The 144,179-nt window shown below is 42.7% G+C and overlaps 4 protein-coding genes, 1 long non-coding RNA gene and 1 pseudogene across 15 annotated transcripts in view; 2 read left to right on the forward strand and 4 right to left on the reverse strand.

Moving 5' to 3' along the window:
- Positions 1-766: 766 nt before the first annotated feature.
- Positions 767-7,215, reverse strand: LOC140581267 (uncharacterized). Its single transcript, XM_072703425.1, has 2 exons — positions 5,789-7,215; positions 767-4,542 (listed from the first exon to the last, which is right to left on the reverse strand). Exons 1-2 carry the CDS (start codon positions 7,091-7,093, stop codon positions 4,417-4,419), a joined length of 1,431 nt encoding a protein of 476 aa, XP_072559526.1. The 5' UTR covers positions 7,094-7,215; the 3' UTR covers positions 767-4,416.
- Positions 7,216-26,637: 19,422 nt separating this feature from the next.
- LOC140581263 (uncharacterized) lies at positions 26,638-42,491 on the reverse strand (annotated as a pseudogene).
- A 162-nt stretch (positions 42,492-42,653) lies between these two features.
- LOC140581272 (uncharacterized) lies at positions 42,654-50,943 on the forward strand. Of its 3 annotated transcripts, none has more exons than XM_072703435.1 (6): positions 42,654-43,484; positions 47,208-47,336; positions 48,416-48,609; positions 48,738-48,885; positions 50,026-50,230; positions 50,329-50,943. In XM_072703435.1, the coding sequence occupies exons 2-6, from the start codon at positions 47,235-47,237 to the stop codon at positions 50,535-50,537; spliced, it is 858 nt and encodes a 285-aa protein (XP_072559536.1). In that variant the 5' UTR covers positions 42,654-43,484; positions 47,208-47,234; the 3' UTR covers positions 50,538-50,943. The 3 variants fall into 3 exon arrangements, with proteins under 3 accessions (XP_072559536.1, XP_072559535.1, XP_072559537.1); XM_072703434.1 differs by lacking the exon at positions 42,654-43,484 and adding an exon at positions 46,778-47,134; XM_072703436.1 differs by lacking the exons at positions 42,654-43,484; positions 50,329-50,943 and adding exons at positions 46,778-47,134; positions 49,793-49,845 and having other exon boundaries at positions 50,026-50,162.
- LOC140581265 (uncharacterized) lies at positions 50,929-116,274 on the reverse strand. Of its 7 annotated transcripts, none has more exons than XM_072703417.1 (9): positions 116,104-116,274; positions 112,786-114,538; positions 107,186-107,275; positions 95,265-95,360; positions 94,144-95,165; positions 52,858-53,048; positions 52,658-52,751; positions 52,080-52,273; positions 50,929-51,614 (listed from the first exon to the last, which is right to left on the reverse strand). In XM_072703417.1, the coding sequence occupies exon 2, from the start codon at positions 114,270-114,272 to the stop codon at positions 112,848-112,850; it is 1,425 nt and encodes a 474-aa protein (XP_072559518.1). In that variant the 5' UTR covers positions 114,273-114,538; positions 116,104-116,274; the 3' UTR covers positions 50,929-51,614; positions 52,080-52,273; positions 52,658-52,751; positions 52,858-53,048; positions 94,144-95,165; positions 95,265-95,360; positions 107,186-107,275; positions 112,786-112,847. The 7 variants fall into 7 exon arrangements, with proteins under 7 accessions (XP_072559518.1, XP_072559519.1, XP_072559524.1 ...); XM_072703418.1 differs by having other exon boundaries at positions 95,265-95,412; XM_072703420.1 differs by lacking the exons at positions 50,929-51,614; positions 52,080-52,273; positions 52,658-52,751; positions 52,858-53,048 and adding exons at positions 86,249-87,483; positions 88,874-92,240.
- Positions 83,586-86,523, forward strand: LOC140581276 (uncharacterized). Its single transcript, XR_011984329.1, has 2 exons — positions 83,586-83,750; positions 83,791-86,523. It is a non-coding gene; the product is annotated as an uncharacterized lncRNA (long non-coding RNA).
- Positions 116,275-136,282: 20,008 nt separating the features above from the next.
- Positions 136,283-144,179, reverse strand: part of LOC140581262 (uncharacterized) — an 8,447-nt gene continuing 550 nt past the window's right edge. Inside the window, exons 2-7 of one of the 3 annotated variants that reach the window (XM_072703407.1) lie at positions 141,875-141,940; positions 141,609-141,726; positions 141,398-141,534; positions 138,958-139,092; positions 138,598-138,703; positions 136,283-138,311 (exon numbers count right to left, since the gene is read on the reverse strand). In XM_072703407.1, coding sequence (XP_072559508.1) covers positions 136,873-138,311; positions 138,598-138,703; positions 138,958-139,092; positions 141,398-141,534; positions 141,609-141,726; positions 141,875-141,892 — 1,953 coding nt within the window. In that variant the 5' untranslated portion in view covers positions 141,893-141,940 and the 3' untranslated portion in view covers positions 136,283-136,872. Of the gene's footprint in view, positions 138,312-138,597; positions 138,704-138,957; positions 139,093-141,397; positions 141,535-141,608; positions 141,941-144,179 lie in introns of those variants that run through there. The other 2 variants (XM_072703408.1, XM_072703406.1) reach the window with 2 other exon arrangements.

The following is a 144,179-nucleotide window of genomic DNA, read 5'->3' on the forward strand; positions in this document are numbered from 1 at the left end:
GTCTGCTATTCTAACTCAATCAGCATGACAGAGTAAACTTCAGCCTTGTCCTTGTCAACTCACATGGGCAATGACAGTGCGGCCTGGAGGGGGGTGATTGGGAGGAACAGTCTCCTTGATCTGAACCCGAGTGGTGTTCTCTTACTGGACTTGGTTTGGAACTTGCATGGTTTGTCCATAACGAACACCATGTTCGAGCATAAGGGTGTCCATAAGTGGACATGGTACGAAAATGCCTAGGGCTACAGGTCGATGATCGATTTCATAATCGTATCATCTGATCTGCGGCCTTCTGTCTTGGACACTCGGGTGAAGAGAGGGGCAGAGCTGTCAACTGATCACCACCTGGTGGTGAGTTGGCTCAGGTGGCAGGGGAGGAAGCCGGTCAGACCTGGTAGGCCCGGGTGCATAGTGAAGGTCTGCTGGGAACGTCTGGCAGAGGCTCCTGTTCGCCAGAGCTTTAACTCGCACCTCCGGCAGAATTGCAACTGCATACCAGGGGAGGTTGGGGACATTGAGTCTGAATGGACACTGTTCCAGACCTCCATTGTGGAAGCGGCCGTACGGAGCTGTGGCTGCAGGGTGGTCGGTGCCAGTCATGGTGGTAACCCTCGTACCTGATGGTGGACACCAGAGGTGAGGGGGGCTGTCAAGCAGAAGAAGGAGGCTTACCGGGAATAATTAGCCTGGGGGTCTTCGGGGAGCTGACAGGTACCGGCAGGCCAGGCGGTACGCGGCTCAGGCGGTTGTGGAACCAAAAAACCGGGCGTGGGAGGAGTTTGGTGAGGCCATGGAAAGTGACTTTCGGTCGGCCTCAAAAAGGTTCTGGCAAACCATCCGGAATATCAGGAGGGGGAAGCAGCTCCTGGTTCCTAATATTTATAGTGGGGAGGGGGTGCTGATGACCTCACATGGGGACATCACCCGGAGGTGGAAGGAATACATTGAGGACCTCCTCAACCCTTCCTCAGATACATCTGCGCGCACTGCCTTTGAGACATTTGAGGACACAGAGCCCGAGGGTGCTGGGGGGACTTGCCCATCACTGGGACTGAGGTGGCCAGGGTGGTTAAAGATGTACATGGTGGCCGGGCCCCGGGGGGGGATGAGATCCACCCGGAGTACCTAAAGGTTCTGGATGTTGTGGGGCTGTCATGGCTGACACGCCTTCTCAACAGCATGTGCAGATCTGGGGCAGTACCACTGGATTGGCAGACCGGGGTGGTGGTCCCCTTATTTAAGAAAGGGGACCGGAGGGTGTGTTCCAACTATAGGGGGATCACACTTCTCAACCTTCTCAGCCTTCCTGGGAAAGTCTATTCCGGGGTACTGGAGAGGAGGGTGAGATCGATAGTCTAATCTCGGATTCAGGAGGAACAATGCGGTTTTTGTCCTGGCCGTGGAACACTGGACCAGCCTTACACCCTTGTGAGGGTACTGGAGGGGGCCTGGGAGTTTGCCTATCCAGTCTACATGTGTTTTGTGGACTTGGAAAAGGCTTATGACCGGGTTCCCCGAGGTACCCTGTAGGGGGTGCTTCAGGAGTATGGGGTTGGGGTTCCACTATTGTGGGCAATTCGGTCCCTGTATGAATGGAGCAGAAGCTTGGTCCGCATTGCCAGTAATAAGTCGGACGTGTTCTCAGTGCGGGTTGGGATCCACCAGGGCTACCCTTTGTCATGGGTCCTGTTTATAATATTTATGGACAGGATTTCTAGGCGCAGCCAGGGTGTTGAGGGTGTCCAGTTTGGTGGCCTCAGGATTGCTTTTTGCGGACGATGTCGTCCTGTTGGCTTCATCTGCTGGGGACCTCCAGTGTGCTCTGGGGCGGTTTGCAGCTGAGTGCGAAGCGGCGGGGATAAGGATTGGAACCATGGTTCTCAATCGGAGTGGCGTCTGCAGATTTGCAGGTGCTTAACCGGTTCATCGTGGCTAAGAAAGAACTGAGCCAGAAAGCAAAGCTCTCGATATATTGGTCCATCTTCGTCCCTACCCTCACCTATGATCATGAGCTATGGGTAATGACCGAAAGAATGAGATTGCGAATACAGGCGGCCGAAATGAGGATTCTCCACAGGGTATCTGGGCTCTCCCTTAGAGATAAGGTGAGAAGTTTGGATACCCAGGAGAGTCTCAGAGTAGACGTCGAAAGGAGCCAATTGAGGTGGATTGGACATCAGGCACGGATGCCTCCTGGGTGGCTACCCGGAGAGGTTTTCTGTGCATGTCCTACAGGGAGAAGGCCCCGGGGCAGGACACGCTGGAGGGATTATATCTCTCGGTTGGCCTGGGAACGCCTCGGCATCCCCCCACAAAGAGCTGGTAGAGGTAGCTGGGGAGAGGGAGGTCTGGGTATCTCTCCTGAAGCTGCTTCCCCCACGACCCAAACCCCGGACAAGCGGAAGGTAATGGAATGCAACCTATTTTGGTGAAATTGTTTTTAAAAATCATCAAATCAGAGCAATAAATGGCATGGCTTAAATATACTTAAAAATCTAAGGTAATGCCAATTGCTCTACATAAAAAAAAACTGATCCAAACCGACATGTTCCTGACATGTTCGCAAGTTCGTAAGAATGACCCATATATTATTTATTTAATGGTTCAGCTTAAATTTGTCATCTACAGATTATTAATTTACAACAAAAATAATACTTGCAAGCAAATACAAAGTGAACGGTGTTTGATGAAATGATGGCAAAAAGAAATGTGAAGCCATTGCATTTGGCAAATGGCTCTAAAAAGGACTAAACTCTTATAAAACAAAACTTTTCGGGATTCCCAACTTTGATCAGCTGGCAGACTACCCCAACACTTTGGATGTAGCTAATTTCAGGTTTATAATGGAATTATATAGATTTGCCGTGAGATTTCTTGCATGAGCGTGAAGGTCTGAAAGTGAGCGTCACGCCTGATGCATAAATTGGCAACCCCTGATATTTTATTAACCTTTCATAAACAATATAGGAGGAATTTTTGTTCTTGTGCATGCCACCAGTTTTCATGTAGTTCAGGAACCGTTTCCCCCTTCAGATCCACATTGCGTATGAATGTTTCTTGCAGCTCATTTCCGGTGAGTTCCTTAACATTAGAATTCATGGAAAAATTAGGCTCTCCTCATGAGGAGCCCCCCCCCTTACTCCCCACACAAGCTGCCCGCCCCCTCTCCAGCACCATTAACACCTTCTGTTTTGCAAATGAATCACAGTCACCCAGTCAAAGTTATCCCCCAGCCTGAAGTCACTTCTACTGAGGTCTGCACTAAAGTGTTTATCTAGCGGTATCTCATAAATACATGCTTTATATATTGCATATACATACACTACCAGTCAAATTTAGAACACCCAAATTTTTGCATTTTTTAATTGAGAAGTATGCAATTTAATGTCTCATTGCACTCTGAAATGAAAGCATAGTACAAATAAGCAATTGGAGTTAAAAGAGAAATCATGGAATCAATTTATAGACCAAAATGTATTCTAAACTTCTGACTCAAAGTAGCCACCTTTGGCAGATATAACAGCAGAACACACTCGTGGCATTCTTTCTACAATAGAAATCAAATATTCTTCCCTAAACATTAGGCCACCACTGCCCTATGTCATTTGGGTTTATTATTTATAGTCTTACTCTTTCTTGTAATGGGTTGTAGAAAAATAACTAAAAAGAATGCAATTCAAACCCTTTTTTGTAAACTGTAGCCAAGATAGTATACTCAAACACTGTGTAATGAAGAGAAATTGACATACCTTTGTCTTCAATATGACAAGTTTCATAACATTTTAAGACGATTAAAAAAAATCACAATTAAAGCTCATGCGATGAAAATTATTCTTGTTCAGATGCTAACACAAAATTCACACAAAATTTTGTCTGAATAAACTACAATATATAACATATTCTCATGTTGCCTCCTAAAAATATGTTCCCAAATCAATTAATGTGCAGGAATGCTACCAATTCTGTCATTTTCCACCAACACTGACATCTGCACTTGTGGCCCTAGATAAGGAAAGGGCCTCTGTGTATTCTGCTTTGTGTCTTGCATGGAGCCTGAGGTCTGCAGCCAGCCTCTGACTGTAATGTCAGGATTCAGACTTCTTCCTCAGAATTCTCTGATTATTATTTCACGTGCCCGAATCCTCTTCTGTAAAATACACAACTGTGTAATTTTTCAGTAGTTTATAAAACTGCTTTGCAGTCGAAGTCTACCTTCAAAATATACTGTAACTATTAAAACACTGCCTCCGAATCTTTGTCAAACAAATCCTAAACATCAACAGGACTAATGAGGGGGACCCAACATACTGGTATTTCACAAATACAATTCAGAAAAATTCAAGAACCAACTTACTGGACTAACTGTGATAATGAACTGTCAAGTGAGTGCTTCTCAATGTGTCCTAATCGAGATCATCACTGGGAGCACTGGTAGGGCCTCTCTCCTGTGTGAATCCGCTGGTGATTCTTTAGGGTTCCTGACTTACTAAAGCTCTTCCCACACTGAGAGCACTGGTAGGGCCTCTCTCCTGTGTGAATCAGCTGGCAGGGCTAGACATAAGCCGCGGCACCGCGGCCAATGGCCGTCGTGCCTTTCAAAATTGGCCGCACGCCTCCTCAAAATTGAAGTACCTTACGGCCAAGATTGGCCTGCCTTTAATGTTTGTCTGGCCGTATGCCCCCTTTTTACCGAAAGTAACGTTCATTACACAAAAGACTTGCGCACGACACGGTCCACTTTACCTCGTCAACAATCGATGCATCTGTACTGAACCCGAACCCAACCTTCGATACGAGAAACGAGGTCGACCCGCACATCTCGTAATTCCCAACTACTGAATGAACCGCAATGAATTCTGGACTAATACGATCATGTGTTCGTCGCATGATTGGCTGGTACGGTATGTATCGTCCAGCCTACTATGGAGCCACAGCAATGACAATGGTGCATCATCGGGGGTTACGTTTTTGATTGGAAAAGCCATCCGTCGGTTTCCGAATAACAGATAGGTGTCCTCTTCGGTAATCATCGTGTAGTTGTCGTCTGCTGCTTATGCTGTCACCATGCTTCGCAAAGATTGAGAACGTAAAAGAAAGCAAGCTGAACTCGCGGCTACTGCCGCAAAATATTGCAAATTATCTACTTCGTTCAGGTAAGTGTCAGATGGTGTTGTAAAAAAACATTTGCCGAGGCAGAGCAGATTTGACTCAGAGAAGTACCAAGCTCTGCTGGGAGGATATAGGACTGGTAGCGTGCAGTGTGCAAAAAACAAACGTCAAGTCAATTGTCATGTACACTAAAAGAATACGGGTGTTCTGAGCAAACAAATACAAAAATATTGACGGCTCCTTTATTGTTGGATTTTGTTTTTTGAAATAAAGCTATATATATATCTATAAATATATATACCGTATATATTCTGTCTCAAATCGAAGGTCGTATTGCGTAGGTTGTCTAAACTTGGTAATTACAGTAATTGGTAATTAGTGACTCAGTATTGGCCCAATGCCTTTTTGGAAAGTTTCTGCTTTTTTGAAAATAAAAAAATGCATCCTTTATGGAAATAAAATTCCTCCACAAGGCCCGAGGTGTCCTATGAAATTTAAGTAAATGAAAAAAACATTTTTTCAAATTAAAATTTTTAATTTGTCAATGACTTCACAAAAAACAATACCACTGCACACTAGCTAATTTACTCCAGATTTTGGGCTTAATGGCCTTGTGCCCTAGAAAATATGAATAGCCAAGGCCAAAGTGGCTGTGCCCTCCTAAATCCTTATGTCTAGCCCTGAGCTGGTGTTTCTTTAGGTTTCCTAACTCACTAAAGCTCTTCCCACACTGGGAGCACTGGTAGGGCCTCTCTCCTGTGTGAATCTGCTGGTGGACCTTTAGGGTTCCTAATTGACTGAAGCTCTTCCCACACTGGGAGCACTGGTAGGGCCTCTCTCCTGTGTGAATCCGCTGGTGTTTCTTTAGGGTTCCTAACTCACTAAAGCTCTTCCCACACTGGGAGCACTGGTAGGGCCTCTCTCCTGTGTGAATCCGCTGGTGGATCTTTAGGGTTCCTGATTGAATAAAGCTCTTCCCACACTGAGAGCACTGGTAGGCCCTCTCTCCTGTGTGAATCAGCTGGTGTTTCTTTAGGTTTCCTAACTCACTAAAGCTCTTCCCACACTGGGAGCACTGGTAGGGCCTCTCTCCTGTGTGAACCCGCTGGTGATTCTTTAGGTGTCCTAAATGTCTGAAGCTCTTCCCACACTGGGAGCACTGGTAGGGCCTCTCTCCTGTGTGCATCCGCTGGTGATTCTTTAGGGTTCCTAGCTCACTAAAGCTCTTGCCACACTGGGAGCACTGGTAGGGCCCCTCTCCTGTGTGCATCCGCTGGTGATTCTTTAGGGTTCCTATCTCACTAAAGCTCTTCCCACACTGGGAGCACTGGTAGGGCCCCTCTCCCATGTGAATCCGCTGGTGATTCTTTAGGGTTCCTATCTCACTAAAGCTCTTCCCACACTGGGAGCACTGGTAAGGCCTCTCTCCTGTGTGAATCCGCTGGTGGACCTTTAGGGGTCCTAAATGTCTGAAGCTCTTCCCACACTGAGAGCACTGGTAGGGCCTCTCTCCTGTGTGAATCCACTGGTGACTCTCTAGGTATCTTAACTCACTAAATCTCTTCCCACACTGGGAGCACTGGTAGGGCCTCTCTCCTGTGTGAATCCGCTGGTGGATCTTTAGGGTTCCTGACTGAATAAAGCTCTTCCCACACTGGGAGCACTGGTAGGGCCTCTCTCCTGTGTGAATCCGCTGGTGATTCTTTAGGTGTCCTAAATGTCTGAAGCTCTTCCCACACTGGGAGCACTGGTAGGGCCTCTCTCCTGTGTGAATCCGCTGGTGGATCTTTAGGGTTCCTAACTCACTAAAGCTCTTCCCACACTGGGAGCACTGGTAGGGCCTCTCTCCTGTGTGAATCCGCTGGTGGATCTTTAGGTGTCCTAATCGACTGAAGCTCTTCCCACACTCAGAACACAGATGGGACGACTTCTCTGTACGAGTCTGCCTGTGTATTTTACAGTCTCTGTTTATATTAAAAGTCATCTCACCCTGGGAACCCTGTTGTGCTGTCAGTGTGTATGTACTGGCTTCTTCCAGGGTACTGAGTATGTCTGTACTGGGCTGAGTGGCACTGGGGCCAGCAGAAGCTGGTGAATCCTGGGTTGTGTTGATAGATCCGGTCCTCAGCTGTATGAGATACTCGTTGGGGTGAGATATTTTGATATGTCTGTGCAGGTCAATGTCTGCAATGTAGGAGAATGGATCCTGAGAGCAAGCAAAGGTTTGGGAGGATTCATCCACTCTCCTTGCTGAGGGAAGATGGAGACACAGCAGTCAGTACGGAGATGGAACAGGGTTAATAGACAAAAATTATCAGGAAAATAGTGAATAAGGCAAACATATCATCCAAAGAGCCTTCGTTACTCCATACGCAGTTCATGTTCACAGTGTGCTATTCACACTGCAATCTCTGACATGCTTGAACTGAACTACACAGAGCACCAACACTGCTGGTTTGAAATGGCAACTTGAAGTACAAACTATTACCTCCAAATACACCAAAACAACTGCGGTTTTGATGGTATGTGTTAACCCACTAGTGTCTGAGGCCTCTTTTCCACTTTCGGGGTAGTCTGACATGCCTTGACATTTTAAAATATTTCACCTATCTAAAAAACATTTATCCCAAAGTGTTACATGTGCTTTTATTCAGCACAAACTCAGCACCAATAATCTGAGACCACTTAGAATGTTGTTATTCTATTTTTTGTTAAAATCAACTTTAAAACATATGCTTTCCAAAAACCTACTTTCAGACATGCTGAGAAATTGTAAAAAAAAAATCACATTATAGACATTTCTAGCCAAGACTTTTGAGCTCTGAAGCTTAGACACAGGGGTTGGCTACACATAGGTGAAAGAGACATTCTGAAATTTTATGTGGTTTGATTACTAAAGTGTTAGAACTTTAGAGTGACACTCTTTTTCTCAAAGTCAGTAGCCTTCACAATGAATATTGATGAGATAGGTCCTCCTCGCACCTGTAGTAGTTTGCATACTGTCAATAGCCCATCAGTCTGGAATGTCACTGCACCCCACACCCATCACTTTGGAAAGGCAGTTTGAAACGCGAGAAAAGTAGCAACAATAAAATCCCTTTCACAGTTTATTGGTAGATGGAATGAAAAATGAAAAACTGTGACCATATAAATATAGAAAGCGATAAATATGATGCAGTGACTATTATTAACGCTCTGGGGACAAGGGCATCGGCGACCGCATATCTTTCTCATGTATTTCAGTTTATATCTCGCTGAAATCATTATGTAGGATACTACATTATTTGTATTTTTATACATATCCCACGTTTATTTATACCAAAAACCACTTAACATTCTGCTGTTAGCCAATGAAACCTCCCCAATGATTATATATACTGTGGTTTTCCAGCGCTGTTTTTGATTATCAAAAGGTATAGGGTGTTTTATTTGCACACTTTGTGTTTGTTTTATTTGGAGAGTATATTTTACTTTTAGATTTCATACTTTATCTGTGCTGTTGATTAGAAAAGCCCGCAACTGTATAGCTTGTTAATAACCAATTCCGATTTTGTAAACCAACGCGCTACTCCAGTAGTCTTTTTTTCTAGATACTCTGTTACTCTCACTAAAGTAATGAGATTGAGCTCTTTTACACCGACTTCCGTTGTTATAATATTGAAGTAACCGTACTTTTACTCGAGTACAGAATTCGACTACTCTACCCACTTCTGCAAACATACAAGCATGTATTACGTAACTAAATGTCTCCCGGCGGAATGCGCAACTAGCTAGCTACATTAGCAGTCACAGCTACGAACCCATCCCCCACAAACGCCTTACCGTGCCGCAAATGCCTCCTCCTGTCAGTGACTCGAAAGTTGTTTCCCCAAACAGTATTTTCCTGTTCAGTCGTAATTAGACCCACGATTGTAACGTCTGCTGACTGCTGCAGCCTGGCCGAATAATTAGAAGGCTCTGGCTGCACACCTTCACCAGGAGGGTCTCCACTAGAAGGCCGGAAACACGTGATCTTCACAAGCGAGTCCGGACATGACATTATGCAAACTACGCCATGGAGGCAGTACCAGATATCACACGACCTCCACGCACAGCCCGGACTTGTTAGTGCGAGAGTGTTTTTTTATCTTTTCTGTTAAGTAATTTTTTTTTTTTTATAATTTTTTATTTTTAAAATTAAACTCCTTTATTTCGTCTTCAACAAAATACAATATCCGAGCAGGGGGACAGCACAGGTAAGTCAAAACAGGCCAAACGTAAGAGTACAAAGTTTACAGGCACTTTTGGTCTTCACCTTCTATAGCATTAAAAAATAAAACTAAATAATTTTTAAAAGCTACAGTGTTGGGGAAGACCTTCATATAGCTACAGTTATGTTAATAAAATTTTGCAATTAAAATAATATTGTTGAGCAAGAATTCAGTATCCTTCTCTTCAAGGAAAACCGCAAACTTAATGGTGAGATACTCTAAGTGTGGTATTACATTTTGTGAAGATAAACAATTAAACAGAGTAGACCAAAAAGCATTGACCACTGTACAAGAGAAAAATAAATGTTCCTGGGATTCACTCTCATTATCAGAGAAAGAACATAAATCTTCCAAGTCGTCTAAATAGTGGGAGAGTGTTTAGCTTTGTCGAAAGAAAAAAGTGGGTAAAACAAGCAACAATAGTAGCATTCTAGCAGCTGGAGTTTTAGAAAGTTTTGACCGGTGTTTTTTTTCTCTCTCCAAATTTAGCTTTAGATTGATTACTTAAGCTTGGACTGACTGTATCCGCATACTCCCCTGTTCCAGAGTTCGTAGTTTCTAATTAATGCCATACAGATTTTGCTACTGGAAAATTAAAAAAATATTTTAAATATTTATTTAGTTCCGAATCTTTAGTGAACTAGGCAGCTCTGTTACAAATGTTACATGTGCTGTGAATTGAAGTAATTATTACTGTACATGACAATTATTCTTATTAATTGTACTATTTTAGATGCACATATCTATATGGGATGCTAATTCATAGCCGGTTCTGGATGAATGCAACACATGGACTGCCAGAAAGCTCCCTACAGACTAAAACAGAATGATGATCTGGATGACCTCGATCCCTTTCTTTTTGTGTTTCAGTACAAAGAAGATATGGAACACTTTCTTAAAAACTGTGTTGATAATCAGCACCTCCGGGTCAACGCTATGTTTTTATTGCCTTAGAGATGAGCTGCAGTGCCCATCACTAGTGTTTATTTAAAGTAAATTTTTAAGAACTTTGCTTTAATAACCATATCATTGTAATAAAAATAGTTCAAAGTAGACTAAATTTTGTTTGTTGGTTTCCTAAGTTTATTATGTGGTTGCGATAAGCGACAATCACATATTGTTATTCCTTATATTCTTATTTTTTTTATTCCACTCACTTTTTCTAGACGCTCCTCCTACATTTTCTGCGGAAATGCATCTCTAGTTATTTATGCAATTGTGTATATTTTATATTTATATTAGTGCTGTCAAATGATTAAATTTTTTAATCAGATTAATCACAGGGTTCCTGTGGATTAATTTTGATTAATCATGATTAAATATCATTCATTTTTAATCTATATTAATCACATTTAATTTTGCATGAGCAAACAGACTCAAGAAAAAAGGGAATATATATGCACTTAACATGTTTATTGAACATCTTGAACATGAGTCGGATGCATTCCATCTGCCACAGAAGTGCAATACCATGGACCCATATCAAAAAGCAAGATTTTTTGCTTAGCCGGACAACTTGTCGGATTTAAGGTACCTCAGTTTAAATGGTCTTTATCTTCGTTCGCTTACAATTAGCACGAACTACTGTAAATCCGACAAATAATCCAACTAATCATGAAGTCCAATTCTAGCCTGGTTAATTGCCATTGTTAGCAGTATCAGTTGATAACACATTACGTGCGGTGCTTTACATATAAAACTCCGTAGCAACACATCCACAGATAAGTTGGACAGTATAGCGTGTGCGACCGATTTAATGAGCCACAAATGAGAAGTAGTGCTTACACAGTATAAGACTACAACTTTCCCTTCTGTTGGTAAAGGGCGCAGCCATCTTGGATTCTGAACTCGGGATCCTCTGAGCTGCTCCGAGATATTTCTTGGATGTCTGAGAAACGCCAAGAGCAGAGAAACGGGACCGCATGTAGTCACTTCCGGCTTCAAAACTCCGGAATCCGACTCGGAATACAAGTTCCGAGGGGAAATGGAACGCACTAAAACTACCCGAAATGGGTTGACAGAGACATTTCAGTGATTTGAATCATTCTGCGCTGCAGATGGGATAATTGCGTTAAAAATTTTAATCAGATTAATCATGATGATGGATTAATCCGCGTTAACCCGTTAATTTTGACAGCCCTAATTTATATTTTTCAAACATTTTATCAAATTCTATAGGAGCATTTCTTACACAGTAACAGAAAAGTAAGCCTTATGCTTAAGATCAAGCATAGACCATGACAAAAAGGTTTCATGACCAAAAACAGTGGAGACTTTACTGTAGAAGAAACAAGGCACAGGAGTCACAATATTTGATAGCAGCCACCAAATCCTGTGACCCCAAAGCAACAAGGGAAAAATCAGGGACACTGCAGTGAAAAGCACTTCAGGCGACTTGTCATCATTGTACATGATAATATTATAAAGATTTCATGACTGGGTTACACCATCCACCTTCAACAGAGGGGTCACAATATTTGATAGCAGCCACCAAATCCTGTGACCCCAAAGCAACATGGGAAAAATCAGGGACACTGCAGTGAAAAGCACTTCCGCTGCATCACCATAAATAGAAATTGTAATCCTGGAAAGATTTCATAACTGGGGTGTACAGGTCAGCTCTGTCAAAGGGGTGACTAATTAACACCACTTTCATCAGATTTTGTGACCTAGGTGTGGCTACTGAACAAGCAACAATGTACCGTTCATCTTCAGGCAACAATGTGCTGAGTGGGTCTTTAAAAAGACATGTTCATCGACTTCATACGCTTCAGACAGCTGTTGTCTCATTGTATCCAGCATTCTTACATTTGCCGACACTTGAAAATTGGCTTGCCACCTGTCAGTACTGGCATGGTCCAGTTTAATACAGTAAGGAGCATTTTATTCCAGCTCCAGTATGACACGATCCCACATTACTCGAGACAAGTGGCGATGCTATATTTAATCGTGACAGTAAATGTAGTGCACTACAATACAGAATATCACAAAATTGGCTGCATCAGCCGATTGGGTAACAGTTGTGTATCAGAATGTAAGACGGCAGTTAAGTAGCATAAAGTAAGATGATGAAACTGAGAAGCAGAACTATCGTGTTGTTTTTTTCGCAATTATGTCTTTGATATTTCCCTTACAGACATTGTAAAGTGGAGATAACTTAAAATAAAAATAAAAACAAAACGAAATAAAACTAAATAAAATAATATGAAGTAAAATTAAAGCGAATAAACGGGGAAATTAGACACAGCACTGCCGACGTGTTTCGGAGCTCAGAAATAGCCACTCTCGTACCCTCCTACATATTTTGCGAGAACATAAGTTAAATTGCGTTGCGTAAAATGGGGAGAGTGCTCGTGCACGTGGACGGGAACCTCGCGAACATGTACAGCAGTCACAGAATTCGATGGTCACAGAATTTGGTGTAACACCTGTTTTACAATTAGCGCAGAGTTTGTGATAGTAGAAATAAGCGTCTTTAATATCAGACCCGGTGAAAAAATCAAGCGGATTGTTTTTAGTCTTGTATCAGTGCAGCTTTTATGAATAACGTGTAAAACAGACAGAGATTTGCACATTTATGTATAGGCCTACATAGAAATTATATCTCTCCCATAGTAAACAGTCTGATTTTAGATCATCGCTAGTAATGTACAAAGTTTTTCCATTGTCAGATATAAATGTATTTGTAACGTATTGATTTCATCATGTATACACATTTGAATGTTTTGACTTTGACTGCTTATTGTGTTGAGATTTTTGTTGTAATTTCTGGTTATTCATATAGATGCACAAATAAATTCTGAAGGCTGGTTCGTCACTGGAGCTTAATACTTGCAATGTCTGAAGTTGAAGTTTATTGTCATATGTACAAAGTACAGCGTACAGAGTACAATGAAATTCTTACTTGAAAACCCCTCCCTCACAGACAAAACATAAGACATAATACACAGAAGACATAGAAGACAAAGTAGTGCAGCAGCAATAAATAATAAATAGGTAAAGTGTCAGTACATAGTGTGGAGTAAGTTGCTGTTACTGTGTGTTGAATAGCCTGATGGCACTGGGGTAAAAACTGTTCCTGAATCGAGTCGTGCGTGAGTGAATTGTCCTGAGTCTCTTGCCTGATGGCAGGAAAGTAAAAAGTGCCAGTGCAGGGTGGCTGGGGTCTTTCAGGATGCTCTTAGTTTTCCTGAGACAGCGCGTGTTATAAATGTCCGTTATTGCAGGGAGTGGTGTGCCTGTGATCTGCTGAGCTGTTTTCTTTTTTCTTTTTTCAGGGGAGAATGGTCAGATTTATTAAAGCTAACAGGAAGGGCACAAATACAAAAGTAACAGCTTAGTAGACTAATGTTGTGCAGAAAGGAAAAGCTCATTGAACCTTGAAGCGGATGCAGACGAACATGTTTCTGTTTCGTTTCTGTCAGTTAAGAACAAGAAAAAAAACTTCAGTGGGCACATGACCAGCAGAACCAGATGACTGAAGAGTTGAAAAATTTCAGCTTGGCTGACTATCTTGATTCATGTTATGACATGCTGATGATAGGGATAGAATTTGGGCAAACAGCAACGATCATGTATTGGTCCTGCACTGTTTCAGAAGTACTGGTTGGTGGTGCAGTGTGTTCCCTGCACTCATTAGGCTGAGCTGGGCTTCGTTTGAATGCCACAGTGTACCTGAGCATTGCGGCTGGCTGATGCATCCCTTCATGGCTACAGTCTCGGCTTTTTCCCACGGATACCTGCAGCCATGTCGCAAAGCAGGCGTCACCTCAAGGTGCCTCAAGGATCCTGGTTTGATTTGGATGACAGTGACTTCACTTTCCTCCAGTGGCTGACAAAGTGTGCAGATCTCATCCCGAAAGAGCAGACTGGGGGTTATGCTGCTGGGATATGCTGCTTTTATTTGTAAATTTGAAGATAAGAAACAACGCTTTCCTGCGACCCTGATCAAGATAAACGGTTAGAAGATGGATGGATGGATTGTTTTAATTACATTAATTTATTTGTGTCAAGCTGACCTTGAATGTATTGATAGTGTAAATTATGATACTCTCTGAAAAAGGTAGTCCCGAGTTGATAATTTTGTTATTCCTCTGCAATAATAGTAACTATTTGTCAATTCTGTGTGCTATTAAACAGGCAGAATGTCACATAATGTTATACTATTTAACCGCTATAATGATACATTATATGTGAGTCTTTAAAATGAATCTTTTCCCAGAAAGGTTAAGCAGAAGAGCCAGTAGGCAGGACAGTCAAACGTCGCAGAATTCCACGGGGGAGCAGGATGTCCCCCCATGTCCGATACAAAGCAGTGACCTGTAGCTTCTTTTTTTTATTTTTTTTTATATATATATTCCCTCCTCCACCCCCCCTCTGCGGAGGACTACTTTATTTGTATTTGTTAATTTATTTTATTATTTATTTATTTTATATTTTTATTTACTTCCTCAAAAGAAGGAGAGGGAGGGGGGGGAAACAAAGGAGAAGAAGGGGGGAAGAGAGAGACAGGGAGAGAGAGGAGAAAAAAAAAGGGAGAAAAGAAAAAAACAAAACAGATAATCTGCTTCCATGTCTGCTGAAAAGAGAAAGACAACAACCAACATCTGTACTAATCACAACGACCATCAAACGTTAAATGTTGTTGAACAGCACACATAACCAGCATTATAACACATGCCCAGAAACAACAGCCGATCAAGACAGTGTGTGTCTGTGAGCACGTGTCCGTGAGCACCTGTGTGCACACCTGTGTGTGTCAGCGCGCTGGTGTTCCTGAGGTTTCTCCATGTAAATGTCTAGTAGTGTGTGTGGGGAGCCACAGCCCCGCCCACCCAGGACATGAAGCTGACACGGAGGAGACCCGGGCACCAGACATCCAGAGCCCCCTCAGGGCACGGGAAGCCCAGGAGGACCACCGCAGGGACAATTGCAGCCCCCACCCAGAAAAGGGCAGAGGAGCGCTCTGGAAGGGGGCCATCCGGCAGCCACATCGCAGGAGCCCCAGGGGCCCGTGGCGGCAAGCACGCAGGCTCCGTCGGCGGCCGGCCACACCAGGGCAGACCGGACCCCGGGCCCAGAGGTCCAAGGGCCTCCCCACCCCCCAGCCGGGACCCGACAGGCAACCGCCGAGAGTGAGCCAGCACACACCAGAGCATCCAGCCCCGGACATCGAGAACCACCAACGCATCGGCAGCCGGGGGCCTCATCCACCAGCGGGGAGTGTGGCGGGGGGCAATAGAGCCTGAGATGTTATTTCAGGTGGAGTCTAAGACCCAACCTGACACATGCGTATAAACAAACAGGCGTACACAGACACAAGCATACGTTCCCACCCTCATGCACACATAAACAAATATTCACCCATTCACCCAACATGAAGACACACAGAAATGAACGCCGTACACACACTCACACTCCCCATATATACTCTATACTCCGAGATCCAGGCACCACCCCCCCCAGAGGGGCAATCCGCCACCAGACCTCGGAGATGGATCCCTTTTTTCCTCTGGCATGGGGACAAGAAGACCACCCCGGACCCCACAGCAGCCGAGAAGCCCACCAGCCCAGACCCCGACCGGACGGCCAGCTCTTCCCAGCCCCTGGCTCCAGATGGTGAACAGAGAACGGGGGTGTGAAAAGACCCCATGTCCCTCCGCCCGCTCATATGTGGTGTTGGTGTGTGTTGTTCTAAAGCGCTTTAAAACAGGGGAAGGGCAGGGCGCTAACCACCCTCTGCCAATCAGCACTTGGTGTCAGCTCGGCCCCTCCCCAGAACCCTCAGTGTCTATGTGCAACTTAAAATTGAGAAGTAGGCACTGGCACCAGAGGTAAGGCTGAATGAACAGACCGCCCTCTGGATGCCATTCCGTGTGCCCACCCCCAAGGCCCTAAATGTATGTGTCATGAGAGAGTAAGTAATGAGAGTGTCTAAGTTGTGATGTGTGATTGAGACACAGGTGGTCACGGGGGGTCAGAGGAGGAATACCTCCCCTGCATCCCAGCGACGCACCTGCACCTCAGAGCCCTACGTGTGTGTTGGAGTGACGGAGCGGGAGGAGGGAAGCATTTAGGGATGGGGAGGAAAGGATCGGGGGGGGGCAAAGTACCCCCCCTCTGGAGCCAGCTCCCCCACTGACCCCCATAAGCACCCCCCTTCCCCAAAATCCACCCAGGGCAGGAGGGCCGAGGCCCATCCAGTCCAGGGGCCTAGAGCAGCGGCACCACCGGGCACCACAGAGCCCAGGGCAGCCAACCAGACCCCACCACAGAGGGAAAAAACTACACCCACCCCACCATTCAGTCAACTCCCAGACTACATAAGACAATAGACACCCAGGTTGGGTCCATTCTCCTACTCTATTGAATTCCCCCCCACCCCCGCAGAGTGGATACCCCTAAGGCAGGGACCACCTGCGGACAGATGGTAACAACCTCCCCGCCAGCTAAAGAGGCCCCCAGCCCCTCCGACGCGCCGAAGGCCCCAGTGCACGCGCCAGCCCACACCCCGGCGACACACCCACCAGGACCCAAGCCCCCCCAGCCCAGCCGGAACCCCAGCCCGGAGGCAGAGCGCCCCCAGAACCCCAAGCCTGCCCCCGACCCACCCAAGAGCAGCACGGCCGCCAGGCCGGCAACCTACGTCCGCCGGCACAGGCTACCCCAGCAGCGCTGCATGCAGCCACCAGAAAGACGCCACCCAAGAGCCATCAAAGCCCCATCCAGGCCAGGACCGCAGTCCCAGCGCCGAAACCCCCCCCCCCCCCCCCAGGGAACCCCCAGACGCCCCAAGCCCATATGCACCCCCGCACACCAACAACAAAGACCGAAGTGGGACAAACCTGCGACCCCCCACCACCACTAGGTGATGGAGCTGATCAAAGGAGCCCAGAGAGATTGGTCTAATGTGGTGGCAGAAGCTGTATCAAGACTAATATGGTCCAGCAAACTCTCTCTATATTGGTTGATATTAAGGTTATTTTTATTTTTCCAGTTCATGAGGACAGTCCTCTTAGCAATGCATAAAGCGGTGAAAGCCATGTGGGTTGTGTTAATCTCTGTAGTGACATCATCTAGGTCGCTCAACAAGCAGACTGAAGGAGAGGCTGGAATGGTACATTTCAGACACTTTGATAAGTCGTCACAAATCCTGCGCCAGAACATCTGAGCAGGTGGACAGAACTAAAGAGCATGGATGTAATTGTCAGGTGTATCCCCTTGACAGTGTGAGCAGTTGTTAGAAGACGTAAAACCCATCCTGAACATCCGATGCCCTGTATAGTGCACTCTATGCAGGATTTTGTATTGTATTAATTGTAAATGTGGACTTCTAATCAGTTCAAAGGTTTTTAAACATGTCTTAGACCAGAAATTGTGGTCCCAGCTGATTGATAAATCTGCCTCCCATTTTGCAATAGGAAGGGATATTGATTCATCCATTTTCGAAAGTGTCCTGTATATTTTAGACAGTAATTTGGGGGTTTTGAGATTAAGGAATTCTGCCACACTTGGTGGTATTTGTAATTTGATTTGATTAGACTTGAATTTCCTTTTTACTATAGATTTAACCTGTTGATATTCTAAAAATCTATTCTTGTTAATCCCATGTCTTTTAACTAATAAGTCAAAGGGGATAAAGTCTATTTCTTCGAATATATGTTCCAAGTATTTAATACCTTTACAACTCCAATCCGGGAAATTTATCATATTATTGTTTAGTAGTATGTCAGGGTTGTTCCAGATGGGAGTACGTTTGCATGGGATTAATGAAGACTTTTAGAAACTCCCACCATGCTGTCAGAGAAGAGCTGATACTGATGCTTTTGAAGCATTCATGTCGTTTAATGTTTGAGCAAATGAATGGTAGATCCGAAATCTCTATGTTATTGCATCTAGCCAAGGTTCATCTAAGAGGGTATGTTTTAGCCACCCTGAGATGTTTTGAAGCCTGTTGGCTAAGAAGTAGTGGTGAAGGTTAGGCAGATCTATAGTCCTCCTTTGTCCTTGGTCCTTTACAGCGTTTTTAAGCTAATACGCGGTGGTTTATCTTTCCAAAGGAATTTAGAGATGGCGGAGTCCAGAGATCTAAACCAGTCAGGTGATGGTTTACTTGGAATCATTGCAAATAAATAATTAATTCTTGGTAACACCATCATTTTTATTGATGCAACCCTAAGCTGAGCTGTTTTCACCACCCTCTGCAGAGCTTTCTTGTCCTGGGCAGTGCAGCTGAGGATGGACTCCCCAGCGCACCTGTAGAAGCTGGTGAGGACAGAGGTGGAAACCCCAGCCTTCTTTAGGCGTCTGAGGAAGTGAAGTCATTGGTGGGCTTTTTTGGTGACCGCTGCTGTATGTTCTGAGGACTTGAGGTTGGCACTGAGGGTGACCCCAAGGAGCCTGAAGCTGCTGACCCTTTCCACAGCACCTCCTCCGATGTGGATAGGGGGATGAGCTGCATCCTGCCTCCTAAAATCCAAAACCATCTCCTTGGTTTTGCTGACGTTGAGAGAGAGGTTGTTCTCCTGACAGCACTCCTCTCTGTAGGCCGTCTCGTCATCGTTGACTGATCAGGCCCACAACGGTGGTATCATCAGCAAACTTGATTATTGTGTTGGAGCTGTGCCTGGACACACAGTCGTGTGAAAACAGGGAGTACAGCATTGGGCTCAGAACGCTTCCCTGTGGCGTGCCAGTGTTGAGGATCATTGTGGTGGAGGTGTTTTTGCCGATCCTCACATGCTGTGGTCTGTTGGTGAGGATATCCAGAACCCAGTTGCACAGAGTAGCACTGAGTCCCAGCGCCCGGATCAGCTTGGAGGGGATAACTGTGTTGAATGCAGAGCTGAAATCCACAAACAACAGTCTGGCATAGCAGTTCTTGTTGTCCAGGTGAGCCAGGGTGTTGTGGATGGTGTGTGAAATGGCGTCATCAGTGGATCTATTGTGACGATATGCAAATTGAAGGGGGTCCAGACCGGTCGGAATGGAGCTCAATATGTGCCCCATTACCAGCCTTTTAAAGCACTTCATTGTAATGGAGGTTAGTGCAATAGGCTGAAAGTCATTAAGGCAGCTAGTCCGTCAGCGTCTGAATCCCCCTCCACATCTGACGCGCGTCACGTGTGCAGTTAAACTGGGAGTTCACTTTGCTGCTGTACTCCCGTTTCGTGCTCCTGATGGCTTTCCGGAGATCGTATCTGCATTTTTTGTACAGGTCCGCATCTCCGGACTGGAAAGCACGCGTGCGCTCGCGGAGCTTTCGGCGGATGGTAGCGTTAACCCAGGGTTTCTGGTTGGGGAATGACCGTACAGTTTTAGTGGGAATACATTCCTCAACGCAGGTCTTAATGAAATCAGTGACCGCAGTGGTGTACTCGTCCAGGTCAGAGGATGAATCTCTGAACATGTCCCAGTCCACACAGTCAAAGCAGTCCTGAAGTTTCTCCTCTCCCTCCCATGTCCAGCGCTGCACCATGCATGTCATCGGCTCCTCGCGCTTTAGTATCTGCTTGTAAACAGGCAGTAACAGCACCGCGCTGTGATCGGAGGCGCCCAAGCGCGCGAGGCAGAGAGCGATATGCACCCCGATGTTCTGTGTAGCAGTGGTCGAGCGTGTTGTTTCCCCGAGTGGGGCCGGAGACATGTTGGTGATATTTTGGGTACACACTCTTAAAATTCGCCTTGTTAAAGTCCCCAGAGACAATGAACAGTCCGTTTGGCTGTGCATCCTCATGCCTGGTGATCAGCTGGTAGAGTTCACTTAGAGCGCGCTGTGTGTTCCCTGGTTGTGGGATATATACCACCGTCAGAAACACCATGCCGAATTCTCTCGGCAAATAGAACGACCGGCACTTTATCAGCAGGTACTCGAGGTCCGGAGAGCAGTTACGGGAAATAATTACCACGTTCGTGCACCACGAGTTGTTGACAAGAAAGCACACGCCACCCCTTCGTTTCTTCCCCGACATGTCCGATCAGCCCGATGGATTGAGAACCCCTCCGGTTGGACTGCATGGTCTGGAATGCTCTCGGTCAGCCACGTCTCCGTGAAACAGAGGACACAGCAGTTCCTCAGCTCTCTATGGAATAGAAGTCTTCCTCTGAGGTCATCCAATTTGTTGTCCAAGGACTGGACGTTTGCCAGGAAAACGCTTGGCATCGGTGGTCGTAGGCCGCGGCGTTTGTCTGACTTGCGCCCCAGCCCTACGGCCCCGTCTCCGCCCACGCGTCCTCCGGTTGCCTCCAGCTGGGTCGCGTTGACCGATGTGCTCGCGGGTGAGTAGCGAAGTCACCTCAGGGTCTAAAACAGCAATTTTTCCATATTGTTCGCCAATATTTAGGAGTGTTTGTCTATCGTACTGGATTAGACTACTCTCTGGCTGTGAACGAAAAAATTCACCGGATTTTGAAGCTATTGTTTTATTTATTACTTTTAAACAGCTATGCGCAATTAGTTGTAACTGTGCTAACTAGGGATGCTCATTTCGATTAATTTTCCCAACCGACAACCGCCGTTCGTTAACCGAACATTAACCGTTAACTGATTAGATTAGAATATTAAATTCCTCTGGGGTCGGCGGTCCCGCCGGCGGGATCTGACAGAAATTTCGCCAAACCATTTAAATAACTCTGCGAGGTTTTATCATATACACATTTAAAAAACACCCTCAGAAACCTTGGACGGTCTACTTTTCAAATATATATATAGGTAGAAACTAAATATATTTTTATAGCTTCGTGATACGAATAGAAAGAACAAGAGTGACTGACTTAAGCGTCTGTGTCTCGAAGCAGCTCTGATCGCCTTCCCACTTGCAAATTGCGCTATTCGCATGATAACAACATGATAATCCGACAGTTAGTATTGGATAAAGAAATATGTGAATACGCCCATTGTAACCGAAATAAAACAAGAGCACATGTCTGGGTAGTGTTTACACCGATCGGCTACAAGATAGCACACGGATACGTCTCTGCCGCTGAAGCTTTGCGCCAATGTTTCCATTTTCAGCAGCAAAGCTCGTACCTGTGTTCATGGCTCAGTGGGCTAAGCCTGTGTGCCTGTAATCACAGTCGCCGATTCAAACCCAGTGTATTTAGAACGTGAAAAGCGATCTTCAGCTGAGATGCCACAAAACTTCATACTACTACTAATAATTAAAATATATATAAAAACATTTTAAACCGTTTAACTGATAGTAATATTCGGTCAAAATTAATTATTTCGGTTAACGGTTAAACGGTCAAAAGGAGCATCCCTAGTGCTAACTTCTCTTGGTTCTCTGTTCAAAGGATACAAAATATGCAGATGTAACCTTGAGTGCAGACCCCAGGGACATTTCCACTGCCCACTGTGTTACAAAACAATACTGCGAAGGGACAACATGGTCAGTCACCTTTCTTCATGTTCTCAAGTAAAAGAACAACGTGCAGAACAAGAAAAAAGTACCTCAGAAATTTCCTTGACTGAGACACTGCCCCCCCATTTCTGCTGCTCCTGCACACACAGAACCTGGGAGCAGTGTATCCCTTCCCCATCAGAGAATCCTAACAGCAGCACCAAAGAGGCTGCACAGCCTCCTCCACACAAACCACTGAAAGTTCTGTGTCCCCATTGTTCTCTGAGTCCTTCAGAAAAACCTGTCCACGCACATCAGCCGAATCCATGGACACTCAGAAAAATACATTACTCTGGAATCACACCTCTACAGTGTTTGTGTAGATGCTACAAATGGCATATCTGCAGTCCAAAGAGCCAGACATGGTTTTTCAGTGCCTGTTCATCTACAGAAGAAAACATGGGGAAAAGTGCACAGTGTTTTTTGTGAGTTGGAAGAGTGCAGGCACTTTCAACTCTTAGCACAGAGGAGTGGATTGGTTTTTAGTGATTGTGAACATATCCGTTCCTTGGACTATTGCACTGACACTGCTGCTGAAGATCTCCTAAATCCATCTGTTCTTGAGGAAATGGTTAAGTGTAAGCTATTTGGTGAAGACAGGAAGATTTGATGCCTTAAGAGACAAAAAAACAGCACAAGACACTCATGTGCCTTTTTCTGTGAAGGTATTTTATAAAAAATCTTCAAACAGCATTTGTCTATCCATACATGAAACCCAAAGAAAACATTACAGTCGTCTTGGCAGAGTCATGGTGACCTACAATAAAACTCTGAACACGTGGCATTGTCCCTGTGCAAAAAAGAGAATGTCATGCATACACAAAAGCATTGGAAAATAGCATCTGTTTATTACAGTGTAACACATTTTATTTTTGCAGAGATGGAATTTATCGACGGCATCGACGGCAAAAGCCGCCATGCCTTAGAAATTTGCTGTGCTGCCCTGAATATTTACAAGTTCTTGCCGGCAGATACTTGCAGTGCCCTCTTCCTCAGTTGCCTTTGTGCCCTATTGTGTATATTTAGAACATAATAAAGTCAATAAATTTATGAAATCAAGAACAAGTTCTTCCGTCTTTCACTTCTCTGTCGCCATGTCCATGATGTCTGGGTTGATAAGCGCATCCCATAATTTTACGTTAGCCACGCCTCCATGGTTAAATTATTCAGAGCGGCTATTCTAGCCGATGCTTACCTCCCTCCGAAACTAATAGCAACATGTTCATAGAATAGGGAGGGTGAGAAGGTTTAGAAGTTCTTTTGAAAGTGAGGCTGTATTGGGGGTATTTTTGGCACGTGAACAATCATCGATTTACATCAACGAATACATGTAAAAGTTAAAAACCTGAAGAAAGTCTCCTCTTCACATTTGAAGGAAACTTGTTAAGGACCTGCTATAAGGCCACAAAGTTCCAATTAAAATGCCTACGAAAGATCGGGTGAAAAAAAGAAAGCAGGCTGAGATGACGGGCGCTGCTTCTAAGACCCAGAAAATAACCACATTTTTTAGGTAATTTCACTGGTTATGCATGTCTTTCCCAATCATACCGCATCTATTGTTATGGAAATTATCTGTCATTACTTGACGTTGTAAAAATTTATAATAGACTGTAATAATTCATAGAAGATTGAAATAATTGATACCAGATGTGCATTGAATTGAAGTGAAAACGGAGAAGGAGTTAGAGCATAAACTGTACTGTCCTGCAGCTGCTGTCACTGGACAGTTCGTAGTGGCTCGCAGCACTGGGTGAGACAGCGAGTGGCTCGCGTCAGTGTTTGAGTGGCTCGGGACAGTCAGTCTAGTTAGTTTTAAAAAGTTAGTTAGCTTGAATATGGTCACTCATGCATTATTTTGAAGTTCTGTTAGTCATGTTAGTGTTCAATGTCTCAGTAAAAAAAATGTTCATTAAATTAAAGTTTTTATCACTGACAATAGCTGGTTCTGTTTTTTTTCATAAAACATTTCGTCATTAATGAGTAGGTGAATGAAGGCAACAGCATCTTTTTTTCAATAGCTAGTCTAACACTATTTCACAGGGTGCTAATGCATTTATTGCCCTTGAAAATGTCAGAATGCTAAATATTTCATGCGTCCGGCTATATCAGTGCCCTGGCCAGTAATTCTTGATTGCCTTGGTGCCCTCCGAACCTACGGGAAAATGCCTTAGTGCCCTCCTATATTTGAGGGGATAAAAGGCAAACATTGCTGTGCCCCCCGAACAAAGTAATTCTACCCCTGTTTTTGGTATAATACAGGATTTCTGCATGCTGCGAAAGTCAAGCTTTCTACAAAGATTATGGGGAAGGCTTCAGGGGAACTGGAAAAAGGCATGAACTGCAAGGGTTTTACTCTGAAGACAGCATTGCGGGCTACTGTTGCAGTGACTGCTTTTACAGCACTGGTGGCCAGCTTTGAACCTGTTGTATATATTCTTTTGTATATATTTTTGTAAATAGAATTTAGTAATTCTCTTTTTGATCTTGTTTTGTATATATATTTTTAGAATTTAGTAATTGAATACCAAATAAAAACATTAAAATAAATCATGATTTTGTTCAGTCTGGTCAGTCACAAGACAATCATTCTTGGCTAATACAAATTGTCAAACATTGAATCTAGTACCATATAAAATTAGCACATTACATTTATTTACATCCTACAGACATGAAATGATTCTTACATGCAACTAGTATTCTAGACCCCACGGAGGTTACTGTGAATAAATTTCAAAATAACTTTTTGGGGCAGTTTCGCAGACAAGGATTAAGCCTAGTCTTAGACTTGCTTTGCTTTTCAGTGGTAAATCTCCATTGGTACTCAAATTTAGTCCAAGACTTGGGTTAATCCCTTTTGAGGAAACCAGGGGTTTATGTCTACGTTTCATATTATGGTTGCGTTATTCTTTTAAATTTTTATCATTATTAAAAGCACCTTCAAATATAACCAGCCAGTCACAAAATCAGTTCTTTATCCTGTTGTGCTGATGAAACTACTATCGAGCCTACTGGTGGTCACAAGATAACCATAAGTGACCATTCGGCACAGACTAAACAATCCAATACGCTTGGCAATACCGCCTTTAGGAAGTTAACATGCATCTTCTCACATCTAGGTTATTCATTTAAAAAAAGTATAAATGTATCATTACATTTATTAGAATTTTTATGGGTGTCCACGCATTAAGAAAGATGTCGACAGCACTAAATTATCTTACAGCCACGTGTTATTTGTGGTTCCACGCAATAAAGTTTTTTTCTCATGTCACCAGAACGGCTCTATACGTTTATGCTTCCTTTCTACGCAAGTGTAAATGGACGACTCGTCGTCTAAGGTCTGTAGCCTTAAACACGCTCTTTCCGTTACGTCATTTCCTTTCCCTCAGAGGAGATGTACCCACAGAGGTGGTCTGCAGCCAGACCCTTCTCGATCTGGCTGCAGACCTTCACCAGGAGGACCGAAAACACATGGTCTTCACAAACGAGTCTGGACATGACGTTATGCAAACTACGCCATGGAGGCAGTACCAGATATCACATGACCTGCACACACAGCCGGACTTGTCAGTGGGAGAGCGTTTTTTTTTTTTTTTAATCAAACTCCTTTATTTCGTCTTCAACAAAATGCAATATCCGAGAAGGGGGACAGCACAGGTAAAGCAAAACAGGCCAAACATAAGAGTACAAAGTTTACAGGCACTTTTCGTCTTCACCTTTAAAGAATTAAAAAATAAAACGGAATCATTTTTAAAAGCTACAAAGTTGGGGAGGACCTTCATATATCTACATTTATGTAAATAAAATTTAGCAATTAAAGTAATATTGTTGAGCAAGAATTCAGTATCCTTCTCTTCAAGGAATATCCTTCTCTGCTCTGCCCCAATTCTACTCGTCTTCCTGCTCGGCTCACCAGTCACCGCTGTGGGCACCAGGATCAGCATTCAGCAAGGACCTTAAATGGGAGATGAACATCTGTTCTCTCACTAAAAAAGCTCAACAGAGAATGTTGTTCCTGAAGCAGCTGAAGAAGTTCAGTCTGGCAAAGACTATGATAGTGCACTACACTGCCATCATTGAGTCCATCCTCACTACCTCCATCATCGTCTGGTACCCTGCTGCCACTGCTAAGGACAAGAGCAGACTACAGCACATCATTCACTCTGCTGGAAAGACAATCGGCTGCAACCTTCCATCTTTACAGGACCTGTACGAGTCCAGGGGCCTCATGTATAACGACGTGCGTAGAATTCACACTAAAACATGGCGTACAGACAAAACTAGGAATGTGCGTAAGAAAGAAAAAATCCAGATGCATAAAACTTTGCGTAAGCACAAATCTACGCACATTCCCTTTATAAATCCCAATGAGCGTGAAATTTATGTACGTGAACGAGTCCACAGCCACTCCCCGACCCGCCCACAATTATGTATATTTGCATATGTAAATCTGTATAAATACCCGCTTTGTTCTATGCTTTTCTTAAACAACAATGGATAAACCACGTGGGAAAAAAGTATTTCAGCGAGTGCGAAGTGGAGGTCATGTTAACAGAAATCGAGAAAAGAGAAGTGATATTTGGTGGTTTAAGTAGTGGCATCAGCAATAAATGAAAGTTGGCGGAGTCAGTAATAAATGTTGGTTCTGAAATTAAAAAGAAGTGGTCGAACATTGAAATCGACGTGAAAAAATGAGCGGCCGCTCACCGCAAGTCCTTACAGCACAGGCGGAGGTCTAGCACCCTTTGAGCAACTAGTTGCTGCAATGATCGGGGACACCGATGTTCCCGAAGGGGACGCCGATGTCAGCGCGGGTGAGTTTTTCTCGTACCATACTTGTTTGAATTACTTGCATGTTTATGAATAACAAGTTACATTCGTTTATTCTGTTTGTTTATTTTTACAGACAATAGTACAAGAGGTGCCCCCAGTGCCGAGGACGACACAGGCGGTGTTGGTGCTGCTGTGCCGAGCACATCTTTGGGCGCTGGCTGCACACATTCCCGTGCCTCAGAAACCGGGGGGCGACCATCCAGCCGTGTGCTGACTGAAGCTGTGCTGCAGTCACAAAAAGAAATCGTGAATGCTGTAAGATGTTGCCAATGAATTAAAACATCTAAATGATACGTTGTGTGATACTGAAATTTGCCTAAGCTCCTCAGATACCGGCAAGCCACGATTTTGAGCCAGATTATGCAACATGCTACATACGTGTACAATGTGACACACTTTTTGCAGACTGCATGTATAGCAGCACCCCAGCAGTCTTGTCCAGGTAGCGCCAACAGCCTTAAAGCCGCCCTACAGTGCACACCATCACCGCCGAGCCCGAGGATGGGGGGCAGCATTATAACGCCGCTCCTGTTCATTCTGTGAGTTTGCGAGCGGCGTGAGAAGCCACGATAGACTTCAGTGGGTACCCACTGTCCCCTAAGGAGTTGTCAAATGGTTAAATCAAACAAAGCTTACCGTATTGGGCGAAATTATAAAATGGGAAAAATCTTCTTACCGAGCAGCCAGCCATCACGTACCACCCCATTTTCAAGTTTGTTTCCAACACTACTGTTTCTGAAAATGAACGAATCATGTGTTGAGCCAGGCCATCTAGCCACAACATTAATGCAGGGGCGTCAGAAGCATTTTGAATGGGGGGGACACACTGGCATAAGACTGATGTTTTATATTAAATTTGGGGGGATCCAAACAAATAATTATGAAATGTGAGGGGGACACGTCCCCCTTAGATTTAATGGCGGCGACGCCCATGCATTAATGAGACAGATGTTGGAATCGCACATAATTTGTACATTAAGAGTGAAAGTGCTTTCTATTTACATAAGCAAATTTGTTCTCTGAAGGTGCCTTTATAGCAACGATTACATTGGGAAAACCTGACATCGCTGCAGATTGCACTTTAATGTTTGCCTGTTCAACCATAGTGTAAGGAAATTTTATATATCTGGGTGACAAGCGGATTATGCCATCCCATACAGCTGGCATGGCGCGACTCAGTGTTGACTGAGAAATACCCGATCGGTCCGCAAGTTCTCGCTGAAAAGCACCTGTGGCTATAAGAACCCACGAGTGGACAGAACTTGTAAAGGAACAGATATGGCGCAATTCCTCATCGTCTGCCTTTGTAATGCTGGCCCCAGTTCAGCATAGAGCTCCAAAAGGATTGCTCTTGGAGATCTGAATCAACTTAGAAGCCAGTCATCATCATGGGCCAAGAAATCACTATGATCCCTGAATGCGTGCTCTCTTCTAATTCTTGCATAAGCTGCCATGGGAGTTGTAATAGTTCGGTCATTTTTTGTACCGTTTTATTGTTACAAATTGATTAAAATTCAGGTGCCGTACATTTGTAAACAATATATAATTAATGTCGGTGTATTGGATAAAGTCAGCGTCATGATTGTGAGTTTAAAAAGGGAAACCACAGTAGCAATGACTTGCCACTAAGTGCCGTCCGTTTACAAAACCGATCAGAAACATTCATATGCCATGTCTGGAGCTGCCGTGAGAATGTGCGTAGCGGTACGCCAAGTTTTGTTTTTATACATCTCGACGTGAGCATGGAAACGGACGTACGCAACATTTTCGTGCTTACGCACCGTTTATACATGAGGCCCCTGGTCTTTGAAAAGAGCAGAAAGGATTATGGCTGATTCCTCTCACCCTGGTCACAAACTCCTCCGGACTCTCCCCTCTGGCAGAAGTTTGCGGTCCATTGGGACCAAAATATCATGCCATAGGAACAGTTTCTTCCCCACCGCGGCCCGCCTCATCAATAAGGCCAGGAACACTCGCTTAATTACCATTTCCCCACCCTAGCACAAGCATGTACTCTCTTAAATATGTGTATATTTTCACTGCTGTATCATGTTCCACATACACTAACTACACTGCTCAAAAAAATTAAAGGAACACTTTGGAAACACAGATCTCAATGGTAAATGGACTGCATTTATATAGCGCTTTTCTACTCTTACGAGTACTCAAAGTGCTTTACAATTTATGCCTCACATTCACCCATCCATACACACATTCATACACCGGTGGCAGAGGCTGCCATGCAAGGTGCCAACCTGCACACCAGGAGCAATTTGGGGCTCAGTGTCTTGCTCAAGGACACTTTGATGGGGTCAGGAGGAACCAGGGCTCGAACCTGCAACCTTCCAGTTGTGGAGCGATAGCACTACCTCCTGCGCCACCATGGGGAAAAAAGTCATGCTAGATTTCTATACTGATATGGACTGGGTAATGTGTTAGGAACAAAAAAGATGCCACATCGTTTGATGGAAATGAAAATTATCAACCTACAGAGGGCTGAACTCCTCCATGCCCCTGAGACTGTGCGGGAAACACAGCAAAACTTTTGACAATGACACATCAATATGTGCCATCCTGGAGTAGTCGGACTACCTGTGCAACCTTTGTAGGGTCCAGGTATCGCCTGATGCTACCAGTAGTGACACTGACCGTAGCCAAATGCAATACTAGTGAAAAAACAGTCAGAGGAGATTAGGACGGAAAAATGTCAGTGGCCCCCCACCTGTTAAACCATTCCTGTTTTGGGGGTCGTCTCATTATTGCCCCTCTAGTACACCTGATGTTAATTTCATTAACACCAAAGCAGCTGAAACTGGTTAACAACCCCCTCTTCTACTTAACTGACCAGATGAATATCCAAGAAGTTTAGTTTACTTGATGCTATACTCTGATTAATAAGCGTTCCTTTAATTTTTTTTGAGCAGTGTATATTTATATTAGTACCTATGTATATATATTTTAGGGCTGTCAAAATTAACGGGTTAACGCGGATTAATCCATCATCGTGATTAATCTGATTAAAATTTAACTCAATTAACCCATCTGCAGCGCAGAATGACTCAAAATCCCAGAAATGTCTCTGTCAACCCATTTCGGGCAGTTTTGGTGCGTTCTATTTGCCCTGGGAACTCACATTAAGAGTCGGACTCCGAGTTTTGAAGCCAGAAGTGACAACAGGCGTACTCCCATTTCTTGGAGATCCGAGAAATATCTCGGAGCAGCACAGAGGATCCCAAGTTCAGAATCTGAGATGGCTGCGCCTTTTATCAACAGAAGGGGAAGTTGTAAGTTTTATACTGTTTATGCACTACTTCTCATTTGTGGCTCATTAAATCGGTCGCAGACACTATACCGTCCAACTTATCTGTGGACGTGTTGCTATGGAGTTTTATACGTAAAGCACGGCACGTAATGTGTTAACTGATATTGCTAACAATGGCAATTAACCGGGCTAGAATTGGATTTCTTTATTAGTCGGATTATTTGTCGGATTTACAGTAGTTCATGCTAATTGAAAGTGAACGAAGATAAAGACCATTTAAACTGAGGTACCTTAAATCCTACAAGTTGTCCGGCTAAGCAAAAAATCTTGCTTTTTGATATGGGTCCATGGTATTGCACTTCTGTGACAGATGGAATGCATCAGACTCGTGTTCAAGATGTTCAATAAACATGTTAAGTGCATATATATTCCCTTTTTTCTTGAGTCTGTTTGCTCATGCAAAATGAAATGCGATTAATATAGACTAAAAATGAATGATATTTAATCGTGATTAATCGAAATTAATCCACAGCAATCCTGTGATTAATCTGATTAAAAATTTTAATCGTTTGACAGCACTAATATATTTATATATTAACCACCTCATCTCTCGAAGTCTGACACCAACCACCAAAGCAAATTCCTTGTATGTGTGAATGTACTTGGCAAACGATTCTGAAAACCCCAAACTTAATGGTGAGATACTCTAAATGTGGTATTACATATTGTGAAGATAAACAATTAAGCAAAGTATACCAAAAAGTGTTGACCAGTGTACAAGAGAAAAATAAATGTTCCTGGGATTCACTCACATTATCACAGAAAGAACAAATCTTCCAAGTCGTCTAAATAGTGGGAGAGTGTTTAGCTTTGTCGAAAGAAAAAATGGGTAGAACAAGCAACAACGGTACCATTCTAGCAGCTGGAGTTTCAGTAAGTTTCGACTGGTGTTTTTTTCTCTCCAAAATTTAGCTTTAAATTGATTACTTAAGCTTAGACTGACTGTCCGCAAACTCCCCTGTTCCAGAGTGCGTAGTTTCTAATTAATGTCATACAGATTTTGCTATTGAAAAAGAAAAAAATATTTATAAATATTTATTTAGTTCCAAATCTGTTTAGCTTTAGTGAACTAGGCAGCTCTGTTACAAATGTTAGATGTGCTGTGAAATTAAGTAATTATTACTGTACATGACAATTATTCTTATTAATTATGCTACAGTGGTACCTCAGAACTCAAACTTACTCCATTCAGAACTCCGGATCGAATCCTGATCGAATTTTCCCCATAAGAAATAATGGAAGACCAATTAATTGGTTCCCGGCCCCAAAAAAATTACACCTAAATATGTTTTTCTTTTTTTTTTTGTTAGTATTTAAACACAAAATGAACCGGATAAAACAAGAAGAGCATATACTGTACTAAACACATTAAGCACATTTATCAAAACAGTAATTTGTAAAATAAGAAAATAAATGTATCCAAGCAATGTGCAGTTAAAAACAATGGCTACGTTCACACTGCCATGCTGAAGTGACTCAAATTGGATTTTTTGCCTTAATGTGACACAGATCTGATCTTTTCAGGGCTGTGTGGAGACGCAAATCTGATCTTTTCAAATCGGATTTGTGCCACTTTCATATGTGGTACTAAATCTGATGCATATCCAATTCGCGGCCATGCGACCTGAATGTGAACGCTCAGATTGGAATTCATGTGGCTTTTTGCTTATACACATGCGCTAACATCATCAGCCTGCACCATGATTTTTCGTAGTTTGGAGAGCAGGGCTGAGTGAGTCTCTCAAAGTATAAGACAGTAGAGCATCTGCAGAGCACCATAATTACAGGAACTGCATCTCGGAGGATTATCTGTTGACAGATCATTTTCAGTCATTACATATTGTTAGATTTGGCTTACAAACTGTTGGCATGAGATGGAGTGCCATCCTTAGAATGACATTCTAATGCTGTGTTCAAATGGAACTCGTGATTATGACATGGGAAGTCATGTACGTGAGGTCGTGGGCTCTGACTTCCAGAAAAGTTTGCCATCCGAAGTCGTGAATACGATAGAAGGGGGCCGATCATGTGGACTCATCTCATGAACACGGTAAACACACCACCATTTGAATGCACCATAAAACACATGCAAGAACAACAAAAGGAATAACACAGAGGCCAACTGGAACGTGGCCATACTTTGCACATGCATAACAAATTTGAACATTGAACAGCTTGAACTGAAACCTTTTAGAACTGTTGAACTCGAACTCTGACAAATTACCACTGCTGCCCTACTTTTACACTATGGGGTTTATCGTGCTTCTTCATAGACCTGAAGCAAAATGCCCGTACAGCAACCTTTCCTGTTGCCCTGTCCCTGTTTGACACTAAGAATAGCAAACACAGAACAACACAGAATAACACAGTATGTACTTATAACACATATAGAACATATGAAGTAGGTACTCTCCACTAGAATGACTAGGGATGATAATAGATACTTCATTAGGACATATATACCAACACTGTCTGGGAGTAATGTTAATGATAAGCTATAGCTAACGCTATAGTTAAAAGAATACAAAACTCACCTTCGTCTTCGTGGATGTAAGAGGCATACATCTTAAAGCCCTTTTCTAATTTACTTGTAGGTGATTCAGAGGAGGATTTATAAAGACGATGAATGTCGCCGATTGCAATATTTAGCAGGTCCTGTAAACTTCGCGTGTAAAATGATGCCATTTCTTACAGACCGGAAACGAGTGAGCCGCATTTCCACGAAAGCAAAAGCTGATGTGCAAAGAGCCCATTCAGCACCCAGGGAGCAGTGCTTGGGGATGGTACCTTGATGGTCAGGGATTCGAACCAGCAACCTTTCAATTACAAGTGCACTTCCCTAACCATTACGCCACCACTGCCCTGTGTCACCTTGGTTGATTATTTTCAAAAAGTCTTAGTCTTCCTTGTAATGGATTGTAGAAAAGTAACTAAAAAGAATGCAATTGAAACCCTTTTTGTAAACTGTACCCAACATAGTACACTTACACACTGTGTAAAAGAGAAATTGACTTACCTTTGTCTTCAATATGCCAAGTTTCAAAACATTTTAAGACTCAAAAAACTCACCACAATAAAAGCTCATGCGATGAAAATTCTTCTTCAGATGCTTACACAATGTTCAAATAAAACTACAACATATAACACTCATATAGCCTCCTAAAAATTAAATATTTCATATGTTCACAATCAATTAATGTGCAGGAATGCTACCAATTCGGCCATTTTCCACCAACACTGACATCTGCACTTGTGGCCCTAGATAAGGAAAGGGCCTCTGTGTATTCTGCTTTGTGTCTTGCATGGAGCCTGAGGTCTGCAGCCAGCCTCTGACTGTAATGTCAGGATTCAGACTTCTTCCTCAGAATTCTGATTATTATTTCACGTGGCCCGAATCCTCTTCTGTAAAATACACAACTGTGTAATTTTTCAGTAGTTTATAAAACTGCTTTGCAGTCGAAGTCTACCTTCAAAATATACTGTAACTATTAAAACACTGCCTCCGAATCTTTGTCAAACAAATCCTAAACATCAACAGGACTAATGAGGGGGACCCAACATACTGGTATTTCACAAATACAATTCAGAAAAATTCAAGAACCAACTTACTGGACTAACTGTGATAATGAACTGTCAAGTGAGTGCTTCTCAATGTGTCCTAATCGAGATCATCACTGGGAGCACTGGTAGGGCCTCTCCTGTGTGAATCCGCTGGTGACTCTCTAGATGTCCTAATTGACTGAAGCTCTTCCCACACTGGGAGCACTGGTAGGGCCTCTCTCCTGTGTGAATCCACTGGTGTTTCTTTAGGTTTCCTAACTCACTAAAGCTCTTCCCACACTGGGAGCACTGGTAGGGCCTCTCTCCTGTGTGAATCCGCTGGTGGATCTTTAGGTTTCCTGACTGAATAAAGCTCTTCCCACACTGAGAGCACTGGTAGGGCCTCTCTCCTGTGTGAATCAGCTGGTGTTTCTTTAGGTTTCCTAACTCACTAAAGCTCTTCCCGCACTGGGAGCACTGGTAGGGCCTCTCTCCTGTGTGAATCCGCTTGTGCGTCTTTAGGGTTCCTAACTCATTAAAGCTCTTCCCACACTGGGAGCACTGGTAGGGCCTCTTCCCTGTGTGAATCCGCTGGTGTGTCTTTAGGCTTTCTAAACGTTTGAAGCTCTTCCCACACTGAGAGCACTGGTAGGGCCTCTCTCCTGTGTGAATCAGCTGGTGTTTCTTTAGGTTTCCTGACTTACTAAAGCTCTTCCCACACTGGGAGCACTGGTAGGGCCTCTCTCCTGTGTGAATCCGCTGGTGACTCTCTAGGTGTCCTAATTGACTGAAGCTCTTCCCACACTGGGAGCACTGGTAGGGCCTCTCTCCTGTGTGAATCCACTGGTGTTTCTTTAGGTTTCCTAACTCACTAAAGCTCTTCCCACACTGGGAGCACTGGTAGGGCCTCTCTCCTGTGTGAATCCGCTGGTGGATCTTTAGGTTTCCTGACTGAATAAAGCTCTTCCCACACTGGGAGCACTGGTAGGGCCTCTCTCCTGTGTGAATCCGCTTGTGCGTCTTTAGGGTTCCTAACTCATTAAAGCTCTTCCCACACTGGGAGCACTGGTAGGGCCTCTTCCCTGTGTGAATCCGCTGGTGTGTCTTTAGGCTTTCTAAACGTTTGAAGCTCTTTCCACACTGGTAGCACTGGTGGGACGACTTCTCTGTGTGAGGCTGCCTGTGTATTTTACAGTCTCTGTTTATATTGAAAGTCATCTCACCCTGGGAACACTGTTGTGCTGTCAGTGTGTCTGTACTGGCTTCTTCCAGGGTCCTGATTGTGTCTGTACTGGGCTGAGCGGCACAGGGACCAGCAGAAGTTGGTGAATCCTGGGTTGTGTAGATAGATCCAGTCCTCAGCTGTCTGACATACTCCTTGGGGTGAGATATTTTGATATGTCTGTGCAGGTCAATGTCTGCAGTGTAGGAGAATGGATCCTGAGAGCAAGCAAAAGTTTTGGAGGATTCATCCACTCTCCTTGCTGGGGGAAGATGGAGACACGGCAGTCAGTACTGAGATGGAACAGGTTTAAAAGAGAAAGGCAAACATATCTTCCAAAGAGCCTTCATTACTCCATACGCAGTTCATATTCACAGTGTGCTATTCACACTGCAATCTCTGACATGCCTGAACTGAACTGCACAGAGCATCAACACTGCTGGTTTGAAATGGCAACATGAAGTACAAACTATTGCCTCCAAATACACCAAAACAATTGCAGTTTTGATGGTAGTTACAATTGCACATATGCTGGTAGTTAAAATCACCTGGGTTTGGAGGTTTCACACACTCTTTGCTCCTCCCATCAGTGTGTAACGAAAGAGAACCAGTCAGCTCCTCCTCAGTCACATCCTGAACCGCTGCGTCCTTCATCTTCAGCCATAAAAACCAAACAAGGCAGAATAAGCCGTTCACTTCATAATTTTATACAGGCTGTTCTATTTGCTTAAAAGAGAAATAGGAGCAGATTAGGCCTGGACGATATGGCAAAAATTTATATCACGATATATTTCTTAATTTTGGTCGATACGATATAATTCCGATATCGATATGGACAATATTAAAAAGCCTCAGGAAAAAACTGCCGAGGACACGCACAATGGTTGTCTGCAAACTGAATTTGCAAAGTCTATAATACCTCCAGGCTCCTCCTATTAAAATTATATAATTTTTTTTTTAAATAAAAACAGTACAAAAAAAAAAAGGTTCACTTTTTATTTGTATTTAGCCTTTACAAACAAGAAATGTGAAATAAACTATCAAATAAATAAAACTCTCAGACTCAGCTTATTAACAATAATATATTTCCATTTAAACTAGAACAGGCTGATTATTCATATACAGTCGAACCCGGTTATGTCGCCGGCCTAGGGGGTTGCCAAAAAGCGTCGAGATAACCGATGATCGAGATAACCGAAAACCAATATGGCAGCACTATATTAGCATGTGCTTGAAATGTATTTATGTGCGTTAATAACTGAGAATGTACATGCACGGGTTTTTGGCATTGCCGCGATTTGTTTGACGCGATCGGCATGCTATAAATATGTACATACATCGGGGCCGGTTCTAGACATGCATATATGAGGGGGCAGACAGAAATGTGAAGGGGGCACATGGTGGCGACAAAGGCAGGAAAGGGGTGGGGTGGTGCTCTGGATAACTGTTTTTGTCATGTAATTGGATTGCACTTTGTCAGGCCTCTGCCCTAAGACCTGTCCAACTTGGGTGTCCCACCTGAAGGCTAAGCTTCTGCTGGTGTAGCTCTTAGGGTCACTGAGGCACGCAAAGCCCCTGACCACAGTAAGGTGGCAATCCCTCAGGGGGAAAACTGAAAAGTAAAACAAAAAATAAAATAAAATATTCCTCATCAGATTAAAAACAAGACATTTACCTTAATTGGATGGCCTATATCAAACATATTTGAACCCAACAAAACACTTTTCACTATTGCCAATATTACCAAAACTAAAAAGGGTAGGCTAAGTTATGAAAAAGAAAAAATCAATTCACCGAGTCTTGAAATATAAAACTGAAAAATAGGATCGGTCAGGGTTCATTTCACTACATGTTGTACTTGTTATAACTATGTATGTGACGAATAAAGAATCTTGAAATCACAACGAACAAGTCGCTCAATGAGAATGAATGACGTAACCGACTGGCTAAGCTGCTTCTAGCGCCAAGGTGGTTCAAATGGTACGATCCACACTAGGGGTGTCTAAAATCGTTTTACATAAAATTTTCCTACAAGGTGAGGTTCTTTCTTAACATTTTTCTTGTTGTTTTTTTTTTTTTAATACCCCCCCCCCCCCAAACTGCTATTTTTGTCTATTTGGGGGGGTCTTGATCGGGGGGTACTGGGGGGTACAGTACCCCCCGATCAAGACCCCCCCAAATAGACAAAAATAATTCGAACCATGATCTCACTAGTCACTATGATTTTGACGAGAGAGATTGCTGTTTCCTCCAAACCTACCGCAATCACGCAGCTCATTTCGCTTTGCCCTGCCTACTGAGAAACTGGCTCATTTGCATACTAACAGTGATTGGATGTTTAGCTGGGGGGAGGGTGAGTGGGGGATCTGCCGAGTGCTGCATGAGCCCGCGCACATACAGAACGCGGAGGGAAAGAGCGAACAAGAAGTGAAACTTATCATCTCGTTTGTGCCTTTTTCAGTGGATTTTTCAGCTACTGTAGTAAATCTTGTCCATATTCAGTTTGTGGGTAATTATTATTTTCTTCCTCAACTTCTAAAAGTTTGATTTAAGGGGGCAGGACGTTTGCTTAAGGGGGCATTGCCCCAGCGTAGAGCCGGCCCCGACATACATGTTGGCTAACAAAAGGCATACCACCAACTAACAGCAGAGATTTACCAGTATACAATAAAAACCACCGTCGTTTCTTGATACAAACCTTTAATTATATTCTCCAACATTGAAAACACAAAGATCGCTCACAAAATCACAAAAAACCTGCGGGGTGTACTGTAGTTCGTTTTCACAAAAAGCTAACCAGTGTCAAAATTAAATTCATCAGTCATTTCCCTCTGACGCAGCTCTGAAAAGTATCATACACGTGGTTACTATGGTTTCTTTACAAAGTCTAAAATGCTTTGTTGCTTTTGCTTTTAACAGTCTGCATGAAAACAAATGCTTCAATATTATTTATGCTGTCTAAAAAAGTTTTACCTGGATCACGTTTCACAGCTGCGTTGTTCAGCAAATTACCATGCGAATGCGATTTGAATACGCGCTGTTTAGCACTTGTGATACATTTTTAAAAGCCGGTGAATATATATAATATTCAAATGTATATCGAAATATCGGAAATGTGTTTAAAAATCGTATCACCGTTATCGAAAAAAATTATATCGCGATATATATTGATATCGAATTATTGTCCAGCCCTAGAGCAGATAGCAAACTAAAATCATTTTCAAGCCACACAAACTGCACTTTTTTCCTTTTCTGGCATAACCTATATTTGGCTGCTTTTGTGATTAACACACAAAAATTAAACCACCTCTGAATGGACAAGTGACATTTGTGAAGAGACCCACATACACTCCATTTCACCTTTTGGGGGCTCTCGTTCACAGTCCCTTCAACCTCAGATACCAGGAATTCCCCCTCCTCTTTGTTACCCTCTTCGACTCCCTGCTGGGAAGGTTTCTGGTTTGTGTGGCAGCTGGTTTCACTGCAGGAAGGAGTCTGCTGAAACCAAAATGAAATTAAACACTGAGACAGTGCCAGTTAGTCAGTGTGTTGTAATGCACAGCCAGCAACAGCTTGAGTTGACCACAAACAGACCCTCCTTCCCTGGTCTGTGGCATACGATTCTGACCCCACAGCAGGGGTTTCGTTCTGATCGGACCACCAGAATACAGATTGGAAAACTCCTGGATGCTGAAGACACAAATGAAGACTTCAGGCAGACTGCGTCACCGTAGGGTATATCCATAACGCTCCTACTTAGAGTTCTGGTCATCTATAGGCGCTTTCAACATCGCTCGAACTATTTCCGGAACCAGATCCTTTTCCCAGAACCAGTTACCTTTGTCATGTTTACACTGTAAGAACGCAGCACAATTCTAGTTCTTTGGAGGCAGTTCCAGAACTCTTTTCTAGTACCTACTCCTGATTTGCTCAAACACAAACTACTGGGGAGGCACTTAGAGCGATTAACTTGCTGAATGGTCAACCACAAGCACCAGCACAAACTTGGAAGTTACAAATAAGTGCAGAAAATGAGATGCAGCAGAGCAAAAATTGAGCAGACACAATTGGGGTACAAAAATAATTCCATTTATGTATCAAGTAATACATTTTTTGCTTGCATCTCCAAACGTCTGCATCAGAAATTTCTATCACTACCTAATATAGTTTTGTCAAAAAAGGCCGGTAGTGAAACTTGCCATCGCTTACTAGCAAGACAATGTTACATATTTTTTTTTATTCTGCGGAGAATGAAAGCTCGATCTGCTGGCCAGATTTAATAAAAATCATGAACATGCCATGGGTTATATTACCAAAAATATAGATAAAAGGCAGTGTCTTGTTTTGATCACGATTGAGCACCCAATAAACTGACAACTAACTAAAAGGACTCATCCAGCCTCCGTTATTTTGGAATGGCGGTAAAGTTTTGTATGAAGATTATGTGCAACGTTAAACTTACAAACTTTTTGCACCTTCCATGCTTCAGCAAAAAGGTCCTAGTTCCTGATGCGTGTTGTGAAAGCCATACACAAAAACGGCCTGGAGATACAAAAGTTCCTGGCCGAGACAGCCCAGGAACTTATAAACCAAAGGTCCCTGAACTTCAGTGTGAAAGTGCCTTGTGCTTGAACGACACAGACGAATGCCTGATGCTGTGCCTGAAGAAATCACCCGTCACAGTGGGAGCCCTCCAACTGGCTGTTTCACCTCATCTCACCTTGTTGCCCGGGCTCCTCCTCAGAAGGTGAAGAATCCACTTCTCTGAATCGCTGCGTTTGTCAACGCCCGGACTTTCCGCCACCCTCCTGGTTCGGTTTCTTCTCATGAACACTGGGGTGATGGGATTCAACCCTAGAGAAAACACAGTTGCGGACCACTGCACTCTTGGTACTCGTCCAAGTCTAATGCCGGAGCCTGAGGCCTACCCATATCCAACATGGCTTGGTGGTTCGTCTTCATGTTCCTGTAGTGCACCTTCTCGCATCTCTGCAGCCGAACCCATTCAGCCTCTGAGAAATAGGCCCGGATATCTGAGAAATCCTCCTGCATGGGGACAGGGCCTTTCATGAAGCTGCTTCATGCTTTACAGAGCAGGCACACCACCACCAAAAAGCCACTGCACCCACTGGCCATGTCAGATATAACAGGCTGTCCTCAGTTTTAGCTGCCAGTTCTCCCCCAATTGCCTTACCTCATCTGACAAACTCATGCCCAAAGTCCTTTCTATCTTGTGCGGCGACCAAGTCCACGTTCCCACCTGAAATATGTAACAAAATGTCAAATATGCAGAGGGGGGTAGGGGCGCACTACACTTAATCAAGTAACTTGAGGAAAAAATAATCTACTTTCAATGTAATAAGTGAATATTCTGCAGTCTTACTTGAGTATATCTGCAAAATGCAATGCCTACTCTCCTGCATCTCACCTTTTGTCGACTTAAGGCTGTTACCAGTGGTATTCAGCCACCCCATCAGTATCATCCCCCCCCCCCCTCCCCCTAATGTTCCATGCAAACCACACCCAAGATCGATTTCACTGGGTAACAGTATGAGAGCACTAATTCAAACTGCAGCGTGAATGTATTTCGCAGTCCACTTTTTTCCTTGACATAAGGGAAAGCCGGGGTCCCACCAGACAAAGAAGCCTACTCCGGCTAAGAATAACTCAGTTTAACTGACAGCAAATGTAATTGGGCTCAGATAGGGAACACATGTGTAAGGAATCCACTTGCAGAGTCTTGTTTCAGCAAAATGGTGGTTTATTGAACAGTACAATATAATGTAATACAGTGTAGACATACACTGGGTATTGAAAGGCAGCTCAAATACAAATTAAAGGACAGTTCTTGATCCCCCTTTATACCCCAACAAGGTGTAGGTGTTGTGAGTACATTTGCATATAAAGAGCAACCTCCAGCAGTGTGAGGATCCTGAGGCAGGGGCAGGACAGGACGGAGACTTCCCATTAGAGCAAATGGTAGCTCAGCCACTGTAAATGTAATTACTTCCTTATCACCCTAATGGCACCCACTGGAACACCAAATCTCTCCCTGACCTCCCCCACAATCATAAATTGCTAACACTGTCTGTATTCAAATGATCAACCAAGAACATTGGAGGATCTTTACTGCTTTTCCTTACACAGGATTAAACTTGGGTTTAACCTGAGACTTGATACTTGGTAAGGAACGATTTTCTTCACTTACACCAGCTCCAATGATCTTAGTTCGACTCCCAAATTTTACTTATTCAGATGATGCAATACAAAATACAGCTGCCATTGTCAATAAAAACGTGCTAGCGGCACACAAGGTTTTTTTTATTATATATAATAATTTTATTTTTTGCCAAGTATGGTATTTATTTTACATAAAAAAACAGGAAATGCTGTGTGTGTGTGTGTGTGTGTGTGTGTGCGCAAAGCAGCCGGTATTTGTATCTGTATTTGTTGAGGGGGGAAAGTATTTGTATTCGAGTAAAATTCAAAATAGGCGTAAAAATCCAGTTTTTTTGCGTTGCACTTCTAATTTACGTTACAGTGCAAGTATTCTTTAATTATATCCATTATAATAATTATGGATATGCAGTAGACAGAGTAACTTAAACGTACCATATAACTCCTACAAGTGCATACAATTCGACACAACTACACAAGCATTGTTTTAACCTTTTTAACCAAACGTTAACGTTACTCTGTCAACAGCCTATTGTCTAAATTACCGAGCTAACAGAGCTACGTAAAAAGAGCGAACATGAGAGCACCTGACTGCAGACGTCAATAATGCAGCGTAATGGAATAATCTCCCGATCAAACTCCGCTTCCCGAAAGTTATAAACTGCCTCCGGAACCCAGTTAAGGTACAAAAATAGTGATACAGTTAAGTCTTTTTTTCGCTCAGCCGAGCCTTCTCTGTTGCTGTGTGGAGCAGCCTGTGTCAGTCACCTCTTTTACTCCCCCCCCCGACTCCTGAACTCACTCACTCACTCATCCGGGCATGCACTGCGGTCTCAAGAGGAAACGCAGCTTTTTGATATAAAGTTTTTCTTGTTCCCGAATACAAATATTTTTTAAAGTAAAAAACACATTATTTGTGTCTTTCCGAATACCGTATTCGGGTTCGGCTCCACCCCTAATAGCCCAAAGTTAGGAATACTTTATATATATCCCACGTATTTATACAAAGAACCACTTAACATCCTGCTGTTAGCCAATGATTATCTATACTGTGGTTTTCCCGTGCTGTTTTTGATTGTCAAAAAGGTATATGGTCTTTTATTTCCACAGTTTGTGTTTGTTTTATTTGGAGAGCATATTTTAATCTTAGATTTGATTTTTTTATCTGTGCTGTTGATTAGAAAAGTCCGCAACTGTAAAGCTTGTTAATAACCAATTCCGATTTTGTAAACCAACAAGCTACTCCAGTAGTCTTTTTTTCTAGATACTTTTACTCTCATTAAAGTAGTGAGATTGTTGATTACTTTTACGCCGACTTCAGTTTATAAAATAATGAAGTAGCTGTACTTTTACTAGAGTACCGAATTCGACTACTCTACCAACTTCTGCAAACATACAAGCATGTTTTCCGTAACTAAATCATGTCTCCCGGCGGAATGCGAAACTAGCTAGCTACATTAGCAGTCACAGCTACGAACCCATCCCCCACAAACGCCTTACCGTGCCACAAATGCCTGTGTTTCCCCAAACAGTATTTTCCTGTTCAGTCGTGAGTAAAACCACGATTGAAATGTCTGGTGACCGCTGCAGCCTGGCGGAATAATTAGAATTGCCAGGAGGTTCTCCACTAGAGGGCCGGAAACACGTGATCTTCACAAGCGAGTCCAGACATGACGTTATGCAAACTACGCCATGGAGGCAGTACCAGATATCACATGATCTCCACACACAGCCCGGACTTGTCAGTGGGAGAGTGTTGTTTTTCTTTTCTGTTAAGTAAAGTTTTTTTTTTTTTTTTTTAATTTAACTCCTTTATTTCGTCTTCAACAATATACAATATCTACGGAAGAGGATTAGGGGGGACAGCACAGGTAAATCAAAACAAGCCAAACATAAGAGTACAAAGTTTACAGGTACTTTTGGTCTTCACCTTCTTTAAAGAATAAAAAACAAAACTAAATCTTTTTTAAAAGCTACAAAGTTGGGGAGGACCTTCATATATCTACATTTATGTAAATAAAATTTAGCAATTAAAGTAATATTGTTGAGCAAGAATTCAGTATCCTTCTCTTCTGGGAGCTCCGCCAGGGCTAGGGTGACCAGACAATCCATGTCAGGGAGGACACTTTGAGCTACTTTGGGGGGTTTTACAAACTACTTTCTAATTGAAAGGCTCCTGTGCTCGGCTAAATAGTTTAGCTCTTCTTGTGCTTTGACTGGTTTGTTTCCTTGACTGAAAGACTCATCCAGCTGTTTCACATTAGCATTAGTGACACATGCACATACATTATAGGACTGACCAATCAGCACACAGCAAGAGCTGAGTGCTCAAGTGAAATCCAGGTCCGTTTAATTGAAATGGTAATTTACAATTCCTGTCCTAGCTCAGAGTGTCCTCCCTGACATGGATTATCTGGTCACCCTATGGGCCAGGGCCATCTGAGTCAAGGGCATCTGCATCCTCTGTGTCGTTTGCAGTGACTATCTGCCTCCCCAGCGGTACTCTAGTGCAGTGCCTCAAATGGTACCACGTATTACTCCCTTCTACCTGCACCGCTGTGGCTGTGGCTCATGTCACCTTGAAGGGTCCCTCTCGTCGGGGCTCGTGCCACTTTTGCCCGGAACACTCGCAGGTAGACTTTATCTCCTGGAAGGATGACTGGCTCCTCCCGGTCTGTGTCTTCTTTCTGTACTTTCTCCTTTTCCTGTTTGAAAATAGCTTTGTGTATTTTGATTAGACTCCTCATGTACAACTTTAATTCATCTCCCAGCTGGTCTAGGTTGGGCCCCTTTAGTTGATCCAGGCATTGGTCTCCCTGTCAACATTTCATGCGGAGACAGATGCGTCACCCTGTGCGTCTCCATCCGATACGCCATCAAGGCTAATGGCAGTGCATCCACCCAGTTCATTTTGGTGGTGGCACAGATCTTATTCAGCTTCTGCTTAAGTGTACCATTCACTCTCTCCACCATGTCCTGCGACTGAGGGTGATACACGCATCCCAACCTTTGTTTTATTCCCAGCTATTGAACCACTAACTTAGTGACTCTCCCCACAAAGGCAGCTCCATTATCAGAGCTTATCTCAGTCGGTATCCCAAACCTCGGAATCACCTCCCTGATCAGGAATTTCACCACTGTCATCGCCCCCATGTCCTTGGACAGTATTGCCTCTACCCATCTGCTGAACCTGTCCACAATCACAAGCATATATCGCTTTCCATATGCTGTTTTTCCCATGTCCACATAGTCCATCACTAAGTGTCTAAACGGTCCCTCAGGCACTGAAATGTGCCCCATTGGGGCCGTGACCGCTTTGCGCACATTGTTTTTAATGCACACCTCACATTCTGACAACCTTGCATCCACCATTGCTTACAGCTGTGGTGCCCAGAAACCTTGTCACTTAATTTTCCGTAACACCTCCCCCCTTGCGAAATGGTCAAGACCATGCGCATCCGTTATCAAAATGTTCACCAGAGACAGAGGTGCAGCCAAAAGTCCCTCATGGTTGTGATACAGACCATTAGTGTCCTTAGAGGCCCCCCTTTGCAACCACACAGAGGCCTCGTATGGGCCCGCACGCTCCTGCAGGGTGACCAGATAAGAAACAGTAAGGTCTGGCTCCACAGTCACCATAGGCAAAAGACTAGCAGTCCTGACCTGTGCAGCCGCCTTGGCTGCCACATCCGCGGCCGCATTGCCTCGAATAACAAACTCACGACCTTTGCGGTGGGTCTGACACTTAACAATAGCCAAACGCTTAGGATGCATCATTGCATGCAGCAACTCCAAAATCTGATTATGATGCTGAATGGGGGAGCCGTGACTTTTGCGAAACCCCCTCTGCCTCCAGACTGCTCCAAACAAATGGCATACACCATGAGCGTATGCAGAGTCTGTGTAGATTGTAACCGTCTTATGCTGCCCTTGCCGGCATGCTGCAGTCAAGGCCTTTAGCTCCGCCAACTGAGCTGAACACGGCTGTGACGCCAGCTCTGAAACGAGAGTGTAAAAATCATCACCCTGAGCCTGAACCAGAGCAAATCCTGCCTTCAAGGCGTCTCCATCTCTCCAGCACGAGCCATCCACAAACTATTGTCAATGGGAGAGCTCTCCAAGTCTGGTCTCAGTTTAGTGTAGACCAAAGACACTGCCATACACTCATGTGGCTGCCCCTCATCCTCCAGGGGAATGCTGTCTGCAGGGTTCACTGTAGTGCAGCGCTTTATGGTCACATCCGAGTAAGTGACAAATGCAAAGTATGCTAACTGCCGTGCCGGGGTCAACACAAACTTGCCTTTGTCAATAAGGTCCACCACCTTATGTGAAGTATAAATTGTCACTGGATAACCCATTGTGATGGCAGTGGCCTTTTCATAAGCTAAATATGCAGCCACCACACCCTGGGAACATGGTGGGTATCCCTGAGCCACATTATCTAGCTTCATGCTGTAATATGCCAATGGCTGCTTCCGTCTGCCAGGACAGAGGTCCTGGGTCAGCAGGGCCGTCCCAAAGCCGTCCTTCCTTTTCCCGACATACAGATAAAATGGCTTAATTTAAGTTTAATTGATACTTTATTGATCCCCATGGGGAAATTGTTTTTACACCTCCCTCAACTTGCTCTTTGCAGATTAAGTTGTCCATGAAGGGCAGCCACCTGTTGGGGCACCCAGGGAGCTGGGGGATAAGGGTCTTGCTCAAGGAGCCACAGATGTGCTGAGGCTGGGTTTGAACCGGCACCCTTGTGATTACAGGTACGCAGGCTTAGCCCACTGAGCCAAACGCTGCCCAGTGTAATCTGGGAGGCTCAGAGCAGGTGCTCTCTGTAGCTCCTGCTTGATGGATTCAAATGCTAATGAGGCCTCATTTGTCCAAATTAAGGAGGCCTTCAAATTAGTGTGGCCTCCCTCCTTCATCAGTGCCCACATCGGTGCCACTTTCACAGCATAGTCCTCAATCCAATCCATGCTGAAGCCTATCATCCCTAGAAAAGTCTCTTGGCAGTACTGTAGCTTGGCCTTGGACACCTTATGCCCCCCTTCAGCAGCTGCACTGAGTCTTGGTGGCAGTCTGCCAGCGTGTCAGCACACAGCAATAGATCATCCACGTACTGTATCACTGTACTTTTTAAATTCAGTCCATCTAAATCTGCCCTAAGCACCTGATTAAACACATATGGCGAGTGCTTAAATCCCTGCTGCATCCTCGTGTAGTTATACTGCTGACCCCTGTAGGTGAAAACAAACAGAAACCGTGACTGCTATGCAAGGGGCACACTGAAAAATGCTGAACACAAATCCACAACCGTAAACCATTTTGCAGTGGGGGGCACATTTGCCAACAGTGTGTGTGGATTGGGAACTTCTGCTGTCTGATCCTCCACTACCTCATTCACTGCACGCAGCTCATGAACCAGCCTCCACTTTTCACCTCCTGCCTTTGGCACAGGCAAGAGGGGGGGTGTTGCAGCAGATTATGGTAGGCACCAACATCCCTGCATCCAGTAACCCCTCTATTGTTTCCCTTATTCCTTCCTCGGCCTCAGGTTTCAAGGGGTACTGGTTTTTCCAGGGTGGTTGCACCCTGGTTTGAGATAAATCTCCACTGGGCTAGCTGAATTTACTAGGCCTACATCTGTGTCATGGGTGGTCCACACCTCCTCAGGCACTTCTCTTTCCATGTCCTGCCAACATTCCTCTGTACTTTCTTTTGCATCACACTGCACCCCTATCATGCTCCACAATCCGTGTATCATTCGTCCTTTCCATTTTCAATTGATAAATGAAAATCAAAAAATTAAAATCTGATTGTTTTTTTTGTTATTTGATTTTAAATCAGAAACGAAAAATGAAAATTGTCTTGTATTTCCTATTTTAAAATTTCATTTTGGATCAAAAATACAAAATTGAAAAGGGTCCACACAACAGAATCTGTTTTTGATATTTAATTGCTGGGTTGTGCGTCACCCGGAAATTGTTCTGCGAGCAAATAGGCGGGCTTGTGTATTGTATAACGCTATAATTGTTAATAAAGCTTTTAAAAAAAGAAAAAAGTTAGCAACACTATGGCAGCGCTGGAGCTACACTCCACATTAATCATGGAGTTGTTCAAAACTGGTATGACACACGCAGAAATTTCCTGCACACTGAAGCAGATGAATATCGTAGACTGCTCGGAAAGAAGTGTCAGAAGATTTTGTGCTGGACACGACCTAAAGAGAAAACGACTTTTGGCAGACGCAGCATTAGAGAGGATTTTGGCTCGGTCGATTTACGAAGTAAGTGTATATTTCGATTCCCACTGCTTATTTAGCAAATATTTCCTTTAATAATGTGACAATTCCGTGACAGACTGGACCATCGTATGGCCGGAAGTTCATGACTGGCTATCTGGCATCAATGGGGCTTCATGCAGGAGAAGGTCGGGTCGGAAGATTCCTGAAGGAGCTCCATCAGCCATACCATGAATTCCGGCGTCAGGTAGGATGACTAGTAGGTAATACATGTCAATATATTATGTTAAACTGATTAACAGCACTAATTTTTATCTACGACACATCCCTTGCTAGTTAGTTCATGCTATGAATAAACCCTTTTTTTTATATTTCTGTACAGAACTTTACTGCTGCTTTTCACATATTTGAAATAAATATTTATTGCTACAATAAACACAGCCAGGTCAGAGGTCAGGGAGGGTCTGACAGGTGAAAAGCTGAGAAAAAATATCTATGGAATAAGTCGGACTAAGAAGGATAATTTCCACAGCAATATAGCTGTTATTCCTCCTAATTCTGTCAAAATTCTGTCATTCTTATTTTTCTTTAACACCACAATACTAAAGACCAGAGTCAGGGAGGAGACATAATACCAGAGGCTAGAGCAGGGATGATGATGATGATGATGACGATGTACTGTCTTCACAGTTAAGAGATTAGGCGAGCTGAGAAAACTATACTCATTGGTGGGAGAAACCAGACAGGAATCGTGGTTTTCAGAGATATTTCACTCAAAACTATGTTTATTTTTTATTGGGTAACCCACCAGGATCATTCAGTCTTCTTCTGCTTATTATTCTTTAGAAACTTTAACCATCTCCCTTCTCACCAGATATTTTAAGGATTGTAAATTGGGCAAAGCAGATGATATGTGTAACCTGTAAGAAACGGTATTCTGAAGAGGTGATCTGTCACCATTCTGTTATTTATTGTGATTTTCTGAAGCCACTGCATGAACTTGAACCTTTAATCTTTAACCATTTGCTCTTAAATATTTCCAGATTGACACTAAAAGTCATTTGAGACTGACATTTAAGCTAAGTTATTTGTTTCTGCTGGGGAGGTGTTGCCTTTTAACTATTAATTTTATTAATAGTAATAACTTCTTGGACCAAAGGAAAGGATAATGACGTAAAACTACAATACAATGCTTAATACACATTTTTTTCTACAAGTTATGTTTGTAAATAAGTGTTCTGTCATTAAAAACCATTTCCTGAACGTTGTGAGCCATTATTAGTCTGAGAGTTTGCATTAATTTAAATTATTTTTATTTTTACACAGGGTGCTCGAAATTTAAATCCAGCTCCCTATCATGCTGAATACATGGGTCATAAACTTCATCTGGACCAGAATGAAAAGCTTGTAATGTTTGGTGCAACACATGTCTTGGCCGTTGATGGCTACAGCAGCAAGATTGTTGCACATTCCACAATGCCAGTAAAAAACAACCTTGTCATTTACGAGGAAATATACAGGTAAGCAATAACTACCACCTTAAAAATTTGTCATAATTCATTCCTCCCCTGTATGTCTTGTAAGTATATACATCTTTCTCTGTAATCTGTTAAAGTCCGTTTAGTCAAGTGAACATTGTTTCTTCCAGACCTGCAGTTGTGAAGCATGGCATGTGGGACCAAGTCAGAGTTGACCATGGCAGGGAGTTTTTCCTGTGTCTTTACGTGCAAGAAAAGCTGTCACAATATAGGCACAACCTCAGCAGGCCACCATATCTCCAAACCACATCAACAAGGGTGAGTGCTTGGTAATACGAAATCAAATATAGGAACTCATTCTCATCTGTACTCAGCCCCTTGTTGCTTTTGTTTACTGTTGCTTTTATGTGTGTGTGTGCATGGGGGTTGGGTTGGGTTGATTTTGGGGGGTGGGGGGGGGGAGATATAGCTGTGACGATGTTTTTATTTTGGGTTTGGGAAGGGTGATTTTTGTGGGGTCATTTTAATCTGTAAAGCCCTTTGAGAAGCCATGTAGTTTGAAAAGCGCTTCATAAATAAAGTTTGATTGATTGATATAATGGGAGTTGTCCAGGCAGAGTAAGTGCGGCCTCTAAATAAGACATTGTCTGCCACAAATCTTCATTTTGCCAATGTTTTGTTATGAATCGCTAGCACTATTCCTCTGTTATTTTGAAGCGTCTTGGAGGAGCTTTAGATGTTATCATCCGGGGACTTTTACAGCTGTTAAATAAAACTAGCTCGGCTACACTAGCTGGCACTTTCAGTGACGTCATGACCTTAGACCATCTTGGTTGCAGTCTGAGCAGAACTTTCACTCTGTGTTTGACAACAGCTGTCAGTTACACAGAACTTGCTAATGCAAATACCAACATGGTCCATGTTTGCTTGTTTCCAATTTCCAAATTTTCCGACCATCAAATGGAGCACAGAGTGAAAGTTCTGCTCAGACTACAACTCAGGTGGTATGCAGCCATGACATCACTGAAAGTGCCGGCAAGTGGAGTGCCAGCGTAGTTTTACTAAATGGTTGTAAAAGACCCCATACATGCTCAGAATTAAGAGGAATAGTGTTAGCAATTCATAAGAAATTCATAAATTTCAAAAGGAAGAGGTTTTGTGGCAAATAAGGCCTTATTTAGAGGCTGTTTTGTTGCTGCCTGTACCACTCCCATTAAATGGATAGACGCTGATCGTGGATAGATCTACAAAATCTCCCAGAGGACTACAAATACCAGGGTGAGTAAATGAACATATTACATGCTATAAGGTCCAGGTTTAAAAAAAAAAAAATGTAGTTGTTCCTTTAACACTGAAAATGTACTATTTCCAAATATGTCAATAATCTAATCTTCCTGTTAACTTGTTTCTGCTGTCATATTTTATGTGAAAAAAATGATTTGGACTTGTAATCAACAGAACCTACGAGTGGAAAGGTTGTGGCCAGAGGTGAACAACCGTGTGAACTACCCCCTGAAACAGGCTCTGGTGCACCTACTAGACCAAGAGGTTGTGAACATGGAGGACAACCTAACAAAATTCTGCATATCAAACCTGACATCTCAAGTGAGTCAAATTGGACTTGACAGAGTGGTCCAGTCATGGAATGCACACAGGATCCCAGGTATGCTAAACACAATATTTAAATGTATTAGATTTAAAATGTAAACTTGAAAATACAGCAAAAATAAACAGTCTTGTTTTGATTTTTAAAAAAATTAGGACGTGGAATTCCTAATGAACTGGCTGCAAACAGATGTCGAGCTGAAGTCTCAGAGGAGCTGCTGCCATGTGCCTCTGTCGTGGCAAACCTGTATGAGCAGGAGCTGGGATCTTCCCTGACATGGGTGTCTACCTTTGGAACTGACCCCTTTTCATCTGAAGAAGATAGGATGCCATGCAGAAGAAATCTTTGCAGAGATGTACCCTGACATTTCTCTTCTTTTTAATCATGTAGTGAACAATGACTATGCTCCTTTCCAAGATGCCTTAATCTCCCTAATACGTTTAACTGTAAGATATGTTTGAGTGTGTATAGAGTTCAGTGATGGACTGGTGAGCTGTCAAGGGTGTATCCTGCCTCTCGCCCAATCATTGCTGGTGATAGGCACCAGCCCCCCACAGCCCTGCACAGGAAAGAGGGGTGTAGATAATGAATGGATGGATGTTTAGCATCTGAGTGTTTTAGCGGTGTTTCCTCACAAACATTGGTGTTCTCTAGCAGCTGAATAAATAGAGCATTTGGTCTATGGCTGTAGATATTGATCAGTGATACACAACTATCATACTTCTAAGTTGTAGGATAGACAATAAAGGAGAAAGTTTTATTGCTTTGAACTTTTATTTCAACCTCACTAAGGTACAAAAACAGAGGTAAAAAGTCAGCAGCAATGAAAAATCCTACTGTACATACTGTTTTCCTTTAACTAGTTCCATTTAAGTGTGGACCTCAGATTTGTCAGAACATAATTCCTATGCTATAAAATGTAAACAATTTTTGTAACACAAAGAACAGATTAGTCTTTGTTGGAAAAAAAAAACCCAACAGTGCTTAAGTTGCAAGCATTTACAGGAAATGTGGGAACATTACAGTAAACATATGTGAATCTGACTTAATTAAAAAAACAGTAAAACCATTCCACATAAAATTGTGTAAAAATCTGGTAGTTTGGCTCTTGCAGCATCTTACAAATAAAAGTAACTTCTCAAATCTTTTGCAAACATTTTACAGTCTAAAGTGCTTTGAATGCATAACATTGAACTTTGACATTAACATTGAACTCTGCTGAAAACAGCCCAATGGCATACTAACCACCTTTACTGCCACAAAATGTTGCCCAGAGCAGCCAGTGCATCAGACAGTCCAGTTAGTCTTTGTGTGTTCATGTGGAAGTCATCGGCTCGACATTTTGGGCAAAACACTGAATTTCTCTTACACTCATCGATGCAGCTTCTGCAACCAACAAGGCTTTGGCAGCATGAAGAAACAATGGGCTCAACCAAAGGACCTGCAAATTTGATAAAAACAATTGTAAATTAACAAAAAATTTACTGTCTAAGTAACTGTTCCAACACAGACACTAATGCATGCTTTTATCACCTGTAGAATTGACAACTGTAATGCCCTTCTTTCTGGTCTTCCTAAAAGCAGTATCTCAGGTTCACAGCTTCTACAAAATTCAGCTGCACATGTCCTGACTAATACCAGAAGGTGGGAAATAATTCTACTCTTAAGTATGTATTTGTATAGGAGCTGAGTCACGGAGAGGGGGTGTACCTGATCTATGGGGGAGGGATGGGAATGTGGTTTGTGTGGGGTTATTTTAATCAGGAATGCACTGATTTGCAATCTTTGTATGAAAAGTGCTTCTGAAATTAAGTTTGATTTGATTAGTGTTGGTCTATATTCTTCATGAACTTCAGTATATGAGTTGCACTGAAATTTGCATGTAGAAGATTTTTTTTTCAATTACCTTTGCAGATAAGACAGGCAAAGGCATCTTTAATAGTTGCTGCTTCAGCTGCTGCCAGGGAAACTCTGCGGTTGGAACTGGCCAGCTCCATCAACTCCTTCATTGTTGTTGACACCTCCTGAAGTCCTTGTGATGCCAGGACCACCTCCTCAATTTTATCAAACACAGCATCAAGGCCATTATCATCTCGTCGACTGAAAAAAAATAAGCAAAAAACATTGCAATTTGTTCTCTCAAAGTTATTTCCTTTGTTTAAATAAAATCTGCAAGTTTTTTTAGTCCTGTTGTCATGTTAATTGTCATTTTATTTTAACAATTCTAAATGTAATAAGTATTGTTGCAACTTACATTGATCTGTCACCCAAACTCATTTAATTTAAGCAGACGAACAATAGTGATCCCAACTAATGCAATGGAAATAGCAGAAACTAGAAGGGCTTATTTTGGCAAAAAGTATCACAATAATGCAAGTCCTCACTTCCTAGAATATCCTAATATACTGCACACATGCAGCTGACAGAAGTAAGCAAGCCAGGAAAAAAGTTGGTCAGACAGTAATGAAAATACAGTTTATATACCTCAGCCTCCTTTTCTTATTTCCTTGTAACTGCAAGAAATCCTCCACCTTCACAGCCAAGACTTTCCTTGCATTTTGCCTCCAAAATGCTGATCCTGCAAGTGAAGTAGATTATTTAATTGTACATTAATTAAGTATATTTTTCTGATAAAATTTTGTAGTTTTTCTTAAAACCTTATGGCTATAAAATTTCAAACTTACCTCTGGTTCCTTCTGTTTCCAAGATTTTGTTACCCTGTCCATCAGTAAGGATGACGGAGTCCTCTTGTTCGAGGGCCTCATTCACTTTACTGGTGATTCCCATGACAGAAGCCTCAAATTCAGAGAACCTCACCGTCAGGGCTCGGCTTGTTTCTAATTTTCCATCCACAAGGTCAGCAATGAAGATGGTCCTGAAAGCAAAAAATATTTTAGTTGAACAACAAAAAAAAAAAAAAAAAAATTTCTTGGGACAATCAACAACAACAACAACAAATTTATTTTTGTATAGCGCATTATCACAACATTACATTGTCCCAAAGCGCTTTACAGCATCCCCACCCAAAGCCCCAGTGAGTAAGCCATAGGCGACAGTGGCAAGGAAAAACTCCCTAGAAGGAAGAAACCTTGGGAGGGACCAGACTCAAAGGGGGAGCCCATCCTCCAGGGGCCGGCAGGGAGAGTCAAATACAGTTTAGTCTGAAACACAAACGGGGAGCAGGGGGGAGATGACAAGCCGGTGCCAACACTTCCTCCAATCGCCAGGCAGCCAGAAGGCAGGGAGCGGGTCATACAAGGAAGATGACACTGGCAGAACGGCGAGCTGGATGCACGGTCGTCATTGGCAGTGGCGACGTCACATGTTGCAGGGTGTGCTGGACATCTTGATAGATTGAAAGCTCCAGGTAGCACCACCCAGGAGAAGGTGGTGGAAATAAATGCAATTAGTCAAAGTAAGGGAGACTATAGGCAGTGCTGAAAGTTAGATGAGTGCAATATGAAGTGCAATGCTCCGGCAGATATGGCTATGGCAGCATAAGTAGGGGGGAGAGGCAGGTGGGAATGCAGGCATGGGGAGTCCCTGAAATGTCAGCACTCCAATCCCACAAGCAATTGTGAAGCTAGAGTGACAGCACTGTCAATTCAGTTTATCCAAAGCCAATGGCACCGATCCCCACCCAGCTTTACACCTCACACTATAGGTTTAACTGGGAGTGAGAAGCTAGCTAGAGCTAGAACTAGTGTCCCTATAAGCTAAACTAAATAGGTGTGTTTTTAGTCTAGACTTGAATATTGAAAGTGAGCCTGAAACCCGCACATCCGGTGGAAGACCGTTCCACAGCTAAGGAGCTCTATAGGAGAAAGCTCTGCAGCCTGCCGTAGATCTTTCTACCCTAGGTACTAACAGATATCCCGCACCTTGAGATCGAAGCAAGCGTGGGGGATTGTATGTGGTCAGCAGATTATTAAGGTAGTCTGGTGCAAGGCCATTCAGTGCTTTATAGGTTAACAGCAGTATTTTATAGTCAATCCGAGACTTAACTGGTAACCAATGAAGGGAGGATAAGACTGGTGTGATGTGATCAAATTTTTTAGTGTTTGTGAGAACTCTGGCTGCCGCATTTTGTACCAGCTGAAGTTTATTTAAGGAACCAGACGGGCAACCAGAAAGGAGGGCATTACAGTAGTCTAGTCTGGTAGTTACGAAGGCATGTATTAATTTTTCTGCATCACGAAGTGAGAGCATCTTACGAAGCTTGGCTATGTTTCGTAGATGATAAAACGCAGTTCTAGTAATACTTCTTATGTGAGCATCAAAACATAGATCTGAATCTACTAGAAGACCAAGATTTCTAACCACTGTGTTAGGTTGTGTAGGAAGGCCACTAATGCTGAGGTGGTGAAACTTATTTCTTGCAGCCTTGGGACCAATCACCAGTACTTCTGTTTTTTCTGTGTTTAACATTAGAAAATTTTTTGCCATCCAGCACCGAATATCTAACAGACAATCTTCTAACCGAGATAGGAGTGATGTATCATCAGGGTTAACAGATATATATAACTGTGTATCATCTGCATAACAATGAAACCCAACACCATGTTTTCTAATAATGTTACCAAGCGGTAGCATGTATAGTGTAAACAGTAGTGGGCCCAGTACTGATCCCTGTGGGACACCGTATGTGACTTTGGTGGCCTTGGATGATTCGTTGTTCACATGTGCATACTGATAGCGATCAGTTAAATATGAGCGGAACCAAGAGAGTGCTGTCCCTGTAATGCCAACTACACCTTCTAACCGGTCCAAGAGGATATTATGGTCCACAGTATCAAATGCTGCAGTTAAATCCAGTAATACCAACAGCGATATCAAGCCACGGTCAGAAGCCATAAGTAAATCATTCATTACTTTGACTAGAGCAGTTTCTGTGCTATGGTTTGGTCTAAAGCCAGACTGATATAATTCATTATTATTATTTTTTTGTAGGAAAGTAGACAACTGACGAACTACAACCTTTTCCATGATCTTTGAAATGAAAGGAAGATTTGAGATTGGTCTATAGTTTCCTAAAACACTAGGGTCAAGATTTGGTTTCTTTAGAACGGGTCTAATAACAGCCAATTTAAAAGGTTTAGGAACATATCCAAGCTTAAGAGAAGAGTTTAACACATTTAACAGGGTATTGCTAATCTGTGGTGCGATTTCCTTGAAAAATTTTGTAGGAATTGGGTCTATGAGGCTTGTAGAGGATTTACAGGAGGAAATTAAGCTCAGGAGTTCTGGGTGTTTTATAGGAATGAAAGATTCAAAAGTCTCATTATTGATAGGCATAAGACTAGCAGGAGTCTGGCAGTCATAGGTAGCTAAGGATGTGCACTGGATGGTCTGTCTAATCTTAGTTATTTTACCATTAAAGAATGTAATAAAGTCATTACTCTTAAGAGATTGTGGGACTTGCGAGTTTAATGGAGAATTTTGTGTTAACCTAGCCACGGATTCAAATAGGAATTTTGAATTGTTTTTGTTCCCGTCTATTAATCTGGAGAGATACACAGACCTAGCAGACACTAGTGCTTGTCTGTATTTAGACAGGCTCTCTTTCCATGCAGATTTGAAAACTTCTAGTTTAGTTGAGCGCCATTTGCGCTCTAGCTTGCGTTATGCCTGTTTGAGTTCACGTGTATGATCAGAGTACCAGGGGGCAGGTTTCTTATCTCTATGCTTTATTTTCTTAAGTGGAGCTACAAGATCTAGTGTGCTACGAAGGGATTTATCCATGTTTGCAGTCGCCTTTTCAAGTTCATTTATACACGATGCTTCAGATGTAAGGCTGAAGGACTGTGGAAGTTGTTTCATAAATGTTGTTGTAGTTAGTGAGGCAATGGAACGTCTGATTCTGTACTTTGGAGCTGCGGTCAACGGGAGGCTATACTGGATTTCAAACGTTAACAAGTAATGATCAGAGAGAAGGGGACTCTGAGGCATAATAGATACATGTTCCACCAAGATGCCATGACTAATAATCAAATCAAGGGTATGGTTACAGGCATGAGTAGGCCCGACTACATTCTGACATACACCTAGAGAGTCAAGAATAGCTGTAAACGCTATTTTTAAAGGATCACTATCTTTCTCCATATGAATGTTAAAATCACCCACAATAACAGCTTTGTCAGTACTGACCACCAGGTTAGTTAAAAAATCAGCGAAAATTACTGTACGGCCCAGGTGGTCTATAAACAATAACAATCCAGGAATATGGCAAGTAGTTAAAAACTGTAATCTTTAATTTCTATAGCAGGAAAATGCTACATACACATTCATAAACTCGTATTAATCTGATCCAATCATATGCACATAATAGTTTGATAGTGTTGACGGTGGCCAGTTCACTGCAATTTTGGCCATAACTTTTATATTAAGATTTTTTTATTTTATTTTATTTATTTTATTTACTAACACTGTTTGGATACAGATGGATAAAGATGGCTGTTATTAAAGCAGTACTTTTAACACTTCTATCACAATACGTAGTTGAGTAATTGTCGCAGTTTCAAGAAATTACAAATTTGTTTGCAAATGCAGCAGTCACATATGAATACATGCTAGGCAAGATTGTGGCCACTATCCTTTGTTTTGAGAGTTAATCTAAGGAGATCTGTTGTCCCCAGGGCCATCAAGCCTTTTAATGTACACAGGAGAAGATTGCTGACATGGAACTACAGACGTATTTTCAAAATATATTTTTTTAGTATTTGTGTCTCTGCGTTTTTATGTGTACAAGCTACTCCACATCTTAACTTCTTTCATGATAATTAAAGTATCTAATCTACAACAGTCACCTTTGGTATGCCTTTGCCACTGTAGCTCTTGAAGAAGGTCTCGCCCGCTGAGCCCGCAGCTGCACTCGGCGGTCGGTGGAAGGAAAAGCGGGTGGGGTTGTATGGTACGGGCCCGGGTACCTCCTCGGCATCACAGCTCTCCCCATGCACTTCGTAATGACCCCTTAACATCAGGTCACAAGTGCTGAAGTGCCCATCACTTGCCGGAAATACGGCCACATTGGAATCATCGGTAATATAAAGACTGAGTGGACGAACCTTTAAAAAAGTACGAAGTAGCCTAATTAAAAACAAATTTTTGCACATGTTGCGTGGTTTAAAGTACAGAACACGTGCAATTTAAGACAAAAATATTTAGGGAAGCTACCTGGAAGATCCTGCTTATTTTTTCGGTGATCATGTCTTCTTCTTTTAGAGTCAGCCGTTTTGTTCCCCTGAACAGCACATAACTATCCATGTTTGATGAATAACGGTTGGAAATGGCTCGTGAGTCGTGATGGGCCGCCTGCTCGCTAGCTCACTGAAACAGTAGCTCGCAAAAAATAACAATTTCCGGGTGATGCACAACCCAGCAATTAAATATTTAAAACAGATTCTGTTGTGTGGACCCTTTTCAATTTTGTATTTTTGATCCAAAACGAAATTTTAAAATATGAAATACAAGACAATTTTCATTTTTTGTTTCTGATTTAAAATCAAATAACAAAAAAAACAATCAGATTTTCATTTTTTGATTTTCATTTATCAATTGAAAATGGAAAGGACGAATGATACACGGATTCTCCACAACCACAAATCTCTTTTGTCAAAATCACCTACAGTACAATCTCTGCGCTCCACTGAATCCTTAACAACTTTTCTCCTGCCGCTGCCTGCACTCCTTCACACACCGTCGGCACCCAAACCACCTGCTTTGCTCATCCCATCATTTCTCCCAGATCCAGCATGGACTGGTTAAAAGCCACTGCTTTGTGGGGTTCCATGTCTGGTATGTTGTACCATTCTTCCACTATTCCTGTCCTCCGTATCTGAATGGCTACTCCCTCAGGCCCTAATATTATCCCATCTGTTATCATACACATCCTTTCTTTCTCTGTCAGGCAGAGAATCTATCAGCTGATCCCACTCATCCTTTACTTCAGGATCACTGAACTCTCCCCATCGCAACAAACAAGTACGCTCACCTAAAGGATTATTGGGAACACCATACTAATACAGTGTTTGACCCCCTTTCGCCTTCAGAACTGCCTTAATTCTACGTGGCATTGATTCAACAAGGTGCTGAAAGCATTCTTTAGAAATGTTGGCCCATATTGATAGGATAGCATCTGGCAGTTGATGGAGATTTGTGGGATGCACATCCAGGGCACGAAGCTCCCGTTCCACCACATCCCAAAGATGCTCTATTGGGTTGAGATCTGGTGACTGTGGGGGCCATTTTAGTACAGTGAACTCATTGTCATGTTCAAGAAACCAATTTGAAATGATTCGAGCTTTGTGACATGGTGCATTATCCTGCTGGAAGTAGCCATCAGAGGATGGGTACATGGTGGTCATAAAGGGATGGACATGGTCAGAAACAATGCTCAGGTAGGCCGTGGCATTTAAACGATGCCCAATTGGCACTAAGGGGCCTAAAGTGTGCCAAGAAAACATCCCCCACACCATTACACCACCACCAGCCTGCACAGTGGTAACAAGGCATGATGGATCCATGTTCTCATTCTGTTTACGCCAAATTCTGACTCTACCATTTGAATGTCTCAACAGAAATCGAGACTCATCAGACCAGGCAACATTTTTCCAGTCTTCAACTGTCCAATTTTGGTGAGCTTGTGCAAATTGTAGCCTCTTTTTCCTATTTGTAGTGGAGATGAGTGGTACCCGGTGGGGTCTTCTGCTGTTGTAGCCCATCTGCCTCAAGGTTGTGCGTGTTGTGGCTTCACAAATGCTTTGCTGCATACCTCGGTTGTAACAAGTGGTTATTTCAGTCAAAGTTGCTCTTCTATCAGCTTGAATCAGTCGGCCCATTCTCCTCTGACCTCTAGCATCAACAAGGCATTTTCGCCCACAGGACTGTTGCATACTGGATGTTTTTCCCTTTGCACACCATTCTTTGTAAACCCTAGAAATGGTTGTGCATGAAAATCCCAGTAACTGTGCAGATTGTGAAATACTCAGACCGGTCCGTCTGGCACCAACAACCATGCCACGCTCAAAATTGCTTAAATCACCTTTCTTTCCCATTCTGACATTCAGTTTGGAGCTCAGGAGATTGTCTTGACCAGGACCACACCCCTAAATGCATTGAAGCAACTGCCATGTGATTGGTTGATTAGATAATTGCATTAATGAGAAATTGAACAGGTGTTCCTAATAATCCTTTAGGTGAGTGTACGTTTGTCCTGTGTCCAATTCAGCCTATTGCTATATTGTTCCTGTATAAATGGGCCCCACTGTTCTAGAATTTCCCAAACTTTTCCAGTAACATCTTCAATCCCGTATGAACTATACTGTCCCCTATTGAACAACAGATTTTGTCGCAGAACGCTGTACTTTCCACTGAGCACGTCTATGCCCCCCTCTGTACATTTAATGTCTATCTACAGCTGACACAAAGCATCGCTGCCTAACAAATTCACTGGGATATGCTCTGATATTAGTATGGGCATATTTACATTTTTGTTTGCAGGACGTCTCGTGCTTTCCCCTTGAAAGGGTGGATTCGGGCAGACTCCACAGGTGTGTCCGGGCTGGTTACAGTTCCAGCACACCAGCTTGGGTGGCCTGTTCCCCAGTCCTCCCATAGACTGGGATTGCCTAATTTGTGGGAAATTAGGTGCCCTCTGATCACCTCCCCACCTATCATATCTACTGTCTTTGTTCCAATCAGGGACTGGAGGCCAATTGGTATCCTGGGGGCCCAGCGACAGGAGACTGTCGGCTGTCCACAGGCTGCCCCCGGGGCTTGGGTCTGGAGAGACCACTGGTGCCTGGACTTTTTTCTTTTTAGCGGTCAGCTCCTCCAGCTGCATCTGATTCAATTTCTTTGCCAGTTCCCTCTCACGCTCTTTAGCACAGTCCTCCTCCTCTCTGTACAAGTCAATAGCATGGATCAGCTGCTCACGGTTCTGCTCCTCAGGCATAGTAATGAGCCCCACAACTTGCCTTAGCCTGCTTCTCACTGGCTTAGGGAGCGCGTCCTGCAGTGCCCTCCGGTACTGACCCCTGAATGCCGGATTCTGCAGGTCCTGCTCTGTCTCAGTGTGCCATCGCTTTTCTTGAGCTTGCAGATAGGCAGCTGGGCTCTCCTCCTCCTTGATGGGTTCCACCTTCATTTCAAACACACTCAGCCGTGGAGGAAACATTAGTCGCAGCTGATGCCAGCAGTTAGCACGGTAACCATCAAAGTGACATGCATCATTCACAGGAGTCCCTGTCGCCGCTACCAGGCCACTGCTTCGCAGCAGTCTCTCCATTCTGTCTGCCCCCAATACGCAAGCCAGAACCGCCTTTATGTCCCCTACCGCCAGGAGCTGACCCATAGTTTCCTCCTCAAATGCTTTTATCCATTTTCCGGCCCCTTCTGCCAGGACTGGGAGTCTGAGAATCAGGCCCTCCAGATCCTGTCCTGCCCACAGCACATACTGTGTCTGTGCTCCGTTCACCATCAGCGGAAGCATCGGCGTGTCCCTGGTGGGGGGCTTCACAGCCCTCCTGCTTCTCACTATTCTATGATCTGCATTATCCTCCTCTACTCCTTCCTCACTCTCCGTTTCTGTCTCCTTCTCCTGAAACTGACTCCATCCTTTAGATGGAGGGTTAGGGGTGTCCAGCAGATGCACCAACCCTTCTGCATTACTGCCACTTGCTCCGTACCCCACCTTTATCTCATTCCCTCGCAGTCCTTCCTCCACCGCCTGTCGCAGCAATGCGCTCACTTCCCTGTATCCATCTAAACAATCTGCCATTCTTTTATGCCCCTTACTTACTTCATCCCAGACAGCAATTCCCTCTGTGCCGGATCCGTTTTTGAATCACCAGATTCGCGTAGCAGTCACACTCACTATACACATCTGCACCAGCTTTGCAGCATATTTGTCCGCAATCTCTGACTGACAGTCTGTTAGAAAGGTCCGTATCTGATCCAGAGCAGCAACGCAGACCAGACCCGCGCTTTTTTAAATCTCGCAGATGCGCGTGTATGTGCCTCAGTAAGAGTTAACTGAAGAGTCACACAACAACCATGTGAATACCTGCTTGTGGTTCTTGGTAAGTGCATTATAAAACTATATTAAGATTGACATCAGATTGACAAAGCTGATAGTTCCATCCATGTGATTAAAAAACATAACTAATGCGAAAGTAGGCTTAAAGTCAGAATTTGTGATTGTGGTGAAAGCCTGTTATCAAAATTGGTGAATATCTCCGTTCACGTGGATGTTATGTGCAATGAGATGCAGGGTATGTCTGTGTAAAATTCTAATTTTGGGTTCAGTGTCACCAACTTGACAGTAAATATTATCTAAGCTCATTTCCAGCCTGCACTGTAAAACATTACAGCCCAATTAAGCTACAACAACTTATTTAATTTTTTTAACTCCAATTGCCTTGACAAGTTTTGGATATTGAACTCAAGTTTATACATTTTCAAAAATTAAACTTAAAATAATCAATTGTCTTGACTGCTTCTGATTTTTGTCAGTGTTTTCAATGTTAACTTACAGACATGAGTTAAGTTTTAAGCTTAAAAAGTAAGGGGAGGCGTAACGTCAAGAAAACCCGCGTTTTTGATAACGGTCCACGAAAAGAGGAAATTTCATTTAAGTTTGGCTTTTGTATACCCTGTATATTGATTTACTCACGACTACTAGCCTCAATATACAGATAGGTTATGTTTGTATGTGTCCTTAGACAATCTTAGTGTTTTGTGTGCCACCCTTATAACCATGTTCACGGAGTATCACCTATTTTACCCTTTTGCACTTGAACACATATAAATTTAAATAAATAGATAGGTATAGCTACCATTGTATATACAGTATGTTCTCATGGTATACCAGAAGAATCTGGAAAGTGAGTGTAACCAATGTGTCCTAACTTTTAGAGAGTCTTCTTTGTTAAAAACCCCCCCTTCTCTTCCAGCATTCCTTTGTGGTCCTTATCTGATCTTGGTGGACCGTCACCAAGTTTCTCTGTTTCTACCATGCGATATTAAAAAGAACTGAATTAAGGTGTACATTATCCATTTTGGAGAAGATCAATTAGAATAAGCCACACCAACCAAGATATGTTGTGTCCAGATGTGCAACTTATATTGATATTACCACAAACTAATGGCCACGACTATCTATGGATAAGATGTGCTGTTTGTAATATGAATATTTGATGTAATGTCTGCACAAAGTGTAACATCTGTTGAGGTGCAACCCAAAACACCTGTATCCTGTACTGATGTGAATCAGTCACATAGATAAAATAATTAATTGTTTAATCAATTAATGCAGATGGTATGAGGTATGTACCTGTGAAGCTGGTATGGCATGTTTGGTATCAAACCGATTGTTAATCACCCCTGATTCCAAATCTGGTCAGTGATTACCATAAAAGTGGATGTATCAAAAGTTATAACAGCTTAATGAAAATCATCAGTAAAGGGAGAATCAGTCGGGCCATAAATCCCAAAAGGACTGATACAGACCCCCTTCCGAAAGCCCGCCAAATGGATGGCCAGCCATTGGGCCAGGAGTCGAATTCCTGGTCATCCCTATTCATGAACTTAATAAAAACCTGGCTCCTCAGAACAAAGGTGTGCAGAGAAAACCATCAGCCCGAAGGAGAACATCAGCCGGGGCAAACAGATCATCAAGCGCAGAAAAGACCATCAGCCCGGGAGAAGAGAAGCCCAGAAGAAGCCCTCCGGTGAAGGCCCAGCTGAACAGAGAACAGCACCCAAGACAAAGCTTCACCAGGAGAGAGAATCCAAAGGGGCTCCACTCCACTGCTCCAAACGCCACGCCTTCCTGAGTGCCATCAGTTCAGCAGCTCTGCCATCAACTGCCAAGACCCCCCCCCCCACACTCTTCAACCAAGTAAACCAACTTCCTTTCATTCTAACAACTTAAGCTGTTCTGTTAACCTGCTATAAGACTTTAGGGTCGTGTTTCCATAAACTGTGCTTGCTTTGCAGAACAGTATTTCCCATTTAAGGTTAAATCCGGTCATTGCATTTTCATAATTACATCGTTTGTTTTATTCCGTTATTTCGTGTTTGTTGTTTGTGTTAGGGGTAATGTCTGTCTTATGTTAGTTGTAGTGTTAGCTAGGAATAAATGCATGTCTTTTACACAACTTCAGCCTCCGTCATTGAGTACTTACACTAAGTTCCTGCCTCTGCGATCTTGCTACACGCTCTGAACCTCAAACTCACCTGAAACATCGCGAGACTCTCTCTCATCGGCCGTGAGGGGAGCTTCGCTACCAATTGTTTGCATTACCTGGTGATGCAGCTCGCTGGACGAGCCTTCCAACCCAGGTTGCTAAGCGATACTGGTAATTAGTGAATCCCATTTAAGTCTCACATTAACAGACTTACAGGGATACCGCAATTGAGTTTGGAGGAGCCGACCATTCGGCATAACGATTGGTTAATAATCAGCATTAAATAATAATTAATTAAACCTTAATTAATTTCAAACATATTGGTGGAGAATATTAAAATTTATTTGAGCTAATAATTCCTACATATGTCTTTGGGCACCATGTTATCTTGCAAGTAAGCGTTAGCTAATAAAATTTCAGGGGCTGGTTGCACAAACACCTTCCGTTGTTCTTTTAAGTCGAGGCTAATTACTCCCAGGTATTTAAGTCCGAACATAACCACCTTAAGTTTTTACTTGCTTTTTCGTTTTTCAAATGTTAGTTTTGCAAAACATCTGTTTAAGAGCGATCACAGTAATTTATAGTGTGAGTTAATGGAATTTCTTGGGCTTTCTATTATATTTGGCAGCTGAAGTGGGTCCCATGAGCACATTTTTGCTTAAATTAAATTTTGATTAACCTAATAATTTTAAAGTGATAATATACTGCCAGTTTATTTTTTGTTTCTTCTTTCGGATTTCATCAAGCAGGGTCTTTCATGAAGTGGAAATGTAAGTTTTGTCCTTTCTCCACTAATGGCCAAGGAAGAATAATACATCACTACAAAGAGCATCATGGGCATTATAGAACATCTTCAGGCCTTCTCTGTATTTACGAGGACTGTTTGAGAACATTTCGCACCCAAGCAGAACTTAAAATTAATTTGAAAGAGCATATAAGAGAAGCTTTGAAAATTGTAACCAAATTATCCTGTGAATTGTGTACCTTCTTGGAGCCATGTGACATTAACAAATACTTCATTCACCTGAAGATTCATTTAAGAAACAAAGAAGTTGTTAAATGTCCATTCAAAGGTTGCTTTTTTAAGTCTAGCGTGCTGTCAACATTCACTGCTCACAGAAGTTGCAATCATAAGTCTTCCACCTTAAATTTCAGAACAAAGCTTTTGGTGAACAGCACACTTTCGGAAAGTTTAGCAGAAGACGATTTTGTGTCAGACACTGAAAATTTACTTGTATGTGATTTTTTTACCTGAAGCTGAACCTAGGCTAGAAAATGGAGATGCCATTCATCGTCAGTTGGGTTCTTTATTTCTCTGCATGCAAGCACTTTTACATGTTTCAAATTCAGCAGTACAGGAAATAATTGATGAGTTATTTTGCATTGGAGAATTTGCGCATCAAAATATAAAGACTGTCATTGATACAGTTTTGAAAGACAATAATTGTATAGTGGATGATTCTGTTGTAACTTTATTGACTGAAGAAATACATACTTGATATTGATAGATGGTTATAGGACACATAGGGCTGGTGTGAAAACTTCCTGAAAGGGTGTGAAAGATGAGAGAGGGCAAGAGGAACACACTGAATTTGGTTTGATGTTGATTGGCTTAAAAATGAAAGAGTTATTGCAATTTTTCCAACTGCAATATTGATAGATGGTTATAGGACACATAGGGCTGGTGTTCTGGAAAACAGATTGGTGTGAAAACTTCCTGAAAGGGTGTGAAAGATGAGAGAGAGCCAGAGGAACACACTGAATTTGGTTTGATGTTGATTGGTTCAAAAATGATAAAGTTATTACAATTTATCCAACTGCAATATTGATACACGTTTTTAGGACACATAGGGCTGGTGTTCTGGAAAATAGATGGGTGTGAAAATTTCCTAAAAGGGTGTGAAAGATGAGGGAGGGCCAGAGGAACTCATTGAAATTGGTTTGATGTTGATTGATTTTAAAAATAAAAAGTTATTACAATTTATCCAACTGCAATAATGATACACGGCTATAGGACACATAGGGCTGGTGTTCTGGAAATCAGATGGGTGTGAAAATTTCCTAAAAGGGTGTGAAAGATGAGGGAGGGGCAGAGGAACTCATTGAACTTGGTTTGATGTTGATTGGCTTAAAAATGAAAGAGGTATTACAATTTACAAGTGGTGTTATGCTGATTGGCATTGCACTTTCAAGACGGTCCCTAAGTTTTCCGGCAGTTTTGTGCGAGCAGAATGATATTCCCATCTTGCTTTGTATTCTTAATTCATATTGCTGGAGAATGTTGAGCTAACTTAAAGTGTGAAATATTGCCCTCGTTTAACTTCACATGTGGAGCCTAATCTGAAAAGAATTGCCGTCATGACCCCGAAGATATTGCAGTTTAGATGTCAGTAAATGTGGTGAATATCGAACATAAAACCAACTTCACCGCGGTGTCTGACCGCCTGAGTCTCGCTCCAGATGCGTCAGAGTTGGCAACCTGCATACGGCCGAATCGGACCTACGACCGATCAGTCGGAGCCGATCGCAGCCGAAAGTCGCCGACGACCTGCATATATAGGATCGTATTGTTTGTTATGGTACGAATGGGCGTCCGTGGCAACAGCTTGATTACTTTTGAATCACATGTACTTCTTTTCTCAAACTTCTTTCGAGCATCTTGGCGAGTGGCTGCATTTTGAAGAGACTTGCTATATTAAAAATGGAGAACAAAGAAATGAAAGTAGTCAAAATTAAAATTACCTTTACAGTTAAAATAACAGCTAAGGAATCTGACACACATTTAGAAAAAAAATGAGGCCGTGGAAAATAACAGCAGGGAGAAGGTGAAGAAAGTCAGCATGGTGAAAGATGTGATGAAGAAGACGGTTGAGACGGACAAGCCCTGTTCTGCGCGGAGGGTGTGTTACATGCCGAAGGTAAAGACCTGGATTAGGAGTGTGGCAGTTTAGCAGAGCTCTTAAAGAAAAATATATAGAAAGAAGGAGAGAAGCGCACGGAAAGTGGAATAAGACGGGCCGGCATGGTGGAGCTACCAAGCGAGCAGCTGGTTTAATTTTAGCTTTTGTTAAGTTAAAAGTAATTTGGGGAAAAAAAAGAGTTGTCCTTTAGTTTTTCGGTGAGTGTTACGGGACTGAGTTAAGGGAAAATGTTCATTGTGCTATGGCGGGATATAAAAAGTAAAGGAAAAAACCAACCGGGGATTTAAATAATGCTTCATTTGCCCATTGAGGTTACGTAAACCTTGGATGTTATAATGTGTGATCATTTTTGCATATAAAATAAAGGGCTGACTTACGCAGGGTTGCCAACTTTGGTCAGCTGGTTGGCGTGAGATTTACACACGACACGTACTTAGGCTACATGTACCTAACAGTTTTATTACCTTGTAAATAGTATTTAGGGTTTGCAAACTGCCCCAACGCTTTTGATGTAGCCAATTTTGGGTTTAAAATGGATGAATAGAGATTCGCCATAAGATTTATTACTGTGAGCGTTTGAGTCTGAAAGCCTGAGTCTCGCTCCAGATGCGTCCGAGTTGGCAACCTGCTTACGGCCGAATCGGACCTACGACCGATCAGTCGGAGCCGATCGCAGCCGAAAGTCGCCGACGACCTGCATAGGATCGTATTGTTTGTTATGGTACGAATGGGCGTCCGTGGCAACAGCTTGATTACTTTTGAATCACATGTACTTCTTTTCTCAAACTTCTTTCGAGCATCTTGGCGAGTGGCTGCATTTTGAAGAGACTTGCTATATTAAAAATGGAGAACAAAGAAATGAAAGTAGTCAAGATTAAAATTACCTTTACAGTTAAAATAACAGCTAAGGAATCTGACACACATTTAGAAAAAAAATGAGGCCGTGGAAAATAACAGCAGGGAGAAGGTGAAGAAAGTCAGCATGGTGAAAGATGTGATGAAGAAGACGGTTGAGACGGACAAGCCCTGTTCTGCGCGGAGGGTGTGTTACATGCCGAAGGTAAAGACCTGGATTAGGAGTGTGGCAGTTTAGCAGAGCTCTTAAAGAAAAATATATAGAAAGAAGGAGAGAAGCGCACGGAAAGTGGAATAAGACGGGCCGGCATGGTGGAGCTACCAAGCGAGCAGCTGGTTTAATTTTTAGCTTTTGTTAAGTTAAAAGTAATTTGGGAAAAAAAAAGAGTTGTCCTTTAGTTTTTCGGTGAGTGTTACGGGACTGAGTTAAGGGAAAATGTTCATTGTGCTATGGCGGGATATAAAAAGTAAAGGAAAAAACCAACCGGGGATTTAAATAATGCTTCATTTGCCCATTGAGATTACGTAAACCTTGGATGTTATAATGTGTCATCGATATGTACATGTTGTTGTAAAATGAATTCGTTATGTGTAAAAGGGAAAAAAGGGATATGTTTTATTTTCCCCATATTTTTCTTTTAGATGTTCGCAGTCCAGGTTAAGGCTGTGATAGTGTGTGAAACCCTGAAAGCAAATTATATTATATTGATTAATTGATAAAATAAGTACGCGACAGGCTTTGCTCCTCCTCCTCAGTCTTGTAATTTGATACCAACATTACCGTCACGTGACTCGGCGGCACATACGCACGCGCGCGCGCACACTCGCACGCACTGGCAGAAGCCTTTCAATTTGGCAGAGAATATCCAGGTAGGGTATAGTGGTGCCAGTAATATTTTAGTTATCTTCAGCATTAGTTAATATTAAATTTTCAAAGTGCAAGTGGTTAAAACTGAAAATGTATAAATTATGCTAAGACCTTTTTATCATGGATGCTAGTGTTAGCATCAGGTTCAAATAGGTAAATGGTTTGGGTTTACGTGATCATTTTTCAGTCACCGTGACCAGAATCATGGAATGCGGTTAATCAAAGTTATTTTTTAACTCATTACTTCTTCTGTGATTAATTAATCAAAATTAACGTGTTATTTGATACAATATTGCCACATGTTATAAAATGAATACATTTACTGGAATTGAAAGAAATATACTGAATATAGCTCAGATTTGATTGACTATAATTAACATTTTTTGTTATTTCTTTGAATGTGTTTAAACTTTATTGTATTTTTTATTGTACTTTGTTTTTTGTATTTTCACTAATAATTTTTTATGTAAATAAAGCCGGTTGTCTAATTTTGTGCACTTTATTTAAGAAAAATACATTTTGTGTTACTTATGTTTTATAATAAAGTATTTATTTACTTCTTAACTATACCAAAATTCTGTCCTGGTGTCACGCCCTGCTCGTCCGATCCTCTTGTGTGCCACGCCCCCCTCTTAACCTCATGTGAAATCCTGGTGTCACCAGCTGTTTCCTGTTATTTCTAATTGATCCTGTGTATTTCAGTCCACGTTCCAGTTTGTTTCCCTAGTTCTGTCATTAACATCTCCTAGTTGCTGATGGCTGTTTGTGCTCTGGATTTTATCTTACCCTCATTAAACCCCGAGTTTTCCCCGTATCCTGGACTCCCGTGCCTTCCTTCCCGGCGTGCTATCAGCGGTCGTGACACCTGGGTTTTACTAATTAATAAAAATGTCAGAAAAACACTTAAAGGTAATGAAAACTAATTCAGCTTTAGCAATTTGATGATGCATCCACCTTAATTATTAAAAAGTATTTATATGGGTATCGGCAATACTTGTCCTGTATTTACTTGGTATCGGATCGATACCAAATCTTGTGGTATCGCATACCACTACTCGGAGAGGAAAACGGTCAGGGGAAGAATACGGTCACACGCACCCTGCCAGGTTCTGCACCGGAGCCGAGCACCCGCCGTTGGATTCCGGATAAGAAAAGAAAAGACACAAAATTGATGGAAAGGGGTTTGGAAATGATTATATAGAGACGGAACCAGGCTGAGCCTTAGAGAGGAAATAGTGTATTGTTATATTATTAATTAGGTAAATGGTTACAGGTCAAAATAAATAAGGAAATAAGTTTTTGGGTGGACTTGTTTTACCAATTATCCTCCTCCCCAGGTAAGAAAGAAAGGTTACATATTGTAAAGCTCTTATATTAGAAAGATCTTGGTGTGAATGTTGATGCTTCCATGTCCCACTCTCGCCATTGTGGGGAAGCAATAAAAAAGGCCAATAGAATGTTGGGCTATATCTCTAGGTGTGAGGAGTTTAAGTCAAGGGAGGTGATGTTACATTTATGTAATTCCTTTGGTAAGACCCCACCTAGAATATTGTGTGCAGGTTTGGTCACCATACCTTAAGAAGGACATTGCTGCCTTAGAAAAGGTGCAACGGAGGGCTACGAGAATGATTCATGATCTTAGAGGAATGTCTTATGAGGAGAAGTTAGCTGAGCTGAATTTGTTTAGCCTTGAGCAAAGGAGACTAAGGGGGGACATGATCCAGGTCTATAAGATTCTATTGGGTCTGGATGCTGTTCAGCCAAATGGCTATTTCAGAATTAGTTTAAATACTAGAACTCGTGGCCATAAGTGGAAATTAGCGGGAGAACATTTTAACACAAATTTGAGGAAGCACTTCTTTACACAGCGTGTAGAGTATGGAATAGTCTTCCTGCTAGTGTAGCGGAAGCTAAAACCCTGGGTTCCTTTAAATCAGAGCTAGATAAGATTTTAACAACTCTGAGCTATTAGTTAAGTTTGCCCCAAATGAGCTTGATGGGCCGAATGGCCCCCTCTCGTTTGTAAATTTCTTATGTTCTTATCTTATCTTATCCTATTTTATCGTAGGATAGGATAGGATGAGATAAAATAGGATAAGGTAGGATAGGAACGTCTAAGATAAGATAGAATAGGATAAGGTAGGATAGGAATGACTCAGGTAAGATGGAATAGGATAAGGTAGGATAGGAATGGGTAAGGTAAGATAGAATTGGATAAGGTAGGATAGTGTCGCCTACGGCTTACTCACTGGGGTCTTTGGGTAGGGATGCTGTAAAGCGCTTTGAGACGATGTAATGTTGTGATAATGCGCTAAAAAAAAAATAATTTCTTATTTGTTGTTGAATGGCTAAGGTATGATACAATAGCATAAGGTAGTTTAGAAATGGCTAAGGAAAGATAGATTAGGACAGGGTAGGATAGGAATGGGTAAGGTAGAATAGCATTAGGTAGGATAGCAATGGCTAAGGTAAGATACAATAGGATAAGGTTGGATTAGAATGGGTAAGGCAGAATAGCATAAGGTAGGATAGCAGTGGCTAAGTTAAGATAGAATAGGATAAGGTAGGATAGGAATATCTAAGATAAGATAGAATAGGATGAGGTAGGATAGGAATGGGTAAGTTAAGAGAATAGGTTAAGGCATGATAGGAATGGGTAAAGTAGAATAGCAGAAGGTAGGATAGGAATGGCTAAGATACGATTGAATAGCATATGGTAGGATAGGAATGGCTCAGGTAAGATAGAATAGGATAAGATAGGATAGGAATGGGTAAGGTAAGATAGAATTGGATAAGTTAAGATAGGAATGGCTAAGATAAGATAGAATAGGATAAGGTAGGATAGGAATGGGTGAGGTAAGATAGATTTGGATAAGGTAGGATAGGAATGGGTGAGGTAAGATAGATTTGGATAAGGTAGGATAGTGTCGCCTATGGCTTACTCACTGGGGTCTTTGGGTAGGGATGCAGTAAAGCGCTTTGAGACGATGTAATGTCGTGATAATGCGCTAAACAAAAATATATATCTTATTTGTTGTTGTTCAATGGCTAAGGTATGATACAATAGCATAAGGTAGTTTAGAAATGGGTAAGGAAAGATAGATTAGGACAGGGTAGGATAGGAATGGGTAAGGTAGAATAGCATTAGGTAGGATAGCAATGGCTAAGGTAAGATACAATAGGATAAGGTAGGATAGGAAAGGGTAAGGCAGAATAGCATAAGGTAGGATAGCAGTGGCTAAGTTAAGATAGAATAGGATAAGGTAAGAATGGAACGGCTAAGATAGAATAGCAAAAGGAATGATTGAAATGGGTTAGATAATATAGAAAAGCATAAGGTAGGATAGGAATGGCTAAGATAAGATAGAATAGCATTAGGGAGGATAGGAATGGGTGAGGTAAGATACAATAGGATAAGGTTAGATATAATTGGATTAGGTAAGATAGGAATGGCTACGACAAGATAGAATAGCAAGGGGCAGGATAGAAATGGATAAGGTTGGATTGGAATGGGTAAGGTAAGATAGAATTGGATAAGGTAAGATAGGAATGGGTGAGGTAAGATAGAATTGGATAAGGTAGGATAGTTTCGCCTATGGCTTACTCACTGGGGTCTTTGGGTAGGGATGCAGTAAAGCGCTTTGAGACGATGAAATGTTGTGATAATGCGCTAAACAAAAATAAATTTCTTATTTGTTGTTGTTGAATGGCTAAGGAATGATACAATAGCATAAGGTAATTTAGATATGGCTAAGGAAAGATAGATTAGGACAGGGTAGGATAGGAATGGGTAAGGTAAGATACAATTGGATAAATTAGGATAGGAATGGGTAAGGCAGAATAGCATAAGGTAGGATAGCAGTGGCTAAGTTAAGATAGAATAGGATAAGGTAGGATAGGAATGTCTAAGGTAAGATAGAATAGGATGAGGTAGGATAGGAACGGCTAAGATAGAATAGCATAAGGAATGATAGGAATGGGTTAGATAATATAGAAAAGCATAAGGTAGGATAGGAATGGCTAAGATAAGATACAATAGGATAAGGTAGGATAGGAATGGCTAAGTTAAGAGAATAGGATAAGGTATGATAGGAATGGGTAAGGTAGAATAGCAGAAGGTAGGATTGGAATGGCTAAGATACGATAGAATAGGATAAGGTAGGATAGGAATGGCTCAGGTAAGATGGAATAGGATAAGGTAGGATAGGAATGGGTAAGGTAAGATAGAATTGGATAAGGTAGGATAGTGTCGCCTACGGCTTACTCACTGGGGTCTTTGGGTAGGGATGCTGTAAAGCGCTTTGAGACGATGTAATGTTGTGATAATGCGCTAAAAAAAAAAAATTCTTATTTGTTGTTGTTGAATGGCTAAGGAATGATACAATAGCATAAGGTAGTTTAGATATGGCTAAGGAAAGATAGATTAGGACAGGGTAGGATAGGAATGGGTAAGGTAGAATAGCATTAGGTAGGATAGCAATGCCTAAGGTAAGATACAATAGGATAAGGTTGGATAGGAATGGGTAAGGCAGAATAGCATAAGGTAGGATAGCAGTGGCTAAGTTAAGATAGAATAGGATAAGGTAGGATAGGAATATCTAAGATAAGATAGAATAGGATGAGGTAGGATAGGAATGGGTAAGTTAAGAGAATAGGTTAAGGCATGATAGGAATGGGTAAAGTAGAATAGCAGAAGGTAGGATAGGAATGGCTAAGATACGATTGAATAGCATAAGGTAGGATAGGAATGGCTCAGGTAAGATAGAATAGGATAAGATAGGATAGGAATGGGTATGGTAAGATAGAATAGGATAAGGTAGGATAGGAATGGGTGAGGTAAGATAGATTTGGATAAGGTAGGATAGTGTCGCCTATGGCTTACTCACTGGGGTCTTTGGGTAAGGATGCTGTAAAGCGCTTTGAGACGATGTAATGTCGTGATAATGCGCTAAACAAAAATAAATATCTTATTTGTTGTTGTTCAATGGCTAAGGTATGATACAATAGCATAAGGTAGTTTAGAAATGGGTAAGGAAAGATAGATTAGGACAGGGTAGGATAGGAATGGGTAAGGTAGAATAGCATTAGGTAGGATAGCAATGCCTAAGGTAAGATACAATAGGATAAGGTTGGATAGGAATGGGTAAGGCAGAATAGCATAAGGTAGGATAGCAGTGGCTAAGTTAAGATAGAATAGGATAAGGCAGGAATGGAACGGCTAAGATAGAATAGCATAAGGAATGATTGAAATGGGTTAGATAATATAGAAAAGCATAAGGTAGGATAGGAATGGCTAAGATAAGATATAATAGGATAAGGTAGGATAGGACTGGCTAAGGTAAGATAGAATAGCATTAGGTAGGATAGGAATGGGTGAGGTAAGATACAATAGGATAAGGTTAGATATAATTGGATTAGGTAAGATAGGAATGGCTACGACAAGATAGAATAGCAAGGGGCAGGATAGAAATGGATAAGGTTGGATTGGAATGGGTAAGGTAAGATAGAATTGGATAAGGTAAGATAGGAATGGGTGAGGTAAGATAGAATTGGATAAGGTAGGATAGTTTCGCCTATGGCTTACTCACTGGGGTCTTTGGGTAGGGATGCTGTAAAGCGCTTTGAGACGATGAAATGTTGTGATAATGCGCTAAACAAAAATAAATTTCTTATTTGTTGTTGTTGAATGGCTAAGGAATGATACAATAGCATAAGGTAGTTTAGATATGGCTAAGGAAAGATAGATTAGGACAGGGTAGGATAGGAATGGGTAAGGTAAGATACAACTGGATAAATTAGGATAGGAATGGGTAAGGCAGAATAGCATAAGGTAGGATAGCAGTGGCTAAGTTAAGATAGAATAGGATAAGGTAGGATAGGAATGTCTAAGGTAAGATAGAATAGGATGAGGTAGGATAGGAACGGCTAAGATAGAATAGCATAAGGAATGATAGGAATGGGTTAGATAATATAGAAAAGCATAAGGTAGGATAGGAATGGCTAAGATAAGATACAATAGGATAAGGTAGGATAGGAATGGCTAAGTTAAGAGAATAGGATAAGGTATGATAGGAATGGGTAAGGTAGAATAGCAGAAGGTAGGATTGGAATGGCTAAGATACGATAGAATAGGATAAGGTAGGATAGGAATGGCTCAGGTAAGATGGAATAGGATAAGGTAGGATAGGAATGGGTAAGGTAAGATAGAATTGGATAAGGTAGGATAGTGTCGCCTACGGCTTACTCACTGGGGTCTTTGGGTAGGGATGCTGTAAAGCGCTTTGAGACGATGTAATGTTGTGATAATGCGCTAAAAAAAAAAAAAATCTTATTTGTTGTTGTTGAATGGCTAAGGTATGATACAATAGCATAAGGTAGTTTAGAAATGGGTAAGGAAAGATAGATTAGGACAGGGTAGGATAGGAATGGGTAAGGTAGAATAGCATTAGGTAGGATAGCAATGCCTAAGGTAATATACAATAGGATAAGGTTGGATAGGAATGGGTAAGGCAGAATAGCATAAGGTAGGATAGCAGTGGCTAAGTTAAGATAGAATAGGATAAGGTAGGATAGGAATATCTAAGATAAGATAGAATAGGATGAGGTAGGATAGGAATGGGTAAGTTAAGAGAATAGGTTAAGGCATGATAGGAATGGGTAAAGTAGAATAGCAGAAGGTAGGATAGGAATGGCTAAGATATGATTGAATAGCATAAGGTAGGATAGGAATGGCTCAGGTAAGATAGAATAGGATAAGATAGGATAGGAATGGGTAAGGTAAGATAGAATAGGATAAGGTAGGATAGGAATGGGTGAGGTAAGATAGATTTGGATAAGGTAGGATAGTGTCGCCTATGGCTTACTCACTGGGGTCTTTGGGTAAGGATGCTGTAAAGCGCTTTGAGACGATGTAATGTCGTGATAATGCGCTAAACAAAAATAAATATCTTATTTGTTGTTGTTCAATGGCTAAGGTATGATAAAATAGCATAAGGTAGTTTAGAAATGGCTAAGGAAAGATAGATTAGGACAGGGTAGGATAGGAATGGGTAAGGTAGAATAGCATTAGGTAGGATAGCAATGCCTAAGGTAAGATACAATAGGATAAGGTTGGATAGGAATGGGTAAGGTAAGATAGAATTGGAAAAGGTAGGATAGTTTCGCCTATGGTTTACTCACTGGGGTCTTTGGGTATGGATGCTGTAAAGCGCTTTGAGACGATGAAATGTTGTGATAATGCGCTAAACAAAAATAAATTTCTTATTTGTTGTTGTTGAATGGCTAAGGAATGATACAATAGCATAAGGTAATTTAGATATGGCTAAGGAAAGATAGATTAGGACAGGGTAGGATAGGAATGGGTAAGGTAAGATACAATTGGATAAATTAGGATAGGAATGGGTAAGGCAGAATAGCATAAGGTAGGATAGCAGTGGCTAAGTTAAGATAGAATAGGATAAGGTAGGATAGGAATGTCTAAGGTAAGATAGAATAGGATGAGGTAGGATAGGAACGGCTAAGATAGAATAGCATAAGGAATGATAGGAATGGGTTAGATAATATAGAAAAGCATAAGGTAGGATAGGAATGGCTAAGATAAGATACAATAGGATAAGGTAGGATAGGAATGGCTAAGTTAAGAGAATAGGATAAGGTATGATAGGAATGGGTAAGGTAGAATAGCAGAAGGTAGGATTGGAATGGCTAAGATACGATAGAATAGGATAAGGTAGGATAGGAATGGCTCAGGTAAGATGGAATAGGATAAGGTAGGATAGGAATGGGTAAGGTAAGATAGAATTGGATAAGGTAGGATAGTGTCGCCTACGGCTTACTCACTGGGGTCTTTGGGTAGGGATGCTGTAAAGCGCTTTGAGACGATGTAATGTTGTGATAATGCGCTAAAAAAAAAAAATTCTTATTTGTTGTTGTTGAATGGCTAAGGAATGATACAATAGCATAAGGTAGTTTAGATATGGCTAAGGAAAGATAGATTAGGACAGGGTAGGATAGGAATGGGTAAGGTAGAATAGCATTAGGTAGGATAGCAATGCCTAAGGTAAGATACAATAGGATAAGGTTGGATAGGAATGGGTAAGGCAGAATAGCATAAGGTAGGATAGCAGTGGCTAAGTTAAGATAGAATAGGATAAGGTAGGATAGGAATATCTAAGATAAGATAGAATAGGATGAGGTAGGATAGGAATGGGTAAGTTAAGAGAATAGGTTAAGGCATGATAGGAATGGGTAAAGTAGAATAGCAGAAGGTAGGATAGGAATGGCTAAGATACGATTGAATAGCATAAGGTAGGATAGGAATGGCTCAGGTAAGATAGAATAGGATAAGATAGGATAGGAATGGGTAAGGTAAGATAGAATAGGATAAGGTAGGATAGGAATGGGTGAGGTAAGATAGATTTGGATAAGGTAGGATAGTGTCGCCTATGGCTTACTCACTGGGGTCTTTGGGTAGGGATGCTGTAAAACGCTTTGAGACGATGAAATGTTGTGATAATGCGCTAAACAAAAATAAATTTCTTATTTGTTGTTGTTGAATGGCTAAGGAATGATACAATAGCATAAGGTAGTTTAGATATGGCTAAGGAAAGTTCGATTAGGACAGGGTAGGATAGGAATGGGTAAGGTAAGATACAACTGGATAAATTAGGATAGGAATGGGTAAGGCAGAATAGCATAAGGTAGGATAGCAGTGGCTACGTTAAGATAGAATAGGATAAGGTCGGATAGTAATGTCTAAGGTAAGATAGGATAGGATGAGGTAGGATAGGAACGGCTAAGATAGAATAGCATAAGGAATGATAGGAATGGGTTAGATAATATAGAAAAGCATAAGGTAGGATAGGAATGGCTAAGATAAGATACAATAGGATAAGGTAGGATAGGAATGGCTAAGTTAAGAGAATAGGATAAGGTATGATAGGAATGGGTAAGGTAGAATAGCAGAAGGTAGGATTGGAATGGCTAAGATACGATAGATTAGGATAAGGTAGGATAGGAATGGCTCAGGTAAGATGGAATAGGATAAGGTAGGATAGGAATGGGTAAGGTAAGATAGAATTGGATAAGGTAGGATAGTGTCGCCTACGGCTTACTCACTGGGGTCTTTGGGTAGGGATGCTGTAAAGCGCTTTGAGACGATGTAATGTTGTGATAATGCGCTAAAAAAAAAAAAAATCTTATTAGTTGTTGTTGAATGGCTAAGGTATGATACAATACCATAAGGTAGTTTAGAAATGGCTAAGGAAAGATAGATTAGGTCAGGGTAGGATAGGAATGGGTAAGGTAGAATAGCATTAGGTAGGATTGCAATGCCTAAGGTAAGATACAATAGGATAAGGTTGGATAGGAATGGGTAAGGCAGAATAGCATAAGGTAGGATAGCAGTGGCTAAGTTAAGATAGAATAGGATAAGGTAGGATAGGAATATCTAAGATAAGATAGAATAGGATGAGGTAGGATAGGAATGGGTAAGTTAAGAGAATAGGTTAAGGCATGATAGGAATGGGTAAAGTAGAATAGCAGAAGGTAGGATAGGAATGGCTAAGATAAGATACAATAGGATAAGGTAGGATAGGAATGGCTAAGTTAAGAGAATAGGATAAGGTATGATAGGAATGGGTAAGGTAGAATAGCAGAAGGTAGGATTGGAATGGCTAAGATACGATAGAATAGGATAAGGTAGGATAGGAATGGCTCAGGTAAGATGGAATAGGATAAGGTTGGATTGGAATGGGTAAGGTAAGATAGAATTGGATAAGGTAGGATAGTGTCGCCTACGGCTTACTCACTGGGGTCTTTGGGTAGGGATGCTGTAAAGCGCTTTGAGACGATGTAATGTTGTGATAATGCGCTAAAAAAAAAAAAATTCTTATTTGTTGTTGTTGAATGGCTAAGGTATGATACAATAGCATAAGGTAGTTTAGAAATGGCTAAGGAAAGATAGATTAGGACAGGGTAGGATAGGAATGGGTAAGGTAGAATAGCATTAGGTAGGATAGCAATGCCTAAGGTAAGATACAATAGGATAAGGTTGGATAGGAATGGGTAAGGCAGAATAGCATAAGGTAGGATAGCAGTGGCTAAGTTAAGATAGAATAGGATAAGGTAGGATAGGAATATCTAAGATAAGATATAATAGGATGAGGTAGGATAGGAATGGCTAAGTTAAGAGAATAGGATAAGGTATGATAGGAATGGGTAAGGTAGAATAGCAGAAGGTAGGATTGGAATGGCTAAGATACGATAGAATAGGATAAGGTAGGATAGGAATGGCTCAGGTAAGATGGAATAGGATAAGGTAGGATAGGAATGGGTAAGGTAAGATAGAATTGGATAAGGTAGGATAGTGTCGCCTACGGCTTACTCACTGGGGTCTTTGGGTAGGGATGCTGTAAAGCGCTTTGAGACGATGTAATGTTGTGATAATGCGCTAAAAAAAAAAAAATTCTTATTTGTTGTTGTTGAATGGCTAAGGTATGATACAATAGCATAAGGTAGTTTAGAAATGGCTAAGGAAAGATAGATTAGGACAGGGTAGGATAGGAATGGGTAAGGTAGAATAGCATTAGGTAGGATAGCAATGCCTAAGGTAAGATACAATAGGATAAGGTTGGATAGGAATGGGTAAGGCAGAATAACATAAGGTAGGATAGCAGTGGCTAAGTTATGATAGAATAGGATAAGGTAGGATAGGAATATCTAAGATAAGATATAATAGGATGAGGTAGGATAGGAATGGGTAAGTTAAGAGAATAGGTTAAGGCATGATAGGAATGGGTAAAGTAGAATAGCAGAAGGTAGGATTGGAATGGCTAAGATACGATAGAATAGGATAAGGTAGGATAGGAATGGCTCAGGTAAGATGGAATAGGATAAGGTTGGATTGGAATGGGTAAGGTAAGATAGAATTGGATAAGGTAGGATAGTGTCGCCTACGGCTTACTCACTGGGGTCTTTGGGTAGGGATGCTGTAAAGCGCTTTGAGACGATGTAATGTTGTGATAATGCGCTAAAAAAAAAAAAAATCTTATTTGTTGTTGTTGAATGGCTAAGGTATGATACAATAGCATAAGGTAGTTTAGAAATGGCTAAGGAAAGATAGATTAGGACAGGGTAGGATAGGAATGGGTAAGGTAGAATAGCATTAGGTAGGATAGCAATGCCTAAGGTAAGATACAATAGGATAAGGTTGGATAGGAATGGGTAAGGCAGAATAACATAAGGTAGGATAGCAGTGGCTAAGTTTTGATAGAATAGGATAAGGTAGGATAGGAATATCTAAGATAAGATATAATAGGATGAGGTAGGATAGGAATGGGTAAGTTAAGAGAATAGGTTAAGGCATGATAGGAATGGGTAAAGTAGAATAGCAGAAGGTAGGATAGGAATGGCTAAGATACGATTGAATAGCATAAGGTAGGATAGGAATGGCTCAGGTAAGATAGAATAGGATAAGATAGGATAGGAATGGGTAAGGTAAGATAGAATAGGATAAGGTAGGATAGGAATGGGTGAGGTAAGATAGATTTGGATAAGGTAGGATAGTGTCGCCTATGGCTTACTCACTGGGGTCTTTGGGTAAGGATGCTGTAAAGCGCTTTTAGACGATGTAATGTCGTGATAATGCGCTAAACAAAAATAAATATCTTATTTGTTGTTGTTCAATGGCTAAGGTATGATACAATAGCATAAGGTAGTTTAGAAATGGCTAAGGAAAGATAGATTAGGACAGGGTAGGATAGGAATGGGAAAGGTAGAATAGCATTAGGTAGGATAGCAATGGCTAAGGTAAGATACAATAGGATAAGGTAGGATAGGAAAGGGTAAGGCAGAATAGCATAAGGTAGGATAGCAGTGGCTAAGTTAAGATAGAATAGGATAAGGTAGGAATGGAACGGCTAAGATAGAATAGCATAAGGAATGATTGGAATGGGTTAGATAATATAGAAAAGCATAAGGTAGGATAGGAATGGCTAAGATAAGATATAATAGGATAAGGTAGGATAGGACTGGCTAAGGTAAGATAGAATAGCATTAGGTAGGATAGGAATGGGTGAGGTAAGATACAATAGGATAAGGTTAGATATAATATTAGTTGTTGTTGAATGGCTAAGGTATGATACAGGAATGGGTAAAGTAGATACTAATATGATAACAACTAAAAAATAAATTTCTTATTTGTTGTTGTTGAATGGCTAAGGAATGATACAATAGCATAAGGTAGTTTAGATATGGCTAAGAAAAGATAGATTAGGACAGGGTAGGATAGGAATGGGTAAGGTAAGATACAACTGGATAAATTAGGATAGGAATGGGTAAGGCAGAATAGCATAAGGTAGGATAGCAGTGGCTAAGTTAAGATAGAATAGGATAAGGTAGGATAGGAATGTCTAAGGTAAGATAGAATAGGATGAGGTAGGATAGGAACGGCTAAGATAGAATAGCATAAGGAATGATAGGAATGGGTTAGATAATATAGAAAAGCATAAGGTAGGATAGGAATGGCTAAGATAAGATACAATAGGATAAGGTAGGATAGGAATGGCTAAGTTAAGAGAATAGGATAAGGTATGATAGGAATGGGTAAGGTAGAATAGCAGAAGGTAGGATTGGAATGGCTAAGATACGATAGAATAGGATAAGGTAGGATAGGAATGGCTCAAGTAAGATGGAATAGGATAAGGTAGGATAGGAATGGGTAAGGTAAGATAGAATTGGATAAGGTAGGATAGTGTCGCCTACGGCTTACTCACTGGGGTCTTTGGGTAGGGATGCTGTAAAGCGCTTTGAGACGATGTAATGTTGGGATAAGGTAGGAATGGAACGGCTAAGATAGAATAGCATAAGGAATGATTGGAATGGGTTAGATAATATAGAAAAGCATAAGGTAGGATAGGAATGGCTAAGATAAGATATAATAGGATAAGGTAGGATAGGACTGGCTATGGTAAGATAGAATAGCATTAGGTAGGATAGTAATGGGTGAGGTAAGATACAATAGGATAAGGTTAGATATAATTGGATTAGGTAAGATAGGAATGGCTACGACAAGATAGAATAGCAAGGGGCAGGATAGAAATGGATAAGGTTGGATTGGAATGGGTAAGGTAAGATAGAATTGGATAAGGTAAGATAGGAATGGGTGAGGTAAGATAGAATTGGATAAGGTAGGATAGTTTCGCCTATGGCTTACTCACTGGGGTCTTTGGGTAGGGATGCTGTAAAGCGCTTTGAGACGATGAAATGTTGTGATGATGCGCTAAACAAAAATAAATTTCTTATTTGTTGTTGTTGAATGGCTAAGGAATGATACAATAGCATAAGGTAGTTTAGATATGGCTAAGGAAAGATAGATTAGGACAGGGTAGGATAGGAATGGGTAAGGTAAGATACAACTGGATAAATTAGGATAGGAATGGGTAAGGCAGAATAGCATAAGGTAGGATAGCAGTGGCTAAGTTAAGATAGAATAGGATAAGGTAGGATAGGAATGTCTAAGGTAAGATAGAATAGGATGAGGTAGGATAGGAACGGCTAAGATAGAATAGCATAAGGAATGATAGGAATGGGTTAGATAATATAGAAAAGCATAAGGTAGGATAGGAATGGCTAAGATAAGATACAATAGGATAAGGTAGGATAGGAATGGCTAAGTTAAGAGAATAGGATAAGGTATGATAGGAATGGGTAAGGTAGAATAGCAGAAGGTAGGATTGGAATGGCTAAGATTCGATAGAATAGGATAAGGTAGGATAGGAATGGCTCAGGTAAGATGGAATAGGATAAGGTAGGATAGGAATGGGTAAGGTAAGATAGAATTGGATAAGGTAGGATAGTGTCGCCTACGGCTTACTCACTGGGGTCTTTGGGTAGGGATGCTGTAAAGCGCTTTGAGACGATGTAATGTTGTGATAATGCGCTAAAAAAAAAAATTCTTATTTGTTGTTGTTGAATGGCTAAGGTATGATACAATAGCATAAGGTAGTTTAGAAATGGCTAAGGAAAGATAGATTAGGACAGGGAAGGATAGGAATGGGTAAGGTAGAATAGCATTAGGTAGGATAGCAATGCCTAAGGTAAGATACAATAGGATAAGGTTGGATAGGAATGGGTAAGGCAGAATAGCATAAGGTAGGATAGCAGTGGCTAAGTTAAGATAGAATAGGATAAGGTAGGAATGGAACGGCTAAGATAAGATAGAATAGGATGAGGTAGGATAGGAATGGGTAAGTTAAGAGAATAGGTTAAGGCATGATAGGAATGGGTAAAGTAGAATAGCATAAGGTAGGATAGGAATGGCTCAGGTAAGATAGAATAGGATAAGATAGGATAGGAATGGGTAAGGTAAGCTAGAATAGGATAAGGTAGGATAGGAATGGGTGAGGTAAGATAGATTTGGATAAGGTAGGATAGTGTCGCCTATGGCTTACTCACTGGGGTCTTTGGGTAAGGATGCTGTAAAGCGCTTTGAGACGATGTAATGTCGTGATAATGCGCTAAACAAAAATAAATATCTTATTTGTTGTTGTTCAATGGCTAAGGTATGATACAATAGCATAAGGTAGTTTAGAAATGGGTAAGGTAAGATAGATTAGGACAGGGTAGGATAGGAATGGGTAAGGTAGAATAGCATTAGGTAGGATAGCAATGGCTAAGGTAAGATACAATAGGATAAGGTAGGATAGGAAAGGGTAAGGCAGAATAGCATAAGGTAGGATAGCAGTGGCTAAGTTAAGATAGAATAGGATAAGGTAGGAATGGAACGGCTAAGATAGAATAGCATAAGGAATGATTGGAATGGGTTAGATAATATAGAAAAGCATAAGGTAGGATAGGAATGGCTAAGATAAGATATAATAGGATAAGGTAGGATAAGACTGGCTAAGGTAAGATAGAATAGCATTTGGTAGGATAGGAATGGGTGAGGTAAGATACAATAGGATAAGGTTAGATATAATTGGATTAGGTAAGATAGGAATGGCTACGACAAGATAGAATAGCAAAGGGCAGGATTGAAATGGATAAGGTTGGATTGGAATGGCTAAGGTAAGATAGAATTGGATAAGGTAAGATAGGAATGGGTGAGGTAAGATAGAATTGGATAAGGTAGGATAGTTTCGCCTATGGCTTACTCACTGGGGTTTTTGGGTAGGGATGCTGTAAAGCGCTTTGAGACGATGAAATGTTGTGATAATGCGCTAAACAAAAATAAATTTCTTATTTGTTGTTGTTGAATGGCTAAGGAATGATACAATAGCATAAGGTAGTTTAGATATGGCTAAGGAAAGATAGATTAGGACAGGGTAGGATAGGAATGCGTAAGGTAAGATACAATTGGATAAATTAGGATAGGAATGGGTAAGGCAGAATAGCATAAGGTAGGATAGCAGTGGCTAAGTTAAGATAGAATAGGATAAGGTAGGATAGGAATGTCTAAGGTAAGATAGAATAGGATGAGGTAGGATAGGAACGGCTAAGATAGAATAGCATAAGGAATGATAGGAATGGGTTAGATAATATAGAAAAGCATAAGGTAGGATAGGAATGGCTAAGATAAGATACAATAGGATAAGGTAGGATAGGAATGGCTAAGTTAAGAGAATAGGATAAGGTATGATAGGAATGGGTAAGGTAGAATAGCAGAAGGTAGGATAGGAATGGCTAAGATACGATAGAATAGGAAAAAGTAGGATAGGAATGGCTCAGGTAAGATGGAATAGGATAAGGTAGGATAGGAATGGTTGAGGTAAGATAGAATTGGATAAGGTAAGATTGGAATGGCTAAGGTAAGATACAATAGGATAAAGTAGGATAGGAATGTCTAAGATAAGATAGAATAGGATGAGGTAGGATAGTAATGGCTAAGGTAAGATAGAATAGGATGAGGTAGGATAGGAATGGGTAAGGTAAGATAGAATTGGATAAGGTGGAATAGTGTCGCCTATGGCTTACTCACTGGGGTCTTTGGGTAGGGATGCTGTAAAGCGCTTTGAGACGATGTAATGTTGTAATAATGCGCTAAACAAAAATACATTTCTTATTTGTTGTTGTTGAATGGCTAAGGAATGATACAATAGCATAAGGTAGTTTAGATATGGCTAAGGAAAGATAGATTAGGACAGGGTAGGATAGGAATGGGTAAGGTAAGATGGAATAGGATAAGGTAAGATATAATTGGATTAGGTAAGATAGGAATGGCTACGATAAGATAGAATAGCAAGGGGTAGGATAGTAATGGTAAGATAGAATAGGATAAGGTAGGATAGGAATGGGTAAGTTAAGATAGAATAGCAGTAGGTAGGATAGAAATGGCTAAGATAAGATAGAATAGGATAAGGTGTGATTGGAATGGCTAAGATAAGATAAAACAGAATACGGTAAGATTGGAACGGCTAAGATAAGATAGAATAGGATGAGGTAAGAATGGAACGGCTACGATTTAATAGAATAGATGAAGTATGTTTGGAACAGCTAACATAATATAAGATAGAATAGGATAAGGTTGGATGGGAATGGCTAAGATACATTGTAAACAATAAATAAATAAAATCCGTCAAAAAATGGAAAATGTACTGGTAGAAAATTACTGGCACATTTTCCATTAACAGATTCTTTCTTCAAGTATCTAATGGAAAATATTGTAAAATCACAACTTTCCAAAGTTTGTTGTTCCAAGTAATATTTGTTAAATAATAGTTTATTTTCATTTTTAATTCTTCATTCTGCCAATGTAGATTTGTTTCTTTAATAATTTATGTTGTTCACAAAACTACACAAAGTATTTAGAAAATATAGTATTTCACTACATTCATTATTTTTCATGACTCAAGGGCCCATCAACATACTGTTATATTCCTTGGAACAACAAACTGTGGAAAATTGTGAATTTTCTGCCAGTACATTTTTCGTTTTTTGATGGATTTTTTTTTTTACAGTGTATGTCCTGCTACAACTGTCACCATGACCATTTCAGATTTGCCTCCTAATCACTAATCTGTGAATTCTTTACCACTTTAGCTAATGTATAGTGAGTGTAACTGCTGCAGAATGACTGTGTTGATCAGCAAGGTGGGTGCTGCACATTGGTGGTAGCTGAAGTGGCTCCTGCACTGCATTATGACTGTTGGGTTCACCTTGTATTTTGCAGTACATTCTATGTTCTGTATTTTGCTGACCCATTCTTATTTCTCTTTGCTAAGCTGCATTCGGCAGATGGCCTGCCTTTCTGTGGTTCTACGATCCAGGTCTGCAGAGGCCCTGCTGAGACCTACTGGACTCCATACCGCTGCATAAAATGGCTATAACTACCTGGACCTGGACATTGCAGAGACACAGTGGACTTTCTATTTGATGTCAGATAGAATGGCAGAAGAGCGTTCACTAACAGGAACCTAAAACACACAAACACTTGGGAACACTTCAAATGCGTGATCTGACTCTGCAAGGGGAGAACATATTCATGCTTTTCACAATGTTTTATTCCTAGTTATAGCTAAGGTTTTTTTTTCTAGCCATTGTTACTCTAAGGTTGCCCATTAATGGTTTGGAATTGGTAATATGTAAAACTGCTTTGTTAGCATGTCTGCCTTACAATTCCTTTACTGTAAACTGAGGCCTGCTGGAGCTCGATTCTGCTTCATGGCACTTGTGTTTACTCTTTATTTTGCAGTATATTATGTGTGTGACTAACCCCTTTCTCTACATCTCCATTCCTCCTGTCGAGCTCCATACACAACTAGTGGGGAAAAGGGGCGCTGTCGTCTCTGGATGTCCACATCTGCATTCACACTGACGCTGGATTATCTCTGGATTCCCACTTAAGAAATGTCTGTGCTACCTTCCAATTCACCTTCGTAGGTAAGTTGTTATATCGAGGTCCGTAGGACTTCCGTCTTTTAACATTATACTTGTATAAACCCTTCACTCTTCAGAGCATCATACGTGTGACTAATCCACTCTGCCGAGCTGCATGTGCACTTCATGGAGCCAGCGAAGGACCTAGATGTTCTGCCTAAGATGCCTGTGGCTACAGGATCCAGCACTATGGAGACCCTGTGCCGCCAGATTCCTGTGGGACCCTCCTCCTACTGGACTCCATAATGGACATGACAGAATGCCGCTGTTCGCCTGTACTTGGACCAACACCTCATAGAGACCCAATGGCTCACCATTGGAAAAATCTGACTTTATGATAGGTGGACCCTGCGGAGGCCTTTTTGCAGGATCCATTAGAGACTCTCTAAACCTTATCTAGACACACGCTTTTGGATTGTTTAAACTGCATGAACTCTTCCGGTGTCGCCCAGAGGAGGATGGGGCCCCCTTCTGAGTCTTGGATCCTCTCAAGGTTTCTTCCTATTTTCAGCTTGGGGAGTTTTTCCTTGACACTGTCGCCTTGGGCTTGTTCTTTAGGGGCTTGGAGCCAGTAACATGTAAAGCTGCTTTGTGACAACATCCGTTGTAAAAAGTACTATATAAATAAAATTGGACTGAATTGAATATTTGTGATTGCTTTTTTATTATTCCCACTTTGTCATGCTACTTTTACAGTTTAAGCTGTACAAACACCATTCAGAGTTTAAAATGTGAAGCTAGATATCAGCTGTGTAATAGTCTGTACTACCTATTAGTTAATACATGCAGTTCAAGTGCTGTGTGGAGCAGCATTATGTTTCTGACCTGTCTGCCATAATTGGGGACTGACACTGTTTGAACTAAGCCTCATCCATTTTTGTCACTGTTGTGAAAAATGAAATTCAATAATTTTGTGACAATATAATACTATTGTCTTTTTTGTTATATAATTTCTTAAAGACAAAATTCTGCCCTTTAAAATGATATATTCATCCTGGGGACTCATTTTTACATGACACTTATGAACTTGAATGTAAAATGGAATGGCATATGGAAATCCATCTCCAGGGCTTGTGTTGCATTGTCTTAAAGGGCAGAAATTGTCCTTTACAAAAATATATAAAATTGAAGAATAATTTCTAAATATTATTGAATAAAACCATTAACCTGGAATAATAAAGAACATCTGCTGTGCAATCTCTGTATAAAAGTCCATGGAAGTTACATGTGGACATCAGTCCCCAGGACTTGTCATGTATTGTCCGAGAGGGCAGAATATATATGTATATATATACACACAGTACTGTGCAAAAGTCTTTGGCAGTCCAAAGAAATGTTTAAACCTGTTTATCTGGGTAGCAAATGTACTTTGTGTCACACCGGGTAGATAAGGGAGACACGGATCCAGAAGTACGGGGAAACAGAGCTTTAATCAGGCTAACAAGTCCAGAGACGGCGAGCGGAAATCGTGGTCGTAAAACAGGAGCAGGGGTCGAAAGCCGGGGAGTCAGTCCAACAGGCACACACAGGACGGGGGAACAGGCGGGCTGGACAACAGGGGAAGCCGGGCTCAGCAGGACAGGCGGGTCAAGGACGGGAGCTGAACTGAGGAGGCAAGGAATGAGAGGTAAGGATTGTACAACAGGCAGACAGGCAAGGGACGGGATTAAAGGGAGACAGGACAGAATAACGCTCAGTAAGGCTGTACATAGCGCAATACTTCGCGGTTTGTTTGTGTGAGGTACTCTCCTTATATTGAGGAGGTAATCAGTCCCTGATGCCCCGCACCTGTCTGATCCGCCCCTGTGGGCGTGACAGATGTGGGCGTGACAGACGTGGGCGTGACACTTTGGCTTAGAACAAAAATTTTACATTAGAACATATGCAAATTAAGAGTAACAATAAAAACTAGTAACAATTTCTTCTGTTTTCTAAAAAGTTACTGATATCTAGTTGGATGGCTAGATGAACACGGCTTCATTTCCCAAACCTCTCCTCAGTGGCACCTCAACTGTTCCATGATTTTGTTAAATTTCAACACCAGCTCAATTAAATAATTAAATAAATTGGTTGGAAAAAGTCAGTTGCAGATTGACTTGCTGTATGAGGCGTGCTAGTGGCCAAGTCAAAAAATACATGGCTGCACTGGACGGTCGCTGCAAATACTCCTCCTGAGACCCAAGGGAAAAAGTGTCCTTCAATTATTGGTTATTTGTCATTGGAGGAAATAAGACATCTTACAATTTAGATTTTTTCAATTTTATTTTTAATTTCACAGCATGTCCTCTTTAGTGTACAACAGTAATAAATATGTTTCCTTACATCAGTGAAAAGATAGACGCAAAAACAACATGTCCACTACAATGGACATAAATGAATGGGTGGGGTCTCAGGAGGATATATATATATACACTCACCTAAAGGATTATTAGGAACACCTGTTCAATTTCTCATTAATGCAATTATCTAATCAACCAATCACATGGCAGTTGCTTCAATGCATTTAGGGGTGTGGTCCTGGTCAAGACAATCTCCTGAACTCTAAACTGAATGTCAGAATGGGAAAGAAAGGTGATTTAAGCAATTTTGAGCGTGGCATGGTTGTTGGTGCCAGACGGGCCGGTCTGAGTATTTCACAATCTGCTCAGTTACTGGGATTTTCACACACAACCATTTCTAGGGTTTACAAAGAATGGTGTACAAAGGGAAAAACATCCAGTATGCGGCAGTCCTGTGGGCGAAAATGCCTTGTTGATGCTAGAGGTCAAAGGAGAATGGGCCGACTGATTCAAGCTGATAGAAGAGCAACTTTGACTGAAATAACCACTCGTTACAACAGAGGTATGCAGCAAAGCATTTGTGAAGCCACAACACGCACAACCTTGAGGCGGATGGGCTACAACAGCAGAAGACCCCACCGGGTACCACTTATCTCCACTACAAATAGGAAAAAGAGGCTACAATTCAAAATACAAATTCAATGCAAAAAGCTCACCAAAATTGGACAGTTGAAGACTGGAAAAATGTTGCCTGGTCTGATGAGTCTCGATTTCTGTTGAGACATTCAAATGGTAGAGTCAGAATTTGGCGTAAACAGAATGAGAACATGGATCCATCATGCCTTGTTACCACTGTGCAGGCTGGTGGTGGTGTAATGGTGTGGGGGATGTTTTCTTGGCACACTTTAGGCCCCTTAGTGCCAATTGGGCATCGTTTAAATGCCACGGCCTACCTGAGCATTGTTTCTGACCATGTCCATCCCTTTATGACCACCATGTACCCATCCTCTGATGGCTACTTCCAGCAGGATAATGCACCATGTCACAAAGCTCGAATCATTTCAAATTGGTTTCTTGAACATGACAATGAGTTCACTGTACTAAAATGGCCCCCACAGTCACCAGATCTCAACCCAATAGAGCATCTTTGGGATGTGGTGGAACGGGAGCTTCGTGCCCTGGATGTGCATCCCACAAATCTCCATCAACTGCAAGATGCTATCCTATCAATATGGGCCAACATTTCTAAAGAATGCTTTCAGCACCTTGTTGAATCAATGCCACGTAGAATTAAGGCAGTTCTGAAGGCGAAAGGGGGTGAAACACCGTATTAGTATGGTGTTCCTAATAATCCTTTAGCTGAGTGTATATATGACTGTCTGAGGAAAAATTTTTAATTTCAGAAAATATATATTCAATTTCAGAAAATACACACAGCAAATGTGCCAGTGTTAATTTAACACTGCATTGTGTTTATATGGGTCCACACCATCCAGTGTTACCTTTAACATTTTACAGTGTGCAGTGAGTGTTGTTTTTATAGTGTTAATATTTATTAACTCTTATAGTGTTCAATTTACAACAATTTACAGTGTCAAGACAATGTGTCTCCATCTCTTCCAAATTGCAAGCCCATATGGGTGGCACACAAGTACAAAATGGGTGGTCCATATCTGCCCCATTTTAATGTACTTTCATTTGAACTCTTTTAGGCATTCAGCTGCTGCTACTAGCCCACCATAATAAGAAAGACTTAGACCAGCATAGCCTTTTCTCTTTTTATGCAAGTTTTGTCCAGTTTAGCTTCTGATAACCAAAAAACTGTGTTCATGTAGGTCGAGGAACATTGAAAAACTGTCATTATAAATGTAAACAATAATCTCAATCAGGGTAAAAAAGAACCAGTCAAGCTCACCTGAGAACTGCTTGTAGTATAAAAGTGAGTGAAATGTATAGCACCAGTCACCAAACACAGATTATGAAGCTAGACTTTGTTAGACTGCATAACTTAATTATTTAGCAGGGCTGAGAAAAGGTGAGAGCTATCTTAATGGTTGAAGGAGTGTATTTCCACTAAAGCAGGTATAATGGGTGGCGACCTTATTGCTTTTAGACCACAGCTTGGGATAGAAGAACAAATAAAATCACTTTGCTCATTTAATATTCAGATTTTCATTAAGCCTCATTTTTAGAAACCCGCCACGATCGAGGGTGGTATGGCACTGATATTAGTCTTTACCACATTTTATTATTAGCTGTTCTGGATTGCCTGTGCTGATGCATGCTAATTGGTCTGAGTAGTGAAGTTCTTGTATTCTGAAGGAATTTCAATTGTAGAGGTATATATGGTCTGGATGTTTTTCCTAAAGAGGAGAAACAGAACAATTGGTTTTCCATAGCGATACCTTCTCCAGTTACACCATCTCACACAAGCACACAAAAACCATCTCTGTGGTTTTTGTTCTCTTGCCCTATTCATTGCCATCTTGGTGTATTTAAAAAAAAAACCCGTTAAGTCAAAAACAGTACTGTGTCATGCTATGCAAATATACATCCAGCACCATTGGTCTACAGGGGAGTGGACAGTACCAGGAGCTGTACAGAAAAGGGTATCACAACTGTCCTAACACCTTTCCACATATATTAATCATCCAAGGGCAGGACTGGCAATCAAATACACCCCCACACCATTAACATATATGCCACTCAGGAGATGTGTCCTATACATCTCCAACAATTTCTCTCTGACTTGACGCCAACATGCTATAAAACCACATATCGGGGGGGGGGGGATATCAGGACCACAGCTCTCTAAGCTTCAAGATTAGTCAGAACTGAGCCAGCAAAGCTTCAACATAAAACAAGAAAAAGCTGTAAGGTCCTTTTTGGTGATCATAACATGGTTAAATTTGAGGTTAATTCTAGTGTCTGAAGAGCAAAGTCCAAAACAAAAATATACAATGTTAGGAAGGCTAACTTTAATGGTATGAGACTGAAACCAGAAACTGTAAACTGAATGGAGTTAAATAGCAATTCTGTTGAATAGGCATGGGAATTGTTTTAAAAGCACATTGTTGCAAGTGCAAGAGGACTTAAAATACACCCCCACACCATTAACATAACATTAACCTGTTTCTAGCTAAACTGAATCTAGGACACTGCAGCCAAGGTGGTTTACTACGGAAATTAAGAATAAAGTCAGGAGGAAAAGGTCTCTGTTCCACAAATGGAAATTAACTAAGGATTTCAAAATAAAGCAGGAGTATCTAAGTCTACAGGTTGAGTTAAAAAATAACAGACTCGCTAAGAGAAATGTAGAAAGGAAGACTGCATTGGAGGCTAAGGATGACATTAAAAGTTTCTTCAAATATTTGAAGTCCAAAAGAGCTCTAAAAGCTGAAATCACTAATCTGCAGGAGAGTTGTTTTACACAGGTATTCACTGTAGAATCCTTATCTACAGCTGTGGTACCTAGAAACTGGAAAAGTAATTACCTGGGTTCAAATAACATTCTGAGGGATTTAAAGTTTATCGACATATCAAACATGGCTGACAACAGCCAGTCAAATTTGGCAGGCAATAATTACCCTTATACATGACAGAGAATCATGAAATTTGGTTGTATGGTGCAAAGAGACACTGGTCAGCCTAATGGTGGCGCTATAGTGCTTGACATTTTGCTCCATATTTTCTGAACTGTGAGTCATAGAAAGCCAATTCTTTATTTTCCATATTCCTTGGCCTCAGACAGTGATATATGCTAATAAGATAATCTAGCTCAGCCCCTTATATCTTTAACTTATTAGCAAAATGTGCAAAACATACTTTTTTGAACCTGTCCTATAGACCATTTATCCAATCCAAATAAAGTTTGGCGTACAATAATGGTGCAGCATTCCTTCTGCTACTCAGGCCAGAAAAGAGACACCATTTGGCTATAGGTGGTGCTATAGCATCCATGATCCATAGGTCCTTATAGGAGTGTTGCAATTTATCGTACAGTTGCCTCATTCCGCCTCCTGTCGCCATCTTGGTGCACTTGTTAGTTGTAATATGAAGTACTCTGCATATGTGAATCAGCTACTGCCAGATGCAAGCAAAAAGATATTTTAAAAATCTGATATTATTGTACGTGAACACATTGAAAGTGAAACACTTTGATGACTGTGAGTTGTCTGCTATTATGAGGATATCATGAATTAACTTATTCTTCAGAGTTTGTTAGTGAATGAAGCAAATGAAGGTGACTAAAAGCCTGAAGTCTTGTAATTGTGTTATGATTTCTATAATTTCCGGCTTGATACAAGAACTTATGAGTAAAATGTGTGGAATAAATATTTTGTTGCATTCTCAAGTAAGTACAAATATAAATCACTTGCTTGTTATTCATCTTAATTTTGTTACATTGTGGTAACGTTAAGCCATTAGTTTGTTTTGTGCTGTAATGTTAACATTTGTCGCTATTACAACAAATCTGATTTGATCACACATATAGGTGAATGTGTTGTACAGGTAAACTGCAGATCAATTTATTTGCTGTTGTGTTGTTAAGATTATTCACTCGGTCAACTATTCCCAGAGAGTACCTGGTCCCTTACCAAGAAAGATTGAGAAGTTCACACACTTATGTATATTAGGGATGCTCATTTCGATTAATTTTCCCAACCGACAACCGCCGTTCGTTAACCGAACATTAACCGTTAACTGATTAGATTAGAATATTAAATTCCTCTGGGGTCGGCGGTCCCGCCGGCGGGATCTGACAGAAATTTCGCCAAACCATTTAAATAACTCTGCGAGGTTTTATCATATACACATTTAAAAAACACCCTCAGAAACCTTGGACGGTCTACTTTTCAAATATATATATAGGTAGAAACTAAATATATTTTTATAGCTTCGTGATACGAATAGAAAGAACAAGAGTGACTGACTTAAGCGTCTGCGTCTCGAAGCAGCTCTGATCGCCTTCCCACTTGCAAATTGCGCTATTCGCATGATAACAACATGATAATCCGACAGTTAGTATTGGATAAAGAAATATGTGAATACGCCCATTGTAACCGAAATAAAACAAGAGCACATGTCTGGGTAGTGTTTACACCGATCGGCTACAATATAGCACACGGATACGTCTCTGCCGCTGAAGCTTTGCGCCAATGTTTCCATTTTCAGCAGCAAAGCTCGTACCTGTGTTCATGGCTCAGTGGGCTAAGCCTGTGTGCCTGTAATCACAGTCGCCGATTCAAACCCAGTGTATTTAGAACGTGAAAAGCAATCTTCAGCTGAGATGCCACAAAACTTCATACTACTACTAATAATTTAAATATATATAAAAACATTTTAAACCGTTTAACTGATAGTAATATTCGGTCAGAATTAATTATTTCGGTTAACGGTTAAACGGTCAAAAGGAGCATCCCTAATGTATATACATCCATCCAGTTTCTGTAACCTTATTCAGGGTCATGGGGTGGGCTGGAGCTTATCCTAGAGCAGGGGTCTCCAAATCCAGTCCTGGAGAGCTACTATCCAGTAGGTTTTCTATCCTACCTGGCTTCTGATGAACCACACCAGTTGTCAGGTAAATACCAGGAACAGGTGTGGCTCATCAGTAGCCAGGTAGGATAGAAAACCTACTGGATAGTAGCTCTCCAGGACCGGAGTTGGAGACCCCTGGCCTAGAGGCTATGCGCACAAGGCAGGAACAACCCAGGATGGGGCTCCAACCCATCGCAGGGCACACTCACACACCATTCACTCACACATGCACACAGACAATTTGGTAACTCCAATCAGCCTCAGCATGTTTTTGGACTGTAGAGGGAAACCGGAGTACCCAGAGGAAACCGAATGACAACACAGAGAACATACAAACTCCAGAGGTATGAGGCAACAGTGCTAACCACTGCACCACTGCGCCACCCAGTTTACACACTATACAACGAGCATTTAAATGCAAGTAAAAGCATGAGGAAAGCCTTACCTCCTCCAGAGAAAACAGCGCAGGCCATCTCTCCTGGATCTCTGACACCATAGGCTGCATCTCCACAATTTCCTTACGTCGTAGGGAAAAGGTCAACTCTATGTTCTGCATTCTCTCTGCCATATTCCTTTTATTTTTTTAAATTCTTCAACCAGAGCAAGCCACTCACGTGAACTATCATCATGGTGGTCTGGGTAGTCTGGGACATGGTTGACTACTCCCCATTTGGCCTTTTTGAGAGTGAATGGGCCATTTTCCCCATCTCCTCATCGCCTTTTCCTGTTCACATCTACCTCATTGCAGCCTGCATCACGCAGTTTTGCCCTGAAGTTTCCAATCTTGTACCTGAGACTCGTTAGCCTGGCATCACAGCACGTTATGCTGTCTTTGTCCCTCGGGCATGGATACTTGAGAACCAGAGCAGATGCAACTGAGGCTACTTCATCTTTCTCAGGGTAGCCAGCTCGGAGTTCAAAAATGGCCTGTGCAAGTTTATCCAAAATTTCAGTTTTGACATTTCTTGTTACCTCAAGCGCCTTTTTTGTCTTTTCATAGATCTCATTTCCTTTAAGCAATTTTAGCTCAACATCATATGAGAGCTTTGGGATGGGGAATGGAGAGGGCCATTTAATGTCCTGTCTTAATCTGCTCTTGACAGAATCGCTAGAACTACCCTGAGTCTGGAGAGAGCTGCTAGGCCTAAAATCATCTGAATGAACACTGGCTGTGTCCAAGGAGGAGACTGATCCACTAATGGAATGGTCAGATGGGTTACAAGGGGTTGAAGGGAGGGAAGAGTTCCATATAATATGTAGGACTGCACATCCCTCTGGCAATTCAGACATTGTGGTCAACAGGCATAAAGCATTTCCAAAATCAGAATCTTCAAATTGGAGTGTGAAATCGTTCTCAAGTTGGAGTCTCTCTTTAAGTACCTCAATTAGCTAGTCCACATATTCTGGTATTTCTGCCAGTTGGAGTCGTTTGGCTTCTTTGGGGGAGAGGACTACCCGAAGTAAAGTCTGGAAAGAGAGGCCAAAAAGCAGAAACTAGATTCAGCATCAACTACAATGTTACTGACAATTACAGACCACCTGTAGTGAAACCTGCTGGCAACATACCATTATCAGTTGATTTAGTTGAGGAGGAATGTTGTTGCAGTCACCATAAATTTCCCCTCGACTTTATATGCTTCTAGAGGATGGTAATCCGTGCATCTGGAACCAGGTATATTATTTCCAAAGAGTGGTGTGAACAACTTCATAAGATCTGAAATGTTCAATATACCATGAAGAGAGCCTTTTATACATAAACATCACTTCCTCTATGTCAGTGTTTCTCAACCCAGTCCTCAGCGAACCCCAGACAGTTCACGTTTTTGCTCCCTTCCAGCTCCCAGCACACCTGTTCCAGCTATTCGGTGTTCCTGATTGGCTGGGAGCAAAAATGTGGACTGGCTGGGGTTCGCTGAGGACTGGGTTGAGAAACACTGCTCTATGTGGACAAGAATGAATACAATCGTATGGAATTCTGGTAATCCACTACACTGCCCAGAAGATAAAATCATGCCCTCTGCATACTGTGTACCGTGTAGGTGAATCATTTTAGACAGACACACTGTGAAGATGTAGGTACTTCTCCTCAGTTTGGCACCTGAGTGATGCATACAATTCTGAAACTTTGACCACTTTCACTTTTTCCACATACAGCTTTGCCTTGAAAAGGTTTTGACTATCCAAATGGTACGCCAACATCTGCTGGTGTTTCGAGGAAAGGGTGAGCAGCACATTTTTCCAATTTTTTGTGTCATTTTTGTGTCAATCTCATCGTCCAAAAGTCCACCAATGGGCCATAACAGCAAATTAGATGTGGATAATGGTCAATAAAGTGATGTTTTGTCGGAACTCTGGGAAGGTACTAGTGAGCAACTTGCGGTGATCCCGATGTTTAGAGGACAAATAGCACAATGCTTCCTCAGAGAGTATGTGTGAAACAACAATCTCAACAATTTCCTTAAGGTCCATTAAAATCTCTCAAGCAGGCTCATGCTCTGGTATCTTGAATCAAATAATAAAAGGAAGCAAGCGTAACAATGTCCAATTTTCATGTCCGTTACCTCCAACACTTCCTTTTTCAAAGCTTGCTTTTGAAATTTTGTGTGGTTTGTTTACTTTGTCTGTATATGTGTAGGGAAATTACTTTATGCAGTCATTTAGTGAATCAAACGTAAATAGACCTTTTGCTATGAGATTTTTCAAACACAAAGACAATTGCAGAGGAACGACCCCCTCAAAAAAATCATGCAGAATTTCAGGTGGATATCCATTCACTGGATGAAAGACCAGAAGATGCTTCCCCAGTACACACTGCCTTTCTACACTATTAATGCTTTGAAGGTTCTCGTTCTGCCTAAGCTCTTTCAATAAAGAGTCGTGTCCATCAACATCCCTCAGTTGCTCAAACTTCCAGCGGAGACCACAAGTAACATCACCTTCCATCGTGTGCACCGCCTTGGAGGTAAAAGACCCGACGGCCACAGACCACGACCCATCGTGGCAAAATTCGAGCACTACAAGCAAAAGGAGCTGGTTAAAAGCCGAGGCAGGGAACTGAAGGGGACGAACTTTAGTGTCAACGACCAGTTCCCTAAGGAGATCCTGGAGCGACGCCGGGTCCTGTTTCCCGTGAGGAAGCGTCTCATAGACGGAGGTTCGCGAGCGGTCATCACCGTGGACAGGTTGTATGTCAACGGACAACTTTACCGCGACCGGGATACTACCCCCTGGCTATACTAGAGTAAAATAATCCGGGGGAAAGAAAAAAAAAATAAAAAAACCCCGCTAACTTTTCCAAGGTATGTCTCCGTTAATATAATAACTGCTGGTCTCAAAAGCATAGCCTGAGGTAAGATGTGCCCACGTCTTAATAGTGACTGCACCCCGCTTTTTCTCTCTCTCTTCTTTAATTCAGCTGTTATTTTCTCTCCTCTTTTCTTCTTCTCTCTTCTCCTATATATAACGTATAACACCATGATTATGCATAAATGCATCGCACATAACGTACGCACACAAGCAGCACATAAACAGACCATACATATAGACACATCACACACATATGTACTTCACACGCACACAGAGGTACATAGGCACTTATGCGCACATATAAGTACAGGTGAGCATAGGCACGCACATGCACACGCACAGACACACACACCTAGCAAGCTCCGCACACCCGGCGAGTTAGTTTAAACATGAGCACAATAAGGTTTGTCACATGGAATGTACGTGGTGTCGGCTCCAGAGTAAAGAGGCTAAAAGTTTTTAATCACCTGAAAGATTTACAAGCAGACCTTGTCCTCCTACAAGAGACACATCTGTCCAAAACAGCTGCAGATGCACTCACCTCACCACAGTTCCCTCATGTATATTCAGCTGGATACAACTCAAAACAGAGAGGAGTGGCCATACTGATTAATAAAAAAATACACTTTACTACCATTAACACTATTACAGACCCAGAAGGTAGATTCATTATAGTCAACTTATCTATCCAAAACATGAACATATGTATCGCTAGTATATATGGCCCAAATGTTGACGACCCCTCCTTTTTTCACACTCTTTTCACCTCACTTTCTGATCATTCTGACACCACACTTCTTATAGGAGGGGACTTCAACCTGATTTTTAACCCTGAAATTGATAGGTTTAGTAATGCAGGTAGCTATAGGAACTGGCAATCCCCAGAAATCCTGAAACAATATATAAGGGACCTTGGTCTATGTGATGTTTGGCGTTCTCATCATCCCACTCTTAGAGAATATACTTTTTTCTCGTCTGTACACCGATCATACTCCCGCCTAGACCACTTTCTAATCAGTAGCTCCAAAATGAGGGACACTTCAGCGGTTCAGATCCACCCTATCACTATCAGCGACCACGCCCCAGTCTCCCTCACTCTGACTAACACAAAGGTCACTCCGCCAATCAAACATTGGAGATTTAATACATCATTGCTTAAAGATCAAAATTTTATAAATTATTTCAACCAGGAGTGGGCACTATACCTGGAGGACAATGACATACCAGGAATCTCAGCTTGTGTTCTTTGGGAGGCAGGGAAAGCAGTCATGCGAGGTAAGATAATCTCTTATTCCTCACATAAGAAAAGAGCAGAGAATTCACTAATATTAGAACTGGAGCAAAAGATTAAAACTTTAGAAAGTGAATATGCAGCCACGTCCCAGGAATTCATTCTGGATGAATTAAGGAAAACAAAACTTAAATTAAACGAGATTAATGATAAAAAAACACAGTTCTTGGTGCAAAGGCTTAGACTGGAAAATTTCGAACAAATCAACAGATCAGGTAGATTTTTAGCCAACCAATTAAAGCTTAACAAGGAAAAAATAACAATCTCTTCCGTAAAAGACCGATTAGGTAACATTACACATGACCCAGATGAAATAAACAATACCTTTAGAAATTTCTATGAAAATTTATATAAGTCACAGATTGATCCACCACAGGCTGATATTGATGAATTCCTTAACAATATAAATCTTCCAAAATTACAGGAAGATCAGGTAATGGCACTGGAGGCACCCATTTCAGTGGCAGAACTCCATGATGCCCTTCAGCATATGGCCAACAATAAGGCTCCGGGACCAGATGGTTTTCCAGCAGAATTCTATAAAGAATTTTGGACTACGTTAGAGCCCACTTTCCATAGAATGGTATGTCATATTAAAGAAAGTGGTGAATTACCTTTGACTATGAACTCGGCCAATATTAGTTTACTCCTAAAACCAGGTAAGGACCCCACGCTCCCATCTAGTTATCGTCCCATATCACTAATAAACACAGATCTTAAATTAATATGTAAAGCTTTAGCAAAAAAACTGGAGAAAGTCACCCCTTTCATAATACACCCTGATCAAACAGGCTTCATCAAAGGTAGACAGTCGGCAGCCAACACACGCAGGTTAATTAACTTAATGGATTACTCTACCATCAACAAACTAGAAACTACAATTATTTCTTTAGATGCAGAAAAGGCTTTTGACAGGGTAAATTGGAAATTTCTTATTGCAGCACTAAATAAATTTGGGTTTGGATCATCTTTTATTAACTGGATTAAAATTCTATATAGCTCTCCTAATGCATCAGTCAGGACAAACGACCAAACTTCACCAAGCTTTCTTCTCCAGAGGGGTACTAGACAAGGCTGCCCACTCTCCCCCTCTCTCTTCGCTATTTTTATTGAACCTCTAGCAGCCATGATAAGACAAAATAGAGATATTACAGGTATTCAAATTAAAAATGAGCTTCATAAGATAAGTCTTTATGCAGATGATGTATTAATTTTCCTTCCAAACTCTCAATCCTCCCTATCTCACACAATTTCAGTCATAGAAAGATTTTCATCAATCTCTGAGTATTCCATCAACTGGTCAAAATCCACAGTCCTGCCTATAAACTGCGATTTTCAAAATGCACCAAATACTACATTACAATCAGGAAATATCAAATATTTAGGTATAAATATTTCCCCCAGGCTGTCAGACCTGCAAAAATTAAACTTTACTCCACTACTTAAAACAATAGAAGACGATCTTATACGGTGGAAAACCCAGCCCATATCACTCATGGGGAGGGTGGCCTCTATTAAAATGATGGTACTACCCAAAATTAACTATTTGTTCTCAATGATCTCCTATAAACCCTCTTCTGCCTGGTTCAATTCATTAAATTCACACATTTCCAAATTTCTATGGCGGGATAAACCACCAAGAATTAGTATAAAAACCTTACAAAAGACTAAACAATGCGGAGGTTTAGATTTGCCAAATTTTTACTACTACTTTCTTGCCAATAGATTACAATATGTTTTGAAATGGATTAATCCAAGCCCGCTAGACAGACTATGGCTAAATATAGAACAGGAGTTCTGTGATAATTTAGATATCTCCGATTTGCCTTTTATCAGCTCTAGTATTAAACACCATAAATGTTTCCTAAGCATTAATATTAGAACATCTCTGACAGCCTGGTGGGACTTTCTTAAATTAAACAAATCCTCGCTAACCCCATGCCAACGAACGCCCATCTGGAACAATCCAGACATCCTACTGAACAAGAAAGTGTTAAATTTCACTGTATGGAGGGATAAAGGCATACGGTATCTAGAGCATATTATCCAAAATGGACAATTTATTCCATTTGAAGAACTTGTTTCACAGTACAATATTCAGAGAAGCAAGTTTCTAGAGTACCACCAACTTAAATATATACTGCGGGTTAAATACGGACATGATGAATTAAATCTACAATTACCTACAAAGGTAACCCAACTACTGAGAATCCATGCGCCTAAAACAATGTCAAAAATATACAGATCATTGTCAGATTTAAACGACTCAATATCTCTCCCAACCTCAAAATGGGAAATTGATTTATCGATTAGTATAGACCAGAGCATCTGGACACAAATATGTTTAAATACTTTTAGAATGACCAAAAAACCCAATCTGCAACTCATACAATATAAGACTCTCCATAGAACACACTACACAGGACAAAGGATGTTCAAGATGGGCCTCATAGAATCCGACACCTGCCCTTACTGCACAAATAATGCACCAGACAATTATATGCACGCCATGTGGGAATGCACAGCTGTTCACCTATTTTGGCAGAGGGTATGCTACGACTTATCTACGTATTTAGGGTATAATATTCCGGCCTCCCCGAGATTATGCTTGCTAGGCGATGTAAGCAATATGGATCTGGAGGGTAGTGCAACACAAATGGTTCTCACCGCCCTGTGCATCGCCAAGAAAACTATTCTTGTGAATTGGAAATCAAAAAACAATTTGAGTATTAATCAATACAAAGGTCTCTTGTTGGACCACATTAGTATGGAGCGAATGTCTGCTTCCTCCAAGAATCAATTAGCCAATTTCAACTCTCTCTGGTCCCCAATAATTGACTCCATCACTTAGTGGGTGTGTGGGGTCATGGCTTTGCTGTTCCTTGTGTCCATTGGATGGTGGGGGGGCTCTGGGGGGTGTGGGTGCCGGTGGCTCCATGGGGCTGGGGGCCTGCGGTTCCTGGGCTGGGGGTTGTGGGTCGCCCCTGGGCTGGCGGGGTGGGGGGGGCTGGGGGCGTCTACCCGGTGGGCGCGGGGGGGGCCTGGCGGCCTGGGCGGGGGGCGCCGGCCCTGGCCGGGTGGCTAGGGCCTCGTGGGTGCGGGGTGGGGCTCGGGGCTCCGGGGGGCCCGCTAGTGGGGTGGGGGCCTCGTCCGTGCCGGGGGGGCCGGTCTCCCCCTGGGCGCCCCTTCCCATGTGGGACTGACTGGGGTGTCGCTCTGGGAGCCTCTGGGCATGCTGGCCTCTGGGGGGAGGGCACCGGGGCAGGGTATGGAGGGTATAGGTCCCAGGTCAGTCTGTCTGGTGAGTGTAGGTGTTTGTGTGAGAGCGGCTCGTCAGCGAGGCCCTCGCAGATGAGGCTCCAGATACCCCCCTCGGGTTGGGGCGGGGGTGCTGCGGCGGGGGGGGTAACACCCCCGTGGGCGTTGGCGCCGCGCATCCGGGCGCGTCGTGCTGGATGCCCGCTGCCCTGCTGCATTACCACCTATTCCCCCACAGCCCCCTACAGCCCACACCCACCTACACCACACTCCATATAGGTACTGGGGGGTGATCAGCTAGTCACCCCCCATCTCTTTTAATTCCACTTTAGACACCACACCCACAACACCACACCGCATCACACAGAGGGAAGGGGGGGGTGACTAGCCACTCACCCCCCTCTGTATTATTTTAAATTGCACTTTAGACATACATTCATGTCACACCACTCTTTCACATAAGGCATTGGAGGGTGGGGGGAGCTGTGCAGGTCCTGGGTCGGCTGCTTTGGCAGCCCACAGCTGGACAGCGCGGCTCCCTTCCCCTCTATTTTAACTCCACTTTAGACATTGAGGGCCTGTGGGGGCTGGGGGGGGAGGACCGCAGCTCTGGCTGGGGTATCCATCCCCCACTTGTGTCCCCTCCACATTTTAACTGCACCCTAGCTCCACACACACACCCATTCCCACTGACCAAGGGGGGTGGTGGGCGGACCGGGGGAGTTGGGGGATGGCGGGGGCGGCGGGTGTTGGCTGGCGGGCCCGGGTGCGGGGCGGCGGCGTCCGCGGGGGGCTGCCGGCCTTCGGCGGGGGGCCGCTAGCCTGCGACCTGGGGGGTGGGGGAACAGCCTCTGGAGCCGTCCACTGGACAATTCCAGGGCATCTGCTGTTGGGCCTCGAGATGAGTGTGTGCGTGCGTGTCTATGTGTGTATCTGGTGTGTGTGCGTGTGGGCGTGCGTGTCTGTGTGTGTATCTGGTGAGGGTGTGCGTGTTGGGCGTGCGTGTTTGTATGTGTGTATCCGGTGAGTATGCATGCTCTGTTTGTCTGCATGTATGGCCTGGGACGGGGGAGCACGTCGGTGTTGGGGTGGTGCGGGTGTGGTGGGGTGCGAGTGTTTGGTGAATGTGGGTATCTGGGTATGAATGGCTCGTCGGCGATGCCGGCGCAGATGAGGCCCCAGACACCTCCTTGGGTTGGGGCGGGGGGGCGCTGCGGCGGGGGGCGGGGGTGTCCCCCTGGGTGTTGGCGCCGCGCATCCGGGCGCGTCGTGCTGGATGCCCGCTGCCCTGCTGCATTACCACCTATTCCCCCACAGCCCCCTACAGCCCACACCCACCTACACCACACTCCATATAGGTACTGGGGGGTGATCAGCTAGTCACCCCCCATCTCTTTTAATTCCACTTTAGACACCACACCCACAACACCACACCGCATCACACAGAGGGAAGGGGGGGGTGACTAGCCACTCACCCCCCTCTGTATTATTTTAAATTGCACTTTAGACATACATTCATGTCACACCACTCTTTCACATAAGGCATTGGAGGGTGGGGGGAGCTGTGCAGGTCCTGGGTCGGCTGCTTTGGCAGCCCACAGCTGGACAGCGCGGCTCCCTTCCCCTCTATTTTAACTCCACTTTAGACATTGAGGGCCTGTGGGGGCTGGGGGGGGAGGACCGCAGCTCTGGCTGGGGTATCCATCCCCCACTTGTGTCCCCTCCACATTTTAACTGCACCCTAGCTCCACACACACACCCATTCCCACTGACCAAGGGGGGTGGTGGGCGGACCGGGGGAGTTGGGGGATGGCGGGGGCGGCGGGTGTTGGCTGGCGGGCCCGGGTGCGGGGCGGCGGCGTCCGCGGGGGGCTGCCGGCCTTCGGCGGGGGGCCGCTAGCCTGCGACCTGGGGGGTGGGGGAACAGCCTCTGGAGCCGTCCACTGGACAATTCCAGGGCATCTGCTGTTGGGCCTCGAGATGAGTGTGTGCGTGCGTGTCTATGTGTGTATCTGGTGTGTGTGCGTGTGGGCGTGCGTGTCTGTGTGTGTATCTGGTGAGGGTGTGCGTGTTGGGCGTGCGTGTTTGTATGTGTGTATCCGGTGAGTATGCATGCTCTGTTTGTCTGCATGTATGGCCTGGGACGGGGGAGCACGTCGGTGTTGGGGTGGTGCGGGTGTGGTGGGGTGCGAGTGTTTGGTGAATGTGGGTATCTGGGTATGAATGGCTCGTCGGCGATGCCGGCGCAGATGAGGCCCCAGACACCTCCTTGGGTTGGGGCGGGGGGGCGCTGCGGCGGGGGGCGGGGGTGTCCCCCTGGGTGTTGGCGCCGCGCGTCCGGGCGTGCCTTGCCTGGCGCCCGCTGCCCTGCGGCACTGTGGGCTGTCGCCGCGCGCCCCCCCTGCCGGCCCGCATCCACCTACACCACACATAGGTAATGGGGGGTGATCAGCTATTCACCCCCCATCTTACACATTAGACGCCACATCTAGACATCACACCGCACCACACAGAGGGAAGGGGGGGCGATTAGCCACTCATCCCCCCCTCATTATCTTAACTGCATTTTAGACATACATCCACGTCACACCACTCCTCCACATAGGGCCTTGGAGGGCGGGGGGAGCTGTGCAGGTCCTGGGTCGGCTGCTTCTGCAGCCCGCAGCTGGACTGCACAGCTCCCTTCCCCTCTATTTTAACTCCACTTTAGACACTTAGGGCTTGGGGGGGGCGATGGGTGTCTTTTCCCCATATGCTCCCCCATATCTCAACGACACCTTAGTTCACACACATGTACACCATCAATGATCAAGGTGGGTGGGGGGCGGTTGGGGGGGGGGGCGGGGTGAGGGGTCCTGGGTGTGGCGGGGGTGGCGGGCGCCGGCGGGTGGGCTCGGGGGTGGGGCGGCCGCATCTGTGGGGCGCTGCCGGTCTCCGGCGGGGTGCCCGCTCGCCTGCGATCTGGGGGGGTGGGGAACATCCTCTGGGCCGTCCACTGGGCAAGTCCAGGGCATCTGCTGCCGGACTTCAAAGACGAGCAGGTGTGACTGGGAGTGTGTGTCTGAGTGTGTGTATGAGTGCATGCATGGATCGGTGTGTCTGCATGTTTGTCCTGGTACGGGGAGCACGTGGATGATGGGGCGGTGTGGGGGCGGCAGTGAGGGGACTTGGGGGAGGGAGGGTGCGGGGGCTGGGGAGGGAGGGTTGGGATCTGGGTGGGGGAGGGGGGGTCGGGGTAGCCAGGGGCGGGTGTGCTTGGTGGCTCTCGGGGCGTCCCCCTGGTCCCCCGGGTGGGGGTTCTTGGGGGGGGGCGGGTCTCCCCGGGGCTGGCGGGGCCCCCACGGGGTGTGCGGGTGCTCCGGGCTCCGGGTTCTATCCGTGCCTGCGTGGCCGGCCCCCGGAGGTACCTGGCCACTGTGGGGCGGCTGGGTCCGTGACCCGTCGGGGCTCTCCCGGCCGTCTGGGGGCCCCGGGGTGGCGTTGTTGTGGCCTCGCACACACACTGGGAATCATTCCATGTTAACCTGCACACTCATACATACACTCACAACACACAAACATACACACATACACATATGCGTACACACACACATGCACGTACATATGCACACGCACACACATACACTTAGAACGCACACACACATAGACATGCACGCACACGCACACACACGAGCGCCTGGGGCTCTCTTCCCCTATTTTATCCCTCTTTCCCCTTGTCTGGGTGTGTGTGTGTGTGTGTGTGTGAGAGTGTGTGTGGGGGTTGGTGTGTGGCTTCCACTCCCTCCTCTCGGATGCGGATGCGGGTACGACAATGTTTGGACGGTGTTCCTGGTGGTCTGCTTGTGCCTACTGTATATATTTATTTTGTTTCGTTGGTATTGACGTGTTTGGTTCCAGGAGCGGACACTGGCACAGGCACGGTCCCATGTTGTGGCGGTACCACTGGTTTCTTTGTGTGTATACTGTTTGTGTGTGTCCCTGGATCTTATCTTTCAGATACAGCAGCTGGTGTGATGATACGGTGTAAAGCAGCAAGATGCAGAAGCTGTCCTCATCACTCTTTCCTTTTTTGTTCTATTGTTTGTTATGTATTATTTCTCTTTCCCTGTCTCTCTCTCTCTCTCTGACCCCCCTCCTTATTTTATTTTTATTATGCATTTATTTATTTTACTGTCTCTCACCCCTTTCTCTCCTTTCTCACTTTCTCTCTCGATTTTTTTCCCACTAACCCCCCCCTGTCAGCTCCGGCTTTGTGGCGCATTGACATATAACTGATTAATAAAGAGTATACCTCAAGTAACAAGAGGAGCTTAAATCCGAAGCTCCACTTGTTAAAATAAAAGTGTTGGCACAATAAGGCACCCAGACTAACATCCTGCTTGCTTAACTGCCGACACGACAGGGGGAGAGAAAAAAAAAAAAAAAAAAAACATCCCTCAGTTGGAAATCATGAACATTAGCTGTGGCAATTTGGTCCTTAGTAAACGAAATCGGCAGAACTTCTCAACAGTAAAACTTTCAGAAAACCCTGCTAGTCCATGTGCTCCATGGTTATCAGCACACCTCTTGTTCTATATGTTTTATAGCTTTAATCAATGGCTCAAGAAACTTTTCATAGCCATATTGCTTGACATCAACACTTTTAATGAGGAGTGCTAGTTGAAGTGAAGGGAGACTGGATGAGAACTTGGCTGGTAAATTTAAAACAACCCAATAAACCGCAGTTATCTTGTGAAGCTTTCTTGAGGTGCCTAGAGGATTACACACTTCAAAATCATCAGTATACAATGCCAAACTGATATATTGGTTCTGCTGCCCAAGTGACTTATTGTCCTTGTAATACTTCCCGTCTTGAAAAGACTTACAGAACCCAGGTAAAGAGTCTTGATCAAATACAATTTGGTCCAAAAAATCTGCCCGCCTAAATAAAGTCTCAAGTACCTTATTTACTGATACATAAACAAAAGTGTTTTTACCGGCTGAGTTATAAAGATATTTGGTGGGTTCTAATTACAAAAAAATGTTCACTGAAATATAAATTCCTCCAGGGATCTGTAGATTGAAAAGTTGACTGAGTTTCAATACCACTCTACAAGAGTCTGAATTGCACTTCTGGAAATATGCAACACTGTTTGCATAGATAGAAAGAGAGAAGCCAATTTGTGCTCAAGTGTCTCAATATCCAAATTTTCCTCAGTCTCTTCAACCTCATCTGATCTCCTACTATCCTTTGAGATAACCCTGTCATGTGATAAGCCTGCTTCAAAATCTACTTGTTCATCATCACTTGCCTCATCTAAGGTGTTGCTTCTTCCTACACTTCGAAAATCGTTAAGTGAGCAATTTTTATGATTCCGACTACTGTGAGAACTTAAGGTTGGACGAACATTTGTGGTAAAGGTACATCTAACAATGGGACATTGCACAGCTTCGTGATTCTTTAAATGGTATCCAAGATGCTTCCAAAAAGTCTTTTCACTGCAAATCTCTTTTAAATCACACAATTCACATTGAAATGTTGAATTTGGTGAATTTTCGGTGTCTCTGTGTGATCTTGACAGGTGTGATCGTACTGCACCAGGAGTTTCAAACACACATACACAGTTTGTGTGAACGCAAGGCCAGCGAGCACCTTTTCCATGACGAAGGCGACAATGCTTCAGCAGCACCTCTTCAGATGAGCCAACAAATTTGCAGAATTTGCACTGCATGCAATCCACTCCTGAAACACAGAAACAAAAGACAAAAAAACATTAAGACATTTTAAATAATGAAAAAAGTAGCCTACTTTGCTACAAACGCTGTAATTTGTAATAATATTTTTAAATGACTTTTTGTTATATGTAGCCTACAAGTCACAATACTAAATCAATATAAGCTGATAAGGCAACATGTTAGGGTAGAGATTGAAGCAAGGTTGAATTGATCAATTAGAGCAAGTTTGTTAGGCAAACTACACTATACAGCTCATGTCCACTTAAGGTTATACAGTAACTCACTACAAAGTTCATAATCTATGCCCAACTCACCATGTCTCAGTTTAATGTTAAGGAAACCTTCACACAGCCCTTGTCGTTGTCTCACTACTTGCACGCTGGCAGGTAAAGTGTGGCATGTATGCACACACGCACCGCCACATTTAACTTTAATGTTACTAGCTAGCTACTATCCTTTCTTTCACTTGCAGATCCTTGTCTCACCAGCACTGTAATCCCAATTAAAGTGCATTCTTAAAACTATTGAGTTCTTCCACAAACAATTTGTTCACTGTAGTTTTAGCAATGTCCAGTTTGACAGCACTCATCTGGAATTCATTGTGTATAACTTATACTGCCAAGATTTCCACTTTGCTGTATCATGCGCTTTCTCTGTAGTCTCTTCCAGTTTTACCTCTCCAATTTGTATTACTACAATTTCAAACTTAAAGCATCCAGTCTGCTATTCTAACTCAATCAGCATGACAGAGTAAACTTCAGCCTTGTCCTTGTCAACACTCCACCTGTGTTTTTAGAGAGTTACTGAAATTATGTCAGCAGGTCCCTCCTTCGATTACCACCTTATCGTGGTTTTCGTGCCTCAGTCACCCTGGGGGCTATTTTGTCAGGGGCAATAGCCCCTGGTAGGGTCTCCCAAGGCAAAAAGATCCCAGGGGAGGGGCCAGACAAAGAGATATAGTTGGGCTCACCTCAACGCATAGCGTGGGTTCTGGAACCAATCTCCTGGAGAGGGGCTGGACGCTCTTTTCTTTTGGAGTTGCAGCGGGTGAGCGGCGCCGGGCAGGGGTCGGGCTACTGGTGGCCACGCAGCTTGGTGCATTAAAAATGGAGTTTACCCCGGTGAACGAGAGGGCTGTCTACCTGCGCCTTCGGGTCGGGGATAGGTCTCTGACTGTCATCTGCGCTTATGGAATGCCCGGCCTTCTTGGACTCCCTGAGTGGTGTGCTGCTTACCGTGCCACGAGGGAATTCCATCGTTTTGCTGGGGGACTTCAACGCTCACATGGGCAATGACAGTGTGGCCTGGAGGGGGGTGATTGGGAGGAACAGTCTCCCTGATCTGAACCCGAGTGGTGTTCTCTTACTGGACTTCTGTACAATGCATGGTTTGTCCATAACGAACACCATGTTCGAGCATAAGGGTGTCCATAAGTGGACATGGTACGAACATGCCTGGGGCTACAGGTCGATGATCGATTTCATAATCGTATCATCTGATCTGCGGCCTTCTGTCTTGGACACTCGGGTGAAGAGAGGGGCAGAGCTATCAACTGATCACCACCTGGTGGTGAGTTGGCTCAGGTGGCAGGGGAGGAAGCCGGTCAGACCTGGTAGGCCCAAGCGCATAGGAATGCTGGGAACGTCTGGCAGAGGCTCCTGTTCGCCAGAGCTTTAACTCGCACCTCCAGCAGAATTGCAACTGCATACCAGGGGAGGTTGGGGACATTGAGTCTGAATGGACACTGTTCCGGACCTCCATTGTGGAAGCGGCCGTACGGAGCTGTGGCTGCAGGGTGGTCAGTGCCAGTCGTGGTGGTAACCCTCGTACCTGATGGTGGACACCAGAGGTGAGGGGGGCTGTCAAGCAGAAGAAGGAGGCTTACCGGGAATTATTAGCCTGGGGGTCTTCGGAGGCAGCTGACGGGTACCGGCAGACCAGGCGGTACGCGGCTCAGGCGGTTGTGAAACCAAAAAACCGGGCGTGGGAGGAGTTTGGTGAGGCCATGGAAAGTGACTTTCGGTCGGCCTCAAAAAGGTTCTGGCAAACCATCCGGAATATCAGGAGGGGGAAGCAGCTCCTGGTTCCTAATATTTATAGTGGGGAGGGGGTGCTGATGACCTCACATGGGGACATCACCCGGAGGTGGAAGGAATACATTGAGGACCTCCTCAACCCTTCCTCAGATACATCTGCGCACACTGCCTTTGAGACATTTGAGGGCACAGAGCTCGGGGGTGCTGGGGGGGACTTGCCCATCACTGGGACTGAGGTGGCCAGGGTGGTTAAAGATGAGATCCACCCGGAGTACCTAAAGGTTCTGGATGTTGTGGGGCTGTCATGGCTGACACGCCTTCTCAACAGCATGTGCAGATCTGGGGCAGTACCACTGGATTGGCAGACCGGGGTGGTGGTCCCCTTATTTAAGAAAGGGGACCGGAGGGTGTGTTCCAACTATAGGGGGATCACACTTCTCAGCCTTCTCAGCCTTCCTGGGAAAGTCTATTCCGGGGTACTGGAGAGGAGGGTGAGATCGATAGTCTAATCTCGGATTCAGGAGGAACAATGCGGTTTTTGTCCTGGCCGTGGAACACTGGACCAGCCTTACACCCTTGTGAGGGTACTGGAGGGGGCCTGGGAGTTTGCCTATCCAGTCTACATGTGATTTGTGGACTTGGAAAAGGCTTATGAACGGGTTCCCCGAGGTACCCTGTAGGGGGTGCTTCAGGAGTATGGGGTTGGGGTTCCACTATTGTGGGCAATTCGGTCCCTGTATGAATGGAGCAGAAGCTTGGTCCGCATTGCCAGTAATAAGTCGGACGTGTTCTCAGTGCGGGTTGGGATCCACCAGGGCTACCCTTTGTCATGGGTCCTGTTTATAATATTTATGGACAGGATTTCTAGGCGCAGCCAGGGTGTTGAGGGTGTCCTCAGGATTGCTTTTTGCGGACGATGTCGTCCTGTTGGCTTCATCTGCTGGGGACCTCCAGTGTGCTCTGGGGCGGTTTGCAGCTGAGTGCGAAGCGGCGGGGATAAGGATTGGAACCATGGTTCTCAATCGGAGTGGCGTCTGCAGATTTGCAGGTGCTTAACCGGTTCATCGTGGCTAAGAAAGAACTGAGCCAGAAAGCAAAGCTCTCGATATATTGGTCCATCTTCGTCCCTACCCTCACCTATGATCATGAGCTATGGGTAATGACCGAAAGAATGAGATTGCGAATACAGGCGGCCGAAATGAGGATTCTCCACAGGGTATCTGGGCTCTCCCTTAGAGATAAGGTGAGAAGTTTGGATACCCAGGAGAGTCTCAGAGTAGACGTCGAAAGGAGCCAATTGAGGTGGATTGGACATCAGGCACGGATGCCTCCTGGGTGGCTACCCGGAGAGGTTTTCTGTGCATGTCCTACAGGGAGAAGGCCCCGGGGCAGGACACGCTGGAGGGATTATATCTCTCGGTTGGCCTGGGAACGCCTCGGCATCCCCCCACAAAGAGCTGGTAGAGGTAGCTGGGGAGAGGGAGGTCTGGGTATCTCTCCTGAAGCTGCTTCCCCCACGACCCAAACCCCGGACAAGCTTAAGGTAATGGAATGCAACCTATTTTGGTGAAATTGTTTTTAAAAATCATCAAATCAGAGCAATAAATGGCATGGCTTAAATATACTTAAAAATCTAAGGTAATGTCAATTGCTCTACATAAAAAAAAACTGATCCAAACCGACATGTTCCTGACATGTTCGCAAGTTCGTAAGAATGACCCATATATTATTTATTTAATGGTTCAGCTTAAATTTGTCATCTACAGATTATTAATTTACAACAAAAATAATACTTGCAAGCAAATACAAAGTGAACGGTGTTTGATGAAATGATGGCAAAAAGAAATGTGAAGCCATTGCATTTGGCAAATGGCTCTAAAAAGGACTAAACTCTTATAAAACAAAACTTTTCGGGATTCCCAACTTTGATCAGCTGGCAGACTACCCCAACACTTTGGATGTAGCTAATTTCAGGTTTATAATGGAATTATATAGATTTGCCGTGAGATTTCTTGCATGAGCGTGAAGGTCTGAAAGTGAGCGTCACGCCTGATGCATAAATTGGCAACCCCTGATATTTTATTAACCTTTCATAAACAATATAGGAGGAATTTTTGTTCTTGTGCATGCCACCAGTTTTCATGTAGTTCAGGAACCTTTTCCCCCTTCAGATCCACATTGCGTATGAATGTTTCTTGCAGCTCATTTCCGGTGAGTTCCTTAACATTAGAATTCATGGAAAAATTAGGCTCTCCTCATGAGGAGCCCCCCCCCTTACTCCCCACACAAGCTGCCCGCCCCCTCTCCAGCACCATTAACACCTTCTGTTTTGCAAATAAATCACAGTCACCCAGTCAAAGTTATCCCCCAGCCTGAAGTCACTTCTACTGAGGTCTGCACTAAAGTGTTTATCTAGCGGTATCTCATAAATACATGCTTTATATATTGCATATACATACACTACCAGTCAAATTTAGAACACCCAAATTTTTGCATTTTTTAATTGAGAAGTATGCAGTTTAATGTCTCATTGCACTCTGAAATGAAAGCATAGTACAAATAAGCAATTGGAGTTAAAAGAAATCATGGAATCAATTTATAGACCAAAATGTATTCTAAACTTCTGACTCAAAGTAGCCACCTTTGGCAGATATAACAGCAGAACACACTCGTGGCATTCTTTCTACAATAGAAATCAAATATTCTTCCCTAAACATTAGGCCACCACTGCCCTATGTCATTTGGGTTTATTATTTATAGTCTTACTCTTTCTTGTAATGGGTTGTAGAAAAATAACTAAAAAGAATGCAATTCAAACCCTTTTTTGTAAACTGTAGCCAAGATAGTATACTCAAACACTGTGTAATGAAGAGAAATTGACATACCTTTGTCTTCAATATGACAAGTTTCATAACATTTTAAGACGATTAAAAAAAATCACAATTAAAGCTCATGCGATGAAAATTATTCTTGTTCAGATGCTAACACAAAATTCACACAAAATTTTGTCTGAATAAACTACAATATATAACATATTCTCATGTTGCCTCCTAAAAATATGTTCCCAAATCAATTAATGTGCAGGAATGCTACCAATTCTGTCATTTTCCACCAACACTGACATCTGCACTAGATAAGGAAAGGGCCTCTGTGTATTCTGCTTTGTGTCTTGCATGGAGCCTGAGGTCTGCAGCCAGCCTCTGACTGTAATGTCAGGATTCAGACTTCTTCCTCAGAATTCTCTGATTATTATTTCACGTGCCCGAATCCTCTTCTGTAAAATACACAACTGTGTAATTTTTCAGTAGTTTATAAAACTGCTTTGCAGTCGAAGTCTACCTTCAAAATATACTGTAACTATTAAAACACTGCCTCCGAATCTTTGTCAAACAAATCCTAAACATCAACAGGACTAATGAGGGGGACCCAACATACTGGTATTTCACAAATACAATTCAGAAAAATTCAAGAACCAACTTACTGGACTAACTGTGATAATGAACTGTCAAGTGAGTGCTTCTCAATGTGTCCTAATCGAGATCATCACTGGGAGCACTGGTAGGGCCTCTCTCCTGTGTGAATCCGCTGGTGATTCTTTAGGGTTCCTGACTTACTAAAGCTCTTCCCACACTGAGAGCACTGGTAGGGCCTCTCTCCTGTGTGAATCAGCTGGTGTTTCTTTAGGTTTCCTAACTCACTAAAGCTCTTCCCACACTGGGAGCACTGGTAGGGCCTCTCTCCTGTGTGAATCTGCTGGTGGACCTTTAGGGTTCCTAATTGACTGAAGCTCTTCCCACACTGGGAGCACTGGTAGGGCCTCTCTCCTGTGTGAATCCGCTGGTGTTTCTTTAGGGTTCCTAACTCACTAAAGCTCTTCCCACACTGGGAGCACTGGTAGGGCCTCTCTCCTGTGTGAATCCGCTGGTGGATCTTTAGGGTTCCTGATTGAATAAAGCTCTTCCCACACTGAGAGCACTGGTAGGCCCTCTCTCCTGTGTGAATCAGCTGGTGTTTCTTTAGGTTTCCTAACTCACTAAAGCTCTTCCCACACTGGGAGCACTGGTAGGGCCTCTCTCCTGTGTGAACCCGCTGGTGATTCTTTAGGTGTCCTAAATGTCTGAAGCTCTTCCCACACTGGGAGCACTGGTAGGGCCTCTCTCCTGTGTGCATCCGCTGGTGATTCTTTAGGGTTCCTAGCTCACTAAAGCTCTTGCCACACTGGGAGCACTGGTAGGGCCCCTCTCCTGTGTGCATCCGCTGGTGATTCTTTAGGGTTCCTATCTCACTAAAGCTCTTCCCACACTGGGAGCACTGGTAGGGCCCCTCTCCCATGTGAATCCGCTGGTGATTCTTTAGGGTTCCTATCTCACTAAAGCTCTTCCCACACTGGGAGCACTGGTAAGGCCTCTCTCTTGTGTGAATCCGCTGGTGGACCTTTAGGGGTCCTAAATGTCTGAAGCTCTTCCCACACTGAGAGCACTGGTAGGGCCTCTCTCCTGTGTGAATCCACTGGTGACTCTCTAGGTATCTTAACTCACTAAATCTCTTCCCACACTGGGAGCACTGGTAGGGCCTCTCTCCTGTGTGAATCCGCTGGTGGATCTTTAGGGTTCCTGACTGAATAAAGCTCTTCCCACACTGGGAGCACTGGTAGGGCCTCTCTCCTGTGTGAATCCGCTGGTGATTCTTTAGGTGTCCTAAATGTCTGAAGCTCTTCCCACACTGGGAGCACTGGTAGGGCCTCTCTCCTGTGTGAATCCGCTGGTGGATCTTTAGGGTTCCTAACTCACTAAAGCTCTTCCCACACTGGGAGCACTGGTAGGGCCTCTCTCCTGTGTGAATCCGCTGGTGGATCTTTAGGTGTCCTAATCGACTGAAGCTCTTCCCACACTCAGAACACAGATGGGACGACTTCTCTGTACGAGTCTGCCTGTGTATTTTACAGTCTCTGTTTATATTAAAAGTCATCTCACCCTGGGAACCCTGTTGTGCTGTCAGTGTGTATGTACTGGCTTCTTCCAGGGTACTGAGTATGTCTGTACTGGGCTGAGTGGCACTGGGGCCAGCAGAAGCTGGTGAATCCTGGGTTGTGTTGATAGATCCGGTCCTCAGCTGTATGAGATACTCGTTGGGGTGAGATATTTTGATATGTCTGTGCAGGTCAATGTCTGCAATGTAGGAGAATGGATCCTGAGAGCAAGCAAAGGTTTGGGAGGATTCATCCACTCTCCTTGCTGAGGGAAGATGGAGACACAGCAGTCAGTACGGAGATGGAACAGGGTTAATAGACAAAAATTATCAGGAAAATAGTGAATAAGGCAAACATATCATCCAAAGAGCCTTCGTTACTCCATACGCAGTTCATGTTCACAGTGTGCTATTCACACTGCAATCTCTGACATGCTTGAACTGAACTACACAGAGCACCAACACTGCTGGTTTGAAATGGCAACTTGAAGTACAAACTATTACCTCCAAATACACCAAAACAACTGCGGTTTTGATGGTATGTGTTAACCCACTAGTGTCTGAGGCCTCTTTTCCACTTTCGGGGTAGTCTGACATGCCTTGACATTTTAAAATATTTCACCTATCTAAAAAACATTTATCCCAAAGTGTTACATGTGCTTTTATTCAGCACAAACTCAGCACCAATAATCTGAGACCACTTAGAATGTTGTTATTCTATTTTTTGTTAAAATCAACTTTAAACATATGCTTTCCAAAAACCTACTTTCAGACATGCTGAGAAATTGTAAAAAAAAATCACATTATAGACATTTCTAGCCAAGACTTTTGAGCTCTGAAGCTTAGACACAGGGGTTGGCTACACATAGGTGAAAGAGACATTCTGAAATTTTATGTGGTTTGATTACTAAAGTGTTAGAACTTTAGAGTGACACTCTTTTTCTCAAAGTCAGTAGCCTTCACAATGAATATTGATGAGATAGGTCCTCCTCGCACCTGTAGTAGTTTGCATACTGTCAATAGCCCATCAGTCTGGAATGTCACTGCACCCCACACCCATCACTTTGGAAAGGCAGTTTGAAACGCAAGTAGCAACAATAAAATCCCTTTCACAGTTTATTGGTAGATGGAATGAAAAATGAAAAACTGTGACCATATAAATATAGAAAGCGATAAATATGATGCAGTGACTATTATTAACGCTCTGGGGACAAGGGCATCGGCGACCGCATATCTTTCTCATGTATTTCAGTTTATATCTCGCTGAAATCATTATGTAGGATACTACATTATTTGTATTTTTATACATATCCCACGTTTATTTATACCAAAATCCACTTAACATTCTGCTGTTAGCCAATGAAACCTCCCCAATGATTATATATACTGTGGTTTTCCAGCGCTGTTTTTGATTATCAAAAGGTATAGGGTGTTTTATTTGCACACTTTGTGTTTGTTTTATTTGGAGAGTATATTTTACTTTTAGATTTCATACTTTATCTGTGCTGTTGATTAGAAAAGCCCGCAACTGTATAGCTTGTTAATAACCAATTCCGATTTTGTAAACCAACGCGCTACTCCAGTAGTCTTTTTTTCTAGATACTCTGTTACTCTCACTAAAGTAATGAGATTGAGCTCTTTTACACCGACTTCCGTTGTTATAATATTGAAGTAACCGTACTTTTACTCGAGTACAGAATTCGACTACTCTACCCACTTCTGCAAACATACAAGCATGTATTACGTAACTAAATGTCTCCCGGCGGAATGCGCAACTAGCTAGCTACATTAGCAGTCACAGCTACGAACCCATCCCCCACAAACGCCTTACCGTGCCGCAAATGCCTCCTCCTGTCAGTGACTCGAAAGTTGTTTCCCCAAACAGTATTTTCCTGTTCAGTCGTAATTAGACCCACGATTGTAACGTCTGCTGACTGCTGCAGCCTGGCCGAATAATTAGAAGGCTCTGGCTGCACACCTTCACCAGGAGGGTCTCCACTAGAAGGCCGGAAACACGTGATCTTCACAAGCGAGTCCGGACATGACATTATGCAAACTACGCCATGGAGGCAGTACCAGATATCACACGACCTCCACGCACAGCCCGGACTTGTTAGTGCGAGAGTGTTTTTTTATCTTTTCTGTTAAGTAATTTTTTTTTTTTTTATAATTTTTTATTTTTAAAATTAAATTCCTTTATTTCGTCTTCAACAAAATACAATATCCGAGCAGGGGGACAGCACAGGTAAGTCAAAACAGGCCAAACGTAAGAGTACAAAGTTTACAGGCACTTTTGGTCTTCACCTTCTATAGAATTAAAAAATAAAACTAAATAATTTTTAAAAGCTACAGTGTTGGGGAAGACCTTCATATAGCTACAGTTATGTTAATAAAATTTTGCAATTAAAATAATATTGTTGAGCAAGAATTCAGTATCCTTCTCTTCAAGGAAAACCGCAAACTTAATGGTGAGATACTCTAAGTGTGGTATTACATTTTGTGAAGATAAACAATTAAACAGAGTAGACCAAAAAGCATTGACCACTGTACAAGAGAAAAATAAATGTTCCTGGGATTCACTCTCATTATCAGAGAAAGAACATAAATCTTCCAAGTCGTCTAAATAGTGGGAGAGTGTTTAGCTTTGTCGAAAGAAAAAAGTGGGTAAAACAAGCAACAATAGTAGCATTCTAGCAGCTGGAGTTTTAGAAAGTTTTGACCGGTGTTTTTTTTCTCTCTCCAAATTTAGCTTTAGATTGATTACTTAAGCTTGGACTGACTGTATCCGCATACTCCCCTGTTCCAGAGTTCGTAGTTACTAATTAATGCCATACAGATTTTGCTACTGGAAAATTAAAAAAATATTTTAAATATTTATTTAGTTCCGAATCTTTAGTGAACTAGGCAGCTCTGTTACAAATGTTACATGTGCTGTGAATTGAAGTAATTATTACTGTACATGACAATTATTCTTATTAATTGTACTATTTTAGATGCACATATCTATATGGGATGCTAATTCATAGCCGGTTCTGGATGAATGCAACACATGGACTGCCAGAAAGCTCCCTACAGACTAAAACAGAATGATGATCTGGATGACCTCGATCCCTTTCTTTTTGTGTTTCAGTACAAAGAAGATATGGAACACTTTCTTAAAAACTGTGTTGATAATCAGCACCTCCGGGTCAACGCTATGTTTTTATTGCCTTAGAGATGAGCTGCAGTGCCCATCACTAGTGTTTATTTAAAGTTAATTTTTAAGAACTTTGCTTTAATAACCATATCATTGTAATAAAAATAGTTCAAAGTAGACTAAATTTTGTTTGTTGGTTTCCTAAGTTTATTATGTGGTTGCGATAAGCGACAATCACATATTGTTATTCCTTATATTCTTATTTTTTTTATTCCACTCACTTTTTCTAGACGCTCCTCCTACATTTTCTGCGGAAATGCATCTCTAGTTATTTATGCAATTGTGTATATTTTATATTTATATTAGTGCTGTCAAATGATTAAATTTTTTAATCAGATTAATCACAGGGTTCCTGTGGATTAATTTTGATTAATCATGATTAAATATCATTCATTTTTAATCTATATTAATCACATTTAATTTTGCATGAGCAAACAGACTCAAGAAAAAAGGGAATATATATGCACTTAACATGTTTATTGAACATCTTGAACATGAGTCGGATGCATTCCATCTGCCACAGAAGTGCAATACCATGGACCCATATCAAAAAGCAAGATTTTTTGCTTAGCCGGACAACTTGTCGGATTTAAGGTACCTCAGTTTAAATGGTCTTTATCTTCGTTCGCTTACAATTAGCACGAACTACTGTAAATCCGACAAATAATCCAACTAATCATGAAGTCCAATTCTAGCCTGGTTAATTGCCATTGTTAGCAGTATCAGTTGATAACACATTACGTGCGGTGCTTTACATATAAAACTCCGTAGCAACACATCCACAGATAAGTTGGACGGTATAGCGTGTGCGACCGATTTAATGAGCCACAAATGAGAAGTAGTGCTTACCAGTATAAGACTACAACTTTCCCTTCTGTTGGTAAAGGGCGCAGCCATCTTGGATTCTGAACTCGGGATCCTCTGAGCTGCTCCGAGATATTTCTTGGATGTCTGAGAAACGCCAAGAGCAGAGAAACGGGACCGCATGTAGTCACTTCCGGCTTCAAAACTCCGGAATCCGACTCGGAATACAAGTTCCGAGGGGAAATGGAACGCACTAAAACTACCTGAAATGGGTTGACAGAGACATTTCAGTGATTATGAATCATTCTGCGCTGCAGATGGGATAATTGCGTTAAAAATTTTAATCAGATTAATCATGATGATGGATTAATCCGCGTTAACCCGTTAATTTTGACAGCCCTAATTTATATGTTTCAAACATTTTATCAAATTCTATAGGAGCATTTCTTACACAGTAACAGAAAAGTAAGCCTTATGCTTAAGGTCAAGCATAGACCATGACAAAAAGGTTTCATGACCAAAAACAGTGGAGACTTTACTGTAGAAGAAACAAGGCACAGGAGTCACAATATTTGATAGCAGCCACCAAATCCTGTGACCCCAAAGCAACAAGGGAAAAATCAGGGACACTGCAGTGAAAAGCACTTCAGGTGACTTGTCATCATTGTACATGATAATATTATAAAGATTTCATGACTGGGTTACACCATCCACCTTCAACAGAGGGGTCACAATATTTGATAGCAGCCACCAAATCCTGTGACCCCAAAGCAACATGGGAAAAATCAGGGACACTGCAGTGAAAAGCACTTCCGCTGCATCACCATAAATAGAAATTGTAATCCTGGAAAGATTTCATAACTGGGGTGTACAGGTCAGCTCTGTCAAAGGGGTGACTAATTAACACCACTTTCATCAGATTTTGTGACCTAGATGTGGCTACTGAACAAGCAACAATGTACCGTTCATCTTCAGGCAACAATGTGCTGAGTGAGTCTTTAAAAAGACATGTTCATCGACTTCATACGCTTCAGACAGCTGTTGTCTCATTGTATCCAGCATTCTTACATTTGCCGACACTTGAAAATTGGCTTGCCACCTGTCAGTACTGGCATGGTCCAGTTTAATACAGTAAGGAGCATTTTATTCCAGCTCCAGTATGACACGATCCCACATTACTCGAGACAAGTGGCGATGCTATATTTCATCGTGACAGTAAATGTAGTGCACTACAATACAGAATATCACAAAATTGGCTGCATCAGCCGATTGGGTAACAGTTGTGTATCAGAATGTAAGACGGCAGTTAAGTAGCATAAAGTAAGATGATGAAACTGAGAAGCAGAACTATCGTGTTGTTTTTTTCGCAATTATGTCTTTGATATTTCCCTTACAGACATTGTAAAGTGGAGATAACTTAAAATAAAAATAAAAACAAAACGAAATAAAACTAAATAAAATAATATGAAGTAAAATTAAAGCGAATAAACGGGGAAATTAGACACAGCACTGCCGACGTGTTTCGGAGCTCAGAAATAGCCACTCTCGTACCCTCCTACATATTTTGCGAGAACATAAGTTAAATTGCGTTGCGTAAAATGGGGAGAGTGCTCGTGCACGTGGACGGGAACCTCGCGAACATGTACAGCAGTCACAGAATTCGATGGTCACAGAATTTGGTGTAACACCTGTTTTACAATTAGCGCAGAGTTTGTGATAGTAGAAATAAGCGTCTTTAATATCAGACCCGGTGAAAAAATCAAGCGGATTGTTTTTAGTCTTGTATCAGTGCAGCTTTTATGAATAACGTGTAAAACAGACAGAGATTTGCACATTTATGTATAGGCCTACATAGAAATTATATCTCTCCCATAGTAAACAGTCTGATTTTAGATCATCGCTAGTAATGTACAAAGTTTTTCCATTGTCAGATATAAATGTATTTGTAACGTATTGATTTCATCATGTATACACATTTGAATGTTTTGACTTTGACTGCTTATTGTGTTGAGATTTTTGTTGTAATTTCTGGTTATTCATATAGATGCACAAATCAATTCTGAAGGCTGGTTCGTCACTGGAGCTTAATACTTGCAATGTCTGAAGTTGAAGTTTGAAGTTTATTATCATATGTACAAAGTACAGCGTACAGAGTACAATGAAATTCTTACTTGAAAACCCCTCCCTCACAGACAAAACATAAGACATAATACACAGAAGACATAGAAGACAAAGTAGTGCAGCAGCAATAAATAATAAATAGGTAAAGTGTCAGTACGTAGTGTGGAGTAAGTTGCTGTTACTGTGTGTTGAATAGCCTGATGGCACTGGGGTAAAAACTGTTCCTGAATCGAGTCGTGCGTGAGTGAATTGTCCTGAGTCTCTTGCCTGATGGCAGGAAAGTAAAAAGTGCCAGTGCAGGGTGGCTGGGGTCTTTCAGGATGCTCTTAGTTTTCTTGAGACAGCGCGTGTTATAAATGTCCGTTATTGCAGGGAGTGGTGTGCCTGTGATCCGCTGAGCTGTTTTCTTTTTTCTTTTTTCAGGGGAGAATGGTCACATTTATTAAAGCTAACAGGAAGGGCACAAATACAAAAGTAACAGCTTAGTAGACTAATGTTGTGCAGAAAGGAAAAGCTAATTGAACCTTGAAGCGGATGCAGACGAACATGTTTCTGTTTCGTTTCTGTCAGTTAAGAACAAGAAAAAAAACTTCAGTGGGCACATGACCAGCAGAACCAGATGACTGAAGAGTTGAAAAATTTCAGCTTGGCTGACTATCTTGATTCATGTTATGACATGCTGATGATAGGGATAGAATTTGGGCAAACAGCAACGATCATGTATTGGTCCTGCACTGTTTCAGAAGTACTGGTTGGTGGTGCAGTGTGTTCCCTGCACTCATTAGGCTGAGCTGGGCTTCGTTTGAATGCCACAGTGTACCTGAGCATTGCAGCTGGCTGATGCATCCCTTCATGGCTACAGTCTCGGCTTTTTCCCACGGATACCTGCAGCCATGTCGCAAAGCAGGCGTCACCTCAAGGTGCCTCAAGGATCCTGGTTTGATTTGGATGACAGTGTCTTCACTTTCCTCTAGTGGCTGACAAAGTGTGCAGATCTCATCCCGAAAGAGCAGACTGGGGGTTATTCTGCTGGGATATGCTGCTTTTATTTGTAAATTTGAAGATAAGAAACAACGCTTTCCTGTGACCCTGATCAAGATAAACGGTTAGAAGATGGATGGATGGATGGATGGATGGATTGTTTTAATTACATTCATTTATTTGTGTCAAGCTGACCTTGAATGTATTGATAGTGTAAATTATGATACTCTCTGAAAAAGGTAGTCCCGAGTTGATAATTTTGTTATTCCTCTGCAATAATAGTAACTATTTGTCAATTCTGTGTGCTATTAAACAGGCAGAATGTCACATAATGTTATACTATTTAACCGCTATAATGATACATTATATGTGAGTCTTTAAAATGAATCTTTTCCCAGAAAGGTTAAGCAGAAGAGCCAGTAGGCAGGACAGTCAAACGTCGCAGAATTCCACGGGGGAGCGGGATGTCCCCCCATGTCCCATACAAAGCAGTGACCTGTAGCTTCTTCTTTTTTTTTTTTTTTTATATATATATTCCCTCCTCCACCACCCCTCTGCGGAGGACTACTTTATTTGTATTTGTTAATTTATTTTATTATTTATTTATTTTATATTTTTATTTACTTCCTCAAAAGAAGGAGAGGGAGGGGGGGGAAACAAAGGAGAAGAAGGGGGTAAGAGAGAGACAGGGAGAGAGAGGAGAAAAAAAAAAAAAAGGGAGAAAAGAAAAAAACAAAACAGATAATCTGCTTCCATGTCTGCTGAAAAGAGAAAGACAACAACCAACATCTGTACTAATCACAACGACCATCAAACGTTAAATGTTGTTGAACAGCACACACAACCAGCATTATAACACATGCCCAGAAACAACAGCCGATCAAGACAGTGTGTGTCCGTGAGCACGTGTCCGTGAGCACGTGTCCGTGAGCACCTGTGTGTGTCAGCGCGCTGGTGTTCCTAAGGTTTCTCCATGTAAATGTCTAGTTGTGTGTGTGGGGAGCCACAGCCCCGCCCACCCAGGACATGAAGTTGACACGGAGGAGACCCGGGCCCCAGACATCCAGAGCCCCCTCAGGGCACGGGAACCCCAGGAGGACCACCGCAGGGACAATTGCAGCCCCCACCCAGAAAAGGGCAGAGGAGCGCTCCGGAGGGGGGCCATCCGGCAGCCACATCGCAGGAGCCCCAGGGGGCCGTGGCGGCGAGCACGCAGGCTCCGTCGGCGGCCGGCCACACCAGGGCAGACCGGACCCCGGGCCCAGAGGTCCAAGGGCCTCCCCACCCCCCAGCCGGGACCCGACAGAGCCGGAAGGACCAGACCCCAACAGGCAACCGCCGAGAGTGAGCCAGCACACACCAGAGCATCCAGCCCCGGACATCGAGAAACACCAACGCATCGGCAGCCGGGGGCCTCATCCACCAGCAGGGAGTGTGGCGGGGGGCAATAGAGCCTGAGATGTTATTTCAGGTGGAGTCTAAGACCCAACCTGACACATGCGTATAAACAAACAGGCGTACACATACCCTCATGCACACATAAACAAATATTCACCCATTCGCCCAACATGAAGACACACAGAAATGAACGCCGTACACACACTCACACTCCCCATATATACTCTATACTCCGAGATCCAGGAGTACGTTTGCATGGGATTAATGAAGACTCAGTCGTTTTTAGAAACTCCCACCATGCTGTCAGAGAAGAGCTGATACTGATGCTTTTGAAGCATTCGTGTCGTTTAATGTTTGAGCAAATGAATGGTAGATCCGAAATCTCTATGTTATTGCATAGAGCCTGTTCTACGTCTAGCCACGGTTCATCTAAGAGGGTATGTTTTAGCCACCCTGAGATGTTTTGAAGCCTGTTGGCTAAGAAGTAGTGGTGAAAGTTAGGCAGATCTAGTCCTCCTTTGTCCTTGGTCCTTTACAGCATTTTTACGCTAATACGCAGTGGTTTATTTTTCCAAAGGAATTTAGAGATGGTCCAGAGATCTAAACCAGTCAGGTGATGGTTTACTTGGAATCTTTGCAAATAAATAATTAATTCTTGGTAACACCATCATTTTTATTGATGCAACCCTAAGCTGAGCTGTTTTCACCACCCTCTGCAGAGCTTTCTTGTCCTGGGCAGTGCAGCTGAGGATGGACTCCCCAGCGCACCTGTAGAAGCTGGTGAGGACAGAGGTGGAAACCCCAGCCTTCTTTAGGCGTCTGAGGAAGTGAAGTCGTTGGTGGGCTTTTTTGGTGACCGCTGCTGTATGTTCTGAGGACTTGAGGTTGGCACTGAGGGTGACCCCAAGGAGCCTGAAGCTGCTGACCCTTTCCACAGCACCTCCTCCGATGTGGATAGGGGGATGAGCTGCATCCTGCCTCCTAAAATCCAAAACCATCTCCTTGGTTTTGCTGACGTTGAGAGAAATTGTTCTCCTGACACCACTCTGCCAAGAGTCTCACCTCCTCTCTGTAGGCCGTCTCGTCATCGTTGCTGATCAGGCCCACAACGGTGGTATCATCAGCAAACTTGACTATTGTGTTGGAGCTGTGCCTGGACACACAGTCATGTGTAAACAGGGAGTACAGCATTGGGCTCAGAACGCTTCCCTGTGGCGTGCCAGTGTTGAGGATCATTGTGGTGGAGGTGTTTTTGCCGATCCTCACATGCTGTGGTCTGTTGGTGAGGATGTCCAGAACCCAGTTGCACAGAGTAGCACTGAGTCCCAGCGCCCGGATCAGCTTGGAGGGGATAACTGTGTTGAATGCAGAGCTGAAATCCACAAACAACAGTCTGGCATAGCAGTTCTTGTTGTCCAGGTGAGCCAGGGTGTTGTGGATGGTGTGTGAAATGGCGTCATCAGTGGATCCATTGTGACGATATGCAAATTGAAGGGGGTCCAGACCGGTCGGAATGGAGCTCAATATGTGCCCCATTACCAGCCTTTTAAAGCACTTCATTGTAATGGAGGTTAGTGCAATAGGCCGAAAGTCATTAAGGCAGCTAGTCCGTCAGCGTCTGAATCCCCCTCCACATCTGACGCGCGTCACGTGTGCAGTTAAACTGGGAGTCCACTTTGCTGCTGTACTCCCGTTTCGTGTTCCTGATGGCTTTCCGGAGATCGTATCTGCATTTTTTGTACAGGTCCGCATCTCCGGACTGGAAAGCACGCGTGCGCTCGCGGAGCTTTCGGCGGATGGTAGTGTTAACCCAGGGTTTCTGGTTGGGGAATGACCGTACAGTTTTAGTGGGAATACATTCCTCAACGCAGGTCTTAATGAAATCAGTGACCGCAGTGGTGTACTCGTCCAGGTCAGAGGATGAATCTCTGAACATGTCCCAGTCCACACAGTCAAAGCAGTCCTGAAGTTTCTCCTCTCTCTCCCATGTCCAGCGCTGCACCATGCGTGTCATTGGCTCCTCGCGCTTTAGTATCTGCTTGTAAACAGGCAGTAACAGCACCGCGCTGTGATCGGAGGCGCCCAGGTGCGCGCGAGGCAGAGAGCGATATGCACCCCGATGTTCTGTGTAGCAGTGGTCGAGCGTGTTGTTTCCCCGAGTGGGGCTGGAGACATGTTGGTGATATTTTGGGTACACACTCTTAAAATTCGCCTTGTTAAAGTCCCCAGAGACAATGAACAGTCCCGTTTGGCTGTGCATCCTCATGGCTGGTGATCAGCTGGTAGAGTTCACTTAGAGCGCACTGTGTGTTCCCTGGTTGTGGGATATATACCGCCGTCAGAAACACCACGCCGAATTCTCTCGGCAAATAGAACGGCCGGCACTTTATCAGCAGGTACTCGAGGTCCGGAGTGCAGTTACGGGAAATAATTTCCACGTTCGTGCACCACGAGTTGTTGACAAGAAAGCACACGCCACCCCCTCGTTTCTTCCCCGACGTCTCTGTCCGATCAGCCCGATGGATTGAGAACCCCTCCGGTTGGACTGCATGGTCTGGAATGCTCTTGGTCAGCCACATCTCCGTGAAACAGAGGACACAGCAGTTCCTCAGCTCTCTATGGAATAGAAGTCTTCCTCTGAGGTCGTCCAATTTGTTGTCCAAGGACTGGACGTTTGCCAGGAAAACGCTTGGCATCGGTGGTCGTAGTCCGCGGCGTTTGTCTGACTTGCGCCCCAGCCCTACGGCCCCGTCTCCGCCCACGCGTCCTCCGGTTGCCTCCAGCTGGGTCGCGTTGACCGATGTGCTCGCGGGTGAGTAGCGAAGTCACCTCAGGGTCTAAAACAGCAGTTTCTCCATATTGTTCGTCAATATTTAGGAGTGTTTGTCTATCGTACTGGATTAGACTACTCGCTGTGAACTAGACATTACAAACAAGACAATATACGCAAAACAGACAAATCTGCGAGGAGCGGCATTCAACAGGTCACCACTCTACGGCGCCGTAAGTTTGGTCAGTCTGTTGCAATAAGGTCCATTGTCCACTTTGTCCACCAACAAAATTTAAAATGCACCACTATTTAGAGTGCAAAAACATGTTCAAGTCCATCTCAAAAATTCACTGGATTTTGAAGGTATTGTTTTATTTATTACTTTTAAACAGCTATGCGCAATTAGTTGTAACTGTGCTAACTTCTCTTGGTTCTCTGTTCAAAGGATACAAAATATGCAGATGTAACCTTGAGTGCAGACCCCAGGGACATTTCCACTGCCCACTGTGTTACAAAACAATACTGCGAAGGGACAACATGGTCAGTCACCTTTCTTCATGTTCTCAAGTAAAAGAACAACGTGCAGAACAAGAAAAAAGTACATCAGAAATTTCCTTGACTGAGACACTGCCCCCCCATTTCTGCTGCTCCTGCACACACAGAACCTGGGAGCAGTGTATCCCTTCCCCATCAGAGAATCCTAACAGCAGCACCAAAGAGGCTGCACAGCCTCCTCCACACAAACCACTGAAAGTTCTGTGTCCTTCAGAAAAACCTGTCCACGCACATCAGCCAAATCCATGGACACTCAGAAAAATACATTACTCTGGAATCACACCTCTACAGTGGTTGTGTAGATGCTACAAATGGCATATCTGCAGTCCAAAGAGTCAGACATGGTTTTTCAGTGCCTGTTCATCTACAGAAGAAAACATGGGGAAAAGTGCACAGTGTTTTTTGTGAGTTGGAAGAGTGCAGGCACTTTCAACTCTTAGCACAGAGGAGTGGATTGGTTTTTAGTGATTGTGAACATATCCGTTCCTTGGACTATTGCACTGACACTGCTGCTGAAGATCTCCTAAATCCATCTGTTCTTGAGGAAATGGTTAAGTGTAAGGTATTTGGTGAAGACAGGAAGATTTGATGCCTTAAGAGACAAAAAAACAGCACAAGACACTCATGTGCCGTTTTCTGTGAAGGTATTTTATAAAAAATCTTCAAACAGCATTTGTCTATCCATACATGAAACCCAAAGAAAACATTACAGTCGTCTTGGCAGAGTCATGGTGACCTACAATAAAACTCTGAACACGTGGCATTGTCCCTGTGCAAAAAAAAGAATGTCATGCATACACAAAAGCATTGGAAAATGGCATCTGTTTATTACAGTGTAACACATTTTATTTTTGCAGAGATCGAATTTATCGACAGCATTGATGGCAAAAGCCGCCGTGCCTTAGCAATTTGCTGTGCTGGCCTGAATATTTACAAGTTCTTGCCGGCAGATACTTGCAGTGCCCTCTTCCTCAGTTGCCTTTGTGCCCTATTGTGTATGTTTAGAACATAATAAAGTCAATAAACTTATGAAATCAAGAACAAGTTCTTCCGTCTTTCACTTCTCTGTCGCCATGTCCATGATGTCTGGGTTGATAAGCGCATCCCATAATTTTACGTTAGCCACGCCTCCATGGTTAAATTATTCAGAGCGGCTATTCTAGCCGATGCTTACCTCCCTTCGAAACTAATAGCAACATGTTCATAGAATAGGGAGGGTGAGAAGGTTTAGAAGTTCTTTTGAAAGTGAGGCTGTATTGGGGGTATTTTTGGCACGTGAACAATCATCGATTTACATCAACGAATACATGTAAAAGTTAAAAACCTGAAGAAAGTCTCCTCTTCACATTTGAAGGCAACTTGTTAAGGACCTGTTATAAGGCCACAAAGTTCCAATTAAAATGCCTACGAAAGATCGGGTGAAAAAAAGAAAGCAGGCTGAGATGACGGCCGCTGCTTCTAAGACCCAGAAAATAACCACATTTTTTAGGTAATTTCGCTGGTTATGCATGTCTTTCCCAATCATACCGCATCTATTGTTATGGAAATTATCGGTCATTACTTGACGTTGTAAAAATTTATAATAGACTGTAATAATTCATAGAAGATTGAAATAATTGATACCAGATGTGCATTGAATTGAAGTGAAAACGGAGAAGGAGTTAGAGCATAAACTGTACTGTCCTGCAGCTGCTGTCACGGGACAGTTCGTAGTGGCTCGCGGCACTGGGCGGGACAGTTAGCGACTGGCTCGCGTCAGTGTTTGAGTGGCTCGGGACAGTCAGTCTAGTTAGTTTTAAAAAGTTAGTTAGCTTGAATATGGTCACTCATGCATTATTTTGAAGTTCTGTTAGTCATGTTAGTGTTCAATGTCTCAGTAAAAAAAATGTTAAATTAAATTAAAGTTTTTATCACTGACAATAGCTGGTTCTGTTTTTTTCCATAAAACATTTCGTCATTAATGAGTAGGTGAAAGAGAAGTGATATTTGGTGGTTTAAGTAGTGGCATCAGCAATAAATGAAAGTTGGCGGAGTCAGTAATAAATGTTGGTTCCGAAATTAAAAAGAAGTGGTCGGACATTAAAATCGACGTGAAAAAATGAGCGGCCGCTCACCGCAAGTCCTTACAGCACAGGCGGAGGTCTCGCACCCTTTGAGCAACTAGTTGCTGCAATGATCAGGGACACCGATGTCAGCGCGAGTGAGTTTCTCATACCATACTTGTTTGAATTACTTGCATGTTTATGAATAACAAGTAGGGCGCAGATGCGGTGTTACATTAGTTTATTCTGTTTGTTTATTTTTACAGACAATAGTACAAGAAGTGCCCCCAGTGCCGAGGCCGAAACAGGCGGTGTTGGTGCTGCTATGCTGAGCACATCTTTGGGCGCTGGCTGCACACATTCCCGTGCCTCAGAAACCGGGGGGCGACCATCTGGCCGTGTGCTGACTGAAGCTGTGCTGCTGTAAGATGCTGCCAATGAATTAAAACATCTAAATGATACGCTGTGTGATACTAAAATTTGGTGGCTTGGGGTCAGGTTCATCTTGCCTAAGCTCTTCAGATACCGGCAAGCCACGATTTTGTGCCAGATTATGCAACACGCTACATACGTGTACAATGTGACACACTTTTTGCAGACTGCATGTATAGCAGCACCACAGCAGTCTTGTCCAGGTAGCGCCAACAGCCTTAAAGCCGCCCTACAGTGCACACTAGGGGTGCACCGATCGATCGGCGCACCGATCGATCGGCCTCGATCACGTTAATTTGAGGGGATCAGAAATCGACCATATTCCCATGAGATCCACCGATCTTAGTTATATGCTTTTAACTCTTTGGGGTCGAGTATGTCGTCGACGACATCGCGTACTTTTCGCATACTTTTCGCGTCTATTTCAGTTTATAAATATCTCGCTGAAATCTTAATGTATAATCATGAAAAAAACGCTGGCTAAATCCGTAATCTGTCTTCTTTTCAAAACGTCCATTGTCGGAAGTATTAAAGTTTTTTTAATTAGGTTAAATCGGCAAAAAAGTAAACCATGTCATCTTACTTTGTTTTACCTGCATCGGGGGCGTGTAGTACCGCTCTCACCCGAAGATCGCTATTCACATTCTAAATAGCCGCATTAGCGCGTATTCAAATCGCATTCGCATGGTAATTTGATTAACAGCGCAACGGTGAAACGCGATCCAGATACATCCCCTTCAGCGCCATAAAAGGGGGTTGGGGACGTGGCCAGGTGACAATGGCTCATTCATACACATGAAAGTTGCTACATATTCAATGAAAGGAGCCAGAAATAGTTACATGAGTTAGGTTTTTCTTATTTATTTATCCAAATTAATGTTGCATCTACACCATTTAGTCATCTTCATGTAGCCAAGACTTTGGTGATCAGATATCTGGGATCAAAACAAACTGCCAGCATTGCTTACTATGTACTTTTATAATGTTTCTGCAAGTGTTCCAAACTGCATTTTGCAATGTCTATACTTTGATGTCAAATTTCAAACTTAACAAAAATCTGACATATTTACAATATATATTAAAATAAAGATGAGTGTAATGGCAAAACAAATATATAAGAAATAATTTATTTGCCATGAATTAAGTGTGATGAAATGTGTGATCATGCCCCAGTCAGTGAAAGTGTGTTTCCTACCCCTAGGCCCCAGAGGGTTAAATCAGCCTTTTCTCCCATTCCCGAGAGAGGTGCAGTGCAGGCTGCCTCCCTCCCTATTTTTTGGACAAGTGTGTCATAACAGCTATATATATATTTTTTTTTTACAAAATTAGAGAAATTAAAGTCTGGAAGAAAAAATATGATTTTGTAGTTCAAACAGCAATGCTCATTTATATGTTCATTTATATTTGAGGACACTACCTCATGTTTTGTGAGTATTCATATCAATTTACTCAATAAAAATGGAAACATTGAAGTAACTGTCTTTTAGTTATGAAAGAAACAAGATCGGCAAAAAAAATCGAGATCGGCAGGTAAGGTTGCCTAAGGATCGGTGATCGTTGATCGGCCAGAAAACTGCAATCGGTGCACCCCTAGTGCACACCATCACCGCCGAGCCCGAGGATGGGGGGCAGCATTATAACGCCGCTCCTGTTCATTCTGTGAGTTTGCGAGCGGCGTGAGAAGCCACGATAGACTTCAGTGGGTACCCACTGTCCCCTAAGTTGTCAAATGGTTAAATCAAACAAAGCTTACCGTATTGGACGAAATTATAAAATGGGAAAAATCTTCTTACCGAGCAGCCAGCCATCACGTACCACCCCATTTTCAAGTTTGTTTCCAACACTACTGTTTCTGAAAATGAACGAATCATGTGTTGAGCCAGGCCATCTAGCCACAACATTAATGCAGGGGCGTCAGAAGCATTTTGAATGGGGGGGACACACTGGCATAAGACTGATGTTTTATGTTAAATTTGGGGGGATCCAAATAAATAATTATGAAATGTGAGGGGGACACTTCCCCCTTAGATTTAATGGTGGCGACGCCCATGCATTAATGACACAGATGTTGGAATCGCACATAATTTGTACATTAAGAGTGAAAGTGCTTTCTATTTACATAAGCAAATTTGTTCTCTGAAGGTGCCTTTATAGCAACGATTACATTGGGAAAACCGGACATCGCTGCAAATTGCACTTTAATGTTTGCCTGTTCAACCACAGTGTAAGGAAATTTTATATATCTGGGTGACAAGCGGATTATGCCATCCCATACAGCTGGCATGGCGTGACTCAGTGTTGACTGAGAAATACTTGATCGGTCCGCAAGTTCTCGCTGAAAAGCACCTGTGGCTATAAGAACCCACGAGTGGACAGAACTTGTAAAGGAACAGATATAGCGCAATTCCTCATCGTCTGCCTTTGTAATGCTGGCCCCAGTTCAGCATAGAGCTCCAAAAGGATTGCTCTTGGAGATCTGAATCGACTTAGAAGCCAGTCATCATCATGGGCCAAGAAATCACTATGATCCCTGAATGCGTGCTCTCTTCTAATTCTTCCATAAGCTGCCATGGGAGTTGTAATAGTTCGGTCATTTTTTGTACCGTTTTATTGTTACAAATTGATTAAAATTCAGGTGCCGTACATTTGTAAACAATATATAATTAATGTCGGTGTATTGGATAAAGTCAGCGTCATGATTGTGAGTTTAAAAAGGGAAACCACAGTAGCAATGACTTGCCACTAAGTGCCGTCCGTTTACAAAACCGATCAGAAACGTTCATATGCCATGTCTGGAGCTGCCGAGAGAATGTGCGTAGCGGTACGCCAAGTTTTGTTTTTATACATCTCGACGTGAGCATGGAAACGGACGTACGCAACATTTTATACATGAGGCCCCTGGTCTTTGAAAAGAGCAGAAAGGATTATGGCTGATTCCTCTCACCCTGGTCACAAACTCCTCCGGACTCTCCCCTCTGGCAGAAGTTTGCGGTCCATTGGGACCAAAATATCACGCCATAGGAACAGTTTCTTCCCCACCGCGGCCCGCCTCATCAATAAGGCCAGGAACACTCGCTTAATTACTATTTCCCCATCCTAGCACAAGCATGTACTCTCTTAAATATGTGTATATTTTCACTGCTGTATCATGTTCCACATACACTAACTACACTGCTCAAAAAAATTAAAGGAACACTTTGGAAACACAGATCTCAATGGGAAAAAAGTCATGCTAGATTTCTATACTGATATGGACTGGGTAATGTGTTAGGAACAAAAAGATGCCACATCGTTTGATGGAAATAAAAATTATCAACCTACAGAGGGCTGAATTCAAAGACACCCCAAAAATCTAAGTGAAAAAATGATGCAGCAGACTAGTTCTTTTTGCTGAAAATTAATTGCAGCAACTCAAAATCGTACTCAGTAGTTTGTATGGCCCCCGCGTGCTTGTATGCATGCCTGATAATGTCAGGGCATCCTCCTAATGAGATGATGGATGGTGTCCTGGGGGATCTCCTCCCAAATCTGGACCAGGGCATCACTGAGCTCCTGGACAGTCTGAGGTGCAACCTGGCGGCGTCGGATGGACCGAAACAATGTCCCAGAGGAGTTCTACTGCATTTAGGTCATGCAAACGTGGGGGCCCGTCAATGGTATTAACTCCTTCATGTTCCAGGAACTGCCTGCATACTCTCGCCACATGAGGCCGGGCATTGTCGTGAACCAGGAGGAACCCAGGACCCACTGCACCAGCATCCTGCTGATGGGTTAAGGACCTTCTATGGCCCTGTCCATCTCTCCTAGAGTAACTGCCTGTCTCATGGAATCTCCTCCATGCCCTTGAGACTGTGCGGGAAACACAGCAAAACTTTTGACAATGACATCAATATGTGCCATCCTGGAGGAGTCGGACTACCTGTGCAACCTCTGTAGGGTCCAGGTATCGCCTGATGCTACCAGTAGTGACACTGACCGTAGCCAAATGCAATACTAGTGAAAAAACAGTCAGAAGAGATTAGGATGGAAAAATGTCAGTGGCCCCCCACCTGTTAAACCATTCCTGTTTTGGTGGTCGTCTCATTATTGCCCCTCTAGTACACCTGATGTTAATTTCATTAACACCAAAGCAGCTGAAACTGATTAAAACCCCCCTCTTCTACTTAACTGACCAGATGAATATCCAAGAAGTTTAGTTTACTTGATGCTATACTCTGATTAATAAGCGTTCCTTTAATTTTTTTGAGCAGTGTATATTTATATTAGTACCTATGTATATATATTTTAGGGCTGTCAAAATTAACGGGTTAACGCGGATTAATCCATCATCGTGATTAATCTGATTAAAATCTAACGCAATTAACCCATCTGCAGCGCAGAATGACTCAAAATCCCAGAAATGTCTGTCAACCCATTTCGGGCAGTTTTGGTGCGTTCCATTTGCCCTGGGAACTCGTATTAAGAGTCGGACTCCGAGTTTTGAAGCCGGAAGTGACAACATGCGTATTCCCATTTCTTGGAGATCCGAGAAATATCTCGGAGCAGCACAGAGGATCCCAAGTTCAGAATCTGAAATGGTTGCGCCTTTTATCAACAGAAGGGGAAGTTGTAAGTTTTATACTGTTTATGCACTACTTCTCATTTGTGGCTCATTAAATCGGTCGCAGACACTATACCGTCCAACTTATCTGTGGACGTGTTGCTATGGAGGTTTATACGTAAAGCACGGCACGTAATGTGTTATCAACTGATATTGCTAACAATGGCAATTAACCGGGCTAGAATTGGATTTCTTTATTAGTTGGATTATTTGTCGGATTTACAGTAGTTCGTGCTAATTGAAAGTGAACGAAGATAAAGACCATTTAAACTGAGGTACCTTAAATCCTACAAGTTGTCCGGCTAAGCAAAAAATCTTGCTTTTTGATATGGGTCCATGGTATTGCACTTCTGTGACAGATGGAATGCATCAGACTCGTGTTCAAGATGTTCAATAAACATGTTAAGTGCATATATATTCCCTTTTTTCTTGAGTCTGTTTGCTCATGCAAAATGAAATGCGATTAATATAGATTAAAAATGAATGATATTTAATCGTGATTAATCGAAATTAATCCACAGCAACCCTGTGATTAATCTGATTAAAAATTTTAATCGTTTGACAGCACTAATATATTTATATATTAACCACCTCATCTCTCGAAGTCTGACACCAACCACCAAAGCAAATTCCTTGTATGTGTGAATGTACTTGGCAAACGATTCTGAAAACCCCAAACTTAATGGTGAGATACTCTAAATGTGGTATTACATATTGTGAAGATAAACAATTAAGCAAAGTATACCCAAAAAGTGTTGACCAGTGTACAAGAGAAAAATAAATGTTCCTGGGATTCACTCACATTATCACAGAAAGAACAAATCTTCCAAGTCGTCTAAATAGTGGGAGAGTGTTTAGCTTTGTCGAAAGAAAAAATGGGTAGAACAAGCAACAACGGTACCATTCTAGCAGCTGAAGTTTCAGTAAGTTTCGACTGGTGTTTTTTCTCTCCAAAATTTAGCTTTAAATTGATTACTTAAGCTTAGACTGACTGTCCGCAAACTCCCCTGTTCCAGAGTGCGTAGTTTCTAATTAATGTCATACAGATTTTGCTATTGAAAAAGAAAAAAATATTTATAAATATTTATTTAGTTCCAAATCTGTTTAGCTTTAGTGAACTAGGCAGCTCTGTTACAAATGTTAGATGTGCTGTGAAATTAAGTAATTATTACTGTACATGACAATTATTCTTATTAATTATGCTACAGTGGTACCTCAGAACTCAAACTTACTCCATTCAGAACTCCGGATCGAATTTTCCCCATAAGAAATAATGGAAGACCAATTAATTGGTTCCCGGCCCCAAAAAAATTACACCTAAATATGTTTCTTTTTTTTTTTGTTAGTATTTAAACACAAAATGAACCGGATAAAACAAGAGCATATACTGTACTAAACATTAAGCACATTTATCAAAACAGTAATTTGTAAAATAAGAAAATAAATGTATCCAAGCAATGTGCAGTTAAAAACAATGGCTACGTTCACACTGCCATGCTGAAGTGACTCAAATCGGATTTTTTGCCTTAATGTGACACAGATCTGATCTTTTCAGGGCTGTGTGGAGACGCAAATCTGATCTTTTCAAATCGGATTTGTGCCACTTTCATATGTGGTACTAAATCTGATGCATATCCAATTCGCGGCCATGCGACCTGAATGTGAACGCTCAGATTGGAATTCATGTGGCTTTTTGCTTATACACATGCGCTAACATCATCAGCCTGCACCATGATTTTTCGTAGTTTGGAGAGCAGGGCTGAGTGAGTCTCTCAAAGTATAAGACAGTAGAGCATCTGCAGAGCACCATAATTACAGGAACTGCATCTCGGAGGATTATCTGTTGACAGATCATTTTCAGTCATTACATATTGTTAGATTTGGCTTACAAACTGTTGGCATGAGATGGAGTGCCATCCTTAGAATGACATTCTAATGCTGTGTTCAAATGGAACTCGTGATTATGACATGGGAAGTCATGTACGTGAGGTCGTGGGCTCTGACTTCCAGAAAAGTTTGCCATCCGAAGTCGTGAATACGATAGAAGGGGGCCGATCATGTGGACTCATCTCATGAACACGGTAAACACACCACCATTTGAATGCACCATAAAACACATGCAAGAACAACAAAAGGAATAACAGAGGCCAACTGGAACGTGGCCATACTTTGCACATGCATAACAAATTTGAACATTGAACAGCTTGAACTGAAACCTTTTAGAACTGTTGAACTCGAACTCTGACAAATTACCACTGCTGCCCTACTTTTACACTATGGGGTTTATCGTGCTTCTTCATAGACCTGAAGCAAAATGCCCGTACAGCAACCTTTCCTGTTGCCCTGTCCCTGTTTGACACTAAGAATAGCAAACACAGAATAACACAGTATGTACTTATAACACATATAGAACATATGAAGTAGGTATTCTCCACTAGAATGACTAGGGATGATAATAGATACTTCATTAGCACATACATATACTAAAACTGTCTGGGAGTAATGTTAATGATAAGCTATAGCTAACGCTATAGTTAAAAGAATACAAAACTCACCTTCGTCTCCGTGGATGTAAGAGGCATACATCTTAAAGCCCTTTTCTAATTTACTTGTAGGTGAATCAGAGGAGGATTTACAAAGACGATGAATGTCGCCGATTGCAATATTTGGCAGGTCCTGTAAACTTCGCGTGTAAAATGATGCCATTTCTTACAGACCGGAAACGAGTGAGCCGCATTTCCACGAACGCAAAAGCTGATGTACAAAGAGCCCATTCAGCACCCAGGGAGCAGTGCTTGGGGATGGTACCTTGATGGTCAGGGATTCGAACCAGCAACCTTTCAATTACAAGTGCACTTCCCTAACCATTACGCCACCACTGCCCTGTGTCACCTTGGTTGATTATTTTCAAAAAGTCTTAGTCTTCCTTGTAATGGATTGTAGAAAAGTAACTAAAAAGAACGCAATCGAAACCCTTTTTTGTAAACTGTACCCAACATAGTACACTTACACACTGTGTAAAAGAGAAATTGACTTACCTTTGTCTTCAATATGCCAAGTTTCAAAACATTTTAAGAAAAGACTCAAAAAACTCACCACGATAAAAGCTCATGCGATGAAAATTATTCTTCTTCAGATGCTTACACAATGTTCAAATAAAACTACAATATATAACACTCATATAACCTCCTAAAAATTAAATATTTCATATGTTCACAATCAATTAATGTGCAGGAATGCTACCAATTCTGTCATTTTCCACCAACACTGACATCTCCACTTGTGGCCCTAGATAAGGAAAGGGCCTCTGTGTATTCTGCTTTGTCTTGCATGGAGCCTGAGGTCTGCAGCCAGCCTCTGACTGTAATGTCAGGATTCAGACTTCTTCCTCAGAATTCTCTGATTATTATTTCACGTAGCCCGAATCCTCTTCTGTAAAATACACAACTGTGTAATTTTTCAGTAGTTTATAAAACTGCTTTGCAGTCAAAGTCTACCTTCAAAATATACTGTAACTATTAAAACACTGCCTCCGAATCTTTGTCAAACAAATCCTAAACATCAACAGGACTAATGAGGGAGACCCAACATACTGGTATTTCACAAATACAATTCAGAAAAATTCAAGAACCAACTTACTGGACTAACTGTGATAATGAACTGTCAAGTGAGTGCTTCTTAATGTGTCCTAATCGAGATCATCACTGGGAGCACTGGTAGGGCCTCTCTCCTGTGTGAATCCGCTGGTGCTTCTTTAGGGTTCCTGACTTACTAAAGCTCTTCCCACACTGGGAGCACTGGTAGGGCCTCTCTCCTGTGTGAATCTGCTGGTGGACCTTTAGGGTTCCTATTCGACTGTAGCTCTTCCCACACTGGGAGCACTGGTAGGGCCTCTCTCCTGTGTGAATCCGCTGGTGACTCTCTAGGTGTCCTAATTGACTGAAGCTCTTCCCACACTGGGAGCACTGGTAGGGCCTCTCTCCTGTGTGAATCCGCTGGTGTTTCTTTAGGGTTCCTAACTCACTAAAGCTCTTCCCACACTGGGAGCACTGGTAGGGCCTCTCTCCTGTGTGAATCCGCTGGTGGATCTTTAGGTTTCCTGACTGAATAAAGCTCTTCCCACACTGAGAGCACTGGTAGGGCCTCTCTCCTGTGTGAATCCGCTTGTGCGTCTTTAGGTTTCCTAACTCACTAAAGCTCTTCCCACATTGGGAGCACTGGTAGGGCCTCTCTCCTGTGTGAATCCGCTTGTGCGTCTTTAGGGTTCCTAACTCATTAAAGCTCTTCCCACATTGGGAGCACTGGTAGGGCCTCTTCCCTGTGTGAATCCGCTGGTGTGTCTTTAGGCTTTCTAAACGTTTGAAGCTCTTTCCACACTGGGAGCACTGGTAGGGCCTCTCTCCTGTGTGAATCCGCTGGTGTGTCTTTAGGCTTTCTAAACGTTTGAAGCTCTTTCCACACTGGGAGCACTGGTAGGGCCTCTCTCCTGTGTGAATCCGCTGGTGTATCTTTAGGCTTTCTAAATGTTTGAAGCTCTTTCCACACTGGGAGCACTGGTAGGGCCTCTCTCCTGTGTGAATCCGCTGGTGTTTCTTTAGGGTTCCTAACTCACTAAAGCTCTTCCCACACTGGGAGCACTGGTAGGGCCTCTCTCCTGTGTGAATCCGCTGGTGTGTCTTTAGGTTTCCTAACTCACTAAAGCTCTTCCCACACTGGGAGCACTGGTAGGGCCTCTCTCCTGTGTGAATCCGCTGGTGTGTCTTTAGGTTTCCTAACTGACTGAAGCTCTTCCCACACTGGGAGCACTGGTGGGACGACTTCTCTGTGTGAGGCTGCCTGTGTATTTTACAGTCACTGTTTATATTGAAAGTCATCTCACCCTGGGAACCCTGTTGTGCTGTCAGTGTGTCTGTACTGGCTTCTTCCAGGGTCCTGATTGTGTCTGTACTGGGCTGAGCAGCACAGGGACCAGCAGAAGTTGGCGAATCCTGGGTTGTGTAGACAGATCCAGTCCTCAGCTGTCTGACATACTCCTTGGGGTGAGATATTTTGATATGTCTGTGCAGGTCAATGTCTGCAGTGTATGAGAATGGATCCTGAGAGCAAGCAAAAGTTTTGGAGGATTCATCCACTCTCCTTGCTGGGGGAAGATGGAGACACGGCAGTCAGTAATGAGATGGAACAGGTTTAAAAGAGAAAGGCAAACATATCTTCCAAAGAGCCTTCATTACTCCATACGCAGTTCATATTCACAGTGTGCTATTCACACTGCAATCTCTGACATGCCTGAACTGAACTACACAGAGCATCAACACTGCTGGTTTGAAATGGCAACATGAAGTACAAACTATTGCCTCCAAATACACCAAAACAATTGCAGTTTTGATGGTAGTTACAATTGCACATATGCTGGTAGTTAAAATCACCTGGGTTTGGAGGTTTCACACACTCTTTGCTCCTCCCATCAGTGTGTAACGAAAGAGAACCAGTCAGCTCCTCCTCAGTCACATCCTGAACCGCTGCGTCCTTCATCTTCAGCCATAAAAACCAAACAAGGCAGAATAAGCCGTTCACTTCATAATTTTATACAGGCTGTTCTATTTGCTTAAAAGAGAAATAGGAGCAGATAGCAAACTAAAATCATTTTCAAGCCACACAAACTGCACTTTTTTCCTTTTCTGGCATAACCTATATTTGGCTGCTTTTGTGATTAACACACAAAAATTAAACCACCTCTGAATGGACAAGTGACATTTGTGAAGAGACCCACATACACTCCATTTCACCTTTTGGGGGCTCTCGTTCACAGTCCCTTCAACCTCAGATACCAGGAATTCCCCCTCCTCTTTGTTACCCTCTTCGACTCCCTGCTGGGAAGGTTTCTGGTTTGTGTGGCAGCTGGTTTCACTGCAGGAAGGAGTCTGCTGAAACCAAAATGAAATTAAACACTGAGACAGTGCCAGTTAGTCAGTGTGTTGTAATGCACAGCCAGCAACAGCTTGAGTTGACCACAAACAGACCCTCCTTCCCAGGTCTGTGGCATACGATTCTGACCCCACAGAAGGGGTTTCGTTCTGATCGGACCACCAGAATACAGATTGGAAAACTCCTGGATGCTGAAGACACAAATGAAGATTTCAGGCAGACTGCGTCACCGTAGGGTATATCCACAACGCTCCTACTTAGTGTTCTGGTCATCTATAGGTGCTTTCAACAACGCTCAAACTATTTCCGGAACCAGAACTATTCCCAGAACCAGTTACCTTTGTCATGTTTACACTGTAAGAACGCAGCACAATTGTAGTTCCTTGGAGGCAGTTCCAGAACTCTTTTCTAGTACCCACTGCAGACTAAGTATGATTTGCTGAAACACAAACTACTGGGGAGGCACTTAGAGCGCAGGGCTCCAGACAGAACAAAAAAATTTGGGAGCCATTGGCTCCTAAACCCAAAATATTTAGGAGCCAAATGCTTTTTTTGGGAGCCATAATCTCTACCGCATGCCAAATGTGAAATAAACAACTAATATTTACTTGTATTTCTTTGGTCTACCTCACACTGCCTTTCCTTTCTCCTATCTGGGCTATTTCACTTGCCGACTAGTGTCCTCTGCAAGGTCTTATAAAAAATAATAAATGACACATAAATTTGAACAGTGCAAATGTTTACTAATAAGCAATACTCTGACATTCTCGTGTTTCTTACTCTCACCATGCTTTTTCATAGTTTCCTTTTTAAAATGGCTCGTACCACAAATGAATTCTGTTTTACCAGCAATTTCTTGTCCGGCTTGCGCACAAAAGCTGCAATACGTCTTTCCCTTGTCATACCGTAACCAAACGAACTCCAGTAACCAAGCCGCTTTAAACTGTCTTCCAGGCGTCGGAGCTGCGGGCGCAGAAGACTTTGCTAACGGGACGGAGTTGTCATTCTTTAATAACTGTACATTTCCGGACGCCGGTGGCTGTACCTCAGATAACCCACTGACTGAATTATCTTCGGTTCGTTCAGAAGTAGACAAGGCAGGATTTGGACTAGTGGGCACTGAGAAAAAGTCAGAAATTTTTCGTTTGGCCATTTCGCGTGTTACATGGAAACTTAGAACATTTGTTACGTGTTACGTGGAAAGTTAGGACGGAATTAGAGGAGTAGTCGTGGCCCGATTCTCTTCTATTTCGGATCCCTTATCGCAGCAGTTAGCAAGATGACATTTGAAGCAGAGTGGGCGTGTCAGATGATGCCTCCCTTAGGTTTGGTTTTAATCACGTGATAGTGTTATAGGAAAGGTAGACGCGGGCTGAGAGTGTCCGCACAAAATTAAAAGCCGTTTCTGCTGCTTTAATTTTAAAACTTTTCTTAGATTGAGAGGGAGAGTCGCCACCGGCGACTAGAATGAAAAAACTAGTCGCAAAATAGAAAATCAAGTCGCATTGGCGACCATTTTAGTCGCCATCTGGAGCCCTGGAGCGATTAACTTGCTGAATGGTCGACCACAAGCACCAGCACAAACTTGGAAGTTACAAAGAAGTGCAGAAAATGAGATGCAGCAGAGCAAAAATTGAGCAGACACAATTGGGGTACAAAAATAATTCCATTTATGTATCAAGTAATACATTTTTTGCTTGCATCTCCAAATGTCTGCATCAGAAAATTCTATCACTACCTAATATAGTTTTGTCAGAAAAGGCCAGTAGTGAAACTTGCCATCGCTTACTAGCAAGACAATGTTACATATTTTTTTTTTATTCTGCGGAGAATGAAAGCTCGATCTGCTGGCCAAATTTAATAAAAATCATGAACATGTCATGGGTTATATTAGCAAAAATATAAATAAAAGGCAGTGTCTTGTTTTGATCACGATTGAGCACCCAATAAACTGACAACTAACTAAAAGGACTCATCCAGCCTCCGTTATTTTGGCATGGCGGTAAAGTTTTGTATGAAGATTATGTGCAACGTCAAACTTACAAACTTTTTGCACCTTCCATGCTTTAGCAATAAGGTCCTAGTTCCTGATGCGTGTTGTGAAAGCCGTACACAAAAACGGCCTGGAGATACAAAAGTTCCTGGCCGAGACAGCCCAGGAACTTATAAACCAAAGGTCCCTGAACTTCAGTGTGAAAGTGCCTTGTGCTTGAACAACACAGACGAATGCCTGATGCTGTGCCTGAAGGAATCACCCATCACAGCAGAAGCCCTCCAACTGGCTGTTTCACCTCGTCTCACCTTGATGCCCGGGCTCCTCCTCAGAAGGTGAAGAATCCACTTCTCTGAATCGCTGCGTTTGTCAACGGCCGGACATTCCGCCATCACCCTGCTGGATCGGTTTCTTCTCATGAACACTGGGGTGATGGGATTCAACCCTAGAGAAAACACAGTTGTGGACTATTGCACTCTTGGTACTAGTCCAAGTCTAATGCCGGAGCCTGAGGCCTACCCATATCCAACATGGCCTGGTGGTTCCTCTTCATGTTCCTGTAGTGCACCTTCTCGCATCTCAGCAGCCGAACCCATTCAGCCTCTGAGAAATAGGCCCGGATATCTGAGTAATCCTCCTGCATGGGGACAGGGCCTTTCATGAGGCTGCTTCATGCTTTACAGAGCAGGCACACCACCACCAAAAAGCCACTGCACCCACTGGCCATGTCAGATATAACAGGCTGTCCTCAGTTTTAGCTGCCAGTTCTCCCCCAATTGCCTTACCTCATCTGACAAACTCATGCCCGAAGTCCTTTCTATCTTATGCGGCGACCAAGTCCACGTTCCCACCTGAAATGTGTAATAAAATGTCAAATATGCAGAGGGGGGTAGGGGCGCACTACACTTAATCAAGTAACTTGTTGAGGAAAAAATAATCTACTTTCAATGTAATAAGTGAATATTCTGCAGTCTTACTTGAGTATATCTGCAAAATGCAATGCCTACTCTCCTGCATCTCACCTTTTCTCGACTTATTTAAGGCTGTTACCAGTGGTATTCAGCCACCCCATCAGTATCATCCCCCCCCCCCTCCCCCTAATGTTCCATGCAAACCACACCCAAGATCGATTTCACTGGATAACAGTATGAGAGCACTAATTCAAACTGCAGCGTGAATGTATTTCGCAGTCCACTTTTTTCCTTGACATAAGGGAAAGCCGGGGTCCCGCCAGACAAAGAAGCCTACTCCGGCTAAGAATAACTCAGTTTAACTGACAGCAAATGTAATTGGGCTCAGATCGGGAACACAGGTGTAAGGAATCCACTTGCAGAGTCTTGTTTCAGCAAAATGGTGGTTTATTGAACAGTATAATATAATGTAATACAGTGGAGACATACACTGGGTATTGAAAGGCAGCTCAAATACAAATTGACAGTTCTTGATCCCCCTTTATACCCCAACAAGGTGTAGGTGTTGTGAGTACATTTGCATATAAAGAGCAACCTCCAGCAGTGTGAGGATCCTGAGGCAGGGGCAGGACGGAGACTTCCCATTAGAGCAAATGGTAGCTCAGCCACTGTAAATGTAATTACTTCTTTATCACCCTAATGGCACCCACTGGAACACCAAATCTCTCCCTGACCTCCCCCACAATCATAAATTGCTAACACTGTCTGTATTCAAATGATCAACCAAGAACATTGGAGGATCTTTACTGCTTTTCCTTACACAGGATTAAACTTTGGTTTAACCTGAGACTTGATATTTGATAAGGAACGATTTTCTTCACTTACACCAGCTCCAATGATCTTAGTTTGACTCCCAAAGTTTACTTATTCAGATGATGCAATACAAAATACAGCTGCCATTGTCAATAAAAACGTGCTAGCGGCACACAAGGTTTTTTTTATTATATATTAGTGCTGTCAAATGATTAAATTTTTAAATCAGATTAATCACAGGGTTCCTATGGATTAATTTTGATTAATCATGATCAAATATAATTCATTTTTAATCTATATTAATCACATTTAATTATGCATGAGCAAACAGACTCAAGAAAAAAGGGAATATATATGCACTTAACATGTTTATTGAACATCTTGAACACGAGTCTGATGCATTCCATCTGCCACAGAAGTGCAATACCATGGACCCATATCAAAAAGCAAGATTTTTTGCTTAGCCGGACAACTTGTCGGATTTAAGGTACCTCAGTTTAAATGGTCTTTATCTTCGTTCGCTTACAATTAGTACGAACTACCGTAAATCCGACAAATAATCCAACTAATCATGAAGTCCAATTCTAGCCCGGTTAATTGCCATTGTTTGCAATATCAGTTGATAACACATTACGTGCGGTGCTTTACATATAAAACTCCGTAGCAACACATCCACAGATAAGTTGGACGGTATAGCGTGTGCGACCGATTTAATGAGCCACAAATGAGAAGTAGTGCTTAAACAGTATAAGACTACAACTTTCCCTTCTGTTGATAAAGGGCGCAGCCATCTTGGATTCTGAACTCGGGATCCTCTGAGCTGCTCCGAGATATTTCTCGGATGTCCGAGAAACGCCAAGAGCAGAGAAACGGGAGCGCATGTAGTCACTTCCGGCTTCAAAACTCCGGAATCCGACTCGGAATACAAGTTCCGAGGGGAAATGGAACGCACTAAAACTACCCGAAATGGGTTGACAGAGACATTTCAGTGATTTTGAATCATTCTGCGCTGCAGATGGGATAATTGTGTTAAAAATTTTAATCAGATTAATCATGATGATGGATTAATCCGCGTTAACCCGTTAATTTTGACAGTCCTATTATATATATAAAATTTTATTTTTTTGCCAAGTATGGTATTTATTTTACATAAAAAAACAGGAAATGCCGTGTGTGTATGTGTATGTGTGTGTGTGTATATATATATATATATATATATATAGCATAAAGTTAGGAATACTTTATATATATCCCACGTATTTATACAACATTCTGCTGTTAGCCAATGATTATCTATACTGTGGTTTTCCCGTGCTGTTTTTGATTGTCAAAAAGATATATGGTATTTTATTTCCACAGTTTGCGT

This window comes from Paramormyrops kingsleyae, chromosome 20 (genome assembly GCF_048594095.1).
Source record: "Paramormyrops kingsleyae isolate MSU_618 chromosome 20, PKINGS_0.4, whole genome shotgun sequence".
NCBI classification, from domain to species: Eukaryota; Metazoa; Chordata; class Actinopteri; order Osteoglossiformes; family Mormyridae; genus Paramormyrops; species Paramormyrops kingsleyae.

Excerpts from the sequence above, each read along its gene's own strand:
- LOC140581272 (XM_072703434.1), top strand. The coding sequence starts at position 46,922 with ATGGCAGCGCTGGAGCTACACTCCACATTAATCATGGAGTTGTTCAAA. Across the intron at positions 47,135-47,207 it reads TGGCTCGGTCGATTTACGAA|ACTGGACCATCGTATGGCCG; the intron begins GTAAGTGTATAT and ends ATTCCGTGACAG. Across the intron at positions 48,610-48,737 it reads ATTTACGAGGAAATATACAG|ACCTGCAGTTGTGAAGCATG; the intron begins GTAAGCAATAAC and ends TGTTTCTTCCAG.
- LOC140581265 (XM_072703417.1), bottom strand. The coding sequence starts at position 114,272 with ATGACTTTTAATATAAACAGAGACTGTAAAATACACAGGCAGACTCGT.
- LOC140581267 (XM_072703425.1), bottom strand. The coding sequence starts at position 7,093 with ATGACTTTTAATATAAACAGAGACTGTAAAATACACAGGCAGACTCGT. Across the intron at positions 4,543-5,788 it reads TAAAGAAACACCAGCTCAGG|CTGATTCACACAGGAGAGAG; the intron begins GCTAGACATAAG and ends TAGCCCTGCCAG.